Raw genomic sequence first — 144,179 nt, forward strand, 5'->3', positions numbered from 1 at the left:
CTACTGCTATTCACAACCGAGTTGGGAAGTTTACATTATAATTGTAGGCCCCATTGCCTACTACGCGGACAGAATCGATTTGGGGAGTTTTCGTTAAAATGGCAGCCCCCCTTTCCTACTTCCAGGCAGATTACAGTTGAGGAGTTTCTATTATAATGGTAGGCAATTACCCTACTATCACTCGAAGTTGAGTTGTGCAGTTATCATTATAATGCCAGTCCCATTTTCCTACTGCCAGCCAGCTTACTGCCAGTCACACCAAGTTGGTGTGTTTCCATCAAAATAGCAGGCCACTATGCCTAATGCCAGTCACAGTTTAGATGAGGACATTTCTTTATAATGGCGGGCACCCTTGCCTACTGCCAAACACAATCGGGTAGGGGAGTTTTAAACAAAACTGCATGCTCACTTGCCTTCTGCAAGTCAAATGGAGAAGGGAACTATTCATTACAATTGTCGGCCTTCCTTACTAATGACAGTTACACAGGAGTTGGAGAAGGAACTCTTTCCTACTGCCAGTCAAAGTCGTTGTGGGGAGTACTGATTACAATAGCAGACACACCCTTTCTCGATCGCTAAAAATCGACATCAGTGAATATATATAGATCGACATACGAAAGTATATGCGTGTTTACAATATTGAAGACCTTCATTTACAGATTAACTGCTACTAAACGTACGTCATATCGACAAAGGATTATACCATAAGACACGCCGGATTTAGTGGCCTAAATGGCTGGTCCTATGATATGTCATCTATTCTTGGGTCAGATTGAGTTAGAAACGTGGAACAGGGTAAAGGTTTTGTAAGATTATCTCACATTACATTACTTTTCGGATAATTATGTGACAGCTACATACATAGCATTTGGCTCACATATGGCTACTGGGTGGGCCAATTTTCGTGAAGAGTATGACGATTCTGTATTTCATATAAGTAATTGAAAGTATGAATTATGCAAGTGAAAATTCTAAATTGACTTAACATCCATTAATAGAGAAAAATCAAACGTAAAAGGGATACAAATACGACAAAAAGTCATAAGACCAAGGTTGTATATCATTCCAAATTGAACGGAGATTGTGCAATCCGTTATGTGATAGGAATTTCCGAAGGTCTGCACCATCATTAAAATTGCCTGCATATTTCGATATTCTTCGGGGATAAAAAGTGAAAAATTTAATGATCTAGGATATTTTCTGTTCGTTACAGGCTAAAACGTATAATTTTGTCAAATTTCAATCATCTTCTTTTTCTACTGGCAGATTATGCCGCAATCTGGATTTTGGGCGTGGCGGGTAAAAATTAGGATATTCAGGAAACTAAACCAAAAATTATGGAGATGGTCATTATTACCCCTTAAAGGGAAAGCTATACGAAAATTTCGCCAAAATAGTCAGTGTAGTGGCACACAGTCGTTACGATTTGATTTATATAGATGAGGAATCTGCTCCATGTAAAACACCTTTTGGGCTATGTCCGACCATTCATGATATCTCCCTTATTAATCCTCCTGACGAAAAAATGCACCTGAAAAAAAATGTTTAGAGGTGGAATTCCATCTCGTTTGGTCGATTTCCAGTCAGGTTGGTCTTGATCTGTATATATTGTGGAAGAGTAAAATCACCATTTGCTTTTCCTATAAACCGCCAGTCCATTCCGGAACATGAAATGTTATTGACCTTTAAAACCTACGTTTGGACAGGTGGATGCTAAATATAAATTTTGGTTCGAATGTCTTCAGTAGTTTTCAAGTTGTAAGGAATACGCTTTACACGCACCCGCTCGTGAGTCAAGTCCGTTTGGACTTGTACAGGAAAACGGTCCGTTAATGATATCTCCCTTATTAATCCTCGTATCGAAATGGTGCACATGAGAAGAAAGGTTTAGAAATTAATTTCTACCAAGGTAGGTAGATTTCCATTAAGTTAGGTTGTGTATATTTTGTGTAAGTGCAAAATCACTGTTTCGGTTTCGTATAAACCCTCAGTCAGTTCAGGGATTTAGAAACAATATTTGCCCTGAAACCTATCAAGGACAGGTGTATTCTAAATATGAGTCTCCCATTTTCACACCAGGCAAATGCTGGGGCTGTGCATTAATTAAGGCCACGGCCGCTTCCTTCCAACTCCTAGGCCTTCCCTATCCCATCGTCGCCATAAAACCTGCCTGTGTCGGTGCGACGTAAAGCCCATAGCAAAAAAAAATATGAGTCTTGGTGGAAATACATCCAGTAGTTTGTAGCACTCGCGTACATACGGCGTAATTAAGGAAGAAAGTAATACAGTTAAGAAAGTTGAAAGTAATAGAAAATGGATTATAACTGAGGACAGCCGGATAACGACAAATATGTAAATGCCAAGTGAATGTATTGGAAAATCAAATGCCCCTCAGTAAATTATGCTAGTGTGAGTTATGGATATAATAAAGCGGTAACAGAGGAGAAATTTAGGTCCAGTGATTCTTAGGTAAACAAATAATAAGAAGATGACTAATGGTGTTATTACTTAATGTATTCGAGGGCAGTTATAACATCCAACGATATTCCGCCAATATCCCGCAGACGCCCCTTTTGCCTTCTACCCAAGGAACAACCACGAATTTAAAACCATGATGAGGAAAATGGCAATACGTTACTTCCCTGCTGACATGCAGTCAGAGACGTTGCCATGGTAACCTGTAGGTTCGTTGCCGGTCTATAGGTCACTCAATGCAGAGCATGATACCAGCGGAAAATTGTAAATTTCTCCGTCATGTGAAGAGTAAGGTAAATTATGAACATAACGAAAGTTGTTTATAATGAAAAGACGTTTCACGTACGGTAAACGACGTTTACAGAAAATCAATAGTATAAGAGAAAATGGAGGAAAACCATTCTGGTTTTCCTATAAACCCCCCGTCTGTTCAAAGATTTTAAAATAATATGCATATCGAAACCTTCCCCGGGATCATTATACTCTAAATATGAAGTTTGGTTGTGATCTATCCAGCCGTTTCGACGTGATGGTGGAAAAACCATTCTGGTTTTCCTATAAACCCCCCGAGTATTCAAAGATTTTAAAATGATATGCTTATCGAAACCTTCCCCAGGATGAGTATACTCTAAATATGAAGTTTGGTTGAGATCTATCCAGCCGTTTCGACGTGATAGTGGAACAGACAAACAGACAAACAGACAGACAAACAGACAAACAGACACGAAACGTAAAAACCACCGATTCGGTCTTGTGTTGACCTAAAACGGATAAATATTTGAAAAATTGGTAAAACAAAAGAAATTACAGACAGCGGACCCCCTACAATTTTATTTACTAGCGAATGTACCCGTGCTTCGCTACGGTATTCTACATTGTATTCGAATATCGAAGTAAATAGTGTACATGCAGTAAATAAGATTGTTTTAAAATTGCATGTCTCTTAGCGTTATCCGAGAAAGAGCATGGGGAGGACCCCGTGCAAAGTGTTTGTTACGGATTTGTGATATAACGGCAGGCTCACTTACCTACTGCCATTCACAATCGAGTTGGGAAGTTTACATTATAATTGCAGGCCCCATTGCCTACTACGCGGACAGAATCGATTTGGGGAGTTTCCGTTAAAATGGCAGCCCCCCTTTCCTACTTCCAGACAGATTACAGTTGAGGAGTTTCTATTATAATGGTAGGCAATTACCCTACTATCACTCGAAGTTGAGTTGTGCAGTTATCATTATAATGCCAGTCCCATTTTCCTACTGCCAGCCAGCTTACTGCCAGTCACACCAAGTTGGTGTGTTTCCATCAAAATAGCAGGCCACTATGCCTAATGCCAGTCACAGTTTAGATGAGGACATTTCTTTATAATGGCGGGCACCCTTGCCTACTGCCAAACACAATCGGGTAGGGGAGTTTTAAACAAAACTGCATGCTCACTTGCCTTCTGCAAGTCAAATGGAGAAGGGAACTATTCATTACAATTGTCGGCCTTCCTTACTAATGACAGTTACACAGGAGTTGGAGAAGGAACTCTTTCCTACTGCCAGTCAAAGTCGTTGTGGGGAGTACTGATTACAATAGCAGACACACCCTTTCTCGATCGCTAAAAATCGACATCAGTGAATATATATAGATCGACATACGAAAGTATATGCGTGTTTACAATATTGAAGACCTTCATTTACAGATTAACTGCTACTAAACGTACGTCATATCGACAAAGGATTATACCATAAGACACGCCGGATTTAGTGGCCTAAATGGCTGGTCCTATGATATGTCATCTATTCTTGGGTCAGATTGAGTTAGAAACGTGGAACAGGGTAAAGGTTTTGTAAGATTATCTCACATTACATTACTTTTCGGATAATTATGTGACAGCTACATACATAGCATTTGGCTCACATATGGCTACTGGGTGGGCCAATTTTCGTGAAGAGTATGACGATTCTGTATTTCATATAGGTAACTGAAAGTATGAATTATGCAAGTGAAAATTCTAAATTGACTTAACATCCATTAATAGAGAAAAATCAAACGTAAAAGGGATACAAATACGACAAAAAGTCATAAGACCAAGGTTGTATATCATTCCAAATTGAACGGAGATTGTGCAATCCGTTATGTGATAGGAATTTCCGAAGGTCTGCACCATCATTAAAATTGCCTGCATATTTCGATATTCTTCGGGGATAAAAAGTGAAAAATTTAATGATCTAGGATATTTTCTGTTCGTTACAGGCTAAAACGTATAATTTTGTCAAATTTCAATCATCTTCTTTTTCTACTGGCAGATTATGCCGCAATCTGGATTTTGGGCGTGGCGGGTAAAAATTAGGATATTCAGGAAACTAAACCAAAAATTATGGAGATGGTCATTATTACCCCTTAAAGGGAAAGCTATACGAAAATTTCGCCAAAATAGTCAGTGTAGTGGCACACAGTCGTTACGATTTGATTTATATAGATGAGGAATCTGCTCCATGTAAAACACCTTTTGGGCTGTGTCCGACCATTCATGATATCTCCCTTATTAATCCTCCTGACGAAAAAATGCACCTGAAAAAAATGTTTAGAGGTGGAATTCCATCTCGTTTGGTCGATTTCCAGTCAGGTTGGTCTTGATCTGTATATATTGTGGAAGAGTAAAATCACCATTTGTTTTTCCTATAAACCGCCAGTCCATTCCGGAACATGAAATGTTATTGACCTTTAAAACCTACGTTTGGACAGGTGGATGCTAAATATAAATTTTGGTTCGAATGTCTTCAGTAGTTTTCAAGTTGTAAGGAATACGCTTTACACGCACCCGCTCGTGAGTCAAGTCCGTTTGGACTTGTACAGGAAAACGGTCCGTTAATGATATCTCCCTTATTAATCCTCGTATCGAAATGGTGCACATGAGAAGAAAGGTTTAGAAATTAATTTCTACCAAGGTAGGTAGATTTCCATTAAGTTAGGTTGTGTATATTTTGTGTAAGTGCAAAATCACTGTTTCGGTTTCGTATAAACCCTCAGTCAGTTCAGGGATTTAGAAACAATATTTGCCCTGAAACCTATCAAGGACAGGTGTATTCTAAATATGAGTCTCCCATTTTCACACCAGGCAAATGCTGGGGCTGTGCATTAATTAAGGCCACGGCCGCTTCCTTCCAACTCCTAGGCCTTCCCTATCCCATCGTCGCCATAAAACCTGCCTGTGTCGGTGCGACGTAAAGCCCATAGCAAAAAAAAATATGAGTCTTGGTGGAAATACATCCAGTAGTTTGTAGCACTCGCGTACATACGGCGTAATTAAGGAAGAAAATAATACAGTTAAGAAAGTTGAAAGTAATAGAAAATGGATTATAACTGAGGACAGCCGGATAACGACAAATATGTAAATGCCAAGTGAATGTATTGGAAAATCAAATGCCCCTCAGTAAATTATGCTAGTGTGAGTTATGGATATAATAAAGCGGTAACAGAGGAGAAATTTAGGTCCAGTGATTCTTAGGTAAACAAATAATAAGAAGATGACTAATGGTGTTATTACTTAATGTATTCGAGGGCAGTTATAACATCCAACGATATTCCGCCAATATCCCGCAGACGCCCCTTTTGCCTTCTACCCAAGGAACAACCACGAATTTAAAACCATGATGAGGAAAATGGCAATACGTTACTTCCCTGCTGACATGCAGTCAGAGACGTTGCCATGGTAACCTGTAGGTTCGTTGCCGGTCTATAGGTCACTCAATGCAGAGCATGATACCAGCGGAAAATTGTAAATTTCTCCGTCATGTGAAGAGTAAGGTAAATTATGAACATAACGAAAGTTGTTTATAATGAAAAGACGTTTCACGTACGGTAAACGACGTTTACAGAAAATCAATAGTATAAGAGAAAATGGAGGAAAACCATTCTGTTCAAAGATTTTAAAATAATATGCATATCGAAACCTTCCCCGGGATCATTATACTCTAAATATGAAGTTTGGTTGTGATCTATCCAGCCGTTTCGACGTGATGGTGGAAAAACCATTCTGGTTTTCCTATAAACCCCCCGAGTATTCAAAGATTTTAAAATGATATGCTTATCGAAACCTTCCCCAGGATGAGTATACTCTAAATATGAAGTTTGGTTGAGATCTATCCAGCCGTTTCGACGTGATAGTGGAACAGACAAACAGACAAACAGACAGACAAACAGACAAACAGACAAACAAACAGACACGAAACGTAAAAACCACCGATTCGGTCTTGTGTTGACCTAAAACGGATAAATATTTGAAAAATTGGTAAAACAAAAGAAATTACAGACAGCGGACCCCCTACAATTTTATTTACTAGCGAATGTACCCGTGCTTCGCTACGGTATTCTACATTGTATTCGAATATCGAAGTAAATAGTGTACATGCAGTAAATAAGATTGTTTTAAAATTGCATGTCTCTTAGCGTTATCCGAGAAAGAGCATGGGGAGGACCCCGTGCAAAGTGTTTGTTACGGATTTGTGATATAACGGCAGGCTCACTTACCTACTGCCATTCACAATCGAGTTGGGAAGTTTACATTATAATTGCAGGCCCCATTGCCTACTACGCGGACAGAATCGATTTGGGGAGTTTCCGTTAAAATGGCAGCCCCCCTTTCCTACTTCCAGACAGATTACAGTTGAGGAGTTTCTATTATAATGGCAGGCAATTACCCTACTATCACTCGAAATTGAGTTGTGCAGTTATCATTATAATGCCAGGCCCATTTTCCTACTGCCAGCCAGCTTACTGCCAGTCACACCAAGTTGGTGTGTTTCCATCAAAATAGCAGGCCACTATGCCTAATGCCAGTCACATTTTAGATGAGGACATTTCTTTATAATGGCGGGCACCCTTGCCTACTGCCAAACACAATCGGGTAAAGGAGTTTTAAACAAAACTGCATGCTCACTTGCCTTCTGCAAGTCACATCGAGAAGGGAAATATTCATTACAATTGTAGGCCTTCCTTACACAGGAGTTGGAGAAGGAACCCTTTCCTACTGCCAGTCAAAGTCGGTGTGGGGAGTACTGATTACAATAGCAGACCCACCCTTTCCCTATCGCTAAAAATCGACATCAGTGAATATATATAGATCGACATACGAAAGTATATGCGTGTTTACAATATTGAAGACTTTCATTTACAGATTAACTGCTACTAAACGTACGTCATATCGACAAAGGATTATACCATTAGACACGCCGGATGTAGTGGCCTAAATGGCTGGTCCTATGATATGTCATCTATTCTTGGGTCAGATTGAGTTAGAAACGTGGAACAGGTTAAAGGTTTTGTAAGATTATCTCACATTACATTACTTTTCGGATAATTATGTGACAGCTACATACATAGCATTTGGCTCACATATGGCTACTGAGTGGGCCAAGAGTTTGATGATTCTGTATTATATATAAGTAATTGAAAGAATGAATTATGCATGTGAAAATTCCAAATTGACTTAACATCGATTAATAGAGAAAAATCAAACGTAAAAGGGATACAGATACGGCAAAAAGTCATAAGACCAAGGTTGTAGATCATTCCAAATTGAACGGAGATTGTGCAATCCGTTATGTGATAGGAATTTCCGAAGGTCTGCGCCATCATTAAAACTGCCTGCATATTTCGATATTCTTCGGGGATAAAAAGTGAAAAATTTAATGATCTAGGATGTTTTCCGTTCGTTACAGGCTAAAACGTATAATTTTGTCAAATTTCAATTATCTTCTTTTTCTTCTGGCAGATTATGCCACAATCTGGATTTTGGGCGAGGCGGGTAAAAATTAGGACTTCCAGGTAACTAAACCAAAAATTATGGAGATGATCATTATTACCCCTTAAACGGAAAGCTGTACGAAAATTTCGCCAAAGTAGTCAGTGTAGAGGCACACAGTCGTTACGATTTGATTTATATAGATAAGGAATCTGCTCCATGTAAAACACCCTTCGGGCTATGTGCACTGGACTTAACATGCAAAAGTGACCATTCATGATATCACCCTTATTAATCCCACTGACGAAAAAATGCACATGAAAAAAAGGGTTTAGAGGTGGAATTCTATCACGTTTGGTCGATTTCGTCAGGTTGGTCTTGTTCTGTATATATTGTGGAAGAGTAAAATAACCATTTCGGTTCCCTATAAACCGCCAGTCCATTCCGGAACATGAAATGTTATTTAAGTTTAAAACCTACCTTTGGACAGGTGGATGCTAAATACAAAGTTTGGTTCGAATGTCTTCAGTAGTTTTCAAGTTGTAAGGAATACTACGCTTTACACGCACCCGCTCGTGAGTTAAGTCCGATGGGACTTGTACAGAAAAACGGTCCGTTAATGATATCTCCCTTATTAATCCTCGTATCAAAATGATGCATATGAGGAAAAAGGTTTAGAAATTAATTTCTACCAAGGTAGGTAGATTTCCATTAAGTTTGGCTGTGTATATTTTGTGGAAGTGCAAAATCACTGTTTCGGTTTCGTATAAACCCCCAGTCAGTTCAGAGATTTAGAAACAATATTTGCCCAAAACCTATCAAGGACAGGTGTATTCTAAATGTGAGTCTTGGTGGAAATACATCCAGTAGTTTGTAGCACACGCGTACATACGGCGTATTTAAGGAAGAAAATAATACAGTTAAGAAAGTTGAAAGTAATAGAAAATGGATTATAACTGAGGACAGCCGGATAACGACAAATATGTAAATGCCAAGTGAATGTATTGGAAAATAAAATGCCCTTCAATAAATTATGCTAGTGTGAGTTATGGATGTCAGGTAACTTAGGGAGATCCCGACATGAGGGAGAACTCGACACTTTTAAGCTTAGCGCCCCTGGTAACCACAGTACTCTACAGGTCGAACTAGTATCTACATGTATTGGAGCCGTAGGGTGTTGTGCTCATGGTGATCCTGGTAGCAGACGATTATCACTATAAATACAAGACATCTGAATAGTTGAAGGTGAGTATGTAAGTGATATACGATGTAAAAGTAACGTACTATAAGATAATGAGTAGGTTGTAGAACGAAATACGTAGATATGCGATATTTTTAAGGCAATGTTTGAGGTTAGGCGCACAAAGCACGTTTTGGAGAAGCGGCCATGTGATTTCCAAATCGCCAATCATTCAGCGTGGTAAGTGCTGCCACCTCTTGCCTGCCAATGTAACTCGGGGAGATGTCGACATGACAAGCGTGGGAGATCTCGACACTGTCATTTATCCGTACAATCCCGATATCCTCCAAGAAGACATTTTTGAATACGACCTTGTGCAAGACGAAAATGGTTCAAATCACGTACATGTTGGAGAAGATATTGCTGTCGAAACTAAGGCCAGTAGTCCTACATTATCACAGGAACATGAAGCCTCACCTGCATTTACACCTCCGAGTTGCTCAGTCCAGGAGTTATCTCCTGTTCCGATATTAAGACTCCTATCTGGAAAAGGAAGAGGAAGAAGAGTGCAAGAATCCGCCATGGTGACTTCTCAGGATTACCGAAAAAAGTTAAGGAAGAGGAAACGCGGAAATGAACAGAATCCCTCAAATCTAAACAAAACAACGAGAACTCGGCGTGTTGGTAGTGGGGAAGCTAGTTCCTCAAGCAGTCTTAATTGCTCTGAGAATTACTGCGCAGTATGTGATGGCTATTTCTATGACGACAAACGAAATGAGGCATGGGTCCAGTGTAGTGGGGAATGCAGGAAATGGTTCCACGAGATGTGTGTAGAAAATGGAAACGACGAACAGTTTATATGTGCCCACTGTGTACAAAGCTGTGTAACTCTACCGAGGTCCTACCTAGTGTCAGGTTCTCCCTAAGTGCGGGAGAAGTGGACATTTTTGCATCGTTTATTTATTTTCTAATTTACAATGATATAAAGTTTTATTTTTGGCCATAAATAATAGAAAACATACACTAACTGTCTACAAATTCACCAGGTAAAAATTGAACTATTTTGCAAATAAAGCATTATCAAAATTACAGGTTTTTGCTTAGCGTGTCGAGATATCCCTAAATTACTATAATAAAGCGGTAACAGAGGAGAAATTTAGGTCCAGTGATTCTTAGGTAAACAAATAATAAGAAGATGACTAATGGTGTTATTACTTAATCTATTCGAGGGCGGTTATAACATCCAACGATATTCCGCCAATATCCCGCAGATAGGCCGATTGACGCCTCTCTTGCCTTCTACCCAAGGAACAACCACGAATTTAAAAGCATGATGAAGAAAATGGCAATACGTTACTTCCCTGCTGGCATGCAGACAGAGACGTTGCCATGGTAACCTGTAGGTTCGTTGTCGGTCTGTCGGTCACTCAATGCAGAGCATGATACCAGCGGAAAAATGTAAATTTCTCCGTCATGTGAAGAGTAAGGTAAATTATGAACATAACGAAAATTGTTTATAATGAAGAGACGTTTCACGTATGGTAAACGAAGTTTACAGAAAATCAATAGTATAAGAGAAAATGGAGGAAAACCATTCTGGTTTTCGTATAAACCACCCGTCTATTCAAAGATTTTAAAATAATATGCGTATAGAAACCTTCCCCGAGATGAGTATACTCTAAATGTGAAGTTTGGTTGAGATCTATCCAGCCGTTTCGAAGTGATGGTGGAAAAACCATTCAGGTTTTCCTATAAACCCCCCGTCTGTTCAAAGATTTTAAAATAATATGCATATCGAAACCTTCCCCGGGATGATTATACTCTAAATATGAAGTTTGGTTGTGATCTATCCAGCCGTTTCGACGTGATGGTGGAAAAACCATTCTGGTTTTCCTATAAACCCCCCGAGTATTCAAAGATTTTAAAATGATATGCTTATCGAAACCTTCCCCAGGATGAGTATACTCTAAATATGAAGTTTGGTTGAGATCTATCCAGCCGTTTCGACGTGATAGTGGAACAGACAAACAGACAAACAGACAGACAAACAGACAAACAGACAAACAAACAGACACGAAACGTAAAAACCACCGATTCGGTCTTGTGTTGACCTAAAACGGATAAATATTTGAAAAATTGGTAAAACAAAAGAAATTACAGACAGCGGACCCCCTACAATTTTATTTACTAGCGAATGTACCCGTGCTTCGCTACGGTATTCTACATTGTATTCGAATATCGAAGTAAATAGTGTACATGCAGTAAATAAGATTGTTTTAAAATTGCATGTCTCTTAGCGTTATCCGAGAAAGAGCATGGGGAGGACCCCGTGCAAAGTGTTTGTTACGGATTTGTGATATAACGGCAGGCTCACTTACCTACTGCCATTCACAATCGAGTTGGGAAGTTTACATTATAATTGCAGGCCCCATTGCCTACTACGCGGACAGAATCGATTTGGGGAGTTTCCGTTAAAATGGCAGCCCCCCTTTCCTACTTCCAGACAGATTACAGTTGAGGAGTTTCTATTATAATGGCAGGCAATTACCCTACTATCACTCGAAATTGAGTTGTGCAGTTATCATTATAATGCCAGGCCCATTTTCCTACTGCCAGCCAGCTTACTGCCAGTCACACCAAGTTGGTGTGTTTCCATCAAAATAGCAGGCCACTATGCCTAATGCCAGTCACATTTTAGATGAGGACATTTCTTTATAATGGCGGGCACCCTTGCCTACTGCCAAACACAATCGGGTAAAGGAGTTTTAAACAAAACTGCATGCTCACTTGCCTTCTGCAAGTCACATCGAGAAGGGAAATATTCATTACAATTGTAGGCCTTCCTTACACAGGAGTTGGAGAAGGAACCCTTTCCTACTGCCAGTCAAAGTCGGTGTGGGGAGTACTGATTACAATAGCAGACCCACCCTTTCCCTATCGCTAAAAATCGACATCAGTGAATATATATAGATCGACATACGAAAGTATATGCGTGTTTACAATATTGAAGACTTTCATTTACAGATTAACTGCTACTAAACGTACGTCATATCGACAAAGGATTATACCATTAGACACGCCGGATGTAGTGGCCTAAATGGCTGGTCCTATGATATGTCATCTATTCTTGGGTCAGATTGAGTTAGAAACGTGGAACAGGGTAAAGGTTTTGTAAGATTATCTCACATTACATTACTTTTCGGATAATTATGTGACAGCTACATACATAGCATTTGGCTCACATATGGCTACTGAGTGGGCCAAGAGTTTGATGATTCTGTATTATATATAAGTAATTGAAAGAATGAATTATGCATGTGAAAATTCCAAATTGACTTAACATCGATTAATAGAGAAAAATCAAACGTAAAAGGGATACAGATACGGCAAAAAGTCATAAGACCAAGGTTGTAGATCATTCCAAATTGAACGGAGATTGTGCAATCCGTTATGTGATAGGAATTTCCGAAGGTCTGCGCCATCATTAAAACTGCCTGCATATTTCGATATTCTTCGGGGATAAAAAGTGAAAAATTTAATGATCTAGGATGTTTTCCGTTCGTTACAGGCTAAAACGTATAATTTTGTCAAATTTCAATTATCTTCTTTTTCTTCTGGCAGATTATGCCACAATCTGGATTTTGGGCGAGGCGGGTAAAAATTAGGACTTCCAGGTAACTAAACCAAAAATTATGGAGATGATCATTATTACCCCTTAAACGGAAAGCTGTACGAAAATTTCGCCAAAGTAGTCAGTGTAGAGGCACACAGTCGTTACGATTTGATTTATATAGATAAGGAATCTGCTCCATGTAAAACACCCTTCGGGCTATGTGCACTGGACTTAACATGCAAAAGTGACCATTCATGATATCACCCTTATTAATCCCACTGACGAAAAAATGCACATGAAAAAAAGGGTTTAGAGGTGGAATTCTATCACGTTTGGTCGATTTCGTCAGGTTGGTCTTGTTCTGTATATATTGTGGAAGAGTAAAATAACCATTTCGGTTCCCTATAAACCGCCAGTCCATTCCGGAACATGAAATGTTATTTAAGTTTAAAACCTACCTTTGGACAGGTGGATGCTAAATACAAAGTTTGGTTCGAATGTCTTCAGTAGTTTTCAAGTTGTAAGGAATACTACGCTTTACACGCACCCGCTCGTGAGTTAAGTCCGATGGGACTTGTACAGAAAAACGGTCCGTTAATGATATCTCCCTTATTAATCCTCGTATCAAAATGATGCATATGAGGAAAAAGGTTTAGAAATTAATTTCTACCAAGGTAGGTAGATTTCCATTAAGTTTGGCTGTGTATATTTTGTGGAAGTGCAAAATCACTGTTTCGGTTTCGTATAAACCCCCAGTCAGTTCAGAGATTTAGAAACAATATTTGCCCAAAACCTATCAAGGACAGGTGTATTCTAAATGTGAGTCTTGGTGGAAATACATCCAGTAGTTTGTAGCACACGCGTACATACGGCGTATTTAAGGAAGAAAATAATACAGTTAAGAAAGTTGAAAGTAATAGAAAATGGATTATAACTGAGGACAGCCGGATAACGACAAATATGTAAATGCCAAGTGAATGTATTGGAAAATAAAATGCCCTTCAATAAATTACGCTAGTGTGAGTTATGGATGTCAGGTAACTTAGGGAGATCCCGACATGAGGGAGAACTCGACACTTTTAAGCTTAGCGCCCCTGGTAACCACAGTACTCTACAGGTCGAACTAGTATCTACATGTATTGGAGCCGTAGGGTGTTGTGCTCATGGTGATCCTGGTAGCAGACGATTATCACTATAAATACAAGACATCTGAATAGTTGAAGGTGAGTATGTAAGTGATATACGATGTAAAAGTAACGTACTATAAGATAATGAGTAGGTTGTAGAACGAAATACGTAGATATGCGATATTTTTAAGGCAATGTTTGAGGTTAGGCGCACAAAGCACGTTTTGGAGAAGCGGCCATGTGATTTCCAAATCGCCAATCATTCAGCGTGGTAAGTGCTGCCACCTCTTGCCTGCCAATGTAACTCGGGGAGATGTCGACATGACAAGCGTGGGAGATCTCGACACTGTCATTTATCCGTACAATCCCGATATCCTCCAAGAAGACATTTTTGAATACGACCTTGTGCAAGACGAAAATGGTTCAAATCACGTACATGTTGGAGAAGATATTGCTGTCGAAACTAAGGCCAGTAGTCCTACATTATCACAGGAACATGAAGCCTCACCTGCATTTACACCTCCGAGTTGCTCAGTCCAGGAGTTATCTCCTGTTCCGATATTAAGACTCCTATCTGGAAAAGGAAGAGGAAGAAGAGTGCAAGAATCCGCCATGGTGACTTCTCAGGATTACCGAAAAAAGTTAAGGAAGAGGAAACGCGGAAATGAACAGAATCCCTCAAATCTAAACAAAACAACGAGAACTCGGCGTGTTGGTAGTGGGGAAGCTAGTTCCTCAAGCAGTCTTAATTGCTCTGAGAATTACTGCGCAGTATGTGATGGCTATTTCTATGACGACACACGAAATGAGGCATGGGTCCAGTGTAGTGGGGAATGCAGGAAATGGTTCCACGAGATGTGTGTAGAAAATGGAAACGACGAACAGTTTATATGTGCCCACTGTGTACAAAGCTGTGTAACTCTACCGAGGTCCTACCTAGTGTCAGGTTCTCCCTAAGTGCGGGAGAAGTGGACATTTTTGCATCGTTTATTTATTTTCTAATTTACAATGATATAAAGTTTTATTTTTGGCCATAAATAATAGAAAACATACACTAACTGTCTACAAATTCACCAGGTAAAAATTGAACTATTTTGCAAATAAAGCATTATCAAAATTACAGGTTTTTGCTTAGCGTGTCGAGATATCCCTAAATTACTATAATAAAGCGGTAACAGAGGAGAAATTTAGGTCCAGTGATTCTTAGGTAAACAAATAATAAGAAGATGACTAATGGTGTTATTACTTAATCTATTCGAGGGCGGTTATAACATCCAACGATATTCCGCCAATATCCCGCAGATAGGCCGATTGACGCCTCTCTTGCCTTCTACCCAAGGAACAACCACGAATTTAAAAGCATGATGAAGAAAATGGCAATACGTTACTTCCCTGCTGGCATGCAGACAGAGACGTTGCCATGGTAACCTGTAGGTTCGTTGTCGGTCTGTCGGTCACTCAATGCAGAGCATGATACCAGCGGAAAATTGTAAATTTCTCCGTCATGTGAAGAGTAAGGTAAATTATGAACATAACGAAAATTGTTTATAATGAAGAGACAAACGAAGTTTACAGAAAATCAATAGTATAAGAGAAAATGGAGGAAAACCATTCTGGTTTTCGTATAAACCACCCGTCTATTCAAAGATTTTAAAATAATATGCGTATAGAAACCTTCCCCGAGATGAGTATACTCTAAATGTGAAGTTTGGTTGAGATCTATCCAGCCGTTTCGAAGTGATGGTGGAAAAACCATTCAGGTTTTCCTATAAACCCCCCGTCTGTTCAAAGATTTTAAAATGATATGCATATGGAAGCCTTCCCCGGGATGAGTATACTCTAAATATGAAGTTTGGTTGAGATCTATCCAGCCGTTTCGAAGTGATGGTGGAAAAACCATTCTGGTTTTCCTATAAACCCCCGGTCTATTCAAAGATTTTAAAATAATATGCATATTGAAACCTTCCCCGAGATGAGTATACTCTAGATATGAAGTTTAGTTGAGATCTATCCAGCCGTTTCAACGTGATGGTGGAAAAACCATTCTGGTTTTCCTATAAACCCCCCGAGTATTCAAAGATTTTAAAATGATATGCATATCGAAACCATCCCTGGGATGAGTTTACTCTAAATATGAAGTTTGGTTGAGATCTATCCAGCCGTTTCGACGTAATGGTGGAACAACAAACAGACAAACAGACAGACAAACAGACAAACAGACAAACACGAAACGTAAAAACCACCGACTCGGTCTTGAGTTGACCTAAAACGGATAAATATCTGAAAAATTGGCAAAACAAAAGAAATTACAGACAGCGGACCCCCTACAATTTTATTTATATAGATATAGATACTAGCGAATGTACCCGTGCTTCGCTACGAAATCTACATTGCATTCGAATATCGAAGTAAATAGTGTGCATGCAGTAAATAAGATTGTTTTAAAATTGCATGTCTCTTAGCGTTATCCGAGAAAGAGCATGGGGAGGTCCCCGTACGTTGTTTCCAATGTAAAGTGTTTGTTATGGATTTTTGATACAACGGCAGGCTCAATTGCCTACTGCCATTCACAATCGAGTTGGGAAGTTTACATTATAATTGCAGGCCCCATTGCCTACTATGCGGACAGAATCGATTTGGGGAGTTTTCGCTAAAATGGCAGCCCCTTTCCTACTTCCAGACAGATTACAGTTTTTATTATAATGGCAGGCAATTACCCTTCTATTACTCGAAATTGAGTTGTGCAGTTATCATTATAATGCCAGGCCCATTTTCCTACTTCCAGCCAGCTTACCGCCAGTCACACCAAGTTGGTGAGTTTCCATCAAAATAGCAGGCCACTATGCCTAATGCCAGTCACATTTTAGATGAGGACATTTCTTTATAATGGCGGGCACCCTTGCCTACTGCCAAACACAATCGGGTAGGGGAGTTTTAAACAAAACTGCATGCTCGCTTGCCTTCTGCAAGTCAAATCGAGAAGTGAACTATTCATTACAATTGTAGACATTCCTTACTAATGACAGTTACACAGGAGTTGGAGAAGGAACCCTTTCATACTGCCAGTCAAAGTCGGTGTGGGGAGTACTGATTACAATAGCAGACCCACCCTTTCTCGATCGCTACAAATCAACATCCGTGAATATATATAGGGCTTCATTTACAGATTAACTGCTACTAAACGTACGTCATATCGACAAAGGATTATACCATAAGACACGCCGGATTTTGTGGCCTAAATGGCTGGTCCTATGATATGTCATCTATTCTTGGGTCAGATTGAGTTAGAAACGTGGAACAGGGTAACGTTCTTGTAAGATTATCTCACATTACATTACTTTTCGGATAATTATGTGACAGCTACATACATAGCATTTGGCTCATATATGGCTACTGGGTGGGCCAATTAACGTGAAGAGTTTGATGATTCTGTATTTCATATAAGTAATCGAATGTATGAATTATGCATGTGAAAATTCCAAATTGACTTAACATCCCTTAATAGAGAAAAATCAAACGTAAAAGGGATACAGATACGGCAAAAAGGCATAAGACCAAGGTTGTAGACCATTCCAAATTGAGCGGAGATTGTGCAATCTGTTATGTGATAGGAATTTCCGAAGGTCTGCACCATCATTAAAATTGCCTGCATATATCGATATTCTTCGGGGATAAAAAGTGAAAAATTTAATGATCTTGGATGTTTTCCGTTCGTTACAGGCTAAAACGTATAATTTTGTCAAATTTCAATTATCTTCTTTTTCTTCTGGCAGATTATGCCGCAATCTGGATTTTGGGCGAGGCGGGTAAAAATTAGGACTTTCAGGAAACTAAACCAAAAATTAAGCAGATGGTCATTATTACCCCTTAAACGGAAAACTGTACGAAAATTTCGCCAAAATAGTCAGTGTAGAGGCACACAGTCGTTACGATTTGATTTATATAGATAAGGAATCTGCTCCATGTAAAACACCTTTTTGGCTATGTCCGCTGGACTTAACCTGCAAAACTGACCATTCATGACATCTCCCTTATTAATCCTCCTGACGAAAAAATGCACATGAAAAAAAGGTTTAGAGGTGGAATTCCATCACGTTTGGTCGATTTCCAGGCAGGTTGGTCTTGCTATGTATATATTGTGGAAGAGTAAAATCACCATTTGTGTTCTCTATAAACCGCCAGTCCATTCCGGAACATGAAATGTTATTTACGTTTAAAACCTACCTTTGGACAGGTTGATGCTAAATATGAATTTTGGTTCGAATGTCTTCAGTAGTTTTCAAGTTGTAAGGAATACGCTTTACACGCACCCGCTCGTGAGTTAAGTCCGATGGGAATTGTACGAAAAAACGCTCCGTTAATGATATCTCCTTTATTAATCCTCGTATCGAAATAATGCACATGAGAAAAAAGGTTTAGAAATTAATTTCTACCAAGGCAGGTAGATTTAAATTAACGTTGGTTGTGTATATTTTGTGGAAGTGCAAAATCACTGTTTCGGTTTCGTATAAACCCCCAGTCAGTTCAGGGATTTAGAAACAATATTTGCCCTAAAACCTATCAAGGACAGGTGTATTCTAAATATGAGTATTGGTGGAAATATATCTAGTAGTTTGTAGCACTCGCGTACATACGGCGTAATTAAGGAAGAAAATAATACAGTTGAGAAAGTTGAAAGTAATAGAAAATGGATTATAATTGAGGACAGCCGGATAACGACAAATATGTAAATGCCAAGTGAATGTATTGGAAAATCAAATGCCCCTCAATAAATTATGCTAGTGTGAGTTATGGATATAATAAAGCGGTAACAGAGGAGAAATTTAGGTCCATTGATTCCTAGGTAAACAAATAATAAGAAGATGACTAATGGTGTTATTACTTAATCTATTCGAAGGCGGTTATAACATCCAACGATATTCCGCCAATATCCCGCAGATAGGCCGATTGACGCCTCTCTGGCCTTCTACCCAAGGAACAACCACGAATTTAAAAGCATGATGAGGAAAATGGCAATACGTTACTTCCCTGCTGACATGCAGTCAGAGACGTTGCCATGGTAACCTGTAGGTTCGTTGTCGGTCTGTCGGTCACTCAATGCAGAGCATGGTACCAGCAGAAAATTGTAAATTTCTCCGTCATGTAAAGAGTAAAGTAAATTATGAACATAACGAAAGTTGTTTATAATGAAGAGACGTTTCACGTACGGTAAACGACGTTTACAGAAAATCAATAGTATAAGAGAAAATGGAGGAAAACCATTCTGGTTTTCCTATAAAACCCCGTCTATTCAAAGATTTTAAAATGATATGCATATCGAAACCTTCCCCGGAATGAGTATACTCTAAATATAAAATTTGGTTGAGGTCTATCCAGCCGTTTCGACGTGATGTTGGAAAAACCATTCTGGTTTTCCTATAAACCCCCGTGTATTCAAAGATTTTAAAACGATATGCATATCGAAACCTTCCCCGGGATGATTATACTCTAAATATGAATTTTGGTTGAGATCTATCCAGCCGTTTCGACGTGATGGTGGAAAAACCATTCTGGTTTTCCTATAAACCCCCCGTGTATTCAAAGATTTTAAAATGATATGCATATCTAAACCTTCCCCGGGATGAGTATACTCTAAATATGAAGTTTGGTTGAGATCTATCCAGCCGTTTCGACGTGATGGTGGAAAAACCATTCTGGTTTTCCTATAAACCCCCGTGTATTCAATGATTTTAAAATGATGTGCACATCGAAACCTCCCCCGGGAGGATTATACTCTAAATATGAAGTTTGGTTGAGATCTATCCAGCCGTTTCGACGTGATGGTGGAAAAACCATTCTGATTTTCCTATAAACCCCCGTCTATTCAAATATTTTAAAATGATATGCATATGAAAAACTTCCCCGGGATGAGTATACTCTAAAGATGAAGTATGGTTGAGATCTATCCAGCCGTTTCGACGTGATGGTGGAAAAACCATTCTGGTTTTCCTATAAACCCCCCGTCTATTCAAGGATTTTAAAATGATATGCATATGAAAACCTTCCCCAGGATGAGTATACTCTAAAGATGAAGTATGGTTGAGATCTATCCAGCCGTTTCGACGTGATGGTGGAACAGACAAACAGAAACAATTTTATTTATATAGTTAGGCAGTCTGTGAAATAACAGGTATCACCCATAATGGGAATTTTGTAAAATGTAAGCACGCACAAGTGTACACCCTCGTTTCCCTTCCTAAAATGTTTTTTGTTGAGTGGCTAAGTTGTTGTTTTTCTAAATTCATATACCGCATACCACCTTTTCGGACATTAACATGCATCCCTTAGTCACCTTGTAGAATGGCTTAGCCGCTGCGTCATCGTTCCTTATGCCCTACCAGGTGCTTTTTTAGATATTAAAGTTCAAGTGCTTGTGTGTGTTTCAGCCTCTATTTTTCGCATTTTTTCTCGACCTTTACCATTGAGCAACTTTTCCCACCGATTTTTACAGCCGTGTAGTGTGGGCCTCGGCCTCTGCTAATATTCTGGATGTTTCGATCCTTTCTATGAATCTGCCTTCCTCATTATATTAAGGTGGTGAGTGTTATAGTTGCGTAAATCTTAAGAGCACGAGGTATTCCCTTCACTAAGTGAGTTAGTGCTTTAACACTAAATATTAATGTGCTCTTCTGGCCCCTTAAGGAGCGTTAGCCTAAATTTACGCATCTGGGTTTGGGACCCGTCATATATAATTCTGTTTGAGGACCCACGGCTTCTTTATCTGAACTATATGGACTCTATTATCTCTCAGTTATGTAAAGACTAGTCTGTTTTGTAATTGGTAAAATCATGAGACCTCCGGGGCTGAAAACTCTAGTTTGAGATGGAAGTTGTTCAGCCCATTATGTAAACTTTCTGAGCTCATAAGCTCACTTGTTGTAAATTTCCAACTTTCTAAGCTCCTTTGTGAGATCTTCCGCTTGTTAAACGTTTTTGTTGTTATTGAGTACTAAAATAATACGAAAAGGAAGACAACACATTTTTAGCATTAACAAACTGTCAACTTTGCTTCATGCTTTGTCCGGCTAGTCAAAACCTCATGCTCCTTTCCCTCTCTGGACCACGGAAACACGGTAATAATTCCGCCTCCTTGGTTGAATGGTCAGCGTGCTTCACATCGGTTTGGAGGACCCCAGGGTCACTCGGACCGGGGATTTTATTTATTTGCGTAGTCTATAGCTAATTGCCCTGGTTCGGGGACTGAGTGTTTGTGTTTATTTCAATAACCATCTTCATTTACACACAATACACCATACTACAAACCAGTACAGAAACAATCAATAGCGAATACATTGTTCCGCATGGGGTTGGTGTCAGGAAAGTTATCCGGCCGTAAAACAGGCTGATTCCATACAAACCCAGATAACTCGCGAAATATTAGGAATTATTATTATTATTATTATTATTATTATTATTATTATTATTATTATTATCATTATTATTATAACCATGTTCGCCTTTTGCTTGGATTAGAGTACACGCCGGGCTCGGGGACTAGGAACTTGAGCCAACGACTTCAACGGAAATCATCCTACTTAGGGTCCTATCCTGACAGACACCAGGTACACTAAAGACGTCGAAAGACCTACATCAGACCTCTCCGGAGGTCATACTCCATTATTATTACTATTATTATTATTATTATTATTATTATTATTATTATTATTATTATTATTATTATTATTATTCAAGGCATGCTAACAATTTCCGCTATGGTACTGTACTGCTTTATTATTACTATGATTGCACTCGTAATTGTACCGGAGGCACAACTTCTCCGTTCATCTGAACTGAGCGCCTGTTAGAAGGCCATGTGTTTCATCAATCGGAAACTATGTAATGGAAGAAGTTTGGGCCTTTAATCTTCAGATGTCTCTACTGTACGCTTACATGACCTATCTGGTAGGAGAACGGATATTTGATTGTCAAAGGAATTTTGTATTTTCTAGGTTTGTAAAACTTAAGTATTTCTAGATTGTTTTTTATACACGTTTATAGATTGTTTTTTATTATAGTATTAACTAATAAGAAATGTTTGTATATACAGCATATTTTGTAGCCAGTCAAAATTGTTGGTGTACAGGCGATCAGCCTAGAGATTTCTGGAACTTTCCCCTCTGCTATAGAAGCTGGGGGCTTTTGGGCCATGTTCTCTTCTTCTTCGCTCAAGTCTAGAGTGCGTTCGGTTAGTGGAGGCAGCGGAAGTCCTTGCCCGTCATCGTAAGGCCACTGGGTCTAGGTAATGGCAGACATCTTTTAAATATGCGATAGCTCCAGGAAGCTAACTTGAGTGGAATGTTTCTCAATTCCTTTGTAATGTAAATTTGCAAAGTTTAACATTACTTTTTAAATGTAGATTTTCAGTCAAGTCTAAGGAATCTATTCAAATTCCTGCTGGGAAATATGAAACTTAGCGAATAAAGAGTGTTCACGCTGTGTTAATTCTTATTCAGTCTGGTATTGGGGTGACTATGATTTTCTAAATCTTTAAATTTTAACTCTGTTTTTGGAACTTAATATTTTTCGACATCTAGTCACAGTCTGTGGTATACTCTTAGCCTCTGTAACTTCGGACCATATGCCATATAGGATCTTAGGTGTTTTTCATAGTGTGTGTCAAAAGGAGTGCAAGTGCTTCGCCTCCTAGCATTTTGTTCATGGACAATTTTCTTGAATTATTTTCCTTCTGTACACGTAGGCCATTCAATATGGGCACTTATTGCCCCTGTTTACTTTCTAATTACTCATTGACAATTGTGAATCAGACTGTCGAGCAGAAAAGACAGTAAAACTGTTTTCAAACTGACCTAATGTAAAATTTGGATCAGAAACTTGTACTTTTGAGAGACTGGAATGTTGTAAATGTTGGAGCTTAGTCTACTAGAGTGTCATTGAGTGGAGCAAACGTGCTCTTTGGAATAGTGTAAATTTGGAGCTACAAGCTTATTTTGTAATTTATTGTGTACCTGAAGTTTGACTTACGCCTTTCTTGTCATCAGAGCTGTCGAGCTCATCGTAATTCTATTTAATTCTTATTTGTTGTTTTTCATCAAAGTTTAAAGCCAGAAAAAAGACAGGAATGAAATAAAATTTCAAAATGTTAGTGTTTTGTTAGCTGTCATCGTTTTTCTCTCCACACATTCAAGTCCGCACCTTCTTATACTTCTGCAAACTACCAAAACACGGTAACAGTAATAATTATTGATTATTGATTATCGGCTATTTCAATACATTGCTTTATTAAGCCAGTTCCAAGTGATATGATTAATTTCTCCATTTTATCGTTTTATTTTGTTCAACGTTTTCTGTTCTGCTATTTTCATTCTCTGTAATTATTGCATTGCTTAATGTTTTAATGGCAGTGTTTTGTCATTTTAATTGATAAATAGGGTTCCAGAGAGCAAGAGTTCTGTCAAGAGGAACAATACATTTTATAATTACAACAATGGCGCATTAACGTGTAAGATCTAAAAGTGAAACACTAATAATAGTGGTTTTACATATGCTTTGAGTATCACTATATACCTAATGGAGAAGATTATATTAAGTAAGTGTATTATTATCAAAGTAACAATTTTGTAATTGCTAGAAATGAGTTGATTTTTCTTGTTTGTGCAATATGCAGTTATGTTAGTTATATCTTGTAGTTTAATGCAGGCTATCCACTTTATAGAAACTTGATCTAGTCCATAATTCGTATGGATATTTGAAATGGATCTATAATATTGTTAGCCTGTCCTTCATGATGAATATACTTACCGATTTTTGCTCTTACCACCTGTTTCTTACCGGTGGTGAGAATGTTTATATGAATCAATTACACTGATGAATTTTGCTGTTTCCGAAGAACTAAGAGGACAGAAAATCTCATTTCATATTTCTTCACTAATCACCTTAGGATTTTAATATACCTACGATTTTAGCTTAAATGACATACCACTCCTTGAATGTCGTCGGTACTATGTTAAAGCTAACGAATTTGAAATTCCCAACTGTTCAGAGGTGCAAACAATATACCATTTTGAAATTATGAATCTTCTCAGCAGTGTCTTTCATTAAATGTACTGTGACTACCCACGACTTTCATTTTGAGTGGACCAAATTACATTGTCATAGTTGTTTTAGTTCAACTATATTAGAAAAAATTGGCCGTGACTTTACACTTCATATACATTTTAAATTAGCTATCAAAGATGAAGTGGGAAAGTCACGAGCATGTTATTTCCGTCTCCTAAATTTAAAATGATGTCTCATTCAATAAGCCATTCTCCCTTTAACTCTACAGGTACAGTAAATAGTTTAAAATCATGGTTACAATGACTAGAGTTCAAAACTGTCATAATGCACTTAATTCCTGACGTATTCACTGCTTTACGATCTGAAAATCACATATTTGTCAAAGCTCATCGTAACACTTCTTATATAAGAGTGCAGAAAAAATGAGAAATTTATACCTATGCATTTATTCCCACAGACATAACTGATTGATTGACTAGTTTACTTACTTATTTAATTAATAAATTAATAATTTAATCATTTAACTAATCAATTTATTTACTTATTTATTTACTAGCTGATGTACCCGTGCTTCGCTACGGAATTCTACACTGTATACAGAATTGTAGGTTAGGTAATGTACACGTTGTGAGCAAGACTGTATTAAATTGCATAGCTCTTAACGCTACCCTAGAAACGCGACGGAGAAATCACCAAACGTCTTTTCTCATATGAAGACTGCGTTAGGTACTTTTCATTGTAATGGAAGGCCCGCTTACCTACCATCAGTCACAATCAGATTGGGGAATTGCATTATAACGGCAGACACTCACTCTCCACCTGCCTTTTTACATACTCAGAAAGACTGTCATAGTGGTTTTTTCCCAAGTGAAATGAACATAGGACATTACAATAACGTCGGTAGGAGTGGGGCGAGTAATAGCAATGTTTTCACATGAAATACTTGATCAAATGAAAAACCACACACTTTCTCACTTTTAACGAACAGTAGCCTACTACGCTGCCGATCTAACAGTCCAAAGTTCCAAAGCTGGAATGACCAGGCCGCAGACAGCCATGATCCGTGAACACTCTTAGCCTTTTTTCGGGACGGGGGTGGGGGGTAGTGGAGAGTCCCAGGGCAAAAACTATGCCCTTTTACTAATCTGTTTCCTAGGAGTAACCGATGAGTCGGAAAATCTCAATTCACTACACTGGCGGCGGAAATATCTATGTGACTTGGAGACAATTTTTTCCTCCAACCAGAGGATAAACCCACTCTCCACTGCTAATTTTGAATAAAATGAATGTAGAATTTAATGAAAGTGAAGAGGAAGAAGCTTTTTATAAGGGACGGCTCTTTTCAGGGTTGTATTTTGAATTATTCGGTGAACTGCGGTGCTATAATTTGGAATATGCCTAAATTGCAATTCTAGACCAGGTCATACTACTACTGCTGCTGCTACTACTACTACTACTACTACTACTACGTGAGCATCTGCCTTAAGAGTGCACACTGCTCATTCAAAACAGGCTCGTCAGAGTAGGGATCGAATAGCTGGAATACTATGATGAACCACTGAGTTACGTACCAGCAGTACGGTTCAGAAAATGTACGAACCAGAGGAATGACAGGCTGAAGGAGAAAGTTTTTCAACTCCTCAGCTATTTCCCGCCAATATTCAGTCAGGCTGTTATACTGGGTACGCATCAGTAATCCGATTTATCGGAGTTGAGTGGAAGCATAAGAGACAAAGAAGATCACCGCAAACAATGGTCAATGTTATGTTATTGTTGATCAATGTTATGCGCTTTCAATAATGTAGGCCTTCACATACAGTTGGTTTTCTTCCGACTCTGAAGTACCACTCTGATCGTAGTCGGTACGGTAAAATTGAATAAAACATAAATGGTCGGAAATTGTATTCTCTGTAACCTTTGCTATATAGTATATTTCGATAGGGCCAATAACACAGGTATTTAAAAATAAAACTTTTGGCTCCTTCCCCTAAACTACAATTTCATACAGGGCGAATAAAATTGTTTATAATTTAGACTATAGTTTCTTATTCATAGACTCTATACACCGACTTTCATTAAATTCGGTCATCCCATTTTCTCGTGGTTCGGCGTTGAAGTGGACTTGGCAACAAAAATACAAATTCATGAAAATCTGTGTTATCAAAGTCGGTGCTGTAACAAAGTAATACTTAAATGATCGGAAATAAAATTCTGTATAACTTTAGTTATGTAGTTTTTATCGGTAGGACCATTAATAATATAAATATTTGAGAAATAAATTTAAAGCCTTCTCCTAAACTACCATTTCACACAGCGTGAGTAAAATGATTCATAGCCTAGATTATAGTGGCCCATCCCTCGACTTCACATACCGATTTTCAATAAATTATCTTCAGCCGTTTTCTCGTGATGCGTGTACAGACAGACAGACAGACAGACAGACAGACAGACAGACAGACAGACAGACAGACAGACAGACAGACAGACAGACAGACAGACAGACAGACAGACAGACAGACAGACAGACAGACAGACATTACGGAAAAGTAAAAATTGCATTTCCTTCTTACTATGGACATGACCGATACAGAAAGACTATCCTTTTCTAATTCTAAGCAATGTACAGACAAAACACTTATTTTATACAAGCAAGATACCCGTGCTTCCCTACGGTATTATACTGAAATTTATGAGCAAATGCTTAACGTTTTATATATAATCCGACGATATTCACGATCTGACTCGTTTTCTGAGAGATTCCGCCAAAATTCGCGATCTGACTCGTTTTCTGAGAGATTACAGCAAAGTTCCTCCCATTTTCCAATCTTTTTTCCAACAATCGATTTCGTACTTCCCGTGCTAGGTCCAGGTATTCCACCCGGTTAGCTGGGTCCCTAAATCTTTCCCATCTTTTCCTATAAGCATTTTTAATTTGGATCAAATCCTTGAGGAGATCCGGGGTGGTGTCGTCTTGGGCGCATTGGCGGTACTGAACCCGCGGCCGGACTGCATTCGTAGTCATTACCCGTCCAGGACCCGTTTCCAGCGCGGTCCGCACATTTTGACGACGGTCCAGAACACTATTATTATTATTATCATTATTATTATTATTATTATTATTATTATTATTATTATTATTATTATTATTATTATTATTATTATTATTATTGTTCGAGACCCCAAAGCAAATGCAAGACCGCTACTTGGCGGTAAATTACATCTGCTGCCATTGTCATTGATGACAATATGACCAGCACCATTGTAGCCCGTAGGCAAGTGCACAGGACTTCTGGCGATACGAATGACATACTTCCGTACATTATTGACCTTTTTATAGAGGAGAACAATTGCAGGGTCAATCTCGTTCCTATCGTTTATTTCAAATGTGTTTAAATTTTTATTTATATGACAGGAGAATCTACTTTAATCTAAGAAGGTTCTCCAAAGGGAAAGATGGCTCTTTAAAACGAAGTCAGGAAATTTTAAAAATGATCGGTTTATGATCAGAATAACTACAATGAAAATCCACAGCCTGTTACCAGTCATTCAACCGGGTCAGGAGTAGAATGAATAAAGCCCCCAGCTAGCGGTGAGGATAGGAATTGTGCCGGCTGCCGAAGCCTGTCGCACACCTCTGGGGCAATGATTAATGAATGACATATGAAATGAAATGATATTGGATATGGAGAGTGCTGCTAGAATGAATGATGACGGGGAAAACCGGAGTACCTGGAGGAAAACCTGTCCCGCCTCAGCTTTGTCCAGCACATGGAGTGACCAGGATTTGAACCACGGAACCCAGCGGTGAGAGGCTTCGGATTTTCCAAAAACAAAGGTATGTTTTTCTTTATTTTTGAAGGAGGTTCCAAATTTAAATTTTCATGTCTGTAATATCTTCAGTTTTTGAGATATATGTCTCCTCATAAAAAGTGTTCAACCGCTTTTCCCTACCTTTTCAGCCCGCTACGTGGGATTTTCCGAAAACAAAAAAATACGGGTTTCTTTATTTTTAAAGGGATTCCAAATACCATTTTTTATGACACTAAACCTTTAAGTTTTTGAAATATAGATATCCTCATTTCAAAAATTCACCTCCCTTTTCACCGCCTTAGCGACACGGTATTCAAAAAGCCTCCCTTAGCGCGCATCTACATGTTAATATGAATGTATCCACAACATTTCATTTCTCTATGTCTAGTAGTTTCGGCTCGGCGATGATGAATCCGTCAGTCAGTCATTCAGTCAGGACAAGTTATTTTATATTTATTTATTTATTTATTTATTTATTTATTTATTTATTTATTTATTTATTTATTTATTTATTTATTTATTTATTTATTTATTTGCACTGACTGACAGAGCAAATGCAATACCAAGAAGGAGTGGTCAGAACTTTATGGCAATTACAGGGTAGACTGACGTCACTGAGGTATGCTCATGATGTGAAATGCGCCGCTGTGCTGCGCACGTAGCGAACGATAAATGGGACACGGCGTCGGCGAATGGCCCACTTCGTACCGTGATTTCTCAGCTGACAGTCATTGTAGTCGTGTGCCACAGGACACGTGTATAGCTAAGAATGCCAGGCCGCCGTCAACAGAGGCATTTCCAGCAGACAGACGACTTTAGGAGTGGTATGGTGATTGGGCTGAGAAGGGCAGGTTGGTCGCTTCGTCAAATCGCAGCCGATACCCATAGGGATGTGTCCACGGTGCAGTACCTGTGGCGACGATGGTTGGCGCAGGGACATGTGGCACGTGCGAGGGGTCCAGGCGCAGCCCGAGTGACGTCAGCACGCGAGGATCGGCGCATCCGCCGCCAAGCGGTGGCAGCCCCGCACGCCACGTCAACCGCCATTCTTCAGCATGTGCAAGACACCCTGGCTGTTCCAATATCGACCAGAACAATTTCCCGTCGATTGGTTGAAGGAGGCCTGCACTCCCGGCGTCCGCTCAGAAGACTACCATTGACTCCACAGCATAGACGTGCACGCCTGGCATGGTGCCGGGCTAGAGCGACTTGGATGAGGGAATGGCGGAACGTCGTGTTCTCCGATGAGTCACGCTTCTGTTCTGTCAGTGATAGTCACCGCAGATGAGTGTGGCGTCGGCGTGGAGAAAGGTCAAATCCGGCAGTAACTGTGGAGCGCCCTACCGCTAGACAACGCGGCATCATGGTTTGGGGCGCTATTGCGTATGATTCCACGTCACCTCTAGTGCGTATTCAAGGCACGTTAAATGCCCACCGCTACGTGCAGCATGTGCTGCGGCCGGTGGCATTCCCGTACCTTCAGGGGCTGCCCAATGCTCTGTTTCAGCAGGATAATGCCCGCCCACACACTGCTCGCATCTCCCAACAGGCTCTACGAGGTGTACAGATGCTTCCGTGGCCAGCGTACTCTCCGGATCTCTCACCAATCGAACACGTGTGGGATCTCATTGGACGCCGTTTGCAAACTCTGCTCCATCCTCGTACGGACGACCAACTGTGGCAAATGGTTGACAGAGAATGGAGAACCATCCCTCAGGACACCATCCGCACTCTTATTGACTCTGTACCTCGACGTGTTTCTGCGTGCATCGCCGCTCGCGGTGGTCCTACATCCTACTGAGTCGATGCCGTGCGCATTGTGTAACCTGCATATCGGTTTGAAATAAACATCAATTATTCGTCCGTGCCGTCTCTGTTTTTTTCCCCAACTTTCATCCCTTTCGAACCACTCCTTCTTGGTGTTGCATTTGTTCTGTCAGTCAGTGTATTTATTTATTTATTTATTTATTTATTTATTTATTTATTTATTTATTTATTTATTTATTTATTTATTTATTGTGATCATGAATTATTTCCTTCACATCCTCTCTTAACCTTGTTGAAAATATTTCTTTGTTGGTGGAAAGTTATACAGATTGCATAAAATAATTATTTTTCTTATAGTGTTGTAAAAGTTTCAGAATTTCTTTAGAGTCTCTGAACCTTTAGTTTTATCCCATGAAACAACACCAGCCCAATTACTACCAATTACCTGTATATGGGAAAAATTAAAAATAATGTTTCCAACACAGCGTATCCTATTCCAATTATTATACTTTCACCTTCTTTTTACCTTTCAAAAGTGTATCCTGCACGGTGGTGTGGAAAATTTGCTCTTTTGGCTAAATATAGTAACTTTCACTTTTGGATGCTTTAATTTCGTAATGGAATTTTGTAAAATTCCTCAGAAGTACATCCACTCTCTAAACGTCGCTACATTTTAATTATATCACCGTAATATTAGGACAACTGATAATATACTACTATACTTCTCTGAGGACAAACATGTTGGACTGGATACATCAAGATATATTTAGTACGTAGTCACACTTTCCTCTCTTCAGAGAGATGTCCTTCATAATCTGCCTGATACGTATACGTATATTCAAATGTACAAATCTCCAATTTCAACATTTGTCTGTTTTTCGTTAGCAGTTGTTCATCAACATTCCTAGAGCATTTTCAGTAAAACGTCCACTGAACATTAAACGTAGAGATTTCGATGATGAAACTCATAGACACGTATAATTTACCGGAAATTCAATAACACGTCCGTTAGATTAAATTGAGGGTCGCCAGCTGGTTAATTATGAGCACAATCACAAGGTGCTGAATGTGTTATGTTGGTTAGTATTCAGCAATGCCTTTGAAATAAGAAGCAACTACGAAAAATACTCGAATGCGGCGAATTCGTTACTTTGTCGGACGTAAAAAGTGAATAGTAGAACTGAAAATGAAATGAAATGGCATATGGCTTTTAGTGCGGGGAGGTGTCCGAGAACATAAGCTCGCCAAGTGCAGGTCTTTTGATTTGACCCCCCGTAGGCGACCTGCACGTCGTGATGAGGAAGAAAGGATGATGAAGACGACACATACACCCAGTCGCCGTGCCAGGAAAATTAACCAATTATGGTTAAAATCCAGAACCTGCCGGGAATCGAACCCGGGACCCATGAGACCAAAGGCCAACACGCTAATCATTTAGTCATGGAGCCGGACAAATAGTAGAACTAGAATAGGAACGTAAAATTACAAGTATGACATATTCGCTATTTTACCACGGCGACTTTAAAATAAACCTCTTATTCATCACCAGCAGTTACAGATTCGACAATTTGCTAAGAGAAGTACGACCCAGAATAGCACTGGAAAATGTCAAACATGAATGGAGTTTTGCATATTCGTAAAAATGGTGCGAACAATGTTATTGGGCTCATTCTGTTTCCATTTTAGAGTAAGATTGTCATAATTCTCGGATAACTAAGATTACTGAGAGAATACTCGGGTGAGCACACAAGCAGGGACAATAATTTACAACATTTACTTAACGAGGGAGACTCAGGAAGCGTCACTGCACTATGAGTATGACTATTGGGAACTGATCATCTTGTGAACTTAGTGACATTCGTGAAATATCAAACTCAAATCCTCTGCCCACCTCACTGCTAACTTTATTCTCTTCTCAACGCTAGGCTACATTCCAGATACGGAATAAGTATGGCTGTGAGTCACCTCATTCCTATCTACGACTTCATTTTTAAACTCTTGCTGCACCCCACGGATACAAATGCCTAGAATCAGAATACTGCGCGACTGGCGCCTATTACTCAGGACACATCAGTGATGAAAACAGTTCTTGTTACCTCATGCAAACCAAGTTCATGTCAGTAAAAAACTTAAAGGGTATTACGTTCACGGTCTTGAAGGAATGAAACTCCTTAGTAGTTCTCCATCTTTCTCGCAGCTATTCATATAATAATTTTTCTGGAAAAGCTAGAAATAGCATTAATATATTATTCAAGGACAGCTTAATCACAGCGATTTCGAAGAGTTCCTGGAGCAGTGAACGGGAGTTTTGACATGAAAAATGTCTTCCATTGAAAATATAGGAAGATTCTGTTAAACTTTTTAGATTTTCTGCACCTGAGGAATATGAATCTTCCATTCTGTGGCCATGAAATATGGATTACATTTCATGGAGCCTGGTGGAGGGGCGCCAGACGACACTAGCCCGACAATTATCCTTGAAGGAGATAAATGGCTTATGAATTGTAACCTGGCCCTGTGACATCGTTCACCACGTTGAGCAGGAGCATGTCACCAGTAACGAGCGTTGCGATTATAGCTAATTTATGGTCTGTTAGTTTGAAGAACGTCACCTCAGCTAAACAGATATTGCATAAATTAATTACGAAAAGCCAAAACGATTAATAACTGTGAATGTATCCGTCCTTCAGCAATGGGATAGTTTTATTCTGAAGTAAAAATATTATTTGTACAATAATGTGAATTATCAACAATAGTAAATGATTTATACTAAGCACTCCCGTAGTTTGATGGGGAATCGGAGTAAATAAGGAACCTGCTCTTAGAGTTGCTTCCCTTTTCGACGTATGATGAAAATAACAAAGTTAAAATTTTTAAAATATATCATTTTGATCTTATGTAAGGTCATGCAGGGTTGTACTAAACTTCATTCAAACTGAGGGGAATTCGAATGTCCTATCTCACATACAGTATGTTAATATTGCCTATTCAAAATCTGTATATCTCTGAAAATCTCTTAGCTAAAATTATGAAATCTTTGTTGATAATGATGATGATGATGATGATGATGATGATGATTATTACTGTTATTATTGTCCGGCTCCATGGCTATATGGTTAGCGTTCTGGCCTTTGGTCAGAGGGGTCCCGGGTTCGATTCCCGGTATGGTCGGGAATTTTAACGATCATTGGTTAATTTCGCCGCCTCGAGGGCTGGGTATACGTATCGTCTTCATCATCATTTCATCCTCATTACGACGCGCAGGTCGCCTACGGGTGTCAAATCAAAAGACCTCCACCTGGCGAGCCGAACATGTCCTCGGACACTCCCGGCACTAAAAGCCATACGCCATTTCATTTTTCACTATTATTATTATTATTATTATTATTATTATTATTATTATTATTGCTTAAAGGGGCCTAACATCTAGGTCATAGGCCCCATGAAAACTTTAGATCTGGTTTATTGTGAATTTACTGAACCAGGATAAATTGATCTTTTATCCTTCCTGGTGTTTTTTTTTTTTTTTTTTACCAAATATCTGGGGTCAGCAATAATGTGGATCAAGCTCAATTTTACTGCCTGATGCCCTTACTGAGGTTAACTTTAGATGGAGGGATGTTTTCACTATTCCATGTTTGTGTGATAGTTGATACTGTGGTGTGCTGAACGTAAAGGAAAGCGCGTGCTAAGACGAGCACGAACACCCACTACCGAGCTAGAGAAATACACCGAACACTGCTAAAATCATTAATCGAATACAGGGCCCTATCAACTGAAGGCCACTATGCTGAACACTCCTGTAAGGAGCTGGTCTCAATTCATCGTTCCCATCTGAACATACAGTATATCACTTTAATGAAAAGAGTTTTTGAAATGAACAAATATTACGCCATTCTCTAATCCAGACAGTGAGAAAATGTCCCACTGTTTGGCTGAGTAATCAGCGTAGTGGCGTTCGGTTTACAGGCGCCGGGTTCGACTCTCGAACGAGCGGGGAATTTCAACCCCGTTCAGTTACATCCTCTAGCTCGAGGGGTGTGTATTTGTGATCGTCTTATTGTACATCTTCACCTATACACAACATACTACAGGATTACACACAATATTGATCACACTACGAACTACCAGACATATACACAGTGGTGAATACATCCCTCCACATAGTGTAGGTTTGCGCCATGAAGAAATACGGCCGTAAACGAGGGATTCATCCACATAACTACCGACCGCAGATTATTGATAAAAAAGCGAGGAAAGGGAGAGAGAGTGAGAAAATGCTTGCTGTGGTTTTGGTTCAGTAGTCCTTTTAGTTCTTCCTCCGTTCTCTATTTTGAGAGATAGGACTATGTGCAGTTCATTTATTTATTTATTTATTTATTTGTTTATTTATTTATTTATTTATTTATTTATTTATTTATTTATTTTTCGTGAACATAACAGGTCGTGAGTCCAGTTACAATGTTTACGACAGTTGTTTCTTAGACGTAAAAGCATTATTTAGAACATTCTTAAAATGATTTGCCAGTGACACACAAGTCACATTAAAAACAACATGAAGAAAAATATAACTAATATTACATTAAAGTTCCAATTATCACTAATTGTAATATAATAATTAAAACAATTATTAGTCAGGATATTTTAGTTGGGATCTAGTAAATTGAATAATATGATTTACAGCGTTAACACTAATTTTTCTTTTAAATTGTTCTCGTATCTTCTAAATTATGTTGAGAAGTACAGTGTTATATGGCGAAGTGTATGTAACGTCTTTCATAATAACAATATCAACGTAGGGATGAATATTATTATAATGTCTCATTGCTCAGTTAATAGGGAAGTTCTTACGAATTTCAGTATTAGCCCTTTGTGATGTTTGGGACATCACTGTATATTTTTAATTATTGAACTATATATTTAATTGATAAGATGTATATATTTAATCACTGATAGGTCATTTTTAATTTAATATGTATATATATATAGGGTTTTTATCATCCATTTCAATCATCATTTCATTTCTTTGTATCGCGGCTATAACGTATTCTGAACGAACAAATTATTGGGTAAAGTATTTCAACATCATGCATATTAATAACTTGCAGTAAATTTTCCAATAGCCGTTGTGAGGTGACCAGATTCAGCAGGCTAATTTCAGCCCAATTCCAGGAAAAGTACGTCATCTAGGTTACGAGAGACCTTACCCTCTCTACCTCATGAAGAGACAGTTGATACATTATTAACACCCACTTTTCAAACTCCGCTTCGGGACGCTTTATTTCAGCGGGAAAGTTCAGCCTATGTGAATGAACGTAATGAAGCAACGTGATGGGTTCACAGCAATACATCGGAGAAGGGATGAGACCTCGAATCTTACTGGACCATGTGATATGGCTGATGGAAGGAGACTTTTGAACCGATAAATACCACCGACAAGGGCTGGAGAGGAGATTCGGACTTTCTCATTTGTATTCTTATTCATACTCTTACTACGATTCTACGTCTACACATCGGAGAAGATTTTAACTTAGTTCACTTTTACCGGCTTTGACTAGTATAGGGCAGGAGAGCTCTTATTATGAATTTAGCTACGCTACTGTTCTGTAATACGGAAGAATACGAATGTATTCTCTCCATGAACATAACCCATGGTGGTTTTGCACTTAAAATTAGGACTCATTACGACTTTATGTAAGGAGTACAGTAGGAAGTGTTAAGGACAGGAAATGTAGAAGTAGGACTGGAATCCAACAACAGAGAAGGCAGCCGGTACGAGATCCACATATCATCAGCTTCAAGACAACAGAGTCTACATATGGTGAGCTTATGGCATAAGTTACTGCAAGTCTTCGCGCAACAGTTCATTTTTAAAATTAATTTCATTCAATTTTTCTTTTGCTTCCGTAAGTTCAGATGTCGTTAAAACGCCGTTACGTCACGTTTTTCATCTTAATAAATAGCTGTTTTAATTTGTATTTTAATGAAATGATTATTAATGATCCTTAAATTCCAAGTTAGTGTACTTAATGATTTGTGTTCCGTTCACCTCACCCCTGGGAGTTTTTTGAGTCTCATTACGCATTATTATTATTATTATTATTATTATTATTATTATTATTATTATTATTATTATTAATTATCTACTTTTGTTTTCAAGCCATAAGCTTGAAGACTGGCGCCCTTGGGATACTGTTTATGGAGAAACAATGGCATATCATTTATTTATTTTAATATTAAAGTGACCCGCCACGTTATAATTTTGTCATTCATCTGTGGGCCAAGTGGGTACGTCACATATGACAGATAGAAGATATTTCTAGGACGACTTAGTTTCCGTAGAATAGAGAAAGAGATTGACTGCAACGTATTTGGATCACCAATTTTAAAATTAATTATTTTATACAGGAAATTAAAATCTTTCAAACGTCTTCTGTGGTGCAAGGTATTCACACCATGTTCCCTGAGTATACTTGAATAAGTTATGAATGTCCTGTAATTGCCTGTGATTTTATAAGACAGTCATGAATTTTAGAAACTTTTTTTGAGCACTATCGATAAGATTGATGTTCCTTGTGGTTATTGGGTTCTAAACAATTGAGATATACTCAATGATGGACCTTAAACATGATTTGAAATTTAAGAGTGTCTTTGGGTGTCATGATATTGAATTCCGTACAACAAAAACAACACTTTCAGAGCATTACTCGTCACTTTTTAAATGATGTCGTTAAATGTTAGATCTTCATTGAATGGTATTCTTGAACCCGCCTTCGTTTTGGTACGGGTTAATACGTTAATATCCATTGTATAGTTATAACTTATCTCCCGTTTCTTCCGAATAAATGTCATATCTACACATTTATCTACGTTAAAATGTAACTTATTTTATTTGCTTCTGCCTACAAGAGAATCTAAATCGTTTTGAAGCTGATTAAAGTCGGATCTGGCTTTCATAAATTCGTATATTTTAAAATCATCAGCAAAAATATGATGTCAGATGATGTTATAGATATCGGAAAGTCATTAACAAGATGCATAAATAGCAATGACGACAAATTAGAGTTTTGAAGAACTCCGTAATTAACATCAAACTTGGAAGTTATATGACGTTTGTAACCTACAGTCTGAGTTCTAACATTCGAATACTATATCAGTATTCTTTCAATGTATTTGAAAATCCAAATGAAGAAAATGTATTTATTAGGCAATTATGATGAAAAGTTTCTTGAAAAACCGTGTAAATTACCTCAGCAAGTGCATATTCATCTAACCTGGTGGATACAGATTCAGGTAAGGTGCAAAAAGTTGGCATTATTCCAAAATTCCAAATTATATTTAGCCATTTACTGACAGTATATCATTTTTAAATAGTTGGCAAACCCATTAGCTACGTCATCTGGTGCTTATAACAAACAACGTTGAAATTTAAATAATGGGTTACCCTTTAAGCATCTGCTCAAACTTCCGTAACACATTACAATAACTAATCAAGTTACTTTCAATCTTCTGGACATATTGCCTGTATGCAATAGTTATATATTTATATTGTTGTTCGAATTTGTTTAAATACCTGCATGCAATACTCGGAATTTTTCTTTCTAAATGTTTCTTTTAATTTAATATTAATTATAATATCCTTAGTAAACCAGATGGAGTATTTTATATTATAGCTCTTCATTTACTTATTATATTAAAATATCAGATACTAAAAATTGCTATACAAGCAAAAAATGATATATGTGTTCATACAACGAAGCACTGAATTACAAATTACGTATCTCACTTTAGTCAGCTATTATTCATGATAATGTTATGAAAATAAATAATGAAACTGTTTCTACAACTCAGTTGAAATCAATGACCTCTCGCCAAATTGACCGTGGTTCGAATACCAAATAGAAATCAAAACTCATGTGTATGTTGTTTGAAATTAAAGTAAACCTCTTGGTCCTATGGTTTGTAGACACAATATAATCGTTAAAGAATTCTGGGTGTTAGTTTTTTGATTCCTGTAAAATATTACTGCACACTTTTCGCGTTCAGAGGTACTGTGGAATATCCCAAGGATCGCATGTCACGGGGACAACCTGTTCCACCTGCGGGGATGTAGGGAGGACAGTAACTCAAGAGGACCATTGTGTCCAAAGGAAAACTGGGACGATCGGATGCTCAGATATGCTCTGCTCAGTCTCATCACGTTCCACCATCAGACATACGTGACAACGAACCAAATTCTGAATAAATATTAATACGGACCCACTGTTCATTTGTTGACAATAATAACTAGCCATTTTGGCGACATGTCACACAGATGATGGCCAAGTATCGAGCTACATTAACGACTCTTCTCTATGGACTAAAGTTCATGATTATCAGCCAGAAGAGGATCATTGGAAAACAAGCCCACTAAATCTTACTTCTTGGAGAAATTCCATCTTTAGACTCTCATCAATTGAAAACAATGGGCTGGTGGTAGGAACCAGCAGAAAAAGTATTCTCTTCTTACACGGAATATTTGGTATTCTGCCCCTTTAAAAAACATTCTAGATCAACCACTTATCAGTCACAGACCTCTGAATTTGAATTAATTACGACTGACATAATATCCTCACCACTATAACGGGTGAATTTTGTTCTTAGAAATCGTTTCAGAAAATCAGTGACTTCCATATTTTACACAATTAGTATTCAAACACCCGCCCCGCGGTTTAGGGGTAGCATGCCTGCCTCTTACCCCGAGGCCCGGGGTTCGATTCCCGGCCAGGACAGGGATTTTTACCTGAATCTGAGAGCTGATTCAAGGTCCACTCAGCTTACGGGATTACAATTGAGAAGCTATCTGACGGTGAGATGGCGGCCCTGGTCTAGAAAGCTAAGATAACGGCCGAGAGGGTCCGTCGTGTTGACCAGACGACACCTCATAATAGGCAGGCATTCGGGCTGAGCAGCGGTCGCTTGGTAGGCCATGGCCCTTCGGGGCTGTTACACCATGGGGTTTAGTTTTCAAACAGGCGTAGTTGATAGAACGCTTAATTTACGGGATTGAATTCCACCGTTATTTGTCGACTTTTAAGAGTGTTTAAATGTGAAAGACCCATACATTTATTGACTTGTTGAAGAATTATTCAGTATCCATACCATTCTAAAACAGTCATAGAAGTAATACATTATTCATACAAGGAAGTACTGGATTACAAACCACGCATCTCAATCTAAGCAGGAATATTTTCGTGGAAATGTAACCAACGTAAACAATGAACGTGTTTTCGCATATCGGAGGAAACTAAGGCCTCCTGAGACCCTTGGTTTTCGCAATGAATATTGAAGAGAGACATTAAACATATTACATTATTATTATTACTACTATTATTATTATTATTATTAATTATCATTATTACTATTAATTATTTAATTAATTAGTTAATAATTAATAATTATTATTTAATTAATTAAAAAATAATAATAATAACAATAATAATAATAATAATAATAATAATAATAATAATAATAATAATAACAGTTAATCCACACATAACGTTTTGTCTACAGGATTAAAACAACATTAATTCCATTACGTTCACTTTTGTTGTAACATTTCACTCTAAAAAGCGAACTTCCAAATTAAAAACAATAACAGAGAAGATTGCTTCTTTTTACAATTGGCTTTACGTCGCACCGACACAGGAAGGTCTAATGGCGACGATAGATAATATTGTAGATTACACTATAAGTTCAGATAGCTCCATTACAGCGATACACAGTAATTCTACTTTTCAGTTCTTTCTGTTCAGAAATATATCATTTCCGTACGGGGCGTAATTTTATTTCTGTTGTAGCATAGAGGCCTATAATGCTACATTAGTATTACAAAACAATTTGCTATTTCAATATTTAATTTATGTACATTATGTTTATAGCTTGTATAATTGAATTATTAGGAGATAAAATGTTGTAATTAGATGAATAGTTTATATTCTCTTTATTCATATGTATTTAAATTTTGTTAATTTACAATTCAGTTATTGGGACACACTTGTGTTATCTGGATAATTTCGTATTCAGTCGTTAAACCAGAAAATCAGATACAGGAAGTGCTTGAGGAAATTAAATGCAATAATACTGGAAACGTTTGAAGTTTTCAGAGAAAGATTGTAACTGGACGTTTTAAATATCGTCAGATTCTGTGACCGTTCTGGTCGTTAGTGCAAAGCTATTCCGGTTTGTCGATGGTCGGAAGTGGAACGCCATGTTATGAGAGCTATTTTTTTACTATTGGCGTTAGTGTGTGCCAATTATTAGAGCACTAGTTCATTCTTTTTATATTAATCAGAAGAGTACCTAATTCAGTTTGAACTGTTTTTGTTATCTTGAGTGTCATCAGTTCGGTCACATTTCTGAATATACCGTTGTAATCAATGTGCGTTATGTGAGCATTAGTTTTAATATCATCCGAGGGCTCCCTACACGTTGCAAAAACTGTTTGAAATCCTTCATAGGTTTAGATATGATTCAGATCTATGTCTGGACTCCTTCGCAATTACAAAGTCAACACCAAACAGATATCGCTTCTAAAGTGTGAGCGTGTTATTTCTATGACGGTGGGAATTCTGAGTAAAAAGAAAACCGTATGAAAGAACATTGGCTCAATTTTTTTTTGAAGCACAAATTTTAATTGCTTCGTTTTTATATAAATTATGTTAATGAATCTAACAAGTAAACTATTCCATAATAGCTTGAGTGCATGTTCCTAACAAGTTTTGTCGTTTTCAAGGAGTTGTAGGCAAGGCCCATTTAACATAATATCAGATATGCAGCATTTGTCCGCAACCTGGATAAAATAATCTAACGTTTCTACCTTTCTTTTCTGCCTGGCTCCATCGCTAAATGGTTAAGCATGCTGGTCTTTTGTCACTGGGGTCACGGGTTCGATTCACGGCCAGGTAGGGAATTTTAACTACAATTGGTTAATTCCGCTGACACGGAGGCTGGACGTATGCATCGTCTCCATCATCATTGCATCCACATATGGACGCGCGGGTCGCCTACGAGCATCAAATCAAATGACCTGAATTTGACGAGCCGTACTTGTCTTCGGACACTCCGGGAACTAAAAGCCGTACGCTATTTCATTTCATGCCGTTTGTAATTTTTTTAATATCTAAATTTCGGGAGATTCTTTGGTGACCTCTGGCACCCATTTACCAGCAGTTTCGGAAATATATTATTATTATTATTATTATCATTATTATTATTATTATTATTATTATTATTATTATTATTATTATTATTATTATTATTATTATTATTATTATTATTATTATTATTAGAGGTAAGTATTTGAATTATTACTAATATGGTCCAACAGTGGGCGAGTCTCATGAAAAATTACGACGAAATTATTTTTTCATTTCTCATTGCAGTGGTTTAACGTTGGAATAACACATGAAAAGATTTCGGCGATGGGAGGTTGGAAAGGAGCTAGGATTTGGAAGGTAGTGACCGTGGCCTTAATTAAGGTACAACCACAGTATTTGGCTGATGTGAAAATGGGGAAACCACTTAATACCATCTTCAGTGCTTCGCAGCCACCATCTCCCGAATGCAAGCTAATACCTACGTAACTTTATCCACACGGCCAACTCGCTCGGTAAGACGTAATCCTCTACTTAAATTGCACTCTCGGCATTTTCGCTTATCATGTTCTAGTTCTGCTTTTCTTGAGTACATATTACTACTCCGCATTCACAGTTTTCCAAGTTTGGTGATAAAGACGTGTAGTAGTACCGGGCGAGTTGGCCGTGCTCGTAGAGGCGCGCGGCTGTGAGCTTGCATCCGGGAGATAGTAGGTTCGAATCCCACTATCGGCAGCCCTGAAGATGGTTTTCCGTGGTTTCCCATTTTCACACCAGGCAAATGCTGGGGCTGTACCTTAATTAAGGCGACGGCCGCTTCCTTCCAACTCCTAGGCCTTTCCTATCCCATCGTCGCCATAAGACCTATCTGTGTCGGTGCGACGTAAAGCCCGTAGCAAAAAAAAAGACGTGTAGTAAAAAAATGTGCATATAGTGATCAATATTTGTATTTGTTCCTTTACTTCAAGAAGCAATATACACTTCATTTTCGTTTACATTCATCCAGGACAGCGTCTCACGTAAATGTATGCTACAACGAATTTTATTTTATTAAATAAAGGTACCGTCGTAATCTACAAGCATATATATTAAACATTCACCTCAGCGCATCATTGTTGCAGTGCTAGTGGTTGTGGTCATAGTTTATCATCAACCCCATATACAGCCAAGTTCACGGAATCTTCCCGATGTATCTATTTTCCGATCGTGTTCACTTTTATCTAAAACAGTATTGTCTTGCCAGAACATCCATAACATTTTGTTGACAACACCATTATCTTGATGAGCCTGTCGTTTATTGATTTGAAGTAAATTCCAGCACACAGACACTAACCTATGAACAAAGTTCAGTTGTACGTGAGAACTGAAACGAGAGGATTGAAGGAAAAGTTAACGGGAGTGGTTGAATTGCACAGCCTTGTAAAGTTGGTCTACATCAGATCTGTGGAACAGTAGAAGGCTTGAAAATGAGCATCCTCTACATTTATGTTATGTGTGAATTTGAATGTGTCAGTGTTTCATTTACAGTGTTTAGCTGGTTGTAACTCATTGTACCACTTAATCTCCTGTAGTCCGACTTGTTGGCTGAATGGTCAGCGTACTGACCTTCGGTTCAGGGGGTCCCGGGTTCGATTTCCGGTTGGGTCGGAGATTCTAACCTTCGTTGGTTAATTCCAATGGCCCGGGGGCTGGATGTTTGTGCTGTCTCCAACATCCCTGCAACTCACACACCACACACAACACTATCCTCCACCACAATAACACGCATTTATCTACACATGGCAGGGTCTGCTTTACAAGGGCTGCAGTCGGCTAGAAATAGCCACACGAAATTAATTATCTACTGTAAGTCGTAGTGTTAAGGCATTAGAAATATTTTTGTATATGATTTTATATGTGATAGAGTTGTAACTATTATTGTAGTTCAGCACATATAAGAGAATATTTTGTGAAATTTTGGGTGAATTTCTAATTGTATATGTTTTAATTATGTTATGCATTATGTAATGAAATATTTTGAACTTTTTTCCACAAATTTCGTACTAATTCCTTTGAGATCGCTTTTCATTACTATGTTACTCTAGTCGCATGCGATTTATAATTTTGAAGTCCTTTTTTGTTTCTTACTTCAAAGTACTCTCCTCTTGTTCTCCTTTCGCTGTCGTAAAATTCGTTGATGCGAGGTAATTTCGTTTAATGTTTGTTTTCTATGTAATTTGTTTGCACTTTTGTTGTTATTGTTAGGTAATTTACCGTCGGCTTACTTCTAAAATCTTGTATTTTACAATGTTCTTCCTCACCATTATATTCCTTAACACTGGTCACGCCTCCCAGCCACATATTTATATGCAATCCATCAGAACCTTTTTCGTAGTGTTCATTTTCCTGTGCAAACGTGTAAAGGAAAATGGACCTTACCATACAGTATTGTAGGAATGTTGTTTTCGTGGTGAATTTAAGCACTCCTACAGTTTAACGTATTTAAGGTTCATTTTCCTTTACATACAACCGTAGGAAAATGAACACAACGAAAATTGTTCTGATGGACTGTACATCCACATGTGGCTGGGAGGCGTGACCGGTCTTAGGGAAGAAAATGGATAGGAATTGCATTGGGAGATACAAGGCTTTAGAAGTAAGCCATCGTTATGCTTTAATTTTAGTTCGTTGTCATATTACCGTAAGTAAGCCTTGCCACCAGAATACCTCCCAATTGCAATGTATTCGTTAATAATAACGGTAGCTCAGTGACACACACGCACATATACAGGCGTGTGGTGGTTCGAGGTTGTCCGTATCATTGGCAGGTGTTATAGTCATATTAGGTATATACATTTCCTTTATATTTCTTTATATTATTATATATATATTTATATATATTTATATATTTATATATATATATATTTATATTTATATATATTTATTTATATTTATATATATTTATATTATATATATATATATATTTATATATATATATATATATATATTTATATATATATATTTCTTTATATTTCTTTATATTTCTGATTCATTACATAATTTCTGTTACAATTTCTTAGACAACAGACTGTTTCTAGCAAACATTTATTATAGCAATGGAACTAAATTCAATGATAATATATTTACAGTCTTACCAAATTTAAATGGCGTATGGTTTTTAGTGCCGGGAGGGTCCGAGGACAAGTTAGGCTCGCAAGACACATGTCTTTTGATTTGAAGCCCGTAGGAGGCCTGCGCGTCGTGATGAGGATGAAAGGGCCCCCGTGCCAGCGAAATTAACCAATTATGGTTAAAATTCCCCACCCTGCCGGGAATCGAACCCGGGACCCTTGTGGCCAAACGATAACACTCTAAAGATTTAGCCATGGAGCCGGACATTTTACAGTCTTGTAAAGGAATAAAATGATTTAATTTTGCAGCCTAATATTTACGCGGTTTCATCCCAACGAAAATCAGACACAGTATTTTGCAAGGGAGTGGAATATTCCTTTTCAACCCAGCTTCTAGAAACCTCTGGGCATGTGATTAAATGCAGGTGTATTATTAATTCTGAATATTCTGAATTCTGAATATTAAGGTTTCCAGTCTGTCATGGATTTATAACTTGATTGTTTAGCTATATTGACTTTGTTAGACTCTGCGAAGAATGGAAACATACAGATTGCTAATGAACAGAAGGGAATTGCTTGAAACAGATAATCGGATGGACCTGGCCTGGGCAATGGCATTGTAACACTCCATCACCAGCATTAATCTCTGATTCTATATCGGTAAGATCCCGTGCACTCGATGGAGATTTTAGTTGTAATACATGCCGCAATATCTGAATCATTGCCATGTGCGTGTTAGTAAAGCAAGGTTGTAGTTATATGTGACTGTTTATATCTCGATCATAGCTACAGGACCTTCAGTTTTACGGGGAATCGAAACCACAAGTATGCGATATTTATTTCAAGTATTCACATGCAATCGGCTGGGATTCGTATCGCAGCAACCTTAGTGAGAAAACAATGATTATGCCAGTCGGCTATCATTACCTCTCTTACTAATTTGGGACTTGACCTGTTACATGAAAGTAATGTAATCCATATATATAAAATAACATGTCCTGACTGACTGACTGACTGACTGATCGACTGACTGACTGACCGACTGACTGACTGACTGACTGACTGACTGACTGACTGACTGACTGACTGACTGACTGACTGACATATTCATTATCGCCGAGCCAAAACTACTGGACATAATGAAATTAAATTTAGAGGATACATTTATAGTACAATGTAGGTGCTCGCTACGGGAGGATTTTTGGATTTTCCGTCACTATGGGGGTGAAAAGGGGGGGGGTTTAAAATGAGTATGTCTATATCTCAACACTTTTAAAGTTTACAAATGTAAACATTGGTATTTAGGTTCCCCTTTAAAAATAAAGAAACACATATTTCTTTAGTTTTCGGAAAATCCCAATAGGAGGAGTGAAAAAGAGTGAAAAAGAGGTTGAATGCCTTAAATGTGGATACTTATATCTCAGAAACAGAAGATATTACATACCTGAAAATTGGTATTTGGGACCTCCTTTGAAAATGAAGAAACACTTTCTTTTGTTTTTGGAAAATCCAATCAAACAGGAGTGACAAATTGGTGTGAATGATTAGAAAGACTGCGGTATATCTACAGTATATCATAGACACGTAAAATTTTACAGACTTAAAAATTATTTTTAGAATTTCCTGTAAAACTAAGGAAACATATGTGACTTGTTTTTGGAAACTCCACTTAAGGGGAACTAAAAAGAGAGTGAAATTTAAAAATGAGCATTTTTGCAGTATAAGTCTAAAACTTAACATGTTAACGAAGTGAAAATTGTATACCTTTATCTCTATTAAAAACTAGCAAGATAACCGTGCTTCGCTGCTGTATTATACTGAAATTTAGAATTGAATGCTTATTGTTTTATATATAATCCGCCGAAATTCGCGATCTGACTCGTTTTCTGAGAGAATCCGCCAAAATCCGCGATATGACGGCAAGTTTCCTCCCATTTATCAATTTTTCTTTCCAGCAATCGATTTCGTACTTCCCGGGCTAGGTCCAGGTATTCCACCCGGTCAGTTGGGACCCTAAATCTTTGCCATCTTTTCCTATAAGCATTTTTAATATGGATCATATCTTTCAGGAGATCCAGCGAAGTGTAGTCTTGGGTGCCTTGGCGATACTGAACCCGCGGCCGGGCTGAATTCTTAGTCCATTACCCGTCCCGGACCCGTTACCAGCGCGGTCCGCACATTTGACGACGGTCCAGATTATTGTTATTATTATTATTATTATTATTATTATTATTATTATTATTATTATTATTATTATTATTATAGATATTCTGGCCCCCACAGCAAGATGCAAGACCGCTACTTGGCGGTAAATTACATCTGCTGCAATTGTCATTGTTGAGAATGTGACCAGCACCATTGTCGCGCGTAGGTAAGTGTGCGGGATTTCTGCCGATACGAATGACATACTTCCGTGAATTATTGACCTTATTATAGAGGTGAAGAAATGGACGGTCAATCTCATTCCTATCGTTTATTTCAAAAGTGTTTATATTTTTATTTATATGCCAGGAGAATCTGCTGTAATCTAAGAAAGTTCTCCAAAGGAAAAGATGGCTCTTGAAAACGAACCCAGGAAAGATTTAAAATGATCGGTTCATGATCAGAATAAGTACATCGAAATTCCACAGCCTGTTTCCAGTCATTCGACAGGGTCATGAATTGAATGAATAAAGCCCCCATCTAGCGGCGACAATAGGAATTGTGCCCGCTGCCGAAACCTGTCGCACTCCTCTGGGGCAATGATTAATGTACGACAAATGAAATGAAAGGATATTGGATAGTGTTGCTGGAATAGATGATGACAGGGAAAACCGGAGTATCCTGAGAAAAACCTGTCCAGCCTCCGTTTTGTTCAGCACGAATGACACATGGAGTGACCGGGATTTGAATCACGGAACCCTGCTGTGAGCAGCCGGGGCGCTGCCGCCTGAGCAACGGAGGCTCGTTATAAATACATTATGAACAGTAAAATCAATTGGTCTCACCTCCTTTTACACCCCACCGCCGTTAAGTTTATTTACCCCCCACCCCCCAAAAAACTAAAAGAAGGCGTGTTTCTTTATGTTTAAAGGAGATTACAAACACCAATGTTAACGTCTATTACCTTCATTTTTGATATAAATATAATTCACTTTCTTCACTTTCACACTCATCTCCCTCCCCCCCCCCCAATAAGTGAATTTTCCGGCAAAAAATACTTGTTTCTTTAATAGTAAGGGAACTTCTAAATACCAATCTTCAGTTTTGTATTTATGTGTCCTCATGAAAGGAATTCAACTACTTTTCACTCCCGCCCCCCAAGATGATTCCCCCGCCATCCGAAACGGGTTTTTCTTTGTTTTTAGAGGAGATACAAATACCAATTTTCACGTCTGGATGCCCTAACAAGTTTATATTTATTAGATGTAAGTATTCTCATACAATTAAGTCAATTATTTTTCAATTATTTCTCCCTCCCCCCATTTATTTGATTTTCCGAGAATACGTGTTTCTTTACTTTTAAAGCAGATTCCAAATAACAAATTTCACGTCTGTAACATCTTCATGTTTGAGATAACAGTAGCCTAATTAAAAGAATTCAACACCATTTTCAGTCACGTTTACCCTCCCCCCTGCACCCAAGTGGTATTTCCGAAAACTAAAAATACACGTTCCTTTAATAGAGATAAAAAATACCATTTATCACTTCTAAAACATGTTAAGTTTTTTGAGATATACTGTATAAATTCTCATTTTAATAATTTCAACCCCTTTTTAGTTCCCCTTAAGAGGAGTTTCAAAAAACAAATCACCTATGTTTCTTTACATTTACAGGATATTCAAAATACCAATTTTTACGTCTGTAACATTCTACGTTTCTCAGATATTCTGCAGATATAGTCTTTCAAAAAATTCACACCAATTTGTAAATCCTTTTCAACCGCCAAAATTGGATTTTCTTTATTTTTAAAGGAGATCCCATATAAAACTTTTCACTTCTGTAATATCTTCATTTTCTGAGATATATGTATACTCATTAAAGGCATTCAACCCATTATTCACACTTTTACACCCCTCATATTGGGATTTACAGAAAACAAAAAATACATGTTCCTTTATTTTTAAAGAAGATTCTAAATATCAATTTTTACTTGTGCAAACTTTTAAAGTTTTGAGATATACATACACTCATTTTAAAAATCCTCCCTCTTTTCACCCCCCTCATTCTTTGGATTTTCCAAAAGCAAAACAATATTTGTTTATTTTTAAAAGAGATCCCAAATACCATTTTTCAGGTCTGTAATATCTTCAGTTTCTGAGATTTAAGTATCTTCATTAAAGGCATTCAACCCCTTTTTCACCCCTCCTTTTGGGATTTTCCGAAAACAAAAATTATTTGTTTCTTTATTTTTAAAGGAGATTCTATATAACAATTTTTACATCTGTATAGTTTTAAAGTTTTTAGATGCAGATACACTCATTTTAAAAATTCACCCCCATTTCACCCCCCATCATTTGGATTTTCTAAAAACGAAAAAAATACCTGTTTCTTTGTTTTTAAAGTAGATCCCTAATACCAATTTTCAGGTCTATAATGTCTTCAGATTCTGAAATATAAGTAGCCTCATTGAAATGTCGTATGGCTTTTAGTGCCGGGATATCCCAGGACTGGTTCGGCTCGCCAGGTGCAGGTCTTTCTATTTGATGCCTGTAGGCGACCTGCGCGTCGTGATGAGGATGAAATGATTATGAAGACAACACATACACCCAGCCCCCGTGACGTTGGAATTAAACAAATTAAGGTTAAAATCCACGACCCGGCCGGGAATCGAAACCGGGACCCTCTGAACCAAAGGCCAGTAGGCTTATCGTTCAGCCAACGAGGCGGACAATAGCCTCATTAAAGGCATTCAACACATTTTCACCCTTTTCCACCCTTCCTATTGTGATTTTCCGAAAACAAAAAATACGTGTTTCTTTATTTTTAAAGGAGATTCTAAATACCAGTTTTTTACATCTGTAAACATTAAACGTTTTGAGATATAGATACACTCATTTTAAAAATTCACCCCCTGCCCCCCCCCCATTAATTGGATTTTTCAAAAACAAAAAAATACTTGTTTCTTTATTTTTAAGGAGATCCCAAACACCAATTTTCAGGCCTGTAATACCTTCAGTTTATGAGATATAAGTATCCGCATTAAAGGCATTCAACCCTTTTTTACCCCTTTTCACCCCTCCTATTGGGATTTTACGAAAACAAAAAAATACGTGTTTCTTTATTTTTAATGAAAATCCTAAATACCAATTTTAACATGTGTAATCTTTCAAAGCTTAGATATATACATACACTCATTTTAAAAATTCACCCCCCTTTTCACCCTCCCATTAATTGGATTTTCCAAAAACAAAGAAACGTGTTTCTTTATTTTTAAAAGAGATCATAAGTACCAATTTTCAGGTCTGTAATATTTTCATTTTCTGAGATATAAGTACCGGTATCCTGATTAAAGGCATTCAACCCTTTTTCACCCCTCCTATTGAGATTTTCTGAAAACAAAAAATACGTATTTCGTTATTTTTAAAGAAAATTCTAAAAACAAATTTTTACATCTGTAAACTCTTAAAGTTTTGAGTTTGAAAATTTCCCCCCTTTTCACCCCTTAGCGATATGATATCTAAAAATCCTCTCTTAGCGAGCACCTACATCTTAATATGAATTTATTCCCAAAATTTCATTTCTTTGTGTCCAGTAGTTTTGGCTTGGCGATGAAGAATCAGTCAGTCAGTCAGTCAGTCAGTCAGTCAGTCAGTCAGGACACGTTATTGTATATATAAAGATAAAGGAACGTATATTTTTTGTTTTCTGAGAAACCACTTGGGTGGAGGAAAAAAATGTCTGAAAATGGCGTTGAATTCTTTTAGTTAGGATAATGATATCTTAAAATCTGAAGATGTTACAGACGTGAAAATTGGTATTTGGAATCTTCTTTAAAATTAAGGAAATAAGTATTCTCGGAAAATCCAATAATGGAAGGGCGGAGTTGAAAGAAATGAAAAATTAATTGAATTAATTCTATGAGGATACTTTCATCTAATAAAAACTAAGGTTGTTACAGACGTGCAAATTGGTATTTGGATCTCCTTTAAATACAAAGAAAAGAGCGTTTTCGTCGGGGGGAGGGCAAATCATTTTGGGGGTCGGGGGTGAAAAGGAGTTGAATTCCTTTTATGAGGACACATATCTCGAAAACTGAAGTTGTTAGAGTCGTGATAATTGGTATTTATAAGATCCTTTACTAATAATGGTACAAGTATGTTTGCGGGAAAATTCACTTATGGGGTGTGGGGGAGTGTGAAAGGAAGTGAAAAAAGTTAATAATTTTAAGGGGATACTTATATCTCTGAACTGAAGCTAACAGACATGAATATTAATATTTGGAATCTCCTTTAAACATGAAAAACACGCCCTTTTTTGGGGGGGGGGTAAATCAACTTAATGGCGGTGGGGTGAAAAAAGGAGTTAAGACTAATTGATTTTCTGTACATAATGTACTTATTCTGATCATAAACTGATCATTTTTAATCTTTCCTGGGTTCGTTTTCAAGAGCTATCCTTTGTTTTGGAAAACTTGAAGTTAGACTACAGTAGATTCTCCTGGCATATAAATAGAAATATAAACACATTTGAAATAAACGATAGGAATGAGATTGACCGTGCGATTGTTCACCTCTGTAATAATTCCAATAATGCACGGAAGTATATCATTCTTGTCGCCAGAAACCTCGCGCACTTGCCTATGTGCGACGGTGGTGCTGGACACATTGTCAGCAATGACAATGGCAGCATATGTAATTTACCGCCATGTAGCGGTCTTGCATCTTGCTGTGGTATCGAGAACAATAATAATAATAATAATAATAATAATAATAATAATAATAATAATAATAATAATAATAATAATAATAATAATAATAATAATAATAATAATAATGTTCTGGACCGTCGTCAAAATGTGCGTACCGCGCTGGAAACTGATCCTGGCAGGGTGATGACTACGATTACAGTCCGGCCGCGGATTCAGGACCGCCAAGGCACCCAAGACGACTCCAGGCCGGATTTCATCAAGGATTTTATGCATATTAAAAATGCTTATACGAAAAAATAGCAAATATTTAGGGACCCAACTGACTGGGTGGAGTACCTGGACCTAGTCCGGGAGGTACGAAATCGATTGTTGGAATGAAAGATTGAAGAGCGGGAGGAATATTGCCGTAATCTCTCAGAAAACGAGTCAGGCCGCGAATTTTTGCGGATTCTCTCAGAAACCGAGTCAGATCGCGAATTCCGGCGATTATATATAAAACGTTAATCATTCAATTATAAATTTCATTATAATACCGTATGCGAAGGACGGGTATCTTGCTAGTACTACATAAAATTGTTCCCAGTGCCGTACTGACTCTTCAAGTAGAGAAATATAGCAGACTACGCGTTACTATTCCTAGACTTTGTACACAAGAAGCGAAAGTTCTCTAGATAATTAGTTTACCACTCGTCTAGCTTTAGTTGAATCCCCCCTCCCCACGCCCTCTACCCTACAGGATTTATATTCTCGTTTGAACTTGAAATCGGGATGCATTAAGCTTCGTGACGGCGACGGCAATAGCATAGCGAGCTGAGTGATGGAATTTTGTAAACTTGTGCAGTAAAATGCATTAAATGTCCATCCATTTCAGGGAGTTTTAAAAAGAGATCCTCAAATACCCTCTTATACCCTTAGAAATGTTCATTCTTTGACTCTATGTGGACTGCCCGGCGATATAAGATGCGATCTTTGGACCCGTTTATATACTGCAGTGAAGCACTTATTTCGAAATGTGCTCAGGATGTGAAATTTGTTACTCGTCTGGTGTATACGGTGGCCTATATGAGCATAGCCGACAAATACTGGTTTAGTGCAGCCACTGATTGTAGTCATAATCCAACATATCGTCGTTGCCGGGACAAAACCTCCTATGTTATAATATTTTTGGATACATACTCACCCCCAGCACACACATTATGAAGAGCGAGAATGCCTTGACAATATTCACACAATATTGCACCTTAGAGAACAGAACGTTACCGGCCAAAGTTCAAAGCTAAAAATTTTCTCATAGGAGGTTTTGTCTCGGCAGCGACGATATACCAACTTACCTTCGGCTTCCTAGTTTGCTTGTTATGTGTTCCGAGTCACGTTAACTCATTTACACTGTTGGGAGGAGATGGGACAGGAAAGCGATAGGGTTCTCTTTTTTGCTAGGGGCTTTACGTCGCACCGACACAGATAGGTCTTATGGCGACGATGGGATAGGAAAGTCCTAGGAGTTGGAAGGAAGCGGCCGTGGCCTCAATTAAGGTACAGCACCAGCATTTGCCTCGTGTGAAAATGGAAAACCACGGAAAACCATCTTCAGGGCTGCCGATAGTGGGATTCGAACCTACTATCTCCCGGATGCAAGCACACAGCCGCGCGCCTCTACGCGCACGGCCAACTCGCCCGGTCGCTATAGGGTTCTAAAGGTACTGACAGTGGCCTGAATTATTTTACGGCCTCAGCACTTGTGTTGTTGAAATTGGGAGTTCATGTAAACCATATTGAGAATTATCGACGGTGGGGTTCGATCCCTTACAAGCCTACATCTAAACGAAACATACTGCGTAGCCAACAAACTTGGTGAATTTATGCCACATAGATTAAGTGCTAGGTTACTGGCCATGTTGCTGAACAATTCAGAACGTAGTGTGCAAAAGGAGAACTGCTGGCACCGTACAAGTTCAAGGTATAGGCCTACAGTTCATCTCTCGACCGGCTGCCGACAAAACTGAAGAATAAGCCAAGCTTAAAGTAATAAAGTGCGACGTGTCTCGCTGATACTGTCATTAACACAACACTGGCTCTAAATAACCTCCCACCCCACCCGCGTCCAGGCCGATAATCACGAGATATTCTATAGAATTTATTTCACTCGGTTTAACCCCCTGCCCTCCACGGGAGACTTCACCAAATCGAATGCTGCTAGGGGGTCTGAGTAATTAGCTCTCGAAAATACGGGGAAAATGCATGGGCCCTCTCCAGCTGGCTGGAGATGTACCATTGGTCACTCTCCAGGACACCGCCTACTTCAAGATGACGCGTGTATCCTGGCTTCACTTCCTCTGCTACTCATTACGCACAACTTAAGCGCGACGTATTTGTGGAGATTCTGCTAACACAACAGCTTCACAATTCAAGAGTTAATCAACACTCAGGAGTTGGTAACAACTCTGGCGACTAGAGGCTTGTTTCCTCCAGCATTTTTTATACTGCTCATATCTAATACATTTCATTTTCAAGGTAGTAGTCTCATACCTGTTATTCTTATACCTGTTCGGTCTGAAAGTTTCATCCGACTTTCTGTAATATGATGTTATATTAAGACTTCAAAGATAAGTTTTAAACTGAATACTCCAAATGACATACTGCAAGGTGAATCAGAAGGTGAAATCAGCACACCAATCTCTCAGGGAGAATGAGCATAACTGAATAAAACTTTAGAATAAATTCTCTTATCCCATAGAGTTCCCAATCGTTCACTTGTTTCAATCCAGTAAGAAGGTGTTTAACCAATTCACAGAAGTAACGAATAAAGCGTAGGATTTTGGACTATAATTTGCCATACATACGGAAAAAGAGTCCTCTCCTTTCCTGGTCTTTACGTAACTATCCAGGGTAGTCATTAAAGGTCGTTCATCCCAGTTTTACGGACAAACCCCCTTCCTGACAACGGTCCTATCTGGAGGGATGTAATAAATATTGCACGTTTCTGTTATTGTTAGTAGTGTGATGTCGTACGTACATGAAGATTTGAATTAAGATGATCACAAGCACTAGCAACCGCCGAGTTAGAGGAGTTAAATAGACGTGGCTAAAATGTTTGGTCAGGCCTGGAATCGAACTCAGCTTCCAATGGACAGAAGGACAATACGCTGACCATTCAGCCGAGGGAGCCAGACATCTTCAGATCAACATTTTAAATTACCACGAATAAATTTTGAATAAATGGCTCCAGCGTCACCAGTTTCAAGACATATTCCTTGATCGAGTAAAATATGTAACTGTAATGTTTTAAGCTTTAGAACAGAATGCAATTCATCATTATAAGTGAAGAAGTTGGATAGTCCCGTAGCATAAGTGTGAGTGCGTGGCGGTGTTTAGTGCAGTTGTTCAGCTGGTAACTTTCCACATAGGAAGTGGAAATGTAAAGATTAATAATAATTTCGTGTGGCTATTTCTAGCCGAGTGCAGCCCTTGTAAGGCAGACCCTCCGTTGAGGGTGGGCGGCATCTGCCATGTGTAGGTAAGTGTGTGTTATTATGATGGAGGATAGTGTTAAGTGTGGTGTGTGAGTTGCAGGGTTGTTGGGGACATCACAAACACCCAGACCCCCAGCCATTGGAATTAACCAATGAAGGTTAAAATCACCGACCCGGCCGGGAATCGAATCCGGCACCCTCTGAACCGAAGGCCAGTACGCTGACCATTCAGCCAACGAGTCGGGCAATTTAAAGGTATCTGACAGAGAGAAAGGGAAGGCACATGAAAGGCATTAAAAGGAAATAAAAAACGATACGTTTCACACACCTGACACCATCCAGGTTGTAAATGAAAGAGTTTTACAGACTAATCTGGTCGGGGAAGAGGAAACAATTGTGTTGTGTTTAAGTAATCAGTCCGTAGACTGGTTTGATGTAAATCTCCATGCCACCCTACACTTTTCATTTCTACATAACTGCTGTATATTTCATTTGCTATAATCTGCTTGTTATATTCATACTTTGACCTATCCCTAATTTTCTTACCCCCTACACTTCCCTCAAAAACCAACTGAACAAGTCCTGGATATCCCAACACTTCCTCTCGTCAAATTTAGCCACAACGATCTCCTCTCACCAATTTCGATTCAGTATCTCTTCATACGTGATTCGATCTATCTATCTCATTCTCGGCATTCTTCTGTAACACCACATTTCAAAAGCTTCTATTCTCTTTCTTTCTGAGCTACTTATCGTCAATGTTTCACTTCCATTACAATGCCACGATCCAGGCGAAAGTTTTCAAAAACTTCTTCCTAAATCGTATACCACCGGGCGAGATTGCCGTGAGGTTAGAGTCGCACAGCTGCATCCGGGAGATAGTGGGCTGTAACCCCACTGTCAGCAGCCCTGAAGATGGTTTTACGTGGTTTCCCATTTTTACACCAGGTAAATGCTGGGGGTGTGGCCACGGCCGCCTTTCCTGTCCCATCTTCACCATAAGACCTATCTGTGTCGGTGCGACGTAAAGCAAATAGCAACAACAACATATTCCTACATTAATGTTTAAAGTGAGCAAATTTCTTTTCTTAAGAAAGGTCTTTCTTTCTTGTGCTAGTCCGCATTGTTTGTCCTCCTTACTTCTGCCATCGTTCGTTATTTTATACTACCCAAGTAACAATATGCATCTAGTTATTTTAAGACAATTTCCTAATTTAATATTACCTGCATCACATGACTTTGTACGACTGCACTTCGTTACTTTGTATTGGACTTACTTATTTCCGTACAGACTAGTCTGGTCCAGGAGGAGGAAACAAATTCCATGGCATTGTCAGGCGTAGCTTGCGTCCGATGGTCAGTCATCAACACCATTCAGGATAGGAGATAAAATGAGTTTTCCAAGTTAGACGGCATATGGAAGAAAGAATAAGAACTCAGGCTGAAGAAAGTTTAAGGAATGCCGGGCTGAGTGGCTCAGACGGTTAAGGCGCTGGCCTTCTAACCCCAACTTGGCAGGTTCGATCCTGGCTCAGTCCGGTGGTATTTGAAGGTGCTCAAATACGACAGCCCCGTGTCGGTAGATTTACTGGCACGTTAAAGAACTCCTGCGGGACTAAATTCCGGCACCTCGGCGTCTCCGAAGACCTTAAAAAGTAGTTAGTGGGACGTAAAGCAAATAACATTATTATTATTATAAGTTTAAGGAATGAAACGTTGAGCTGCGATACCGAGGTCGGAGAAGGAAATAAGTTTTCTAAGTGAAGTGGACAAAGACAGGAGGAATAAAATAACGTGGCATGAGGAATTTAAGAGATTCGAAGAAAAAGGAGTCTCCAAAGAGAGAATGAAAACCGGAAGAAAAAGAGTAATAACAAGTTGAAGTATCGCCAGGCTCGGGTGAAGACCCGTGTTTTGTGCACCAACAACTCCGCACCAACATATCATATGTTTTCAGCCCCTGAGTGACAATGGTTAATACATTTATGTGATTAACTACTCATGTCGATGTGAAATGTAAGAACTAAGTACGTATCTAGTATAAATCAGATAAATCGCCCCTGTTCGCAGACTAAGTTGACTGAGATCTGAAGACAGAGCAGCTAAGCTCCTGAAAGGGATGCTGGCTGTGCTACACCATATCTTGTTAAACTGAAGGCCAGGAGCTGCCCTACCCACTCATTGTGCTGGAAACAATGGTCTACTTGTTCACACACAATTCAGAGTTTGATTGAGGCTGGGCCGTCTCACGCACGGCTCCCACCTGCCGCGATGACGTCACTTCTTGCGCACACACTGCCGGGTAATTCGACAAAATTAATCATGGGCAGCCTCCTATGTAGTCCCTAATGAGCTTCTGTTAAAATAGGATGTGATGGTTCACAAGGAGGGCAAAATAAGGAGAAAAAATTAATACCAACGTTAACATGGCTGTGTGGAGCTTTCAAACTGACTCAACAGACCGTCATAAGAAATGAAGCTAAATAGTATTTCGTGCCCTGCTAGCATATGAAAAGACTTAATAAATGAGACTTCAAGGGAGTATTATTATAGGGCCATTACTTAATCATTATTGAATATAAATCATATCATGGTTAGAACAGCTGACCTTAAAGCAATGATGTTTAAATAAAAGAGCAACGGAAAAATCCTTAAGAGAATATTCTTTTTTGCCTACCGTATGGAGTGATCTACCACTCCCTGTTTCTACATAGCGCATTAGATCCATCATCTGTTTTTTAAAACTCCTTATTGGGCTGTACAAATCAGTAACTAAACGTGAAGTATCATTCCAGTCGTTCAGATATAAATCCATATTTCAAACAATATACATGGTGTTGGAGAAACCCCGTCCATTAATATCCGCCGGTAATAAAGAGCAAGACAATAAAAAAGAGAATAGGAATCCATCAACTAACTCACAATTTTCATCCCGAGTCAACTGAGGGAAAGTAAGGAAATAGGCTACAGTTATCCAAACATAATTCAGTCGTACTGCTTGACCTCACTATTGAATATTGGTGTGGGTGAAGGAAGCATTGAATTCGTGCAAAACTTCGAACTGTACCTTGAAATTTCACGACCAATAGACATGGAAAACAGGTTTTCGCAACATGATCAGGATTTAAGATGTTGTGGGTGTTCCTTTAGAGGCAGTTTGGCTGCAGATCTTGTCTGAAGCGACCAGATAGAAACTGCAAGTTAGAGGGTTGGTTCCTGTACTCGTTGTAGTATTCCTGATCCCCATACCGCCGGCAACGTTTATTGGACGACATATCTCGTGCACTCTGTATAAACACACAAGATTTGAAATAAATGGGCTTCTTAAACTTCAGAATGGACTGTTTCACCCAATCAAGTAGACATCCTCAAATGATAGACTATATTCCCACATTTAAGGGAGGAGCAAAGAGCTACCTGGCGGGACACAACTGTCCTGTAAGACTCGGTCGTTAGTGGAGCTCTGTACTTGTGCTGATGAGACGTTGACTTATTAGAACCGCACAGTGATTAAGATTACAAAGTGCAACGTATTAATTATCCATCATTGTAAGTACAGCTTTGAGCAGAGTGTATTTTCTTCAAACAAATAAACACATCGAAAGTTTTCGGTGACAGAATGGTGGAAAATAGTTAGCATTGGGCAGGTAGCGATATCGGCCTTAATTAAGGTACAACCTTGCTTGAAAATTGGAAACCATGAAAAGTCATTTTCAGGGCTGACGATGGTGGGATTTGAACCCACCATCCGCCGAATGCAAGATCACAGCCACCTTTATTGTTGAAACATTTCCATGATACCGTAGATGCGTTCGTAAGTATCGAGAACGCTTTCCGGGAAGTTTTATGCTATTAAACCTACATATCCGTGCTCTGTTCGAAAAGTGGCGCGCAAGTGGATCCTCTTAAATAGAAAAAAGAGAATTATGAAAAGAAAATCTTAAATGACGGAAAAATTGAACATATACCAGCCAATCTCTTGTAAGACGTCTAGCCGTTTAACACAGGAGTGTTTTATCTCGCCTACCTCAGCGCTGAAAGGGCTTATAATACTGGTTTTTATTTTATTCCATATCAGGTTTCCGTAGAGCACAAGCTAAAAATTTCAGATCCTGTTGTTTATTTTAACTTGTGCTAGTGGATGCTACAACCCTTGCATGACGGGAGATTTAGATTCTTCGCGTTTGGCCACGTTTCATGAAGCTTAGATTCACCTCACTAGGTACACTAATTCTCAGAATACTTGATACTGGGAGGCTGAAATCCTCAAACGGTATACGAGGTACCACTTCATGACACGAAAATGGATTTTTGGTGTGCAGTTAACGGATGAAAATATTTGGCCCATATTGCGTTTAGGAAACCCTGATTTCCGAACGATACTTGAACACTATTTTGCACCCCTTCTTTAACATATTGATTGGGGAATGGAGAGACAACGCCTGCATTCACTGAGTCGTTGTTACGGCCAACACTACACGTAATTTTATGGCTGCAATTAGAAATGTTGCCTGATTTTTAATTTCTTCATTGTTTTGTTATGATAATAAGGCTGTTTCATTATTTCTTCTTGTTGACGAGAACAGCAAGAGTCTCATGCGGGAAGAACCGGTAGAGTTCTGGAGGATTACATCCTGTCCCTCCCTTCAACTAGTCACACTATATGCACAGTGTGGCCAACGAGTGCTTCATTCTGACTGACTTCAATATCTTTAGCCAAATGTTCCGTCAGCTGATTTAAATGAAAGTATTCCGCACTGGGTATGATCAGTCTTTATGCAATTTCAGTGAAATGTGCGCTACCTGTTTAAAAATTTAATAGTACGCATTTCTATTAATTATGAAGCACCTCGAATTATTGGGTATAATTAGTTTTGAAATGTGTGTGAATTTACGTACTTCTTAGGTCTGCGTTTTGAGGAAAAAAGAACTTCAAGCTGTTTTGCTTAAGGATGCAGAAGCAGATTCGAAAATGTTTTTAAAATAAAATTGTACAATTGCCTGTTTTCAGCTCTGAAAGCAGCATGTTATAAGACTCACGTAGCAACGAGAAGAATTTTCACATACAGTATAATAGTATCATTAATAATAAAACGAGTTAGTAACTTCAAGGTTGCAAAGTAAGTAAACTTCACATTTCTCCGTTAATGAGCTATCATGATGCATACTTTCTCGAACTGAAACTTTTATGAATATTCATGAACATGAACATTCTGACAAAAAAGATGAATATGCCACTGAGCATCATGTTAGGTATTTCCATACATTATAATAATAATGATGATAATAATAATGGCAAAGCAAATCCATACTAACAAACAATATGTTTAAATTATAACACATATCTACCAGAGTTATGTATCCCGACACATGATGTCAAGTCCAGGACCTCCACAGTCCAGAGCTGGTGGTTTTAAATATATATTATGAGTTATTTTAAAGCCACTCGTTAAAAAGCTACTTGGACGTGTCACAAGGAAGAAAAAGTATATTGCTTCAAATTATTTCATTCAGGATGCGCTCTCCAAGAAACATGGGTTTCTTGAGATTAACAAATCTTGACAATAACAAGCTCATCCTCCTCTTCTGAGAAAATATATGTTGTTCAGATTTGAAGCCTCATGACTTACTGCAATATTTCACAAGTGCGTTGCAATATTGCTTACTATACGTCGCCAACTGATCATCTTGTCAAAACATGCCACATTTATACATGTTATTATAGATCTACTCAACAACGCAGAATCTAACCACTTAAATAATTGTGACTTGCTTGATATCACGTAAGAATATAAATTTTGAAGTCTTGTGTCAAGGTAGTCAGACTCTGGCCGATATATGCACACAGTACAAGAGAAATTTAAAAAACATAAAACATTGAACTATTCTTTATGGTAATAATAATAATTTCACTCGCCTTCATTTATGAGCTGACTGAGTACTTGGCTAAAATATGGTGAATGGACTGGGCTTGGCCAGACTGTACATACAGAGTCACTGTACCTTCGCTTGTTATGCGCGACCCGCGTGTGTTTGTCGTAAACTGCGTTTGTTGTTTGATGATAAACGAGGTTAAAATTCAGGTTATGAGTTTCACAAATAGGAAAAGTCCTCTCAGCTTTAATTACTGCGTTGATGGGGTGAAAGTTCCTCATGGCGATCATTGTAAGTACCTAAGTGTTAATATAAGGAAAGATCATCATTAGGGTAATCACATAAATGGAATTGTACAGGGTACAGATCTCTGCATATAGTTATGGGGGTACTTAGGGGTTGAAGTAATGATGTAAAGGAGAGGAAATATGAATCTCTGGTAAGACCCCAACTTAGGTATTGTAACAATGTATGGGACCCTCACTAGGATTACTTGATTCAAGAACTGAAAACATCCAAAGAAAAGCAGCTTGGTTTGTTCTGGACGATTTCTGACAAAAGAGTAGCGTTACAACAATATTGCAAAGTTTGGGTTGGGAAGACTTGGGAGAAAGGAGACGAACTTCTCGGCTAAGTGGTATGTTCCGAGCTGTCAGTGGAGAGATAGCGTGGAATGACATTAGTAAACGAATAGGTATGAGTGCTGTCTTTAAAATTAGCAAGGATCACAATATGAAGATAAAATTGGAATACAAGAGGGCAAATTCGGGAAAATATTATTTTAAAGAATGGGGAGTTAGGTATTGGAATAACTTACCAAGGAAGATGATCGATAAATTTCCAATTTCTTTGCAATAATTTAAGAAAAGTCTAGCAAGACAAGAGATAGGGAATCTGCCACTTGGGCGACTGTCCTAAAAGCAGATCAGTAGTGATTGATTGATTGATTGATTGATTGATTGATTGATTGATTGATTGATTGATGGATGGATGGATGGATGGATGGATGGATGGATGGATGGATGGATGGATGGATGGATGGATGGATGGATGGATGGATGGATGGATGGATGGATGGATGGATTGATTGATTGATTGATTGATTGTAAACTCTTGTTTGGTGCTCACTGTATTTACAAGTGCTAAATACAGACGAACTGCAAACACGTGCTGCAATGAAAAATGAAATGTCGTATGGCTTTTAGTGCCGGGATATCCCAGGACGGGTTCGGCTCGCCAGGTGCAGGTCTTTCTATTTGACTCCCGTAGGCGACCTGCGCGTCATGATGAGGATGAAATGATGGTGAAGACAACACATACACCCAGCCCCCGTGCCGTAGGAATTAGCCAATTAAGGTTAAAATCCCCGACCCTGCCGGGAATCGAACCCGGGACCCTCTGAACCGAAGGCCAGTACGCTGACCGTTCAGCCAACGAGTCGGACACGTGCTGCAATAATATACGCTTTTTGAGCTTCTTGAGGAAACTCAATCTCCCCAGAGTTATTCTTTATTAATTTCATTCGTTTATCATTCCCGATCCGTAGATTTGACAACCCAGACGTATCCAACATTAATGTATTCAAATACTATTTCCATTTCGAAGTAAAAATAAAATTGTAAATTGAATGATTACCTCTATGACATTGTGTACAAGAAAAAATGTTACTTACACACACAGACGTATATATTACTAGCAGTTCCCCGCAGGTTCGCTCGCTTTTATTTCGTAATTTGATAAAAATAATCATTCCTCCGTACTGTAGTACGACATTATCTAAAAAAAACCTAAAGCACAAAAAATCAAAAAATCACCGAAAAAGTGAGTTTCATTTACCCAAGAAACACTTTTTAAACCACGTTTGCGGTATTGCCTTTTGGGGCTAACAAGACCATACGACATAGAACTGTAGGCCTACATGTGAGAAACGGTTTCTCTCGAGTTGGAAAAAAAGGTATATTTTTTACTGAGATTCTAAATACCTATTTACACGTCTGTAACATTATCAATTTTTGGAATATAAGTATCCTTATAAAAATTAATTAAACTCTTTTTTCACTTCTTTTTACCCCGTTAAGTGCCTTTTCCGAAAACAAAACAAAAAAACATGTTCCTGTATTTTAAAGGACTTGCCAAATACCAAGTTTCTTGTCTGTAACATATAGGCCTACTATAGATATATCGGTACTAATTTTAAAAATTCGCCCGCATTTTCAATTATTTTCAGCCCCTAAAGTGGATTTTCCGAAAACAAAATTCGGCATGTTCCTTTATTTTTAAAGGAGATTCCAAATACCAATTTTCACGTCTTTAACCTTCAATTTTAGAGATATAAGCATTCCGATAAAAGGAATTCAATTTTATCAATTCTATCCACCACCCCCCTTAAGTGAATTGTCCGAAAAAGTATTATCCGCACACGTTATCTTGGTGCATTTACACCCTAGTGCTGAATCGGTCGACCTCGGCGATCTTCGACATTCGTACTGGCAACCTTTGAAACACAAACTATGAATCGCTTAAGCATCGTTGTGCGACATCTGGCGTACACTTTACGTACTAGTACTGTTGTTGTTTACACAACAAAGCCAAAGTATAGAATTCATGCTAGGAACAAGATTCGCATCGAGAAATGTTTTATAATATGTATGTGACATAGTTGTTGGCTTAAGATGATAACACTTTAGAAATTTCATATCGATCGATCATATTCTCGATTCAATTCAGATTTCATTTTCATTCAGTTGGCAGCACCAGGTAGCACTATCGATACCGGGATAGCTCCCTCCTTACTCCCCACCCCCGTACACAAATGCACCAAGATAAAGTGTGCGGATAATACGTGTTTCTTTATTTATAGAGGAGCTTCCAAATACCATTTATTACGACTGTAACAACTTCAGTTTCTGAGATATATGTATCCTAATACAAATAATTCAACTCCTGTTTCACCGCCGTCCAACCAAGTTGATTTCCCCCCAAACTGCGTGCTTTCTTTATTTATTAAAAGATATTGCAAATACCAATGTTTACGTAGATAAACTTTTAATTTTTTTATTATAGATATACTCATTAAATAATTCACCCCCCCCCCCCCCCACTTTTCACACCCTTAGCGACAATATATCCAAAAATCCTCCCTTAGTGAGCACCTACACTGTAATATAAATGTATTTCCAAAATTTCATATCTTTATGTCCAGTAGGTTTGGCTCGGCGACGATGAATTAGTCAGTCAGTCAGTCAGTCAGTCACTCAGTCAGTCAGTTAGGAAATGTTATTTTATATATATAGATATGTGTGAAAATAAAATCCTCATTCAGTTTTCTATTCCCGAGGATAACGAAAGTATGGGCCACAGAAGTTTTTCTGCATCTATTTTAATATTTTCTTAATTTTCAAAAGCCCAAGATCGTTTCATGCAGTTTCCTGTCCAATATCACGTGGAATATCTGGCGTATTAGTCCCATGAGAATAACTGGGGAGAGAAAACGATTAAAATCCCACTTAGCTAATAGATAATTACTTCATCTATGGTCCCTTCCTTCAACGCTTGAGTAATGTCCGAATGTTACCTAACATAGATGGATCCCTTCACAATTCTATCTGATTAATAACAGATGAACACATTACTATTACCATCATTCCGGTACAGGTCGTTGAACAAATTTAACATATATTGAGTACATGGAGGTGTTGAAAATATGTAAGTCTCTACAACAAAACAACAGCAATATGTAGAAACCAAAATTCCTGTGATGGCAAACGGAATTTTTGTTTCAAATAATAGAAGATAAATAATGAAGGACTCAATGGAATCCAGGAGCAATGGCGTCGGTTGCAACTGAACGATGATTTTCAAGTTATTCTGTTCTGCTCCTCCCTTTATAACTTATCTTCAACCAGACTGCAACGGAAATGTAACGGGGTAAACATTTCATTATTATCATACATATGTTAATTTTGCAAATGATGATGTAGTGTATCTTATTAAGTGAGATCTATAACAATTGAAGCTCCGAAATAATTGAGACAAGACAGGATTGAGAGATCGACCATTCTTATTACGTAGGGATTCATATTTTCAAGTGAGGCTGACTCTGGAGCTGTTCCTTAACCAAGGACAAGGCTACTGCTTTCCCAGTTTTAACCCCCTTCCCCAACACAGCGTTTCTGGGGATCTATCTAAATTAGGGCGGCATTAAACAGAGAAGAAAATGTGGTAGAAACCGGGGAGTTCGGCCACACCTCCCCACGTAACGAGAAGGAGGCATCCGCTTCAGAAATGTGCCGACTATCAGCGCATGCTGACGTCATAACCTAACGCTGGCTACCTGTGCAAACATAAACGCACAGGCTGGGAGTCGACTCCAGGCTTAACCCCATATGGTCATTGACCTTATAGACCCAAGTTCGATGCCCAGGATATCTGCATAAGTGTGCAATCTTAACCTAACAGCCGACGTCACCACGTAACCCACCTTAACCTTACAGACTCGAAGTTATACACCGGGCTAACTGCAGAAGTGTGCAAGCTTAACCCCACAGATCTGTATTCGATATTAGGCTTAACCTCACTGGAGAACTAACTTCAAAGACCTAAGTTTGAATTCGATCTCAGGCTTAAAGTAACAGCCTTACAACGCAAGATTGCTGCTACACATTGCTCTAGGTACACACATATGTGTATAATTTAGCACTTTTTGGGCTAAATTTGCCATTTTGAATTGTTAGCGCCATACTGTATGCAAGACTGAACTCTGTACTTTCAGAAAATATATGGTTCATACGGCTATGGTGACTAGAAATGCATTTAAATTGGGTTTAACTGGAGCGTTGCGTGCCCCTTTATGACAAGGCAAGGGCGTGGTCTTAGTTCGTACTCGTTTACTGGTTCCCGTACGACAGGAAACTGTTTATATTATAAATTGTCATTCAAAGATGGCTCTGTTATTTCAGTAATATTATGTTTGATAATAGTGATGTGTTCTCAGTATTTTTATTATTATCTTTGGTAAACATTAATAGCCGTTTCCTTCGTAACTCGATTGGGCGAAATACTTGCATACCTCGCTTTATTTCGTGTTTGTTGAAGTGATTCATTTGATAATAGGCAGAAGTATCAGTCTCATGATACCACTAAAGTGATTGACATAGAAATTATGTCAAGGTACTGTATAGCAGCAAGAAACACTCGCGTGATGATAAAGAATATGTATCTTATTTAGCAAACCACGAAGCTAAAAAATGATGCTCGTTCAAAGCAAACCAGAGAATTAGAATACGTTTATTTCTACGGAGATGGGGACTCCAAAAGGTACCAGTGTGTAGTTGAATCTGATCACTATAAGGGTAAAACAATAAATAGGCTGGAATGTGTTAGGCACTTCAAAAGCGTTTATGCACAGCCCTCCGTAAACTTTCTCAGTAAAAGAAATTGGGTCGAAAGGGAAACTGACTCGAGCCCTAAATTGATAACTGTCAAAACTGCATTGGCATAGCCCTGCGTTCTGCTACAAACAACATACAAGATGTGAGGAATGCAATATGGGCAACATTTTCTCATTTGATAGCCACCAAGGAGAGGCCAACACATCACATGTGTCCCCAAGGGAAGGACACCTGGTGTTCATACCAGCGAGCCAAAGGCAATAATCAGCTCGACAACTACAAATATAAATCTGGTATACCATTAGAAGTTCTCCATGCTGTGAAACCCATATATATGAGAGACTCTGTGGCCCAAACATACTGTCCAAATGCCTTCTTGGTTTGACATAAAACAACAAGGAATCATTCTATGGATCGATTTGGCGACGATGTATAAAGGAGACATAAATCTGGATTGATTAGGAGTTATGGATGCTGATTTTCACTTAAACTGTGGCAACAAAGTCGATTTAGAAGTTCTGAAAGGAATGAAGGTTGCACATGGAAAGTATAGTTTACTGGAGTATTCGAAGCAGGTGAGCTCCGTCTACGTAGAAGTAAAACCAGACTACACCCGAAAAAAACAGTTCAGAACGTACCTAAGGGGAAGGAGAAAGCTGCAAGACGATATAAAACTTCAAAAGTAGGGCCCAACCTATGGAGCAGCGGTATTCTAAGTTTCAAAGTTGAACAGGGACTTAACAATCTAATTGCCAACTTTCAACCCTTGTTTTCTCAGATTTGAGAAATTGCTGCAATTGTCTTTATTTACAAACAAATAACGGCAGTATAAATTGAGCTAGGGAAATCGTTTATATGTCAAATGAATGATCATAACTTGGAGCAAGTTATGAAACCCCGTTGTAGAAATGCATGTTAAAAACAGAGAAGTTTGAGGTGCTTGTAAAGTAATATATTGTAAAAAATTTACATTTTATTGGAAACGTTACTTGAGTTACTTCAACAAATCTATCTATATATAAAATAACATGCCCTGACAGAGAGACTTACTGACTGACTGACTGACCGTCCGATTCATCATCGCCGAGCCAAAACTACTGTACATAAAGAAATGAATTTTTGGGGATAAAATTTTATTAGGGTCTAGATGTTCACTAAGGGAGGATTTTTGGATATTCCGTCGCTAAAGGGGTGAAAAGGGGGTGAATTTTTAAAGTTAGGATATCTATATCACAAATAATTTTAAGTTTACAGACGTAAAAATTGTATTTGGAATATCCTTCAAAATCAAAGAAACATGCATTTTTCTGTTGTCGAAGAATGCATTTAAGGGGGTGAAGAAAGGGGGAAAAGGAGTTGAACACCTTTTATGAGAAGACTTATATCTAAAAAATTAAGATGTTACAGACATGAAAATTCTTATTTTTAATCTCCTTTGAAAAGAACGAAACACGTATTTTTGTGGTCTTGGATAATCCGATTAATAGGGGGTGAACAGGAGAGACAAGAGAGTGAATTAAAAAAATATATCTGCAAATTATCTCAGACACGTAACATATTACACATTTGAAAACTGGTATTTGGCATTTCCTGTAAAAATAAAGAAAAATAAATATTTTACTTCGGGAAATCCACTTAAGGGAAACTGAAAAAGGGGTTGAAATTTTAAAAATAGCATATCTACAGTATATCTCAAAAACTTTACATGTTGCAGACGTGAAAATTGGTATTTGGAATCTCCTTTCAAAATAAGGAAACCATATCATTTTGTTTCCGAAAAAATCCCTTAACGGGGGAGGAGGGGTAAAAGAAATGAAAAATTGATTGAATTATTAGTATGAGAATATACATACATATATACCAACAAATCTAAGGAAGTTACAAACGTGAAAACTGGTACGGTATTTGGAATATCCTTTAAAAATAAAAAACACGCATTTGGGGGGGGGGATCAACTTGGTAACGTGGGGAATGAAAATGGAGAATACTGCCTTTTACGGGGATACATATATCTTAAAAACTGAAGATACTACAGTCTTGATAAGTCGTATTTGGAGGCTATTTTAAAGAAACGGATACCGTTTATTTTTGGAAAATTCACATAGGTGTGGGGTGTTAAAGGAAGTGAAAAAATAATTATTTTTCTGAAGAAACTTATATCTTAAGATTGAAGGTTACAGATGTGGACATTGGTATTTGGAATCTCCTTTAAAAATAAAGAAACCAGCATTTTTTGGGTTTGGTAAAACCAACTTCACGGGTGGGGGTGGAGTGAAAAAGAGTTGATTTCCTTTCATGAGGATACTTACATCTCAAAAACTGAAGATGTTACAGACATGAAATTATGTATTTGGAATTTTCTTTGAAATTAAACAAATACGTAATCTTTTGTCTTTGGAAAATTCACTTAAGGGGGTGAATTAATTGAAACATTAGTTGAATTCTTTGTATGACGATATTGTATCTCAGAAACAAAAGATGTTAAAGACATTCAAATTTGTATTTGGAATTTCCTTTAAAATAAAGAAACACGCATTTTTGAGGGGCGGCGGGAATCAACTTAACGGGCTGGGGTGAAGAATGTGATGAATTACTTTAATGAGGGTACTTATATCTCAAAAATTGAAGATGTTACAGACGTGCAAATTAGTATTTGGAATCTCCTTTAAAAATAAAGGAACAAGCACTTTTTTCGGAAAGTCGACGTAACGGTTATGGGGTTGAAAATAAGTAAGTAAGGATGTGAAATATGTTGATGAGGATACTTTATCTTTAAAACTGAATCTGTTACAGACGTGAAAGTTGGTATTTTGAATTTCCTTTCAAAATAAAGGAACACGTATTTTTCGTTTCTGAAAAGTCCACTTAAGGCGGGAGAGGGGTTGAAAGAAGCGAAGAAGAAATAGTTGAATTATTTTTATCAGTATATATTTATCTCAAAAACTGAAGGTATTACAGACCTACACACATGAAAATTGGTATTTGGAATCAGCTTTAAAGATAATAAAACACGTATTTTTTGTTTTCGGAAAAACCAATTAAGGATATGAAAATAATTAGAAAATCGGGTGAATATTATAAATGAGTACCAGTATATCTACATTATATATCAAAAACTTAACATGTTAGATAAAAGAAACTTGGTATTTGGAAAGTCCTTTAAAAATACAGGAACATGTATCTTTTTGCTTTCGGAGAAGTCCCTTAACGGGGGGCTGAAACGAAGTGAAAACAAGTAGAAAAATTCATTTCTACGAGGATACTTATATATTAAACAGTGAAAATGTTACAGACGTGAACATTGTTATTTTGATTCTCCTTTGAAAAAAAAGAAACATGTATTTTTGTTTTCGGCAAATACACTTAGGTGGGGTGAAGGTGGAGAAGGTCTGATCAGGGGGTTGAATTACTTTTAAGGGTACTTACGAATATCTGAAAATCAGAAGATGTTACAAATTTGGGAATAGGTATCTAGAATCTCCTTTAAAAATAAAGAAATATGTACTTTTTTTAATTTGATAGACGAGTAGGCCAATGTTAGCGGTGAGAGAAGGTTGTCTGCTCTGCATTCTCCTGCTAGCCGCTCGTGTCACAACAGTCTAGTTGTTACGAAAACTACGAGTTTGTTTCGAATTCTACTTGTGTGAAGTTGTTTAATTGTTTCTTCAGTGAAACAATGAAAAGATAAGTAATATCATCGCAACAAAATTTTAAAGAGCAATACTCTGAAATGCATATTTGAATGTGAGAATAAGCCTTCGGCGTGGGACGTACACAATTGGATCCAGTCACTGCTGAAACTCTCATCAGATCAAATCGACATGATCCAGCTGGACAATCTGGAAACCGCAGTATATATTAAGGTGATTTCAACAGTGATATACGAACGTTTGTTATGTCACTATTCAGGGATTCAGAAAATAATGTTAAGTGATGGTCGTATATGAAAAGTTACTGTGATGCCAGCTGACAGGGTACTAAAGAATGTTCGAATACTTAAAGTTCCCCCGGAAGTGCCTATAGAGTCCATTTCATTAGCGTTAAGTAAATACGGGAAAGTGGTAGAACACAGGGAAGAGGAGTGGTCACAGCAATACCCCTTCAAAGTACGCAACGGTATACGTGCTATTAGAATGGAGTTTAAAGGCCCAATACCTTCCTTTTTATATATTGAAGGCTTTCGGGCACAGGTTATTTATGACGGCCAAACTAGAACATGTCTTGTAATTCGCCCAGTCACTTGAAACCAGACTGTCCGCTTCGCCAGAATCGCTTGGCAGAGAGAAGGAATATAAACAATGCCACACTCACACCTGTTAACTCCTCGTCAGTGAACTAGACCCCACTATACAAGCTTCACCCTCGCTAAGCGAGCCACACAACAACGCCAGTAAACAAGCCCCGTGGGCAGATATACCCAATGAGGAAAACACAGCACACAACCCGGCTATTGATAGGAATGAATTTCCTTCGGTCACGGAGAGCCAGAATAAACGTATGAAGACTGAGTTGGAACATAGCATTTCCAACTCCCTACCTCCTGAATTCCATGAACAAATTAATGCAACTAAAGACGTGCCTTCCATATCTTTGGTCACAGTTAACTCCACGCCTGCCCAGGAGTTCATGAATTTCCTGATAGATACTCCAAGGACCTCTTTAATCCTGGATCTTAGCCAGACCCCGTACAACGCATGTCTCCCCTCTAGGATGGAAACCGAAATTATGGGCAGTGCAGATACGCCCGATCGGGACTTGATAGATACCGAAATGGCAGAGGAAGTTGTGTAAACTGAAGAGTGTATTGAAGAAGAGAAACGAAGTAAGATGTCTTCTCCTCGAATGAGAAAAATAAAACATACAGTACGTCATCCACGGCGGACAAAAGCTTGAAGGACAATCAACCATCACATACTTCCTTAAGCTATAGGGACCCACGTCTACATACATGAATGAAGAGTACCGAGCGGAAAAGGTCTAATTCTGTATCGTCTGTACCTAACTGACTCTGCACCAACCACTACCTGTCGTATCTATAAATAACCGTCTACCCAAACATGAATACATCTTCTTGGCAGTTTGATTTTCCTCTCTGTCTTGTTACGGTGAGTGGTCTTACAACTTACACCACCCTTAATATTAATGGAGCAAGGAGTGTTACAACTCAAGCGCTTCTTAGTCGGTTCGTGAAGAAATATGATATTGATATCTTATTCCTCCAGGAAGTTAATGAGACAAACTTCCATTTCTTATATAACTATGACTATACAACGAACGTAGGTGATAACTTCCGAGGAACTGCAATAGTATATAAGAAAGGAATTCAGCTCACTGATGTCATCATGGACCCTACGGGAAGTTTTCTGTCTGCCACCTATAATAACACAAGATTGATAAACGTATATAGCCCATCCGGGTCACAGTACAAACAGGACCGAAACCTTTTATTTAAAAATGAAATAGTGCCCCATTTAGTGACACCTGGTCCAATAATTCTAAAAGATGATTTCAACTGCACTCTTCACCTACGAGACCAAACAGGTACTTTTAACTTTTGTCCAGGCCTTCAGACATTAATATAGTCTATGCAGCTCAAGGACGTGTGGCAGCAGCTACACGGCTCACATATCGAATTTACATATTGCCGTGGGGAGTCGAAATCCAGGATAGATTGGATGTACGTATCCACGGCACAAGTACAGCTCCTCGATAGCTGTAAGGTGATTCCAGTCGCCTTTAGCGATCACACTAGCGTTCTAGTTATGATGAAGATAACAAGGAGTGACAGATGCACCACGGGGAAAGGAATATGGAAGATGAATGGGCCGTTTTTCAATAATACTGAGGATGTCCAACGTCTCACGGAGTGTTATCACCAATGCAAATTAGCGCAAAATCGCTATAGTAGTGTGATGGACCGGTGGACATATAAACTTAAACCTGCCATTAGAGCTCTCGGACGGACAATAGCGTATGAGCACAACCAGGATACAAGTAGGAAAATTGAATTGTATGACAGAGTTATTCGATCTGTACCACAAGGAACAGCAAGGCCAAAATGTCTCTTCTGCATTAAATTCTATTAGGAGACTTATTTTAGGTATTAAGGAAAGCGGCCTAGAACAACTACATCAGCACGTAAAAGGCACTTCCCTCATAGAAAGCGAGAAAACCTCTCTCTCTACCACATTGCCAAGATTAGACGATCAGCCAATAAGCAATTTATTAATCGATGGGATAATGGTAAAGGGACAATGTTCACTACAAAGGAACAGCTCCTTGCAGAATGTGAGAGATATTTCCGTGAAATGTTTGCAGAAGACAGCATCTCAGTGTTCGATATTGACAGACTTCTTCATCATCTCCAGAGTCATCTAGAAGGAGATGTTATCGCACATCTTACTAATAATATTTCCGAAGAAGGAGTGAAGCGCGCGTTATACCACACTGCACTAAATAAGACGCCAGTCTATGATGGGATGATGGGATCCTGTATGAATGGTATAAGAAATTTTGGAACATTATGGATGAAGACCTGACACAAGTTATTAATTATGCCTTCAGTCACAACATAAGTGATACATTTGCAGAGGGAATTATCATCCTAATTCCCGAACTCTCCAGTTGCACGTATATCAGTGACTAGAGGCATATTACAATATTAAACGCTGACTATATATTACTGGCCAAGAGTTTAGCGAACAGAATCAGAACTAACCTCCCTTCATTGATTACTAATGGACAGGTTTGCACTATACCTGGAAAAAACATATTACATAATCTACTGGCAATTCGTGATGTCATCATATATCATTCAGTGTGTTACAATGCTTGAGGAGCTCCGGCTAGCATTGACCTCAGCAAAGCATTCGAAAGGATAGCACACTCTTATCTTTGGAAAGTTTTAAAAAGGTTCGATTACCAAACAGTATCATAGAAACAATACAGCGCATATACCACAAGGAATCCTCACGAGTTATGATAAATGGACTTCTCTCAGCTAAATTTTCGATAAACAAATCAATTAGACAACAATGCCCATTACCAATGGCATTTTTTTGTTTTAGCAATAGAACCCCTGATTCAAAGTTTGAAAAATTCTTTGACCGGACTAACTATTGACAACGAATGCTTCACAGTACGCGCATACGCGGATGACATTACCCTACTGTTGACCAGTGACGAAGATGCTAATAACGGGCAAGAGACACTTGAGGCCTCCTGTAAGGGTCTGGGACACAAGTGAATTATAGCAAATCCTTATTATTGCTATTAGATTCAAATGAAAATCGACAAATATTTGCCAGCTCCCGGATTCCAATTGTTAACCACTGCAGGATATTGGGCATCACCTTCAGTAACGATATTTCACAGACGATAGAGACTAATTGGACTTCTGCTCTAAACACCCTACGGTTTCAGCTAAAGGAGGAACTTTCAAGGTGACTGAACATTTTCCAAATAGTTTGGCATATAAATATATTTGCGCTGTCGAAGCTCTGGTACCTTGCCAAATTCTTCCCGCCTCACATGTCATTTGCCAACGTGTTGAAATGGCAATTGGATTTTATGAATGGAAAGGATACAGATACAGAATAAGAAGAGATCACCTTCATCTTACTGAACAGGATGGTTGCTTGCGCCTAATTTCAGTCGAAAAGAAATGCACAGCACTCTTTTTGTCACATATCATTAAAGCATTGTACTCAAGAGGAGATTTATTTGATAGTTCAGTGCTAAAATTGTGTGTAACAACAAACCTCCAAACCTTTAGAAGCTGCTTCCGGAACGCTCTCTCCAGAAACAGAAATTACAGCTGGAAAGTTGGATAAAGCTAAGAATATATCAGATTGAAGCAATATAAATGTATTCCACTTGTACAACAGAAATACCCACATCGTGACTGGAACAATATTTGGAACAAATGGATCCCGGTTGAATGGAGGGTATCGCTCTACATATACACAAGTGAAATCATCCCGACGGGTGAGAAATTGATCGGCATGGACAAGTATCTGATGACAAGTGACTGGTACGTCATCAGACGGACAGTCTCGTGCATCGAGTTACCACATGCGGCAATGAGGCACTAGTTTGGAGATGGACACTAAACGCTATCTACAGGATATCAGGGACAACAACAACCAGTGATAGAGTGAGAGACATACTGAATCTGGAACTAAATCACGCACAGAACGAGAGTGGAAACACTTGCATATGGATAACAGCCGGAGCAATTCACTACAATATCAAGGCGTACTCTCAGCATACAAGTGTGACTTTACCTAAATTTCTGGATCATCTCAGGAAAGAACGATGGAAGATGGTCAGACAGAAGTGTCTTCAAGAAGCTTTTGGAACACATCTTTGTAAAGTCTGAGAGCCTTCCTGCTATGTCCCTTGTGTAATATCTGCCAGTTTTATGTTAGATGCAAATTGTTTTGTGTTGGTATAACCTCCGTACTGTTCAAGGATTTGGATAATGAATGACAGGAATAATTAAGTTTGCTCGTAGTGTGCAAAGAAAAAAGTGTTTGGTTGCTTTTATTTAATTATTCTGCTGTGAACGACTTGATGTTCTCCTGTGTTAAATTTTAATTTGTTTAGATGCAATATATCAAGGTTCTGTTTGCGGAATTATCCTAAATTTGTTCTAATATTTTTGATTAAAAACTATAAGAAGTTTGTGTAACTCGTTTAGTACGTACGTAGAGTTTGCTTGTTTTGAAATAGTTGTATGACATTGTCAATAAATTTAAAAAATTATGGAAAGAAATAGAAGACGGTTTATCACATGTACAGTTCTATATCGCATGGACGTTTTAGCTCCAAAAGGCAATACCACAAATATGGTTTACAAGGAATTTCTTGGGTAAATGAAACTCAATTTTGGGTGAATTTTTATATTTTAGAAATGTTCAGTTAATGTCTTAGTACAATGCCGAGGAACGATTAATTTGATAAAATTAAGATATCCACGCGAGCGAAGCCGCGGGTAATCGCTAGTTAAGTAAGAAGAATGATTCTGCTCCATAACATTGTGTACAGAAGTATAAACGAGCTACTTTCGGAATAATCAATATCTACTAATATTTGAGACTTCTAGAGGGTTAGAAAATTGTACGCATTTTTATTTTTAAAATTATTGTACATGCGTGTAAATATAAATTGAGCAATTGAGAACAATTAATCCTTTAGTACCATAGTATCAGAACTGTGGAAGAAACTTCAGCTACTCAGGTTTTAAACTCTGGGTTTTTAACTAAACGTATATGTATAGAAGGGTATAACTCTGGAGAGCTACTTCAGAGGCACGCAACTTGTAACTTAGGATCTGTTGGTCTCATCGGACTAACTTTGGGGAGCTGACACAAGGGATAGTGGGCAGGACGGCTGCAATAAATTGCTCTTATGGTGCTAAATCTGAAGAGCTACTTCAGGGGCCTACAACTTGTAACTTAGGACCTACTGGTCTTATCAGAATAAATTTGGTGAGCTGATGCAGGGTCTACTTTCCAAGATGTCTCCTATGCACGTGTGTGTGTGTGTGTGTGTGTGTGTGTGTGTGTGTGTGTTTGTTTCAAAGTGAGTGACAGATTTGGACTTGTTTGTGCATGTGTATCATAACGCCCAGAGAAAAATCTCGCGATAATCAACTTGCCTGCTGCGCTAGCCTGCTAGTTTACCTTTGACGCGTGATTCTGTGTTTCCGGTGACTGGAACACCCAGTTGTGATTTTAATTTTAGAGCATATTTATTCGAACCCTGGAGATATCTAGTAGCCTATAGTAGTTTCTACATCTGTCAGAAATCAAACTGTTGTGTTCAGAACTGAAGACTGTTCGCAGTTCTTGTATTCTGAAAGAGGTTAAGACTTACCGGATATACATACGGCATTCCCAACAGTCGAGGTCGAGGCTACATGACTGATAGCCAGGAAGATGAAGCTCAAAAAGAAGAAGATAAGTCAATTTGTTGATGAGCCCATGTCCAGCATGATTCCTCACCTTTCTTCCAACACGTCTCCTCATCCTTTTCTGCGTCTTCTTGTCCGCTCTCTTTACAGCCATGATAAGTGTTCATAAAAGAAGTCATTTCGGTAGTTTTGAGTTCCGTGGTACAGTCTAATGAGTTGTCATGCGCGACATTGTTTCACTGAGGGTATCTTAGCTGGACTCACTGGTTGATGATTTAGACTACATGTTCGAAGTTCCGACAATACACGATCTACCCTGCAGTCACGAGGCAGCTTCTCGCAGATTTTCTTTAGAGCATTCACCGCTAAATACACCAGAAATGCTTTTGGAAATGCAATAAACTCTTCTTCAGGAAAAGTGTTCAGTTTCTTTTTTCAAACATAAATTTTTGCGATGTTCGAATCAGATAGAAAGGACATGATGTCTACGGTGCAAGAATTTTCTTTCTCACTGACAGAAACGACATTTGAACACTGCAATTCACGCATGTAGATCACTTCCCGGCTTACAACCAAAGAGCATACAAACATGGCGTAAATATGTTTAATAGTTTCAACACTATGCTCTTTGAGAAGAGTTTCTTTTTGCAAACATAAATTTTTGCGATGTTCGAATCAGATAGAAAGGACATGATGTCTACGGTGCAAGAATTTTCCTTCTCACTGACAGAAACGACATTTGAACACTGCAATTTACGCATGTAGATCACTTCCCGGCTTACAGCCTATCAAAGAGCAGACACACATGGCGTAAATATGTTTAATAGTTTCAACACTATGCTCTTTGAGAAGAGTTTGTAATGATGGGCATCCTAATTCATATAGATCGGTAAGTTTACATGTTGAGGGTAGACTTTTACGCAGCCATTCCTTATTTTCACAACCCGTCAAAACTACTAGATCTGCTCCTGATTTATGCGCGTTCATGAGCATGTGTAAAAGCGATAAGGCATACCTATTGCATCCCACAGCAGTCCCAGATCCCGCTTAATACATTGGGTCTGCTTTTTATCTTCATGTCTTTCAATACAGTATGAGAACATTGGGCTAAATACAAAAGTGATGACCTTAAGTGCCCACAACATAGAGCAATCCAGCACAGTTAGATCGTGAACACAAATTTGTTACCAATCAATTTAAAGCCTGGAACAACAAGTACCAAAGTTCTCATTATGTGGAAATGGAAAGCACAGAACTCTCTCGCATACTATCTTATATACTAAGCAAAATTTACTACTCGTACTATATTTTAAGACCTGAGTTTACGAGAGAGAGTGGTTGACATCGAACAAGGCTAAACCTGCATGACCGCCTCTGCTTGACCATTGTTTATCAAAACACAGTAACCTTAGGAGTGTGTTCTGAGCACAAGAGTTTGGGGCGTGTGTCATGTAGAAACTACCGCAGGCTACTAATACAGGACTCTGGAGTTCAAATCTGTATGTTCTGAACTTGAAATCAGAAATTGAGTGCTCCAGTCACCAAAAAACATATAGTCACGCGTCAATGGTGATGTGATCACCACAAGAGTGTTTCTGAGCATACTTGTGCAGACAAGCCAAAACCTGTCACTCACCTTGACATGTAGCTATTGCGTCACTTCTCCAAAGTCAGGCTGACGAGACCAATACGTCATAAGTTACATGTTGTTCATCCCGGAATTAGCTCACCTGAGTTATCCACATAAGAGCAATGAATTGCAGCCATCTTGCCAGTAGCCTTTGAGTCAGTTCCCTAAAGTTAGTCCGATAAGGCTAATAGGTCCTAAGTTACAAGTTGTGAGCTTCTGAGGTAGTTCTCCAGCATTAGCCCCGTATGAGAAATGCGTAGCAGAAATATTGCCTAGTAAGCCAGTTGGGTTAAGTCTAGAATCTAATACAAGCCTGTAATGTTAAGCTTGCGCTCCTTTTGCGGTTAATTCGGGCGTCCAGTTTTGGTCTGTAAGATTACTGTCCCTTGAGATTAAGACTGGTGTCGAATTCAAGCCTGTAAGATAAAGCTTGAACACTTATGCGGTTACCCCGGGTGTCGAACATTCAGTCTCTAAGGTTATGGTTGATTAATGATGACGTCAGCTTTTGGTTAAGTTAGCACTTATATGCATATAGCCTCAGCGTCGACCTTGGGTCTGTAAGGCTAGTGACTGTGAGGTTAAGCCTGGAGTCGAATTCAAGCCTGTGAGTGAAAGCTTGCACACGTACCCAGTATTAGGTTATGACGCCATGTGAGGTTAAGCATGCACTGTTAGCCGTCACATTTCTGTGTAGGAGGCCTCCTCCCAGGCACGTAAGGAGGAGTAGGCGGCCGAACTCCCAAGTTATACTACTAGAAACAATAGATCAAATTATGTTTAAGGCTAAGGGATGGTGTATTTCTGGACTGGCTGCAACAAGGAACTAGCAAGAAAGCTTCTAATTTTACCTGACTGTTGACATCGTGATTATAGCCACAGGACGTCTAGTTGTACGTGGAACCCAAATCACACGGATGCGACGTTCCATTTAAAAAATTCCACTTGTTTTGGACACAATTCGAATCACGACAATTCAGTGGCTATGCTACTCAGCTATTACATTCCTTTGTAACATGGGAAGCTTCCTGAAAAATGAAGTCTTTTCCTCATTACTGCCTTAAGAAAAGTTGTAAGTGCTGTGAATTCATTGTACATGTACAGTACGTTCTATCTTAGCGAATTGAGGTTCTGGGCTATTTTAATAGAACCCTCACTTGCAAACTGAATTTGTTTTTCACCTGCAATTTGGATCAATTTTATAAACACTGTTATTCCTTACAAAATAGAATGGAATTTTTGAAATACTTAAATAAGTTGATTTGTGGACACTTTAGGGAAAATATGCAATCAAATTGACTTCAATAGGAATATTTGATATAGATGTTGATTCCCACAGGGATGGCCAAGTAGGCATCAATTTTTGGTAATGAGACAAAGTCTCTTAGTGCATTGGCACTGCCGGTGGCTCCAGTTAGCCTACGCAGTGGCCTCCACGGTATGCATTAGCCAGCGTATTGGTAGGTGTGCTAGGTACCAACTGATGAGCCCACCCTATATTGGTATTATAGGAATATTTGCCAATTTATTCCTCACAAATGTTCTATATTTGAATAATCATACATGGTAAGAAAACAGATCTTTTTAAACAGTTTTAGTTTATGTGCCTTTAATAAGAAAGTTGTTTTTAACAGTCAAATAAGTTGTTTAACAGAGATTAAGCTCATTAAATTATAAAATAAGGATACGAATAGGTATAAGTTAATTATAAATTGATACTCAGAGTACCCTAACAATGTTGGAGAATTCCTTCACATAGAACATGGCAGAATCCAAGATCAGTTGCCAACGACGCTCTATTGACGATTACAAATTAGACAAAGATTCGCAACATATTCACATTCTTGATGATGTTTCCGGAAGCACAACGGTAGTTATTCATGAAATACATTCTCAAAATTTTAAGAGCCGGATGGGAGAGGCAAAGTGAAAGACGGATAGAACTGCTCGTTATTTGGGCCGTTCAGACTTCACTCAGAGATCGTGTTGAACTATAGACGCATGGAGGTATCCGTACAGATAGGACTGGTTCTAGACGATCTTGACCAGCCAAGGGGCAGAAATACTCTGTCATTGTTGGACAGACACAAACAGACTCACCCAGAGACATGCAGCCAATTTACTACGACACCTTATTTATATTAGAAGGATTTTCAGGTACCTACATTTCTACAACGGGATCTCAAGTGTGACGTCGTTATTTGCAGTAGTGTCGGCACAGAGCAACGTGGAAGATTACATAGTGAACCCTTCAGTCAACTGTTAGTTAAAACATTACCCGTTCTAGATCTCGAGCATGTTTAGTAGAGACCGGGCGAGTTGGCCGTGAGGTTATGGGTGCGCAGCTGTGAGCTTGCATCAGGGAAATAAAGGGTTCGCACCCCACTGTCGCAGCCCTGAAGATTGTTTTCTGTGGTGTCCGATTTTCACACCAGGCACATGCTGGTGTTGTACCTTCATTAAGGCACGGCCGCTTCCTTCTCATTCCTGGGCCTTTCCTATAGCCATAGTCGGTGCGACGGAAAGCAAATTGTCAAATAAAGTAGCTTCTTCTATCTCGAGAGGTGTTACTGGCTCTTCGTCACTTGCTGACATGAATAAAGGGCATAAATAGGAAAACCAACTATGAAATTGAAGGCGTGGTAAACTAACTATATTTATTTAAGAAAAGAAGGAAGAATAATTCAATAGAAAATTGTCAAACAACTGTTACCGAATATGTGTGGTCAATGACTTTACTGTTTTGATGGGGCTGGACGATTTCAGGATGCGATGCCATACGGTTGCTATAAAGTGCCCGAAGGGCTATCGTCGAAAAATCACCTTAAATTTAAAGTAAACGAACAACCACAACAACAACCTGGAGGTATGGTTATTCGAAACCATAAATAAATGTCCGTTAAGGTTCCAATTGCTGAAATGCCTGAACATCACGAAATGATTTCAAAACATTTCTACGTTAAGGCCGTCCACTAACTGATTATCACACAGGACGAGCTACATGGACCCTTAATTGAATCTGAGTAACCTCCAGTTAGCAATACGGACCGATCATCATCACCCCTTATTATGAAAATAATGTTAACCACACATGGTTGATGACCATTATGTCCCCTCACTGAAGTTGAGTTAACTGAACGTGGTTGATGGTCCAAGTGATGCTTCAGTGAGGTCCATCAGATAAAATCAAATCAAATGAACGTGGTTGATGACCACGTGTCTCTTCAAAGCAAGAGCAAAATATGATAAGGTTACTGACTTTAAGTACACTCGGTTGATGATCACAGTGTTATGACATAACTCTTATTCCATTAAATCCAATAAATGCAATTAATTATAAACCAACCACAACAAATACGCCTTCCAGGTTAAATTCAAGTTAATACTTGACTTTAAGTTAACACACGCAAATCAATCTGATCTGTATTTAAACCGTTGAATGAATATTCAACTAATACCTGATGGGTGGGAAACAATTATTTATTTGCCCGGATTACCTAGTGGTTTTCAAAAATAATTAAATTCCTTCGACCATCCATCAACAATACTTATCGCTAACACATTTTGTTCCTTTGGAACAAGTTTCCGGAATACAGTCCGAAAAGGACTTGGTTTTTTTTGCTACTTGCTTTACGTCGCACCGATACAGATAGGTCTTATGGCGACGTTGGGACAGGAAAGGGCCAGGAGTGGGAAGGAAGCGGCCGTGGCCTTAATTAATGTTCAGCCCCAGCATTTGCCTGGTGTGAAAATGGGAAACCACGTAAAACCATCTTCAGGGCTGCCGCCAGTGGGGTTCGAACCTACTATCTCCCGAATACTGGATAATGGCCGCACTTAAGCGACTGAATCTATCGAGCTCGGTAAAGAGACCTGTTGAGAGAAATCCTGTGCTATTACAGTGTTGAAATAAATAAATAAATAAATAAATAAATAAATAAATAAATAAATAAATAAATAAATAAATAAATAAATAAATAAATAAATAAATAAATAAATAAACCATGTCACCATTATTCTGCAGAATTTAAAAGTAACTCTAAAATAAAATATTCAAATTAGTCCGACTCATGGACACCCCTTTACTACAACAGGAATGGAAAGTACAATTGCACTAACATAAACCTGATTAAACATTAGTAATAGGTAATACACAACTAGATTTATGCACTGTACATCATATTTACCACTCGATGACATACTCTGTACTAAACGGCTGGTTTCTACACCATTCGATGGAATTCCATATGGTACTAATCTCATGTGCTAACTAGCACACTCGTTTTCAGTTAGGAGTAGCTGGTTTGCTGTATCACATCGCTAGACCTCTATATGGTATATCTAACCCAAGGCCACTATCCATTCTTTCAACCATTAACCATCGTCACAAACCATCGATAACCCTGTATGGCCTATCTACAACAAAATACATTACAGAAATGAAAGAACTTCTTCTCAGATATTACAAACTCACCTCAACTTTCACTGAAAGACAACAAATGCACACTGGGGATGCGATCGCTGAGAGTTAAACTAGCAAACTCGGAAGATATTACGTACTGACGACTGGACTTATTATTGACTCAACTCAAAATCTTGCCTGGGGGGGGGGGGGGTGCAAATGAGATTCAAAATAACATCCCATAATATACTTTCAACATTTATCCTGAATCTGTTTTTGCTAGCGAAAGGGTTCGTCTACATGCAAACTGGCTGCCTCGTCAGCCCGTGACTAAATCTATTCCTAACCAGATTCAATAACTCATTATAATGCCCAAACGTCTACATAATTTTAACAATAGCTGGGTCTAAGCCATACTAATACACTTACGCCTAATGGGACTGGTGGAATACATCATGTGTTTGCCCCAATGGTAAGCTATTGGAGTTTACGAGTGAATCCTATCCTAGAGTTTCATGTGGAATCCAAACCCTGGGATGTCCCACTTTTCAAACCCAGTGTCCTACTATTATATCCTCGGGTTCTTTACACCACAAACCTGGTATCAGTTACATTACATATGGCATTCCAGCCAGGAATACGTTACATCTCAACTATCTGCCAGGAATACCTCTCATTCACTGCGCCTCATGGTATCACAACCCCATGAACGGAACACCGCTTCTTCAAATACAATACGGACAGTAAACAACAAATTTTAAACCCCCGAAAAGATCTCTCGAAACCCACATGACACCTCCAATCAGCACTCTAGCGAAACTTCGCCATAACTTGACGAGAATTTCACAAATGATCTCTCCCGAAAACAATAAAATTCTTCACACGGACGTTGGCCTCCGCGCATCTCATTACTCGTTACTTTTACCATTATTATTATTATTGTTCCGAGGTATCTTGTGGAACAGCAGAGGTGAAAGAAGGTGCTGGGAGGAATAGGTCTCAACTTACGGAATTAAAGTTAATTTAAAATTTTAACAGGGTTATATTTTCTTTTCAAGATCAAGAAATAACAAGTACAACAGGCTCCCAGTACCATATCAAAAAATTAAGAAAGTACAATTACAGTTTGTTACTAGATTTGGGCTTCGAGCCCCAGACTCACAATCCTTGAGCAAAGAGCCCAACTTTACCTATATACAAGGTTCAACAAAGGGGCAGAAAACCCCAACCATGCCAAGGAGCACTTGCTCCCAATTACCCAGTAAAGCCTCCTCGAGGCACACAGAAAATCTACTTTTAAGAAAGAGCAAACCCGCTCTCAAAATTCAAGCCAATTCAAGGCCACACCAAACTCCACCTTCAAACTGCCCTCCAAGCACACAAGAACAGGGGTAAAAATACCCAACCTACTGAGGCCTATTCAATAAAGAAACAGATCAATTACATGGCCCCAAATTCAGAGTTGAATGGAGGCGTAACTTGCACTCCTAATACATTTTTAAAACCTATTTGGCACTAGGCCGCTTATGCAAGGGCTAATCCCATACTACGGAGGTGACACGATAGGAAAACTTTATTACATTACGAAGAGAAGGGAAACTGTTATGAAAACGTAGTCACCTCAAAACAATATGAGTGGGAGCTCGAGAGGGTTAGGCACTCTCTATCCCAATTTGTAGTTAAAGAGACAGAATTAATACCAAGTGTCTTTTACATTTTAAAGGAAAGTTACATGATAAAAGTTTCGAACCTGCCCCGAGGGTTAAACTGCTGAGCTAGCGAGCAAAGAAGTTATTAAAAAGCCATTACCTGATGGACGAACTGCTGCCGGAAGAAAGAGGCGCTTCCCGCCCCCTGCTACATAATCACACTAGGATAGATGTTACTGAAATGGCCCGGAGACCAGAAAATCAGCAGTTTAAATACCCTGGTGGAACATTCGATACCTTTCATAAATGAGAACCCACACACCCTCAATTTTATTGGCTAGCGTAAAGCAACATCTCCATATCGGAGAAGACATACGTTATTGGTCAAAAATTAATTAGAGAACTTCGGGATTGGCTAAATTCAAAACAAGCGGAAAGAGAAGGGTTATACTGCCAACCTAAAAAATGACTGAAAGAAATTTAACAAAGAACAAACTTATGAACATCAAATTTCTTCAAAGAAACAGTTACTTCACTTCGCACTAGGGTGCACAATTGTAGTTCTTAAGTAGTGCCATCTAGAAGAGAATGTTCACACTTCTTAGTACACAGAAAACAAAAACGAATCGAAACAGACATAGTTCAGAACACTTCAAAATTTACAGTAAAGACATCTTCTGAGAAATCTTAGAATTAATGTGGTTGTTAAAGTTCAGGCTTCCTCCAGTAGAGGAGTTTCAACTGGCGCAATGTTTGAATTAGCGGCGTGGATGTGTACCGTCCGGTACAATTATTATTATTATTATTATTATTATTATTATTATTATTATTATTATTATTATTATTATTATTATTATTATTTTTATTATTATTAACCTTCGCATTAAAGGTGACCAAATTTTAACACACTCGCTTGAACAATTGTCTATACCTTTATGGAAATGAAATAACTCAAAATGACATGTTTACAATCCCCTTTCGCCAGAATACATTCGAAAACACTAAAATTCACAATTCTACCGTAAGCGTACTCTGTACGTTATTTGAACGAATTTCTCGGGCATTAACTTAATTTAACGTTCGCCTTCGTAATAAAAATATAATGCGAAATTCTACATAACCCAGAGGCGTTGTTTTTACACACGCACACATTGCAAAATTCCCCATGAGTCGTTTTCAATTCAAAATAAATTATCAAACATGTAACACTTCCACAAATGAAAATAAATCAGGCAAAATACGCCCGAATGCAACAAAATCATGACATTATTTATCTACACAGGACTAAATTAGGAAAAGTTACATAATGCACATACCTGATTGTATGCTGGTCCAAGCACCCATTTTTAGCTCACCGGCTTCTCATTTCATTTAGTAAATCATCTTGAAATTACAGACATCCTTTTCGGAAACTTCCATCAATATATTTGGCATTCTGGTCATTCCCGTTTCTTTTTATTCAATATTTTGCTTACAATTAGGAATCTGACATAGAACGTATAAAAATTAAAATAAGTTATCTTAAATTATATCCTTCACTCGATAACTGCACACAAAACCGAGTGTCTAATCAACGCACACACACGCTAAGCAATTCCTAGCCGTGACACCTTCTCTATCTTGGCTCAGCATACTACAGTTTATTAAAAGACACACGAATAACGCCACCGTCGTTACAGTACAACAGTTCAGATAATGCTTAGTGCTGCTGAATTGTAGACCTGATCATTTCTGTCTGATCTGTTTAAATATCGATGGCCACTGCCAAAGCAGTATATAATGTTTACCCCTTAATTATTCCTTTGCCTAATATTATTAAGGACAACTTTTAATTTTGACTAACTTTATGCCTTGACTGGGAACAACTCGTCCCACAGTCTAGCTCCACGCAATGTTCACCTTAGGTGACTCAGGCTCTTCGATGTGCTTACTCTTCAAATTCCGAACAGCGAATAAATCTCGGCTAGTATACGGCTCTTGTGACATGGAAATTTACTTTCCCGCCGATTTTGATGACGTGACATTTTACAAAAATTGTGTTTCGTCTCCTCTTGACACCTAATTGTTGAGGTGACACTTATAATACCATAAAAATCTGCAGATCGTGATTTCTACCTCCAGTTCGTTCGTTGGATATGATTAAGACCAGAAAATGAGCTAATTACGTTCATATCACTCCACTACGTGTTTCAAAAAAGTCCCTGCCCAGAGAAAATGTAAGAATCGTCTTGACGTGCCAAGGCTAAGAATACGCAGAAACCCAGCGTTTCCCTAATTTCAAAATGGCGCTCTCACTAGATTAATGTATGGCAATTATTAAAATAAGATTTCCTCGTCTTCCGGACCTCTAAATAATGAGTTAAATACGATACATTAGCGCTGTATTTTCTTCGAAACAGTTTTATAAAAGCAGGTGAGCACCATTCCTGAATTCGCGGGGGCGCAGGTATAAAACGAAATGGCATACGTATGGCTGTTAATGCCGGGAGCGGCCGAGGACATGTTCGGCTTGCCAGGTGCAGGTCTTTTGATTTGACTCCCGTAGGCGACCTGTGCGTCGTAATGAGGATGAAATGATGATGAAGACGACACATGCACCCAGCCCCCGTGCCAGCGAAATTAACCAATGATGGTTAAAATTTCCGACCGTGCCGGTAATCGAACCCGGGACCGCTCTGTCCAAAGACCAGCACGCTAGCCATTTGGCCATGGAGCCGGATGGACCGTAGGTGAGGGTTATAAATATAATCTCACTTTTCATTAGCATAACCCTTTTCTAGCGTGGTGGGGTAGGTGGCTAATCATGTGGTTCGATATAACCGAGTACTAAGCAGTATGTTGACGAAATCCTGCAGCCTCATGAGCGACATCTCCTAACCAAGGGCAGATAACGTAGATGTTAGGCGTCTTAAGACGACAATTATCATTAGTAGGGAACGGATGTTGTTTGTCATCTTTTTTCCCAAGGACGTCGCTCAGTAGTATAGAAATTGGTTTTGCAATATAACAAACGATAATAACACGTTTTAATTTGACATTAATTTTTATTTTTTGCCAGTTTAGTTTAATGAGTCATTATATAAGTTTTCAAGAAGTATTTCGGTCAATATATAGCATTTTGAAGAATGTTCCCTTTAATGTATGCATTCTTTATTATCAGACTGATACAAGTCCACAAGGCCAACATAGACATTTTTATTCATTTTTATTAAATGTGTTTAAATTTGATAAAAAACGTTTATGACCAAGAAATCTGTCCAGCAGTTGGTGACTATGTAAGGATAAGGAAAGGATCTAAAACTGTGAATCTTGTGTTTCCAAGGTATGTAAAGCAACACAGTGCAAAACTTTAAACTTTGATAATTACGCGTAACTATTTTTCAACGTGTCTCAAGCTCAAGGAATGCATCAGGCCTTGCACCACACCTACAGCTAGGCATTCACCCCCGTGTACCTCAAGGCCAAGAACAAATGTGAAATCTTTTGGCATCTAATTTCATTGGCTATTGTTTCGAGCCCATTTTCCTGACTTTTTCTCAAGGTACTTAAATTGTGACATTTGTTTAATTTTACAATATTGTGGCTCTATTACTATAATAATAATAATAATAATAATAATAATAATAATAATAATAATAATAATAATAATAATAATAATAATCAATGTTACATGAATATGTGTGCACTAATTGAGCTGGGATATTTAAATCGAAAAATTATTTTAAACAAAGTTCACAAAAGTAATGATTTGCACAAAGCATGCTTAGTCTATATTACAACATATTCTAGATATATTTGTCAGTACTCTACCTTTTCCTACATCCCTCATATCCCCTACACATTTCATATATGCATAATTGATGAAATTTTATATGACTAAGACATGAGATCGATGATGAAAATTTAAAAAAATATTATTTTGTAACATAGTAACAGCAATCCATACTCACTTTCCGAATTGAAGATATACAGTAATTATTATTATTATTATTATTATTATTATTATTATTATTATTATTATTATTATCAACATCATCATAATCATCTTAACCAGTAACACCAACAACTTCCAATGTACTTTAGTAACAATTCCTGAATATCCTAAACACTACGGATTAATTATTCCCTTATCTTTATTAGCTTTTAACTTGATGTGTAAAATATGAACTGTGGAGCGCTAAACGGAGTACAGAAAGTGCGGAGATACCGAATCAATACAGCAGAACGTTTGCGGCAGTGTGCTGTCGAATTAAACATTGTTCGTGTATCCCTTTGCTCTTTTACCGTTTTCCTCTTTTCCTCTTATTTGACTAAAATAAACGAGTGTGTGTGTTTTATGTCAATCAACTAACTGGCGGTCGCTAGCCTTTGTTTCAATGTTACACAAGTACCGTCTCACCAGGTACAGAAAACCTCTCCTGCTCTTCTCATTGCGTTTCCTTTACCAAGGATTTTGAAAGACAGCGATTGACTAGGTGCTTGGCTCGCTCTTTCCATTATTCACGGTTAAAGAGTGCTTTTTCCTGAGTACTGACCCCTCGGGGAAGAAGCGTTAAACTTTGATGAACGCGAAACCATCTCCTCTCATCCAACACTCCCCTGCCTCTTTGCCCTCAATCCGACTGAGTGAAAACCAGCAACTTATTGAGAGAAGTAGAGAAAGGGCGTAGTGTGGAGCAGAGTATTTTGGTTCCCCATTATTAGATATTTATCACATATGTTCGAAGAGAAACATTTTTCATTATTTCATGAAGCTATTTTTTCTCACTGTACTGCACAAGTAATTATCCTGCGGGAAGCCGGATAGGGTATATTAGAAGAGAAGTGACGTAGAATTTCATTACCTAACTTGCATATAGAAGCAAGAATAGGAATACAACACATAAACTGTACATTTTTGTGAGCCATAATGTCGTGGGTTTGCAATCGAAACGTATAAATACAGTATTCGAGGTTATTCAAAATTCACACTAAACTACAGCGTTATTCCAGAAAGACTGGCAATTCCATTGTATGATTTTAAAGATAAATATTGTTATCAATATGCTAGGAGCATATATTAGCAGTGAAACATTGATAACTTTCAAATCTCTTCTATCTCAGAAGTAAAACTTTTGGTTTAATGTGTTTTGCTAAAAAATTCACAATATTGTTGTTGACAATAAAACTTCAAGAAACAAAATTGACATGATGGTCGGGTATTTCAGGGATATATTGATAGTAGTTGCGTGAATGATAAATCAGTGTGTGAATGAACAAAGTATATACAAGGAATTAGCTTAAATATACCCTCTATCGTACGGGATGGCGTATGGCTTTTAGTGCCGGGAGTGTCCGAGGACAAGTTCGGCTCGCCAGGTGCAGGTCTTTTGATTTGACACCCGTAGGTGACCTGCGCGTCGGGATGTGGATGAAATGATGATGAAGCGACACATACTCCCAGCCCTCATGTCAGCGAAATTAACAAATTAAGGTTAAAATTCCCGATCCCGCTGGGAATCGAACCCGGGACTCCCGTGACCAAAAGCAAGCACGCTAAACATTTAGCCATGGAGCTGGACATCGTACGGGATATTCTATGTTAAATCGCACATCAAAAAGTAATATATTTGATTTTGAAGTAATATATTAAAAAATAAAGTGTTATGAGATATTCATTATGGCACAATATTAGCTTCCTCTATACAACAGTGTTCATTATATTGAATGTTGAATATAGTATATTTTTCTGACAGCAAACGTTTTATTCATATAGGGGATGTATCCAAATTCAACGGCACAACATCAGGAATAGATTCCTTCTCTGAAATACCCGACCATCATATCAATTTTGTTCCTCGAAATTTAATTATCGCCAACATATTGTGAATTTATGAGAAAAACACATTAAATCAAAGGTCTTACTTCTGAGATAAAAGGGAAGTAGGGAAGCTCATGATATCATCGGTCCGAAAATACGTTATTACACAGTATTGATATACCCTATATTAAGAAAAAGCTAAAGATTTTAACTTCATTTCTTTGCAGTTATAATAATAATGAATATAAAACAAAAAATTAGTATTAATAACTTAGTTACTTATTAAAATGTTCTGCAAACCTATTTCTTCCATTTGATCGATTTCCCTAACTTGAAAGGATATTTGTAAGTCACTAAGGTTTCCTCTGCAAAGCAGATGGCGGACTACGTTTACAATACTTTGGCTATTTTCCTGTGATTATTGTACCCGCTCAAAGCCTGAGTCCCAACCAGCATTTATCTCAGAGAGTGTTACGGTCCGAATCTATCGCAACTAATAAACAATAAAAAATTATATTTTCAGATATAAGATCTCAAACTAAATGTAAGGGCGCCATCCAATCAGTACTACAGGGTTGAACGGGACACTCTGATCTTTAACTTTAGGGCTCATCATCAAACATAGAAATTATATATATATTCAGATCAAAGGGAAATTATGAAGGCTCCGTCCTAGGAATGGGGACGGATATTTAAACGGTCACCCAGGGTTTACTATTCTACAAGAACAAGAACCTGGAACTGTTTCCTTGGAAATGCTAAAGGAGCATTTTATTTAAGTAAACAAATAATTTTTACACACAATCAAAATCTGTTGACCCTTGATTTGCCGGTAATTTGGCAAATTATTCCTGAAAAATGATTACATAATATCTATCACTTTTGACCACCCTTCCATTTGGGTGGTGGAACCGTTGATATCTGAAGGTATCATATTTACCTTCGTTAACACCATGACCATATTTGGTCGTGGGCCAATTACCTGTTGGCTAAGTGGGCGCGATCACATGAACTATGTTATCGCCTCCACTTTGATTGAGATGAGACCAACCCGGGAAACTACAAACTCTCCCCGGGTTCCTAACCAAGATATGCTAATCGTTAGTTAAAGGAAACGACAAAGTGACTCTAACCTAATGGTCCAGATGTAGGGATTTGCCTTCATTTTACAACTACTAACTTAACTTATTATTCACAACTTGACATTATTACGTTAATTCGCCAGCTGACTTCCCTAGTATCATTCATCATCAGCATCCGAAATAATAAAATAAAATAAAAATAATAAAAAATATTATTATTATTATATTTATTATTATTATCGACATTATTATTAATAGTGGAAATCGTGATTATCGTACCCCGTAATCATCCTCGCTTTAATACTTCAACTTCTCGCTCTTATTATTCTCATCAAAAAAATAAAAATAAAAAAGTAGATTCCTTTTTATTCTTCTTCTCCTTCTTTAAAATATTCTCATTATTATTATTATTATTATTATTTTTATTATTAGTTAAAAATCTCAAATTATTCATTTCAACTCCCAACGTCATCATTATGTCCAAAATATAAAAAGTAAATTCTTCTTCAAAAAAAAGTAGCTTCTTTTTTTATACTTCAAATATTATCATTATTAAAGTGCTTTGAAATTTTCAATATTTTCAATTCAGTTCCATCCATCATTATTGCGTTTATAAATAAAAATAAAAAATTCTTCTTCTTCTCCTTCAAATATTATTATTATTATTAATTTAAAAAATTAATTTCGCTTGTTAGACGGTAGTCCACTCTTTAAATGTTTAACGAATAACCCCTTTTTACAATTTCGATTTATTTTGGCACTAATCAATCCAGACATGATTTACTTGGAATATTATTATTATTATTATTATTATTATTATTATTATTATTATTATTATTATTATTATTATTATTATTATTATTATTATTATTATTCTTTCGAGAATCTTTATTTTTATCCCCCATCTTTATAATTTAGTCACATACGTTCTCTCCCAAACAGAAATCACCAAGATCCGAATTCACATCGGTCGAGACATAATAGTGTTCGAACCCACAACCTTATTTTCGTACTGTCGTCAATTCATGGAGAGCATGGGCTCCTAAGACAATTCTCAAACCCCATAACACCTCGCAGTTGGGCAATAACCTCCAATCTCTGCAAGTGTTAAATTATTCCTTCCTTTTCCATTTTGAAGTCCATTTATCCATCGGAACTCTTCAAAACATTTTCATTAATTAACCCTCGGTATGTGGACTCTCTTCTGCCACTCATATCACCGGTATAGAAATACAACCTCTATGTAGGCCTTAAGATCCATCTATTTCTTCATCAACATCAGTACAATTCACTTTTATTTCGGGACGGATTTCTGTTCCACAAAACTCCAAATCTGCACCTTTGGCTCAAAACACTCTGGGCCTCAAACATAGCGTGACCATATTATAAAAGTGCCTATCTCGTTTCTACCAAAATTATTAATGATTATTATGGAGACCAAAAACGTTAAATCAACAATTAGTGTTAAAATCGGATTCAATGCCCAAATAAAATATTCATACCACATAATATCTCCACATTTAAATTACTTTAATTTGCAATCATTCTATCCAACTAGGCCCGAGCCTTTATTCTCAAAGATTATTATTAAACACACCTTTACACATTACCCAACATTAATTTATTACTCCGACACTTCTACAGATTATTATTATTTTTTCCATTATTTACAAACAAATCAATGGACTTCATTCCGTCCCACAACAATTTATATCACTTGGCAACCCTACCTCTGGATTATCTTAACAACATGCCTTAGTATCTATAAAAGTTCCGATACTGGAAAAACACTTTGGAAGCACTTCTAAATGAATATTAACATTATTTTTATGTGAAACGTGCTCCATATCATATCAAACAACTCAAGCAGTTGAATGAACAACTCAACCCTACTATACTCTATTTAATAATCAAAATTTTGATGAGTGCTCGATCTAATCATGTACATATTAATTTGTCCCTTGTCTATCTATCTTTGAATTTATACGAGCCGGAAACGGCTCGTTTCACAATCAAGTTACCATGATAAAATAATATGATTTCCTCCCCCTAACGATAGCAATCTACAAATATTTGAAAAGTTACTCATCTCTCTTTTGTAGTCTGCTAAGCCGAACGAGAAGCACAGGCCCCGTCCAGTCTTAGCCCTGCATTCCACTGGTATTCATGCCAGCTTGAGGAATTAATCCTTGACCCTTTTCAACTTTACACATTTTGAATAAAAACAAATAAAATAACTGTTGCACTCTGGAATAATTTCCACCCTAAATTCTACTCACAAATTTTACAATCTCGGCCTTGTATCTAGCCCACTTAATGTAGATATACATTCTTCATTCCTTTCCCGGACACTAGGAACATGGGATACCTCGGGATCCCCTTTATAATGGCCCGTGCGCGCTCTTGAATTCCCCGTCTCACGTTCGTGTAGCTGACCAGGTATCAGTTTAGAATCGACTGTTTACTAGGTGACATAAACACTCGTGACCGTTCTCACGTAAAGTACTTCCTAATCTGTTGGTAGAATCTCACACTCCGTAAGTTATGCTTTACTGAGTCCTGTCTATTTGAAACACTTCGTACTAGTATACTGCTCAAACTGTAATATGAGCTACATCACGTTATGAATCACTGTACTATGTAACAATATAATACTTCGAACCCTACTCCACGAGTAAGTACACACACGCACCCCTGGCGTAATCACGGCTCGAACAAAATATCAGAAGTTGTCATGCACCCCAGGCGTGGTATCAGCCCGAGCACTTTGTCAGAAGTAGTTGTCAGTCCTTGTCCACGACCTCATATTTATACCTGTATCCCTTCTCTTCCGAGTTCACCGGAGTTCATCTTGGGACGCGCAGTCCCGATATCTTCATACGACAATTTGCGGTTCGGCCCGTGGCTTAAATATGATATCCAATGTGTGCCATTTCACCGTTCTATAGTTGCAGTATTAGGAACAAAAATGGCGTTCCAGTTATTAATGTATCAATATAAAAGCAATTAGCAGCGGTACGAGCCGAGAAGATAATAATTTCAACCGGCAATCACGGAAGGAGCCACTCTTAAAAGGCGGTGCGAAAGAATGACGAGAGCGGATTATTTAAAACCGATTATTGAAAAAAGACTTCCATTAGAACAAAATCTCAATCCAGCACTGCATCGAAGAAAGGACGGAGTCGTGTAAAGAAACCAGTTACTTATCGGATTCTATAATCAATTATTGAAGAAGAGATTAAGTCCGCGATAGCCCGCTTAACGTCAGCTGTAGGTTGACACATATACGTGAGATTATAGACCAGCTGTAAGAAAACGTCAAGTTGGTTCTGTACTACGTCACGATTGGGCTCGGAAACATTATATTTGCCCGATACTGCACAACGTGAAGAAAGCAGAATTCAACGGGATATAAAGTGCAATTCTAAAAGCACGTAAAATTTACATCTGTTCGGCGAGCAAGGCGGTTGAAAATAAGAGGACATTTAGAGCTGTTATAAGCAAATTAGACGGACCAGAATACATATATTCTTTTCTCATTAGCACTACGAAACAGATTACAGCATGTATAAATCAACTAATGCCTTGTGTTATTCTGTCCCTGACGTAATGAAGACCACTATGATGTTCTAAGAAGCTGAGGCAGAGACTACTCCGGCTATGGTGGCGCTTCACGAGATTGATGACCCAGGAGGGTGGTAATCAGCTGAGAGGACGAGATGGACCCGATTACCTAAGCCGAACCATGGAGCGAGGCCTACCATTCCCGACGAACAACAGCGAGATGGAAGTCACTACCCAATAAGCAAAGTTAAGTCCCCTATGAGTCGTGTCGTAAGTAGAAACCTTTATTTTTTGGCTAATATGTGATGTGCATTATGACATCGTGTGTGCGTAGTTAATATACAAGTGTAGTTACAAGGAAATAGGTATTCATCTGAAGTTACCGTTAATCCCATACATAGGCGTAAATTACCAGTGAATGCCGTTCGCAAGTTTATCAATATGGTGTTAGAGAAGTGATTGATATTTTTTTAAATTGTTGTCAGTGAAGTGTTAGAGTATTAAGTGGAAGTTAATATACATGTGTGATGGCTTTAACCAAAATAATAAGCGTAGAGATCGTATTTAGGGAATGTTTACGACAAAATATAGTAGCACAGTTTAATGTTGTGATGTGCTGTTCTTTGATACTATGACAGTAATGATAATGGTTTTATATGTGTAGGTTATGGCACATATGCTGCGTATTTGATGAAACGAGTGCTTTGAGACGCACTAATATGAATGCTACGCGATAATTGAAGTGATAAATGGTGAATGAAATAATCATATGAGTTGATAGTAGATTATGATGGTGATAGTTATTGTTATTTAGAAAGTTGGTCATAGTATTCTTCGAGAGATGATAGTATGTGTTAATTGCACATGCTAAGGTATATATATTGAGACGTACTGTTTTCACTTGCTATTTTTATTCCCTAATATATAATATAGATTAGGATACGATCTCAATGCCATCAGTATAGAATTAATTGAGTATGTAGGATCATCAGAAGAGCCGAGAGGCCAACTACGTCAATATTTAGGCCTTCACTGACATATCTACGATCGTTTTCATGTATTCTCACATACGGCAACTTAACTTATGGTTTTATGGGAGCAGTTTGACACATCACTGGTAACTTAGTCTTTCATATGTGGATTTTAGATGAAGATAGAGTCTTCTAATGTGTCAATTTTTCCACCTATGGTATTATTTGTTGGAGAGTTAGTTAAATACACTTGGCAATCCTATATTCAGCCATATACGCACTTTAATTGAATTTCAACCATGAATTAAAATAATAATTGAATGATTTTAGCCACATAAGCCTTGTGATAGAATTAATTTGAGATTACTTACGACTTAAAGTGGACTTAGATTTGCTTATATGGAGGTCAGTTAATATGAAATATGAAACATTATGAAAACTTGAAACTCAAACTAGTGGAAATCCTTAAGAACAAACATTATTTTCTCACACGATTTTCCTACTGTGCATGAACATTGATGTGAAGTTTTCAGCCAAGTGATATGCATTTCTCTAGTCACATGTGAATTTAGGCTCAAATGATTGAATTTTTTGGTAATTTTGAGGAGCAATCCAGCTCAATAAGGAAAGATTCCAGATCTTAATTAATTAATTAATTGATTAATTATTGGCCACCTTCATTGCGTTTTCACATTTCAATTGAAACCCCAATTTGATGTATATGGTAGGGAGTATAGTTTTGTTTTACTTAAACCAATTGGATGCATCTGATTATTACAACTATGTTGAATAATTTTACTTGATTATATATAATTTAATTTTTCCTTTTCATTTAATTTTCACGGATGTTATTTAATTACAATATAATTTTTCGACAGGCCAGGATTAGCATATCGATGAATGAGGCCTGATTTCCATTTATTTGTTAAAGGTTTTCCAAACCTGTTTCTTTTCAATGCAACATAATTACGACACTTAGAGATGCTGTTTGCGTATGAAGCCAGCCACATTGTATTAGATAATTTCTCATGATGCTATACGTTATTTTCAAATCATACTTAAACTAATTCGTCAATAAAAGCTGAGTAGTGAAAATATTAAAATTCTTTTAATGCCTACTTAGAATAAGAGCTAGATATAAGCCTATGATGACTATCTCTGATTGCGATTTTGATGATGACATGTACGAATTTCTTGACAAGCCGTAATAACCTGGATTTTGAGATAAAATTTCGGCAACATGCAAGTATGGTATCCGACTGATAGCGTGTTGGAGACGTCCTTCTACGTAGGTTGGGATTTACCATAGGCTATCGGTGTACTTTCCCAGGCGGAACTCACAACCCAGCAATATTAGGTAGATGGAATCGTTATTAAGAGCTAGTCTGGAACTCGTGTATCCCCACCTGGACGCGGGAGCGGTGCATGTAGTTTTTGGCGCCCAACGTGGGGCAATTTATGTCAAGAACCATTGGTCTCGTGCCCAACTATGTGGCAAATAGAGAAAAACACCGTGGGAGCAAAGAGTTGCCAGAAGCATGTAATTTTTTGTGCCCAATTGTGTGGCAATTTTGAGAAAGATACTGAAATGGTTTCCAAAGGCATGTAATTTTGTCGCTCATACCCGTGGAAATTTGAGAGGAAAACACCGTGGGAGAGAGACGTTGGTCATCAAACCATGTACATTTGATGCTACGTCATGTTCATAATGAAGAGAAAGGCATTCAGGTCAGGAAGTAGAGTTGTCGAATCTTGTAGAATTACGCAAACATGTGGCAGTCTGAGAGAAAATTTTACTGAGGAAACCTTGATAAGAAGGAAAGGTATTTTAGGAGTTGATTGACAGAGGATTTTGAACGTACGGATGAGATGATTGAATGAAAATGGGAGTATCGTGTAAAACTTAGTTTTATCTGGGAAAAGAAGTTGTCGTTTAACCAGATAAATTTTTATATTGGGATCGGAGGAAACACAGGAGGACAATGGACTGTGAAGTCGAGTAGATGCCCAATAATAATAATAATCAGAGGTAAGAGAGAGGAGAAACGGATGGATGAGATGAAGAAAATATCCGAGGACGACTGGAAATAATCGAATATCTGTCTAGAGGAAGTTGAGGTAGAATATGAAGACTTTATAATTGTAAATATAAATAGTTGGAAGTGAATTTAAGGAATGATGCTAATATTTTAGTCACAATTTATTATGGAATAACTTAGATATAAGAAGTAGATGGTAAGAAATTAAGTTATTTGAACCTTTTTAATTATTCATGCCAGAATTAAGGTTTGGAATCTTAGTCATTAGGGTAAATGTTTCATATTTTATGGTGTGATTGGGTCAACCTCGTAAGCAAAGCCTAGTCAGAGTAGTTAAGCCTATATTTAAGCATAGTACAAGTACAGTTGAGTGAGTTAAGGATAAGAATATTGGAGAATATTGAATTATAGAGAAGTTAGGGCAGAATTAGAGTATTATTAAGAATAATAGAGAATTCGGAAATAGTACGTGAAAGTAAAGATGTCGACGTTAAGCCAATTAAAAGCACAATTTGAAGAGTACCAGAAGGTACAGGAGGAGAAGCAAGAAGAGAAGGAGAAAAGACAAGAAGAGAAGGAGAAGAGACAAAAAGAAGAACAACAGGGAATGTTGCAAGCCATAAAACAAATTATGGAGGAAATGAATAGGAAACAGGAAGAAACTAAGAGAGAAAGGCAAGAAGAAATGAGAAAGCAAGAGGAAAGATTAAGGGAAATGATGGAAGAAGTGAATAAAAAACAGAAGGAAGAACAGGAAGAGAAAGAGAGGAAACAGAAGGAAGAACAGGAAGAAAAGGAGAAGAGGCAAGAAGAGAAACAGAAGCAAATGATGGAAGAAATCACTAGTAAACAGGAAGAGAAACAGAAGCAAATAATGGAGGAGATGAAGCAGATGAAGGAGGAGATGAAGAAAAGTCATCAGGAGCAGAAGGAAGAATTGAGCAAATATCAGGAAAAGATGGAAGAGGTAACGAGGGAACAAGAAGAAAGACATGAAATAATAATGAAGGAAATGAAGGAAGAGATCTTGAAAATAGGATCAGATATGGACAAGATCAAGAACCACATGGAGGAATGAAAAGCAGAAATTAGCGGAAATATGGAAGAGAAGAACCAGAAAATACAAGAAGAAATAAATGATATCAAGAAAGAGATGATAGGGAACAATAATTATCTCCAATCTTTAAAGGAGAATGAGATAAAGAACCTGACAGACAATATGGAAAGATTGCATATAGATTCCCAAGAGAAATGGAAACAATGTGAGGAGAAGATTGGGAAGTTAAGCGGCGAAATACAGACAACGAATACCGATTTGGAAAAGAAATATGAACAAGCTGCAGATCAGATCGGGAATAAAATAACGGAAATAAGAGACGAGATTGAGCACAACAAAGAAGAACTAAATCAGAGGATGAGTAAATCTGAGGAAGGACTTCGGCAGATACAGGCTCAAATACGAGAGATCCGAGATGAAGAACAGGGAAGAACCGTTACGATACCCAATGGCGAGCGTCGTAAGAACGTGGAATTCCAGATGAATGAGAGAGAAGCTACATCTATACCGGTTACGCGTTCGAATCACAGTATTGTGGAAATGAATACAGAGAATGGAAGCAGTGGGAGTCCCACTATAATAAATGTAATAAAGACATTCTACGATAGGCCTAAACATTTAAATAACACCACGAGTATTTCGCCAAAACGTTTCCATTGAGAAATGGATGACTATTTTAAAGAGCATGGTATTCCCGAGGAGAAAAGACTGAAAGTAGTAGAAAAACACTTGGACGCAAATCCTAGTTTGTGGTTCCAAGCATTCAAGTACACCTTTCATGAGTACAACGACTTTAAAACAGCATTCTTGCAGCGCTTTTGGAATCCAGATGTTCAGCAGAACCTACGGTTAGAACTCTATTCCCGTAAATATGCTTCAAATGGTCAAACAGGGTACAGTGACTATTTTGCGTACCAATTTCACCGTTTTCAGGACCTAGACTCACCACCCAGTGAACTTGAAGCAATTAAGACCATACAACGTCAATTTCCACTAGACGTTCAACGATTATTAGCTACTGCTAACCCGTTAACCGCAGTACAAATGGAGACAACGCTAAGGCAGATTGACATGACTACTGTACCACATTCCCACAGGATAGTTAGGAACAGTTACGCTGAAGAAACTGTTAACATACTTACGCAAGATGACACAAGCAGAAATACCCTGGAAGAGCGTAGGAACTCAAACAGAAAAAGACAATGGGGTAACCCAGAAAATGGAAGAGAGAAGGAAGAAAAATGCCATTGCAGAAAGGGATCCTATGGTCAAAGAACATATATGGGAAACAGTAGATACAGGCCAAATTTGCGACTTAGAAACCAGTATCGAGAAGGTAGAGGAAGAAACAACTTCAGAGAGAGACCCCGATACGAAAGAAGGAATGTTAGGGATAACCAAGAAAAGGAAGGTTACAACAGGAGGTACATTCAGGAACTGAATGAGGCTCGAAATGATAAAATTAAATGGGAAAAGGCTATAAGAGATCAAGACGTAAGTACTGACGTGGAAGGAGCCGAAAGTCTTGAACTACAAAGATTTGAGAAAAGGAGACAGGAAGAACAGGCGCTCAATCCCAACACAAAGGAATTCGAGTGTAGGAGAGAGAGCGAAAGGCCAACAAGCAAAAAAAAACGACGATTTCAGATTAGAGGGCGAAATTGAGAATGTTGAAAACGCAGGAAATTTCAAAATTAACAGTTATTTTATAACGCAAGTAGATTCGTAGGAGATTGATTCTGAAGAATTGGTAAAGGACCTGACACAGCATCATATGAAGAAAAGATATAATTTACCTATTATTGTAGCAAGGGTGCCTCGTGGATTCTGGAGCCAGTATTAGTGTGCTATCCAAAGAGCTTTTCCAAGACATGAATAAAAGAATGAAACTACTAACAATACCAGTGTCAAAAATTAAGATACGGGGTATAGTACCTGACAAGACAGTGGAGTGTAACGTCCAAACATATCTGGAGATCAATATAGGAAACAGAAATTTTGAACACCCATTCGTAGTCATGAACCGAATCAAATATAACATCATACTAGGAATAGATTTTATGACAGTCACAGGAATGACCATTGATATGGAGAAACAAGAGATAAGATTTCCTATTTGCGATGAGAATACTGAAGAAAAACAGGAAAGAATTAAGATCAATGAGGACGTTGGTGTAGTTAATAGTGTGAAAGTCGAGGAAGAAGGAGAGGACTCACAGTCAGAAAGGAATCCGAAATGCAGACAGAAGGAAATGAGATGTCAATGTCATGTGAGAGTATACTAGAAAGTATTGAGAAGGTCATGATTACAGTGGAAGAAGAAAATATACCAAACATCTCAGAGGCATTTGCAAATGCCAAGATTTCACCTGTTGAAAAATCCAAACTTCACGGAGTCTTGCAGGAATATTCAGATTTATTCAGGAACAAGCCAGGACAAATTCCCAATTTCAGGTACAAGTTGTTGGTAAATGATTGGACACCTTTTAAAGGGAAATTGTATGGGGTACCGGAGAAATATTTTTCAGAAGTAAAAGAAATTATAAAAGGCATGGAGGATGATGGAATCATCATGAAAACATCCAGTCCATATCTGAACCCATTAGTAATAGTAGTGAAAAGTAACGGGAAACTGAGAATTTGCCTAGACGCGCGATGCTTAAATACCCGATTAATTCCTGAATACAATACAGTACCGAAGATTAAGGATATTGTACAAAAATTCCGAGACATGAGGTATTTTTCGACGATGGACTTCACGTTTTCCTATCATCATATTGTCCTTGAAGAAAAGTCTCGACTGCTAACTGGATTCATGTTTGACAGTCAGACTTATGTCTACTGTCGGTTGCCTTTCGGTTTGAAGAACAGTTGTGCCGTTTTGGTGAGAGCCCTGGATAGGAATTTAACACCAGAAGTGAAGGAATTTCTAACTTGTTATGTAGACGACCTCATTTTGGCAACCAAGACATTCGATGATCATTGTGACAAGCTGGAGATGTTATTTCAGAATCCAAGGACAGCTGGATTCAAGATCAACATAGCCAAGTCCAAGTTTTGTCAGGAAGAAGTATTATTCGTCGGTCACATGATAGATGGCACAGGGGTACGACCAAACCCGGTAAAAATCCAGGCGATATGCGACTTTCCTCGACCAAAACGCATTAAACATGTACGACAATTCCTCGGAATGGCCCAATTCTTTTCTAACCACTGTAAAGGTTACACTCAAACTGCAGCACCTCTACAGGATCTGTTGAAGACATATAACAGATGGAAGTGGGATGAGAAAGCAGAAAGGGCATTCCAAGAATTGAAAACTTTGCTGACCAGAAGTATAAAGTTAGGCTATCCTAATTACGAAAAGGAATTTATTATCCAGTCAGATGCCTCGAATGTCGGTATAGGTGCGTGTTTGTATCAAGAGGAAGAGGGAACACCTCCTAAAAGAATATATTTAGCCTTCACCAGTCGAAAGTTGAGGAGTCATGAAATTCATTACACTACTACAGAACAAGAGCTACTAGCGATAGTCTATGCTTTGCAGCAGTGGAAAAAGACCATCTATGGATATCCGATAACGGTCAGATCGGACCACAAGGCATTGACGTTCGGACTTAAAGCAGCGATGACTAAGGAAAAGATAACAAGATGGATGTTGTTCACCCAAAAATTCCAGATAAAGATCGAATACTGTAGTGGAAAGGAAAATATCCTAGCCGATGCTCTAAGTCGAAACCCCGTGGACAACATGGAGGAAGTCCATAAGATAGAGCTAGTTCCAGAAGATGAGGATGTTCTAGAAAAACTACGGAATATTGTACAGTTGCAACGTCAGGATGAGAAGTTGAAGAATATCATAGACAAGCTAGAAAATGGAGATTGTGGTTCTGAAGCAAGGTCGAAAATAACAAGGGTATACAGCAGCGAACGGGGTATGCTCATGGCTAAGACAGGCAAAGATCAAGAGAAAGTACGCATCGTATTACCTTCAATATTGTATAGAGAAGTGATCTGGCACGTACATAGAATCACAGGACATGGCGGTATGGAGAAAGTGACTCAAGTCATCCTAGAGAAGTTCACTTGGAAAGGAATTAGAAGGACTATAAGGAGTATAATAAGGACATGTGATATTTGCCAGAAGGTTAAACAAGGTAATTGTCTAATAAGGCATGAACCAAGGGCCATATTACCACACAAAGCCAGAGAGCTATATGCTATTGATATAGTTGGTAAGCTTCCGACGGCTAAAAAGGGAAATTAATTCATCGTGGTAGTTATGGACGTTTTCTCGAAATACGTATCACTTCAACCAATACAGCGTGCTAATTCAAAGCAAGTAATACGACGTCTAGTTAAGCACATATTGCCTAGCATGGGAAAACCCAAAAGATTGTTGTCCGACAGAGGAACCCAGTTTACATCACTTCAATTTAAAGAGGCTATGGAAGAGATGGGAATTAAACACGTTCTATGTTCAATAAGACATCCAGCATCCAACCCAGTCGAAAGATATATGAAAGAAATAGCTAAATTTTGCCGGATATACTGTTCCAAGCAACACTGGAAGTGGATAGATGTACTTGAGAAAATTGAAGAAAGCATCAATAACACTATCCACGAATCCAGCGGCCAAATTCCAAAAGTTATTCACTACAATATTAGACCTGAGAGACCATGGGACAAAATAATTCAGCTACCTACCGAACCAAGCTTAGACCAAGATAAGCTGAACCAAGTCCGAGAGAGGATGTATAAACAATCCCAAAGGAGACTGAGGAGGATACAACACAAGAAATTCCATCCCGAATTGAAGAAAGGCGACCTAATATTAGTAAAGAAACCAGCAATCTCGAATGTATCCACTAAAGTATTTGCAAAATTCGTACATTTATTCGATGGACCATTCGTTATACATCGATCATTTGGGAACAACGCATACGAAGTTCACGACTTGAACGGTAAAAGTAAAGGAATACACAACGCGGCAAATATTAAGTTATACTTCAAGGAACAAAGGGATTAGAGTCTATCCAACATCGCAGTTAAACAAGGAATGAGAACTGAACCGGACTACGACAAGAACGAACCAATTGATCTGCAAGAATTTACAATAATGCGCTCAAAATTCTGATTAAGAACAGTGAAAAGTCCCATTATGATATTAGAAATAGATGAGATGAATATATAGCAAGCCATATATTTAAATCAACGTGGGAGGAGTAAATGTGCCATTTCACCGTTCTATAGTTGCAGTATTAGGAACAAAAATGGCGTTCCAGTTATTAATGTATCAATATAAAAGCAATTAGCAGCGGTACGAGCCGAGAAGATAATAATTTCAACCGGCAATCACGGAAAGAGCCACTCTTAAAAGGCGGTGCGAAAGAATGACGAGAGCGGATTATTTAAAACCGATTATTGAAAAAAGACTTCCATTAGAACAAAATCTCAATCCAGCACTGCATCGAAGAAAGGACGGAGTCGTGTAAAGAAACCAGTTACTTATCGGATTCTATAATCAATTATTGAAGAAGAAATTAAGTCCGCGATAGCCCGCTTAACGTCAGCTGTAGGTTGACACATGTACGTGAGATTATAGACCAGCTGTAAGAAAACGTCAAGTTGGTTCTGTACTACGTCACGATTGGGCTCGGAAACATTATATTTTCCCGATACTGCACAACGTGAAGAAAGCAGAATTCAACGGGATATAAAGTGCAATTCTAAAAGCACGTAAAATTTACATCTGTTCGGCGAGCAAGGCGGTTGAAAATAAGAGGACATTTAGAGCTGTTATAAGCAAATTAGACGGACCAGAATACATATATTCTTTTCTCATTAGCACTACGAAACAGATTACAGAATGTATAAATCAACTAATGCCTTGTGTTATTCTGTCCCTGACGTAATGAAGACCACTATGATGTTCTAAGAAGCTGAGGCAGAGACTACTCCGGCTATGGTGGCGCTTCACGAGATTGATGACCCAGGAGGGTGGTAATCAGCTGAGAGGACGAGATGGACCCGATTACCTAAGCCGAACCATGGAGCGAGGCCTACCATTCCCGACGAACAACAGCGAGATGGAAGTCACTACCCAATAAGCAAAGTTAAGTCCCCTATGAGTCGTGTCGTAAGTAGAAACCTTTATTTTTTGGCTAATATGTGATGTGCATTATGACATCGTGTGTGCGTAGTTAATATACAAGTGTAGTTACAAGGAAATAGGTATTCATCTGAAGTTACCGTTAATCCCATACATAGGCGTAAATTACCAGTGAATGCCGTTCGCAAGTTTATCAATATGGTGTTAGAGAAGTGATTGATATTTTTTTAAATTGTTGTCAGTGAAGTGTTAGAGTATTAAGTGGAAGTTAATATACATGTGTGATGGCTTTAACCAAAATAATAAGCGTAGAGATCGTATTTAGGGAATGTTTACGACAAAATATAGTAGCACAGTTTAATGTTGTGATGTGCTGTTCTTTGATACTATGACAGTAATGATAATGGTTTTATATGTGTAGGTTATGGCACATATGCTGCGTATTTGATGAAACGAGTGCTTTGAGACGCACTAATATGAATGCTACGCGATAATTGAAGTGATAAATGGTGAATGAAATAATCATATGAGTTGATAGTAGATTATGATGGTGATAGTTATTGTTATTTAGAAAGTTGGTCATAGTATTCTTCGAGAGATGATAGTATGTGTTAATTGCACATGCTAAGGTATATATATTGAGACGTACTGTTTTCACTTGCTATTTTTATTCCCTAATATATAATATAGATTAGGATACGATCTCAATGCCATCAGTATAGAATTAATTGAGTATGTAGGATCATCAGAAGAGCCGAGAGGCCAACTACGTCAATATTTAGGCCTTCACTGACATATCTACGATCGTTTTCATGTATTCTCACATACGGCAACTTAACTTATGGTTTTATGGGAGCAGTTTGACACATCACTGGTAACTTAGTCTTTCATATGTGGATTTTAGACGAAGATAGAGTCTTCTAATGTGTCAATTTTTCCACCTATGGTATTATTTGTTGGAGAGTTAGTTAAATACACTTGGCAATCCTATATTCAGCCATATACGCACTTTAATTGAATTTCAACCATGAATTAAAATAATAATTGAATGATTTTAGCCACATAAGCCTTGTGATAGAATTAATTTGAGATTACTTACGACTTAAAGTGGACTTAGATTTGCTTATATGGAGGTCAGTTAATATGAAATATGAAACATTATGAAAACTTGAAACTCAAACGAGTGGAAATCCTTAAGAACAAACATTATTTTCTCACACGATTTTCCTACTGTGCATGAACATTGATGTGAAGTTTTCAGCCAAGTGATATGCATTTCTCTAGTCACATGTGAATTTAGGCTCAAATGATTGAATTTTTTGGTAATTTTGAGGAGCAATCCAGCTCAATAAGGAAAGATTCCAGATCTTAATTAATTAATTAATTGATTAATTATTGGCCACCTTCATTGCGTTTTCACATTTCAATTGAAACCCCAATTTGATGTATATGGTAGGGAGTATAGTTTTGTTTTACTTAAACCAATTGGGAACATGCATCATTTTCAAAAATATTTTTTTTGAAACGTACACCAATGAAATAGTACGTAAACGTATTACATTGTGGTATGTTGCTTTGTTTTCTACCACTAAAAAAATATTTAATAGTGCCTTTCCGCAAGGCGAGTGAAACGGCCTCTGACGTAAGCGGCGCGCTGTGACGTCACGATCCAGTACCGCATGGAGCTCTACCAGCCGTTGTGCATCAGCCGTTGCTAAAAGCCGATTGTTTATTATTGATGATCGCGAATAACTTAGAAATGACGGAAGAAAGGTTCAAAACAGCACAGTCAGACAATCTATCATGTGTAAATGTCATCATTCTTGAAAAATAGTGACTTTTATGGCCGCAGAAATTCGCGGATAACAAGCAAGTCTGTAAGTGGTGTCTTTTATATACGTGCAATGTACTGTAACCCATAGTATTAGGATAACAACGAACCTGGATAGATATCACATCACTTTCAACATTTCCTTCTAGACTGACTCCCCTATTAAAGAATAACATTACATTTTCGGGCTTTCAGCATTAGTAAAGCAAGAAATCGGATTTCAGCACTAACATAAACATATAGGTAGGTCAACTGAGTAGAAGGGTTTCGAATCCCACCTCAGCCATCCTCGAAGTGGTTTTTCGTATTTTCCTACTTCTCCTCCAGGCACCTAAGGCCACGGCCGTTTCCTTCCCTCTTCCTTGTCTATCCCTTCCGATCCTCCCATCCTCCAACAAGGCCCCTGTTGAGCATAACAGGTGAGGCCGCCTGGGTGAGGTAATGGCCCTCCTCACCAGTTTCATCACCATACTCAAAGTCTCACGTTCCAGGACACTGCCCTTGAAGTGGTAGAGGTGAAATCCCTCGCTGAGTCCGAGAGAAAACCAACCCTGAAGGATAAACTGATTAAGAAAGAAAGAAAGAAGGAAAGAAAGAAAGATCATAGTACTATAGGGCTATAATCTATCATTCCCAAAAAATATATATATTTATGGTTGGGACAACTGGCCTACCCACTTCCGGGGCCCATGAAAGAGAATTAAATATCTTTGTGGAGGGAAAAAGTTAAACATGATAAAGATAAATATGACTTCATCTAGTTTTCACAAGTCGGGCCGAGTGATTCAGACTGTTGAGGTGGTGCCCTTCTGACCCCAACTTGGCAGGTTCGATCCTGGTTCAGTCCGGTGGTAGTTGAAGGTGCTCAAATACGTCAGCCTCGTGTCGGTAGATTTACTGGCACGTAAAATAACTCCTGCAGGACTAAATTACTGCACTTCGGCGTCTCCGAAAATCGTAGAAGTAGTTAGCGGGGCGTGAAGCCAATAACATTAATTACATTTGGCTTTTAACAAGCTGAGCATATCAGGAAAGAAAAGTGTCCTGGTGACATTTTAGTCGCTCAATACAGGAATGTCTTTGGGTGCTGTGACTTTTATTTTTTTGCTTTACGTCACACCGTCACATATAGGTCTTATGGCGACGATGGGACAGGAAAGGACTAGGAATGGGAACAAAGCGGCCGTGGCCTTAGGTACAGCCTCAGCATCGAGCTCACAGCTGCGCGCTCCTAACCGCACGGGCAACTCGCGCGGTATTTTTACCCTTCGGTTTATTGACTTGGCTTGTATAACCTAAAACTTAGGATAAGTTGGATAATATTTTAAACACCTACATCACTATTTTCACCTGTGTGCAATTATGTTATTTATTTCATTAATATTATGATAATTATTATAATTGAGCATTATTAACTTATAAGACACCAACAGACAAGCATTGGTTTTGTGTAGAGTTATACATTTGTTAAATTCACGGTGTTTCCTTTCATGATGTACACGCTATTCTTTGTTACATTATAGAGTATTTAGATATAGCCTAAATTTCTTTACCAATTAAGCTCTTCAATAAAGACATACATAAATGTCCCATGCCAAGATATATTGGTAGAATTAGAGCTGTCAAAATGGTTCATAACCCCTTTGATTTATTATCTTGACATGGATCACCCAAAACATAGGTTAGGTTTGGAGAATACTTTAATAATCAGCATTATTTAATGCACTGTTTATTACTTTCATATTCCAAGATGTAATTGAAGCATTTAAATAAAGCATCTCATACATTAAAATTTAAAGTATTACCACTAGAACAGCTGACATGGAAAAGTGATTTGAAAATTCAAACAAATTCATCTTACGTTAAAATCTTAAAAAAAAAATAAACTGTAGACTTTTCCGATATATCACCAGCATTTCTCCAGCTCGCCAAAATCCATTTCTCCCTAGTTTTAGCGTCTTTGGAACGTTTATAAACAATTTGTTTGGTATGCTATTGCACATCGGAACTCTACACCATTTATAAGTTTTCTGCCTCACTGTCTGAGCAGGATTCATTTTAAGTCTAAAATATACCACTCAGATTATTATCCAATGTATAGACCTCGAATTTAACCATACTAGACACTAACGTAAAGTAGAAATACGCGAAGTGTATCCTGCTTCTCACAGCACACTGTGTGTTACTTCGTCTGCTAATTCAGTCAACCTGTACGATGAAGTCAAGCCAATGAGATCGCGTACTTGCGTGACGTGACATTTTCGTAGATTTTTATCATGTTTCGAGTTATTATTTGTACATTCTGATCACATTTTTGAATTCTGCATGCAATTTTGAATCAGATTAGCATATTTTTAATTAAAACCCCGGATCATGCATGTTCCCTATTGGATGCATCTGATTATTACAACTATATTGAATAATTTTACTTGATTATATATAATTTAATTTTTCTTTTTCATTTAATTTTCACGGATGTTATTTAATTACAATATAAATTTTCGACAGGCCAGGATTAGCGTATCGATGAATGAGGCCTGATTTCCATTTATTTGTTAAAGGTTTTCCAAACCTGTTTCTTTTCAATGCAACATAATTACGACACTTAGAGATGCTGTTTGCGTATGAAGCCAGCCACATTGTATTAGATAATTTCTCATGATGCTATACGTTATTTTCAAATCATACTTAAACTAATTCGTCAATGAAAGCTGAGTAGTGAAAATATTAAAATTCTTTTAATGCCTACTTAGAATAAGAGCTAGATATAAGCCTATAATGACTATTTCTGATTGCGAATTTGATGATGACATTACGAATTTCTTGACAAGCCGTAATAACCTGGATTTTGAGATAAAATTTCGGCAACATGCAAGTATGGTATCCGACTGATAGCGTGTTGGAGACGTCCTTCTACGTAGGTTGGGATTTACCATAGGCTATCGGTGTACTTTCCCAGGCGGAACTCACAACCCAGCAATATTAGGTAGATGGAATCGTTATTAAGAGCTAGTCTGGAACTCGTGTATCCCTACCTGGACGCGGGAGCGGTGCAAATGATGTAATTATGTTCTCAAAGGCTCTATACCAATTCTCAACTATTATCGTTCGCTGGTAATGGATATATTTGCGAATTTAGCTGCCGTATCCCGGCCTGGGATTTCGCGCTCTATTGTGGCGTCATTTGCCTCCAGCCAATCATCGGATAGCATTCATGAATTCTCAGAATTACACCATGCAATCTCCCGCAATTATTAACTTTTTATAAGTTTTATAATACACGGTAGTAAGGCTCCTAAATTCCCCCTTATTCTGAACTGATAACTCACTCCCTTCTATCAGTTTAATCCGCGGAGTTAGCCTCGCTAGTGCTTCTTACAATACGAAGGTGTCGCCTTGCTTTGGTCAAGTGAATTTTTCCATTGGTCCATCTAGTCCACGGGACCGGGAAGGCTCATATTTTTTTCTTCCAGTGCCAACCCCGCGTTCAACTCCCGCTAGTACATGGAGATACCCTGCCATCATTTCTCAGAAATTTGCACCAGGCACTCTGCGCTGTTGCCACTACCTATTCTGCCCGTGGCTATGAAAACTTTTCGCAACTTCTCAACAACTCGTGCATTTCTCTTTCCCCCTTCGTCACAATTTCTGAGATTTCTAATTCTGCCGTTCATTGTGTTTGTTAATCTCAGTGGAGACAATAGTCTGTGCATGTTTCACCATACCATCTCGGCCTGGCCTGCTCTTACTGTATGCACAGTAAGATATTCTTTATTCTGAAAACGAAATATATATATTCCTCAATAATTCATCATAATTGCACCCTCTATCGTACGGGATGGCGTATGGCTTTTAGTGCCGGGAGTGTCCGAGGACAAGTTCGGCTCGCCAGGTGCAGGTCTTTTGATTTGACACCCGTAGGTGACCTGCGCGTCGGGATGTGGATGAAATGATGATGAAGCGACACATACTCCCAGCCCTCATGTCAGCGAAATTAACAAATTAAGGTTAAAATTCCCGATCCCGCTGGGAATCGAACCCGGTTCTCCTGTGACCAAAAGCAAGCACGCTAAACATTTAGCCATGTAGCTGGACATCGTACGGGATATTCTATGTTAAATCGCACATCAAAAATTATATATTTGATTTTGAAGTAATATGTTAAAAAATGAAGTGTTATGAGATATTCATTATGGCACAATATTAGCTTCCTCTATAGAACAGTGTTCATTATATTGAATGTTGGATATAGTATATTTTTCTGACAGCAAACTTTTTATTCATATAGAGGATGTATCCAAATTCAACGGCACAACATCAGGAATAGATTCCTTCTCTGAAATACCCGACCATCATGTCAATTTTGTTCCTCGAAATTTATTTGTCACCAACATATTGTGGATTTATGAGAAAAACACATTAAATCAAAGGTCTTAGTTCTGAGATGAAAGGGAAGTAGGGAAGCTCATGACATCATCGGTCCGAAAATACGTTATTACACAGTATTGATACACCCTATATTAAGAAAAAGCTAAAGATTTTTACTTCATTCCTTTGCAGTTATAATAATAATGAATATAAAACAATAAATTAGTATTAATAACTTAGTTACTTATTAAAATGTTCTGCAAACCTATTTCTTCCATTTGATCGATTTCCCTAAATTGAAAGGATATTTGTAAGTCACTAAGTTTTCCTCTGCAAAGCAGGTGGCGGACTGCGTTTACAATACTTTGGCTATTTTCCTGTGATTATATACAAGTGTATTTATTTCATGAGTTTTCAGAACTTCAATCTGCGCATTTCATTTGGAGCTGAACTAAATTAGACAAGTAATATAACATTTTGTTACTACCAAGGGCCATATTTCACTTATCCTTGAGTTGGAACGAATTGCGTTGCTACCCGCTTGTTGAGTGTCTAGCGGGAGCTCAATCGTGCCCTATAGCAATGTCGTATTATTTTGTTTACTGTTATTTGTCTGCAGTCTACTGCCCCATAAATATGAAAACGTGCGTTTATTCAACTACTCTAACTAAAAGGATATACTTTCCATTATGGAATATATTGAAGTTAATAATGTAATTGTTATTTCAATAATATTGCTATGAACATGCATGATTTAAGTACTATTAAAGTCCTACATAATATGAGTGAAGACAAAACTTTATTCAATTTCCTATCTACCGAGCTCGATAGCTGCAGTCGCTTAAGTGCGGCCAGTATCCAGTATTCGGGAGATAGTAGGTTCGAACCCCACTGTCGGCAGCCCTGAAAATGGTTTTCCGTGGTTTCCCATTTTCACACCAGGCAAATGCTGGGGCTGTACCTTAATTAAGGCCACGGCCGCTTCCTTCCCACTCCTAGCCCTTTCCTGTTCCATCGTCGCCATAAGACCTATCTGTGTCGGTGCGACGTAAAGCAACTAGCAAAAAAAAAATTTCCTATCTCTAAGGACAAATTAAATGTGAACCTCGGTATTAACGAAAAATAATAGTAATCGAAAAATGTAACATTTTTTTTGTGCGAGCCAGGATTTTTTTTTTCTTTTTACATATTCACGATTTTGCCTCATACGAAAATGAGGAAACCACAGAAAGCCACTTTCAGGCGGCCGACAGTCGGGTTCTAACCAACTATATCCCTAACGCAAGCTGATAGCTACGAGACCTTAACCCCACAGCCATTTCTTCAGTATACATGCTAAGTATCAGGAATGCTGTTATATAGTCGTACAGTTATAGATAAATGAAAATGAATCTAAAAGTTTACATGCAAATAAGACATGCAGACGTACTGCATACGTCAGCCTAAGCATTAAATGGGCGCAGTACATACATCTCCATTATATTGTACTGTTATGCCTCTGAGCGTTCAGCCTGCAAGCTTATGTGAATTTATTAAACGCCACTTCAATCCTCTATTTGTAACTAGTTCTGTGACCTCGCTTAATTCTGTACCCCTTATCTTTAAATCATTATAAACTGAATCTCACTATAGACATCTTGGTCTCCCTCTACTTCTTTTACCTCTATTATTCTCCTAGGTGGTCTATCCTCCATTCATCTCACATGATCCAGCACCGAAGCTGGCTTCTGCGTGCAGCTTCATCAATCGAGTTCATTACTAACTTAGCATTTATATCACCATTCCGAGTACCCTCCTGTCATTGTTCCCACCTTTTGTACCAGTGATCATTCTCGCTACATTCATGTCTGTAACTTCGAATTTTTGAAATAGATTCCCTGAATCCACCTACCTTTCACTGTCGTAAAGAAAAGATAGTCTGAATACAGACCGGATACAAATAAGTAGTTTCATTTATTCCCTCTGTTGTATAGAAAAATGTGTACATTTAAGAATATTATTCTGCATTCCGGTAAATATTCGTATGGTGAACGGAAAATAGTGTAAATATCTCATGATTCATGATTACCATACTTTTACTTGCCATTCGTCACAAGCCCCCTTTCTGGCAACTTGTTATTCAATAGTCCATTATGCAACTAAAGAGGAAGTACTTGAGGTTATAGGTAAACTTAAGGGTAGGTCGGTGTGTGGAATAACGGTATCAAAAACCGGTTCTGTAAAGAAATAGGTAAATACGGACAGATGATAGAGACCATAGTAAAATAATTTAACAGGATCTTCAACGGCGGTAAATTTCCAAAAGAGCGGGGAAGCAGGGATTATATGCCAAATCTATAAGAGGAAAGGTAACCAAAATCTGCCGAGTAATTATAGAGGGATAACTTTCCTCCACTCCTTAAGCATGATTTACACAGTAATACTAGCAAATAGACTGAGGGTCAGGCAGGAAAAGCTCGGTATTGTCAATTTTTCAGGGTGGTTTCGGGAAGGGTAGAAGGACGTAAGATCATATAATGACAGTGAAGATGATCCTAGAAAGATACCTGAGCAGGGAAAGAGGTAAAATATACTTAGCTGCCATAGATCTTGAAAAAGCGTTCGATACAGTGGGTAGAAGAGCGTTGATAGAAAAATTAGGAAGGTTGAAGTTGTCAAGAAAGATTATCAGAGCGATTGAGGCGATATATCAGAATGTCTATCGATGAATTACACTGGTAGAAAATAAAATAAGTAGTCCGATGGCTTGCAAGATGGGATTAAAACAGGGATATACGTTATCGCCTATTCTATTCTTATAATTAATAAACGACATATAGCAAGGGCACGGAGGAAATAAATGGGCGGCGCCGGTAGTAAACGAGTTAGAGATCCCAGGATTGATTTTTGCTGATGACGTGATTCTACTGACCTTAACAGAGGGGATGCAGAGAAGTTTGAATGGGGTCTTGGAATATGCTAGGAAGTGGTCCCTGACAATTAACGGAAACAAATCAAAGGTGACTGTAATGAGCAAGAATAGGGAAAGAAAGAACGAAATGATATGGGTGGTTCAGGGGGAGACCATTGAAGAATTAGATAAGTTAGAATATCTAGGAGTGATTATAGACAGAAGAGGTGGATGGGAAGATCAAATAAAGAGAGCGAAAAGGAAGGATAGGCGAGCTCTCATTTGTTAAAAATCTAGAGACAAAGTTCCCGGGGATAAATTATAAAATTTTAAGGTTAGTGTTGAAGACAGTATTGTTAAGTAGAGTACTGTATGAGGCTGAATTAAGGAAACTTATTTTTAAAATTAGTAAGGCGGTAATGCGACTCCCACAGTGTACAGCGAGCGCCGCGGTGGTATTAATGTGTGGAGAGTATATAGAAGTGGAATGTGTAAAGAAAGTACTTAACTATTGGATGCGTTTAAAAAGAGGGAAGAGGGTGGACTGCTGCAAGCGGCTTACCAACAACAACTGAAAAGTATGTATGCTGAGAGCTGGCTATCAAAAAATAAAATATATGTGGAGAGGGTGCGAATTGGTTACATTTGGCAAGAGGCCTGGAATAGAAAGCGCAGCAGAAGCCAGACAGCGATTATAATGAGGATAAAAGATACACAGAGGGAAAGACAGGAGGAAGAATAGAGAGCATCCCTTAGTGTATTTAATAAGGTAATTCAAGTTTCAAATATAAATATTAGGAACGTGGATAGAATGATGAGAGGAGGCCTATTGTGGTGGCTTATGGGATTTTACAAAAATAAGGGGTGGATCAAGAATAAATATAATTTACTATGTATATTATGTGGGAAAATGATTGATGACCTACACTGATAGGTCAACGTAAAGAGACAGAAAAGGTGAGAGTGAATCTTTTGAGTGCCAGTAATCAAGAGTTGTTAAAGCAAGGGGATGAACAAGTATTATAGGGTGGGTGAATAAAGAATGGCATTTGGGAAGGAACTTGAATCGGTACTTATGTGCTGTTAAAAATATGTATAAGTAAATTAAAAGAACTGGGCACGTACATTTATAAAGGATATATTAATAAGAAAGGAAACGGTTGTGTGGACTCACAAGTCAATATGAATTTAAATGGAAATGTAGAACAATGTATGCAGCATCATAAACTGCGAATAAAGTAAGTTGAAATGAAAGAGGAATGGGGTCACGTACTCAGCGGCTGACAAATGACGAATTGAATCAGCAAGTCTTAGTATAGTGGGCTAGGTCTTCAGTGAGTATGATATGTATGTAATACTAGGCTTGCTGACTCAATCACGCCAAAGGAGGCTGGTTGTAAGCCCCTTTTGCGGGTGTTGTGCTGTCAATTCTATTCGTGAGCAACCTCACGATACCCTGGCTAACGCCAAGAATCCGCTTAGCACCAGGCTTCACATTCATCTCGCAGTTAACACTGCTTCGAGTAATTAATACTCCCATTATTCTTAATTTTATATTGTCCAATTATGTGTTGCCGAGTTCCCTTGGTTCCTCTTGTCCATGTAGTTGTAGTTTTTCTTACTTTTCCTACTCTTATATTGTTCTGTTCTAGGTTACAGAGTGGCCAACGTCCTCTTTTCCTTGTAGATGTAGTTTTGGTCAGTTTTTCTAGTTTTATTTGGTTTTATTTACTCATTTACATATAACATCAGGTCTTTTCTTTTGCTATTTGCTTTACGTCGCACCGACACAGATAGGTCTTATGGTGACAATAACATCAGGTCTATCGAGTGGAGGAAACTCTGTATAGACTTAGGGAAATCAATATAAATAACTGCAGCAGATCGTGCAGCACATTCTTCCTATTCTGAAACTAGTGTTCAAGCTGTGTCACGTGAATTGTCGCTACCCCGGTCAACAGTTAACAAGATTTTGCGGCGCATTTTACACCGGTATCCCTTCAAACTTCTTCGTGTTCACAAACTGAAATCCCCAAGATGTTGCACAACGCTGTGATATTGCCCTTCGATTTCTGGTGCGCGTGGAAGTGGACAGCATGTGGGCGGGGAATATTCTATGGACTGACGAGGCGAATTTTACTCTGGAGGGTGAAGATTTCGACTCCTTCAAACGTTGTGCAAGAACAACCATTGCATTCAGCTTATATGACTCTTTGGTGTGGTTTTACAAGTTCCTTTACTCTTCGTCCGTTCTTATTTCCGCACGTTATAGCGGCCACCTTTTGCAAAACGTGACACCGGGTTTAAAGAAACGCAACTGTGACAACACCGTGAATTTCATGCAATATGGGGCAACACCACATATCGCTCGCCAGGTGAAAGAATTGCTTCGAGAAACCTTCAGTAACGACCGCATTACCTCTAGGAATTTTGCGGATGCGTGACCTTTGAATTCCGCCGACTTCTGGTTGTGGGGACATTTGAAAGATCGTGTCTATCCGGGGACATGTCCGGTTTCTGCCTGATATATGTCGCTCTGATTTCACCCGATATTCTGCGGGCAACTGTCGACCATGCCGTCTTAGGGATGCAGCATATTGCTGATTTCGGAGGACTTGTTGAACAGTGTTAGTAGCCATAAATGCTAATAGATCTCCAAGAACAAACGTTATCATTTGTTTGATCCTTCCTGCCTTTTTCTTAGACCCCTACCATTGCTCAGCGACATATTTTCGCCTGGTGGCAAAACTTGGAACTAGTAATTGTTGTAGCATTATTCGCGAGCGCTTTGCTTAGTTACTATATCTACGAAATTTCAGACTCCTACGATTATTACATCCGGTGCTGTACCGCGCTGATTTCATAACTTTAAGTATGGACTAACTAACATAACTAACCCCATGGCACTACAGCCCTTGATGGGCCTTGGCCCACTAAGCAACCGCTGCTCAACCCGAAGGCCTGCAGATTGCGTGGTTTCGTGTAGTCAGTGCGACGAATCCTCTCGGCCGTTATTCGTGGCTGTGTAGACCGGGTCCGCTATCTCACCGTGAGATAGCTCCTCAATGCTAATCACATAGGCTGAGTGGACCTCCGTCCAGCCCTCAGGTCGAGGTAAAAATCCCTGACTTGCCTGGGAATCGAACCCGGGGCCTCCGGATAAGAAGCAGGCACACTACCCATACACCACGGGGCCGGCTTAAATATGGACACTGGGTGTTATTATAGTAATATTGCCGGGCCGAGTGCTAAGATGTTTGAGGCGCTGACCTTCTGACCCCAACTTCGCAGGTTCGATCATGGCTCACTCCGGTGGTATTTGAAGGTACTTAAATACGTCATCCTGGTGTTGGTAGATTTACTGGCATGTAAAAGAACTCCTGCGGGACTAGACTATATTCCGGCACCTCGACGTCTCCGAAAATCGTAATATGAATAGCTAGTGGGACGTAAAGCAAACAACATCATTTTTTAATAGTAATGTTAATTCTTAACGTCGCACTAACTTCTTTTACTGTTTTCGGTAACGGCAAGGTGCCGAGCTTTCTCCGCAGGAGTTCTTTATCGTACCAGCAAATCTGCTGAAAGGACGCTGACGTATTCAAGCACCTTCAAATACCAGCGGAGTGGAAACAGCCAACTTGAGCTACCCAGCCCGACACAACCCTCTATTAAAGAAAATATGAATATTTCAGTAAATGTTACATAAGGAAGCTTGGTGTGAGCTTGTATACATCACATTATTCCTCCATTACATTCAATGGATCATAAAATAAAATAAGTAGCCGGGCTGAGTGGCTCAGATATTTGAGGCGCAAGCCTTCCGACTCCAACTTGGCAGGTTCGATGCCGGCTCAGTCCGGTGGTAATGAAGGTGCTTAAAGACGTCAGCCTCGTGTCAGTAGATTTACTGGCACATAAAACAACTCTTTAGGGGCTAAATTCCGGCAACTGTGCGTCTCCAAGAACCGTAAAAGTAGTTAGTGGGACGTAAAGCCGGTAATATTAATATTATTCGTAAAATATTTTATGCTCGACGATGTGGAAATATAAATATTATAACCCAGAAAACTGAATCTTAATGAGGCTCACTATAGTTCAAGTTTCATAATGATATAGGTTCTCCACCAATCAGAGTTCGGATTTTCATTATGATATAGATTCTCCACAAATCAGAGTTCACATTTTCATTATGATACAGTTGTTTGACCTATTACGTAAGGATAGCAAAAATCGAACTTGTCGGGCACACATATTAACATCAATGCACCTTTTACTCCCGATATTCCACAACCACACGGCACATTCCCAAAAATTCACTTCATCAACTGTACAATTAAAAAAATTGTGTTTGAAATAAAGCTAGGTTATGATAAATGTTTTTGTTTCAAAGCTTTGGAATCTTATGACATTGTCAAGGTTTTTGATCCACTCAAGGAAAATCAATAACCCAGCGAATGCGCTCTTGGCTCTGTTCTGCTCTTAACTGTCAAGCCACATCTCGACAGAAATTCATGAATATTTAAAATATAGAGTTATAATGATCGTCGAGCATAAACAGTCGTATGCAACCAGCCTATAACGGCAAAAAATAAGACACGAGTATGTTTATAAAACGAGCGATGCGAGTTTTATAATTTCCATACGGGGGTTAAATTCCACGCACCAGTAGCGCAGTAATCTCAGCTTCCACCAGAACTACCTCTCCCTGACTTGCCTGGGAATCGAACCCATATCCTACTTACACTACATCCTTACTCGTTGGCTGAATGGTCAGTGTACTGGCCTTCGGTTCAGAGGGTCCCGGGTTCGATTCCCGGCCGGATCTGGAATTTTAAACTTTATTGGTTAATTCCAGTGGTTCGGGGGCTGTGATGTTCCCAACAACCCTGCAACTCACACACCACACATAACATTACCCTCCATCACAATAACACGCAGTTACCTACGCATGACAGATGCTGCCCACCCTCATCGGAGGGTCTGCCTTTTAAGGGCTGCACCCGGCTAGAAATAGCCACACGAAATTAAAAAACTACATTCCTTTCGTTGTATTATTTTCCATTTTCCGTTACCGTCTTCCAATCACCGCCCGATATTGCTCTACTCCTATCATACTTCTCGGCACTCGCCACTCAATACATCCGCACTCGCTGCTCGCTTAGGCTAGACTAGGGTCTGCTACAGCTACAGCAACTTCATCAACAACATTCATGGTGATGGGTCGCCCTCCTCTCCTTCGTGCCTCACCTAATTCACCCGTTTCGTCGAATTTCTTAATTATTTTGTTCAGCCCATAACATCTCATAGGACCTCTTCTGTGCTGTTTCTGTCGGCGACATTACTGCAATGCAGCGTTGCAATTGTTGTCATTCTGATCAAGTAACTTCACTAGTTTCCCAATAGGCATTACGTTTCACACGGAAGAGTTGAATATTCTTACGTTACAACGAATATTCACTTCACAAAAGGAATCAACAAGAATTACCAAGCAACAAGCAAGGAACTGACAGAACGCAATTCAACTGAAAAAATATTTTGACGTCAGAGTTACGGAATATTGCACCTTCTTACCGATTACAGCGCCACTTATTAGCCTCGTGGAAAAACTTGGAACTTATCATTTTTGTGGCATAATTCGTGAGCGCATTATTTAGTTAGCATATTTACAAAATTTAAGACTCATGCGATCATTACAGCCCGTGCTGTACCGCGGAGAATAACATAACTTTAATTGTGGAAACCCGGTAGGAATATATTGTGAATAATATGAATAAAATAAACTGAAACTGATAATGGCGTGATGTTCACGGAGTCATAATTAAAACTGTTAAACTCATGATGATGAGTATTACCCGTGAATTGTTTTCTTAACTAATAAGTGCAGGTTGAACATTTTTCACTACTTTAAGAAGTTAGGTACAATATGAAACACGGAATGCGGTAACTTACGGTATTTCACATGAAATATAAATATCTGTGGCTTCGAAAAAATTGTACTTTATAGGTACTTTATAAAAGTGTACAGATATTATATCGTCCCTGTTCTGCCAAAACGGCGAATGTTACAATGCTCTTCCTATCCATTATTTCCCTTAAGACTGGTCACGCCTTCCAGCCACATATTGATACTCGGTCCATCAGAACAATTTCCGTTGAGTTCATTTTCCTATGTGCGTGTGTAAAGGAAAATGAACCTTACTGTAGCATACTGAAGGAGTGTATGTTTGCATGGCATTTACCCACTCCTAGAGTGTGATGTATTTAAGGTTCATTTTCCTTTACACACACGCATAGGAAAATGAACTCAACGAAAATTGTTCTGATGGACCCAGCGTGACCAGACTTAAGGGAGAAAATGGATAGGAAGAGCATTGTAACGTTCGCCGTTTTGGCAGAACAGGGACGATATGTTGTAGTTAATTTACAATGTAATATAAATAATAGTAGGCTATAATGTGGAATATTATAACGATGTTAAAACTAGACACGATTTTGCATTCAGTATTGTAGGACTGTTTATTGCAAATCTTCTCCTTCTAAATGGACAGAAAATAGATCTAATCTGGTCTCATTTAAAGTTTCCCTCAATATTCCATGTGAACAACTAATAGTCCTAAAAATAACAACGATGTATTAAAGCGAAAACTGTTTTAGACTATGTCCGATAAATTAGTATTTATTCTGGTGGGCTTTGATTCTGGGCCTCCGTATTTTCGTTACGCAAAAGTCCATCATAACACTGTAAAATAACGAAAATAATTAATTAAATAATTCTAATTCACAATAATTGCAATAAGATTTTATTGATTAAATATGAAGATAATTCTTAATCGCTTCAGGCTTGGGCGTAGAATTTAATCTGCTTCAAAATATATGAATAAGTAACTGGGTACATTACCGGTACTAACATAATTAACATACACGTAAAATAAATTAAAAATAATTAATCGAAATATCCGTAGTATGGGTGCCAGAGTTCACCACAATGGATCCCTCGAATTTTGATAGAACATGATAATTCTTTTTCTCCCAGGGCGTGTACATAAAACTGCATACTGGTACATCTGCTTCAGGCCTTACCTAACCTTCTGAAAACGACTAAATAGGTAGGAACTGATCCTAGGTTCATCAATAACTCCACTGATTTGAAAATAACAAACTATATTCTAAATAATATCCGTGTATGAGTACCTCATCAACACACTAAAATATACATATATACACTCACTTAATTACGCTGTAAGACTCCATACTTACAATAACAACAACAACGAAGAAAGTGGGAAAACAAAAGCAGGACCAAGCTACCATTTGTAGCCAGACCGTTTAACAAAGCACATATATACAGATAAGTACCCTTCACTCTCTCTGTGTATCAACACGACTTGCAGATTTTCATAATTGGCACGCATTACATCACGCAGATACTGTACCTTTCTAATACTGTGTTCACTGACTCTGACACTTGGTTTAAAGATACATTCACTTGAGCAACAAACGATTGTCGTTCTATAACGTAAATTCTGGAAAGTCTGAGATATACCACCCCACAGCTTTCACAAACATATAATACCAAGCCGCTACAAGTGATACAATACCAAGTGCCTTAAGCACTACACAATCGTAGGTTAGTATCACACTTCACATTCCACAAACAGAATAAGACCACGTTTCACAAACGTTACATCTCCTCTTCTCCGATTTTTGAATTCAAGTTCCGTATCAGATGTTGTAAGTCCTCTTCCGCCGTTTGATCACATGCCTGTATAGTCCTCAGCTTCCCCTTTCCTCTCACATGATACGTCGAGATTGATCCTGGCCAGCCAATCACGAGTAGATCCTCTTGTCAAGACCACGCCCTGGACCTCTTCTGGATTTCATGACAACAACATCAACAAGGATTCTGGGATGCCCGCATGACTCACACAAAGTTCCCGAGTTGAAAATAACACCGTTTTCCCATCCGTTTGTACAAAATAAATTAGGGTAGAGCCTGGAAAATAGGCAAAATGCCTTTTTTATCTGAATTGATATATTGAAGAATCAGATAAAGATAAATACATTTTGTGCATTTAGGAAGTATAGAGACAATTTTTATTTTGCCTTTTTGGCCTATTTTCGCTTCCGTTGCCTATTTTAAAATTTAAAGCCTTTTTTGCCTTTTTGATTATTATGCAATTTTTTTCTGCGGTTTACACATTTTTAGAAGCACATAATGAATTTCCGTACATCGAAGACAAAAAAGGTTGCACAAATTAAATTACATATTGCCGTCACAAATATCTATTTAGAATATTGTTCCCTGTAAATCGTTTATTTTGTTTTCAGGCATTCAAAAGCTTATTTTCTCAACCCATTCATTTAACCTCTAAAAATACCTTAATTAGTGAAAGGAATGCACAACATAATGAATACCAGAAAGGAGAGAGGATGAGGGAAGTACGTCTCTTCTCCTTCCTCACACCCCTTTTGCTGTGACAATGCGTAATCACCTGGTATTCCCGATTTCGAAATGATAAGATTATGCAGAGGAAGGGAGGAAATCACTTCTGTCTAATATTTCAAACATACTAGAAGCTGTTAGTCTACTGTTGAACTTGTTAAAGGCAACTCGGGTGTTCGCGCTGACTTATCTATCATGCCGAAATTTTCGTCGTTGCGTGGTAAATTACATGGCTATGTTCGCGAATTCGGTTCGGATACACTTTCTACTGATGGAGCTATATTATTTTGCAAAATCTGTGAAAAATCTATTAATCACGAAAAAAAGTACTTTGTAACTCAACATTTCGCAACAACAAAACATAAGTCTAGGTTAAATATTGTTGGCCCTAAGATCAATTTAATATCAACAGCAGTTACAGCATCCAGCAGGCAATCTCAGTTTCCCTGGATTTATGAAAAGCTTTTTGGACTCCGGAATTTCATTCTGGAAACTGGAAAATCAATCCCTCCGAACGTTTCTGCATAAGTACATCAAAGAAGTTCCGTTCAGAATCCTCATTAAGAAAAACGTATTTAAATAGCTCCCTTGAAGAGAGCCTGCAGCGGATTCGCAGCAGAGTTGTAGAAAAGTTCTGGATCTCCATTGATGAAACTACGGATGCAATGGGACCTTTCATGGCCAACGTCATCATTGGAACTATGGAAGCAAAGCAAACTGACTTATCATCAGTATTTCTTTTGACGACAGAAGAGATGGAGAGAGTAAATGGTTCCACAGTGGCAGAGTTGTTCACAAATTCATTAATGTTACTCTGGCCGGATGGAATACGGCGTGATGATGCCCTACTTTTTGTCACAGATGCGGCACCTTACATGAAAAAAAGCAGCTACAGCCTTGAAAGTTCTCTTTCCTAAAATACTCCACCTCACATGTCTAGCCCATGGACTGCACAGAATTTCTGAAGAGATAAGAAGTTTGTATCCTCACGTGGATAAGTTAGTTTCGAATACCAAGAAAATCTTTTTTTTTTTTGCTAGGGGCTTTACGTCGCACCGACACAGATAGGTCTTATGGCGACGATGGGATAGGAAAGGCCTAGGAGTTGGAAGGAAGCGGCCGTGGCCGTAATTAAGGTACAGCCCCAGCATTTGCCTGGTGTGAAAATGGGAAACCACGGAAAACCATCTTCAGGGCTGCCGATAGTGGGATTCGAACCTACTATCTCCCGGATGCAAGCTCACAGCCGCGCGCCTCTACGCGCACGGCCAACTCGCCCGGTAAGAAAATCTTAAAATCACCCTCCCGAATCCGGGTTTTCAAGGATGTGGCACCAGAGTTCCCTTTACCTCCACAGCCAGTGGAGATGGGGAATCTGCATCTCAGCAGTCATATATTACAGCAACAATTTGGACAAGATACGTGAGGTACTTCATGCCATATCAGTAGATGAAGTTGATTCAGTTCGCAAGGTAAAAAAGTTGGACCATGAAGAGCTCAGCAGTGATCTAGCATTTATAACAGCACATTATAGTGTGATACCCGAAGCAATCTTGAAGTTGGAGAAAAGAGATTATTCGCTGGTATCATCTATGGCGATCTTCGAAGATGCAGTAAATCAACTGCTGCAAGCACCAGGAGAAAAAGGAAGCAGTGTTAGTGAAAAGTGTAAACGTGTTCTGAGTGCTAATGTAGACATTGAAAAAATGAAGAACATTCGTGATGTTCTGAAAGGTGAAAATTCTGTTCTAACTGGCATGTGTCCTTTAGAAATAGCTCGTTTCAAATTTGCGCCAATCACTTCAGTGCAAGAAGAACGTTCCTTTTCCCTGATAAAAAACATTCTTTCTGACAAGCGTCTGTCTATGACAGTTGATACATTGAAAAAGCACCTTGTTGTTGCTTGTAACCAAGGAAAGTAAGAGTAAGTACGCTAATTATGTGATAAATTGATAATAAAGAAAATAATTAGTATTTAAAATACATATTTTCGTTAATAATGAGCGAGATTCCTCTTTGCTTTCACACCTAATAAATGCCTATTTTAATTAAAGTACTGCCTATTTTCAGTATTTCAAGTGCCTTTTGCCTGCCTATTTTAACCAAAAATAAATGCCCAAGTTCCGGGCTCTACTCATAACACATATGGATACTTTCCAGCATAAAATACAGTATTAAGAACAAAATATACAACTGGAATAATAATAATAATAATAAAATTAAATATCGTATGGCTATTGGTGCCAGGATATCCCAGGACTGGTTCGGATCGCCAGGTGCAGGTCTTTCTATTTGACACCCGTAGGCGACCTGCGCGTCATGATGAGGATGAAATGATGATGAAGACAACAAATACACCCAGCCCCCGTGCCATTGGAATTAACCAATTAAGGTTAAAAATCCCCGACCCGGCCGGGAATCGAACTCGGGACCCTATGAACCGAAGGTCAGGACGCTGACCGTTCAGCCAACGAGTCGGAAATAATAATAATAATAATAATAATAATAATAATAATAATAATAATAATAATAATAATAAATCGAATACTGACAATAACATCTCCCACTTCCGAATAGAGTGCGGGGGTGTGATATACGTACTATCACAACACAGCATGGAAGAGACTTAATTAGTTTATATTTAAAATTAAAAATCCTTCGATTATCGAAATAAGGACCCAATTAATGAGAGACTCTTCATTCATGGGATGAAAAATAAGTAACTAATGCTGAAAAATGTTTTGTAATAGGACACTTTTACAAGGCAAAATGAATGAAATATTTCAGTTTCCATTAGGCAGAAGTGAGAAATCACCAACGCATAGAAATGTACCTTTGTAGATATATTAATGAACTTAACTCGCACGACTGCTTCATATAATTTAAATTAAATCATAGCCCTCCACATACCCTTTGGAATTAACGAATTAGCAACTCTCACCTAAAGTCTTGTCCTCCTTTGCCACGCCTTCACTTGGATTTCTGAAACAGGCCAAACAATCTTAATTTTGTCCGATACAGGTCAATCAATTTCTGGCCAAGGTTACACACAGGATGTTTTCAAACGGGATGTGACTATAGGAAGTAAACATGGTTCGATATTGAATGGAGACATCTCACGTTCTCCTTACTGTAGTATTTCCGGCCTACTTACGGCATATGGTGAAGGTATGTCTACTGACTTCCTGTAATTTTCTTCCATAATAATATTGAAAAACTGAAAAAAGAACACTCTTGTAAGCCAAATAAGAAACGTATAATATATGCAAGTAATCGGTACTGACGGATATCAGAATGGTGTCTTAAGAATATTCCAAAACGATCACCATTCTATCCCTGGGACGAATCTTTTTCGAAATGAGAAAATGCTGTTGCCATTAAGCAATGTTCATATCCAGTCTAAACATTAGGTCAGCTTACTTCTCCTGAAACACCATGCATACAACATCGAACTGTCTCCCTCTAATAGTGATTATCCACAGAATAGAATTAATTCAACCAAATGATAACGTTCTACTACAATCTAGAATCACGTCAACGTTCGAGTGTTCATTCTTGGCGGAGAGAGATTTACATTTTCTGTATGCCAGGCTGAAATGAAATGGCGTGTGGGTTTTAGTGCCGGGATGTGTACGAGGACTTCGGCTCGCCAGGTGCAGGTCTTTTGATCTGACACCCGTAGGTGAACTGCGCGTCGTGATGAGGATGAGATGATGATGAAGACGACACATACACCCAGCCCCTTTGCCAGCGGAATTAACCAATGATAGAATTCCCGACCCTGCCGGGAATCAACCCTGGACCTCTATGACCAAATGCTAGCACGCTAACTATTTAGCTATGGAGCAGGACTATGCTACGCTGAGTAGCTCAGACACTACAGCGCTGGCCTTCTGAGCTCAACTTGACAGGTTCGATCCTGGCTCCGTCCGGTGGTGTTCGAAAGTGCTCAAGTACATTAGCCTCGTGTCGGTAGATTTACTGGCATGTCAAAGAAATCCTGCGAACGATGTTCTGGCACTTATGTGTATCCGAAAATCGTAAAATTACTTAGTGTGACTTAAGACCAATAATATTATTAAATTCTCTTTCTTTCTTTCTTTCTTTCTTTCTTTCTTTCTTTCTTTCTTTCTTTCTTTCTTCGTCTTAATCTGTTTATCCTCCAGGGCTGTTTTTTTCCCTCGGACTCAGCGAGGGAACACACTCCTACCACCTCAGGGGCAGTGTCATGGAGCGTGAGACTTTGGGTCGGGGGATATAACCGGGAAGGATGACCAGTACCTCGCCCAGGCAGCCTCACCTGTTATGTTGAACAGGCGCCTTGTCGGGGGATTGGAAGACTGGGGGGAATAGACAAGGAAGAGGTAAGGAAGCGGCCGTGGACTTAAGTTAGGTACCATTCCGGCATTTGTTAGGAGGAGAAGTGCGAAACCACGGAAAACCACTTCGAGGATGGCTGAGGAGGGAATCCAAACCCCTCTACTCCGCTGAACTCTCGAGACTGAGTGCACTTGGTCCCAGCCCTCGAACCACTTTTCAAATTTCGTGGCAGAGCCGGGAATCGAACCCGGACCTCCGGGGGTGGCAGCTAATCACACTAACCGCTCCACCACAGGGGCGGATATTAATTTCTCAACGTAGTAAAACTTAACGTAGACTTTGCTGTGGCCTGTCAAGTTTCCGTTCCCTCTTCATTTCGTTTTCACCAGACCAGACATATTAATTCACTTGTTCATCGTACATTCCGATGGTGGTTTACAGTTTCTTACAATAAAATCACTAGACTAATAGTAGATATCCGCGTGCACTCCGTATGCATCGTACCGAAAATCGTCTTGTGCATTCGGCTAGTCGAATAATAGCACCTGTTTTCGAAATCCCTAGGGTCTGTGATATGTTCGTACCTTCTTCATTAAGTGCGTCATCTCAGTCCTTTATTACTCACCTTACCAGATAATATGTTCCTATCTATCACAGCCACCATTTATACGAAGTACGTAGCACCGTTAATGGCATAAGCATACTGATTAAGCAGCCGGCTTTCAACCAAAGTGCTTGTGGTTTGAATCCTCTTTAATGGTAAGTGGAGCTCCTACGAGAAATATCACCGTGGTTAGAAAGAGCATCTATATGGAAATCTTTTTCCCTGACCTATCAAAACTAGAAAGACGTCAGTGTTTGACAACGACATACTGAAAAAGTACTGTAAGAAAATGTAGTCGGGTGAGAAAGAGTTGGTTAGAGTAAAGAGCTTCATACTAGACGTGTACCTCTATCTGACTTCTTGTACATGAAACCAAATTACACTATTATCATATCCTGTAACCTAATTAGTGTAATTTTCATCCTTTACATCTAGATACTCAGCGTATGGTATCCCCCCCTGTCATGAGTCTAGTATGTGCCACACACAAGTAATTTCCTAAGAATATAGCCATTGTTTTCAGTGTCGACTAAGTTAAATATAACTTTTTAGTTTTTCAGTCTGCTGAAACACAAAATATAACACCTACAACATTATAACATGCCTATAGAACACCTACAGTATTATTAACAGAACGATTTGTTTCGCTCTTCAAGAACATTGCTTAAATTGCTTGCAACCGTGCATTTTTTATCGGATTGTCCACCATCCCCTTGCTATCAAGTTTTATGCATCCCTTCACAGTTACTACAATTCTGAAAGACGTCGGTCCCTCTCCCTAAACCGGAGTAATATAACGAGATGTATGTTTACGGGCTGGAAGACAGCAGGAATCGTGAGCGCCACTATTAAATCATTATGGGTGCCTGGAATGAAACCGTAAAAATAGTACAGATACACTGAACACGTACTTTAAAACACGAGGTGGACTCACAGCCCGGGAGCACGGTACTGTATAGGCTGGGAAGTGGAAGCCGTATGACAAGTGTCGCAGTAGCTCACATGGCAAGCGGGATGGGAGATACTGAACTCATGAACTTTCTGCCCTAAGAATTTTGAATCTTTAAGTTTGGCTTACAACTTAACGTTTTGTGACTCGAGGCTTTATGTGGACAACGCCAGTAACCGTCTCTGTACTGTATAATAAATATATGGCCTCACTCCATATGAAAAAATGAGTATTGAATTTGTATTTTCTGCTACTGGTTTAACGTTTCACTAACACATGAAGGGAGTTTTGGCGATAAAAGGATGGGAAATGTAAGAAATGGTCTTCATTATGGTACACCCCGCACATTTGCTTAGTGTAGGAATGGGAAACCACAGAAAACCCATCTTCAGGACTTCCGACAGTAGGATTCGAATCCTCTCTTTCGAATGCAAACTCACCGCTACGCGACCTGAACCGTGCATCCAATTAGCTCGGTAGTATGAAAATGACTATTTCTATTTACGATGCAACTTATTAAGGATAGTAATTTTACTTAATTCATAAACTGACCTGAAAATGGATTTTGAATGACGAAGTAGTTTCTCCTGCCTTTAGGTCCTCTCCAGAACATAGAATGGCTGTGATGTTATCATACCTTAAGAACTTCACTTGACATCAAGAGGTGAATTAAAATCCGTGTAATGTACTTGAAAGTAAATAAAGTACATTATGAAATTCTCTTTTCTCCGTCTGACGGATGGAGTATTCAACGCCTGGCACAAAAATATTATTGTGAAAAATGAGAACACATTGTAAGAAAAAATAATTTGCTTACTGTAACGATGTTGGCGAGCTAGTGAATATTCATGGAAGTACTGGGGTAAATGCTGTTGGTACGAAATGAGGGAATGACGTTTAACGGACAATTTTGCACGGAGGAAACTCAATAGTGCTTGAGATGAGGAATAAAAGCAGACTCTAGAATTGTATAAACCTCGTAAACACCCGGGCTACCAATCTAAAGTATTTTCCGAAGGTAGAAATTCATCGGTCTCGGTTTGCATGAACAGACACTCAGGTGTTCAGATTCGGTAACTTTACAATCGTATTCACAACAATGGGAAAAACCTGCTCTGAATCCTAAGATCAGTCATTAATTTACGACGGTAAATGGCTCGAAACCGAGGACTCTACGACAGTATCTTGTTCTTCTAACCACTAGAATACAGTAATGATAAAGGGGATTGAGATTGTCCCGTAAAATTTCCATTTTCGATGCCAAGACAGAATTATTTCCATCAGACTTGGGTGACGCCTGCTACTAACCTGGGGAAAGGTCGCATTAAGGCATTTTTGAAACAAGGGTAATTAACAGTCAACCTGTTTCCTGGTTGCTGCTTGTAACTTATTGTGGATGTTCCAGAATCATATGTTATAGGGCCTATGCATAAGACATCCAGGAAGGAATTTTAAAACTGTAGAAAATTGTTACTGCATTATAATCTTACATAGCAAGAACGACTTAGTTAATAACATAGCTACTGTAATTGAGTACGCCAAGTTTCAGTTCGACGATTGTTTTCACCAACACCGTCGATACAGAACAGAGTACCTACACTTACAGACGTGAAGTATTAAACCTATCCTCGCGAAAACGAAACTGAGCTGAAGGAAACTGTACGATCATTGAATTAAATATCAGTGCATGCCAAGTGGCTAAAATTATGCCATTCATAAACTATTTAACTGCCTCTACTTCGTTAGCCATTGGAGAATTGGGATGTCAGTGTTAGTTTTTATAACACATGACAAACATTGAGACGTTCTTAACCTGAAGTCTAATATAAAGCGAAATCATTTCCACACACGCCACGAAGGCTCTCGGAGGAGTCGAAGGGGAAGGCTTCCACAATCCGTAACTTTGACACTAAGAAAGATAGTGTCCTGTGCCCGGTCGCATCATTTTGACCGAAGAATTAACCCGGCACTCATTTTTATATAGGCTAAATGAACCCCAGGGTCATGTGCCTCTCCAGAAGTAGCACACTTGTTTCTAAATATTTCAACTTTTCGTGATGTATCCCTATTATTCTCTTACTCTGTTTCGATAAGGCTGACCAAGGACGACGACATTCAACTTTTTCACAGTGAATGGGCTTTGATGTTTATCCAGTATGTGATCATTCCCTGTGTTGCTCCTTTCTGTTCTTTGTCTTCTTACGGGGCGGATTGTCCTGGAACCTCCAGTTTCTAAGAATACCTCTAGTAGTGAACGGTCTCTGATGTCACTTTCAGCTATTCCTAGTTCCTGAAGATCTCTGGGCACTTCCGTTAACCACCCTTCTGCCAGTAGGATAGAATACGATTGGTCATCCTGGCAGAGTTCATCCTTAATGTGTGCCCACTGAAGGTCAGACATCTCTTTCATGTCACGTCCGTGATCTTTTCTGTGCAGTTTTAGAGCTCCAGATTATTATATTATTATTATTGTTACTATTATTATTATTATTATTATTATTATTATTATTATTATTATTATTATTATTTTTATTATTATTATTATTATTATTATTATTATTCTCCTCACGATTCTTATAGCTTTCACTTTCTGTACCCTTCACATAAGTAGAGATTCATCCGGAACAAATTTAAAAGAGATCACAAGTCAGTAAATCATTAAAAGGGATTTATTTCCTTTTCCTTGGTGAGCATTACTGGTTAGCAAACTTGAAAGGTGCTGACAGACGACAAGGAATTGGATGTAGCATGGGTTTAAGTGGTCATCAGAGAACATAAATTCCATGTGTATTTCTTGGCAAAGTGGAATTCTGAGAATTTCCTTGAGAGTAACGCGGCAATCAATGTTCGTAGCAGCGATCACTATCTCCAGAGAAGACTACCGTTAAAAGAGAGAGGAGTATACTGGAGGTATTTGTCACACGAAATATCTAATTTTCCTGCCAAATATATTGCATCCCTCTCCTCTTTAATTAGTGGATGAAGGTAAGAAGCAACTGTTGCGCCATTTTGAGGGTTGGAACTTATCTGTGAGGACTACTGCAGTGATATCAGTTGTACATGTATAAAACATCGGGCCTGGTTACTAAGAGAATCCTTAATGAATGTGAAGAAGCCAGGTAAAAAAACAGTCTCTCTCTCACACACATACCCGGGCAGCCAACATAATTGGGTAATTAGATCTCCGAGACACAAACAGTGGCATTCTCATTAGCAAATCTGTGTGCTGATTAGTAGTGCTGCTGTTTCTGCTTCCTTTCTTTAAACAAAGACTACACCACAGTTCATACAGTTTCGCCCTCTTAAAGTGTAACCAAACTGTTTCATTAGAACCTAACACGTTGAGCTCGGTACTGCTGGAGCCCGATTGACCAGTGGAACTCTGAGAGAAAGTCCAAGTTCACACAGCTTTGGAACAAAAGTGAACATCCTTTGTGACCCTCTCCTGTTTCAAGGGTGGACGCAGCCTTTGCCTCCACTCTGTGGAGAAGTAATTAGCAAAAGCTCGTGACACACCAATTGTTGAAAAAAGTTGTATGGCACATGAAAGCTGAAATATTTATATTAATAAATTAATATAATATGATAGGAATAAATCATTGTGAATAATCTATATAAATAAAATTGTTCGTGTCTGTTTGTCTGTTCCACCATCACGTCGAAACGGCTGGATAGACCTCAACCAAACTTCATATTTAGAGTATACTCATCCCGGGGAAGGTTTCGATATGCATATCATTTTAAAATCTTTGAATACACGGGGGGTTTATAGGAAAACCAGAATGGTTTTTCCACCATCACGTCGAAACGGCTGGACAGATCTCAACCAAACTTCATATTTAGAGTATAATCCTCCCGGGGAAGGTTTCGATATGCATATCATTTTAAAATCTTTGAATACACGGGGGGTTTATAGGAAAACCAGAAGGGTTTTTCCACCATCACGTCGAAACGGCTGGATAGATCTCAACCAAACTTCATATTTAGAGTATACTCCTCCCGGAGAAGGTTTCGATATGCATATCATTTTAAAATCTTTGAATACACGGGGGGTTTATAGGAAAACCAGAATGATTTTTCCACCATTTCCACCATCACGTCGAAACGGCTGGATAGATCTCAACCAAATTTCATATTTAGAGTATACTCATCCCGGGGAAGATTTCGATATGCATATCATTTTAAAATCTTTGAATACACCGGGGGTTTATAGGAAAACCAGAATGGTATATCCACCATCACGTCGAAACGGCTGGGTAGATCTCAACCAAACTTCATATTTAGAGTATACTCCTCCCGGGGAAGGTTTCGATATGCATATCATTTTAAAATCTTTGAATACACGGGGGGTTTATAGGAAAACCAGAATGGTTTTTCCACCAGCACGTCGAAACGGCTGGATAGATCTCAACCAAACTTCATATTTAGAGTATACTCATCCTGGGGAAGGTTTCGATATGCATATCGTTTTAAAATCTTTGAATACACGGGGGGTTTATAGGTAAACCAGAATGTTTTTTCCACCATCACGTCGAAACGGCTGGATAGATCTCAACCAAACTTCATATTTAGAGTATACTCATCCCGGGGAAGGTTTAGATATGCATATCATTTTAAAATCTTTGAATACACGGGGCGTTTATAGGAAAACCGGAATGGTTTCTCCACCATCACGTCGAAACGGCTTGATAGATCTCAACCAAACTTCATATTTAGAGTATACTCCTCCCGAGGGAGGTTTCGATATGCATATCATTTTAGAATCTTTGAATACACGGGGGGTTTATAGGAAAACCAGAATGGTTTTTCCACCATCACGTCGAAACGGCTGGATAGATCTCAACCAAATTTCATATTTAGAGTATACTCATCCCGGGGAAGGTTTCGATGCGCATGTCATTTTAAAATCTTTGAATAGACGGGGGTTTATAGGAAAACCAGAATGGTTTCTCCACCATCACGTCGAAACGGCTCGATAGATCTCAACTAAACTTCATATTTAGAGTATACTCCTCCCGGGGAAGGTTTCGATATGCATATCATTTTAAAACCTTTGAATACACGGCGGGTTCATAGGAAAACCAGAATGGTTTTCCCACCATCACGTCGAAACGGCTGGATAGATCTCAACCAAATTTCATATTTAGAGTATACTCATCCCGGGGAAGGTTTCGATATGCATATCATTTTAAAATCTTTGAATATACGGGGGGTTTATAGGAAAACCAGAATGGTTTTTCCACCATCACGTCGAAACGGCTGGATAGATTTCAACCAAATTTCATATTTAGAGTATACTCATCCCGGGGAAGGTTTCGGTATGCATATCATTTTAAAATCTTTGAATAGACGGGGGTTGATAGGAAAACCAGAATGTTTTTTCCACCATCACGTCGAAACGGCTCGATAGATCTCAACTAAACTTCATATTTAGTGAATACTCATCCCGGGGAAGGTTTTAATATGCATATCATTTTAAAATCCTTGAATAGACGGGGGGTTTATAGGAAAACCAGAATGGGTTTTCTCCATTTTCTCTTATACTATTGATTTTCTGTAAGCTTCGTTTACCGTACGTGAAACGTCTCTTCATTATAAACAACTTTCGTTATGTTCATAATTTACCTTACTCTTTACATGACGGAGAAATTTACAATTTTCTGCTGGTACCATGCTCTGCATTGAGTGACCGACAGACCGACAACGAACCTACAGGTTACCATGGCAACGTCTCTGACTGCATGCCAGCAGGGAAGTAACGTATTGCCATTTTCCTCATCATGCTTTTAAATTCGTGGTTGTTCCTTAGGTAGAAGGCAAGAGAGGCGTCAATCTGCCTATCTGCGGGATATTGGCGGAATATCGTTGGATGTTATAACCGCCTTCGAATAGATTAAGTAATAGCACCATTATTCATCTTCTTATTTGTTTTATTTACCTAGGAATCAATGGACCTAAATTTCTCCCCTGTTACCGCTTTATTATATCCATAACTCACACTAGCATAATTTATTGAGGGGCATTTGATTTTCCAATACGTTAACTTGGCATTTACATATTAGTCGTTATCCGGCTGTCCTCAGTTATAATCCATTTTCTATTACTTTCAACTTTCTTAACTGTATTATTTTCTTCCTTAATTACGCCGTATGTACGCGAGTGCTACAAACTACTGGATGTATTTCCACCAATACTCATATTTAGAATACACCTGTCCTTGATAGGTTTTAGGGCAAATATTGTTTCTAAATCCCTGAACTGACTGGGGGTTTATACGAAACCGAAACAGTGAATTTGCACTTCCACAAAATATACACAACCAACGTTAATTTAAATGTACCTGCCTTGGTAGAAGTTAATTTCTAAACCTTTTTTCTCATGTGCATCATTTCGATACGAGGATTAATAAGGGAGATATCATTAACGGACCGGTTTTTTTTTGTACAAGTCCCATCGGACTTAACTCACGAGCGGGTGCGTGTAAAGCGTATTCCTTACAACTTGAAAACTACTGAAGACATTCGAAACAAAATTCATATTTAGCATCCACCTGTCCAAAGGTAGGTTTTAAACGTAAATAAAATTTCATGTTCCGGAATGGACTGGCGGTTTATAGGGAACCGAAATGGTGATTTTACTCTTCCAGAGTTACAAATATACGAGTCCCTGTTCCATGAATAACATAACAGGTGTGGAAACAGAGCACGATAAAGGTTAGATTATATTGGCTCGTTTTAATTTAATTTTATGCAATCCGTAGTTTATACACAACCTAAAAATATCGATCTTTGTTCCTATACAGGACTAGTAAAACGATATGTTTGCACTGAAGTTCGACTATACAGACGGGATCGTTAGTGGCAATGGTAATTCAATGACATAAAATCGAATTTATGAGGCCATCACAGCTGTGAATAACGTTTACGTTAGGGCAGTAAGAGTACGTTAAGCCTATAGAAGGATACTGTATGGACTGCGAAATTACTTCTGAGTACCAGGTCACGTACTTGCTAAGGTGGCAAAAGCGTGCACTGGAAAGGTTACGAGCTGAGGCATGCATAGACAGGTTCAAATCCCGGGGTATACCTCTTTCTCCTACGTCTGATACTATTTACTAATAATTTAGCTTATGACTAGTACACATTATTATACATACAAGTATAAAACAAATAATAAAACATAAATTGGTAAAACTAATCAACCAATCTCATGGAGAGTTCATAAACTCAAATCTGATTTATCCAACCACTGAATAGTCTCATCTGTAGCCCACAAAGTAAGTCTTCTAATGGCCCGAGTATTGTCTCCTTCTACATTCTGTAGCAATATTCCGGATGGTCTGCTTTCCCTTACACCAGTCGCACTCAGGGGAGCATCTCATACCACACTTATGTAGCATTGAGCAATACCGACTGGTGAGAACCCGGGATTCTTTTTGGAGATAATACCCAGCTGATGGCTGATGAACACTAATAAGGCCTACCACTCAATTGTAGCCATGTTTTTCCACTCCAGTTGACACTCACAAAATCCATTATAGTACCTATGATAAGATCCTTGGCAGTTTGAACGGAAGGAGATCTTGATTTCAGACGTCCAAACCTAACAGCCAATTCTTCACTTGTAGGTAGATGTGAGTTTGTTGACATTTTTCTAAAAGCACGGACCAGATTATTTAGTCTCCTTGTTCTTGGAGGCGGTATGTAACTCAACACTGGAAACCAAACAAGTGGATTAGATTTGACTGCACTGCTGACATGCCCATTGTCTCTTTCAGAACTGCGTCAATGTTGACTATTCAGCCCAACAGAACATCAATACTAAGCTGAAAAATGTACCGACCCCATTGCTGGTGAGCTAAGAGTGCCTGCCAAGGCACGAAAATTCCGCAAGTTTTTGAATGAAATTGTTCCTTGTCCTGAGTTTAGCAGCGCTATTAATAAAACGTTTCATGAATGATAGTGACCGATCAAGAGTTACTCCATGATACTTTGTTTTTGAATTATGCAGTGGAGGAGAGTTATTGTGTGATACTTTTCATTTAATCTCTGCGTGTCTGTTATTTACATTTACGTCCTCTAAACAATTCACTGGTGTTTCGCACGAAGTTCTGAGACTCTTACTAGTGGAAATATTCTACGATGTGGTTTGTTCGTTATCTAGTTACGGAAATGATACCAACAAAATTGCATTCTTCTGGGTCTGTAACAATTGTCATGACAATTTCACTGACATATTGAAATATGTGGTTGAGGAAATGTAGTGTCTCATTCAAAGTTTTCTAATCAAATATTCAATTAAATTTTACTAATGGTCTCAGACAGAAAGTAGATCTCACTGTGGGAAAACTGCTCACCAGAAAATGTTCTTCCATCTTTTCTCAAATATACTATGATCAACATTGTGATTGCAGCTAGAAATCTTAAGCATCAGGAGTCAACACATCAGAGCATATTTAAAAACTGGTCATAACTGTTTCAGGGTTCCAGTTTTGAATATTACCTTCATTCATTTTCAAAAACCGGCAGAACGTTAATTGTTCAGACCAGTAGTAAAAGCATGCACCATTGGTAGAACGTTCTATCTTCAGCTAAAATTCTTTGATCGGTATGGATGACGCACACTACGCAGAGCTCTTCTTTGTAATATATGAATATTCCGTCAGTATATTTCTCCTTTTTCAGTACAGTTACTTTTCGACATTCAGACAATTTTTATCTCATTCATTGAAACTGAAGAATCATCTACACTGAAGTATTCTTACAAATATATTTCGACGAATTTCCATATTTTCCAAAACGATTTTAACTTGTATCATCATTCATCATACAGTGCCTTTGGAAGAGTGTGTAACTTCGACTACATTGGGCTTCAACAGTTGTTCGGAGTGAATGTAAAGGAATCTCGAGTATTAACATACAGTCGTCAAAAATACTCTGATACTGTATGAAATAAGCCACTTTATATTTTCAGAACGAACATGATTCAGCTTGCGAGTAAATCATTACCTAACGTGTCACCACATTCACTTGAGTACCATGCAGGTCACGCTGTTAATTGTGTTAGGTACAGCAATAATCATCTTCCGAGGGGGAGTCTTTAATTGGAAACAGCTCACTTGTACTAATAATAATGGTGTATGACCTCCTGAGATGTCCTGATGCAGGTCTTCCGAGTTGACTCCCACGGACGACCTGTGCTTCTACGAAGAGGGGGTCCTACCTAGAATGAAATCTAACGTCGAAGACGGAACCAACATATGGTCCCTAAAAGGTAAAAATCCTCAACCCGGCCAGTAATCGAACGTAGGACCCCTTGGAACAAAGGCCAAGCCCGCCATGGAACCAGAACCATGGAAGTTATAATATATTCTCTTTACAGCAAATAAAATTAAATTATTATTATTATTATTATTATTATTATTATTATTATTATTATTATTATTATTATTATTATTATTATTATTATTATTATTATTTATTTATTTCGTAAAGAGCACATGAACCGTGTCTCATATAGGTGCAATACGTACCTGATACACATGTAGCAGAATTAGGAGATAACACAGAATAAGAAGTACACTGATGTTTTAAATGAGAATAAACAGGAAGTGAGTCCGGCTCCATAGCTATATGGTTAGCGTGCTGGATTTTGGTCAGAGGGGTCCCGGGAGGGTCGGGAATTTTAAGCATCATTGGTTAATTTCGCCGGCCTGAGGGCTGGATGTATGTGTCGACTTCATCATCATTTCATCCTCATCACGACGCGCAGGTCGCCTACGGAAGTCAAATCAAAAGACCTGCACCTGGCGACCCGAACCTGTCTTCGGACACTCCCGGCACTAAAAGACATACGCCATTTCATTTCAACAGGAAGTGAGCTAAACTCATTACAGAAGTACGATACATTTAACGTATGCAAGTTACATAGTTAAAATAACTCAGATGTTCATAGCATCTTATGTAAATATTTTACAAGTCTTTGCTTAAATACAGGCAATGAAGCAACCTGTTGAACATGTTCAGGAAGTGAGTTATACGCATGTGCAGAGTAGTACCATACAGATTTGATACCATATTTAGTTGAGTTAATTAATTCAATGTGAATTTTATTGATAACTCTTGTACTGTATGAATGATTGTAAATATTGAAATATTGGAGTGAATCAAATTATTTATCAATTTATAGACCATTACAGCTGAAGCTTTCTGACCTAAAGCCTCAATGCAAAAACCTTACAATGTTTGTATATAAGAGTTCTTGGTGTCAATGTAAGTAGATTAAAAGTATTTTTAATGCTCTCTTGTATAGAAGTTCAACAGTTTGATACAGCTCTTTATTGCAACATGCCCAAACATGTACCATGTAATGTATATGACTCCCATTAAGAGCTTGATAAATATCCTTTAGAAGAGTGTTAATAAGTTTGTGTATAAATCTAATAAGAACACCCAATGCTAGTGTAATTATTGTATTACATAACGCCTGAACCCCATCACTCCAAGGGAGGAATTCGTCAAGAATTAATCTTAGGAAATTTGTCGCCCTAGCTCTAGGTATTCTACATGTCATAAATTTTGAATATAATGTCTATAGAAAGCCTGCATGCTGGTTTATGAAAGGTGATACAATTTGTCCTCGTCAAATTAATAATTAGACGAGTTTCAAGAAGCCAATTCTGAAGTAAAGTGATTTCGGACTCCATCATGATTTCAATGTTATCCGGAGAAGTGTCTGTGTAAAACACGTTAGTGTCCTCAGCAAATAAAGACAATGACCCTATATCATTCATAATTATGAGAAAAATATTGGGACCTAGTGCTGAGTGTAAAGGAACACCTATATTTAATGGCAATAGGATGCTCTTCACATTAGTAAAGGACACACATTTTTCCCTGTCTGTAAGGTAATTGATTAAGTAGTTTAATGATGTTCCTCTAACTCCAGCAGCTTCCAACTTTCTGATTAGAATATCATGATCCACTGTGTCGAAATCTTTCTTCAAGTCAATGAATAATCCCGCAGCTATATTTTCTGGGTCTAAAGTTTCCTGAAAGTTGACCTATTACATTGTACGTACTCGAATTCGGTAAAAATCCGAACTGATATCTTTAAAATTAATAATTTTTAAGTAAAAAGCTCAGCAATCTCTCTCTTGCGTGTGTGAGATATATATGCAGTTCAAGAAAATATGACCACGTGTCACCATCTTTCCTAAAATTAGAGTGGTCGCGACTCCACGTTCGTCGTAACCATCATACTTTGTCCCTCCTCCATCGAGTTCTTACTACATCTTCCCCATCCTACCTTTCTTCACGTTTCTATTACTTCTCAAATGATCATGACAGGCATACAAGGGCTCAAACATCCAACCTGCTCATCATCCCTCACCATCGAACTGCCACATGTAACAGCTCATTCTCGGTGTTTGCCGCACGAGAATGGAATCGTTTACCGGACGACGTCAGAGGAATACCAACTACAGTGTCATTTAAAAGAGCGTTAAGAGGTGCAACAGGATGCGAGTGACCTGTGAATTTCTGGCCTTTCAGTGATCGTGCTACTACAATATCATTACTAGCTATTATTATTATTATTATTATTATTATTATTATTATTATTATTGCTGTTGTATGTATGTCCTACTGTGGTGGAATTTTATTTCAGTTGTATTTTGATTGTGTTTTAATTGTGTCTTCTAGTATTAATTACGGTAGTATTACTTATGACTTTAATGTATACTAATTGGCTTAGTGTAAGAGAAGGCCCAATGGCCTTAACTGCGCCAATAAAGACATTTATCTATCTATCTATCTATTTTTAAACAGGTTTTCTAAAATTTTAGATAAGATAGGTAGTATAGAAATTGGACGAGAGTTATTTACGTCAAATTTATCTAAACCTTTGTATATTTTTCGCGACCTTCAACATTTTGGGGGACAGTAACCTCATTAAACGAGGTATTTATAAGTTGTGTAATATAGGGGACTACGTATGGAGCCAATTTCTTTATAAGGTTGTTACACTCTCCATAATAATCACAGCTACTGGTATTTTTCAGTTTTCTGGTTGTATTTAATACTTCGTGAGTTGGGTTCAGTTGTTTTACGTCGCACCGACACAGATAGGTCTTACGGCGACGATGGGACAGGGAAGGGCTAGGAGTGGGAAGGAAGCGGCCGTGGCCTTAATTAAGGTACAGCCCCAGCATTTGCCTGGTGTGAAAATGGGAAACCACGGAAAACCATTTTCAGGGCTGCCGACAGTGGGGTTCGAACCTACTATCTCCCGAATACTGGATACTGGCCGCACTTAAGCGACTGCAGCTATCGAGCTCGGTTAATACTTCGTTACCTTTGGTACGGTGTAAATATATAGAACTACATGGACCTGTTCCTAAATTGGGAGTGGATTTACTTGGAATATCAGCAGCTAGGTTTTGACCAATTTTAGTGAAATGTTCATTAATTGTCGTTTATATCTCTAGTGGATTTGTGATAACCGTATCCTGTACTCTAAAGTGTATTTCATTCCTGTCACTATCGCTGTCAGTGGTTAGGATTTCATTTACCAGTTTCCAATATTCTTTGTAGTATTTAATCTGTCTTTGAAATATGAATTCTCTAGTTTCCTTTTCACTTTAGTTATTTTTCTACAGAGTGATTTGTAGTCCCTTAACCAGTTTTTCTCAATAATATCCACACCCCATTCTGTTTCTAAGTTGTTGCCTTTTAATCCTGACTGACTGATTCATCATCTCCGGGTCAGAACTACTGGATATTAAAAAGTTAAATTTTGGGGATAAATTCATATTACAATGTAGGTGCACACTAAGGGGGATTTTCGGATATTCTATCGATAATGGGGTGAAAAGGGGAAGATGAATATTGAAAATGAGTGTACATATATTTTGAAAACTGAACAGTTTAAGGACATTAAAAAGTGGTATTTGAAATCTGCTTTAAATATAAAGGAACACGTATTATTTGTTTTTTGAAAATCTTGTTAATGGAAGTGAAAGAGTGTGAAAAATGGTTTGAATACCTTTTATGTGAATTCTTATATCTGAAAAACTGTAGACGTTACAATCATGAAAATTAGTATTTGGAATCTCCTTTAAAAATAAAGAAAAAACGTATGTATTTTTTTTTTTTGCTAGTTGCTTTACGTCGCACCGACACAGATAGGTCTTATGGCGACGATGGGATAGGGAAGGGCTACCAGTGGGAAGGAAGCGGCCGTGGCCTTAATTAAGGTACAGCCCCAGCATTTGCCTGGTGTGAAAATGGGAAACCACGGAAAACCATCTTCAGGGCTGCCGACAGTGGGGTTCGAACCTACTATCTCCCGAATACTGGATACTGGCCGCACTTAAGCGACTGCAGCTATCGAGCTCGGTGTATTTGTTTTTGGAAAATCTATTTAAGGGGTGGTGAACAGGAGTGACAAAGGGGGTGCATTCTTAAAATGAGTATATCTCAAAAAGTAACATGTTACAGACGTGAATATTGGTATTTGGAATCTCCTGTAAAAGTAAAGGAACACGCATAATTTTTTTTTTCTGAAAATCCACTTATGGGGAAGTGTTAACGGGGTAAATTTTTAAAATGGTCATACATATACGGTATATATCATTCCAGACGTGAAAATTGGTATTTCTTTCTCTTTTAAAAATAAAATCAACAAGTATTAGTATGTTTTAGCAAAAAAAAAAAAAAAAAAAACACTTCAGTGGGTTGGGGGTGTGAAAAGACCTGAAAAGGTTGTTGAATTATTTTTACGTTCATACTTATATCTCAAAAATTGGATATGTTAGAGACGTGAAAATTGGTATTTGGAATTTCCTTTAAAAATAAGGAAACACATTTTTTTTTGTTTTCGGAAAAATCCTCTTAAAGGGTGATAAAAGGTGAGGAAAATGTTGAATACCTTTCTGAGGATACTTATATCTCAAAGACTGAAGATGTTACAGTCATGAAAAGTTTTATTTGAAATCTCCTTTAAAGATAAAGGAACAGTTTTTGTTATTTAGAAAACGAACCTAAAGGGGTGTAAATAGGACTGTCAAAGGGGGTGAATGTTTAAAATGAGTATATCACACAAACGTAATGTATTACAGACGTGAAAATTGGTATTTTTGATCTATTTTAAATATAAAGTAACACATACGTTTTGTTTTCGGTAAAATCACTCGGGGGTGGGGGTGGTGTAAAAAGGACTGAAATTGGGGTTGAATTATTTTATGATGATACTTATATCTCAAAAACTGAAGATGTTGCAGACATGAAAATTTGTGTATGGAATCTTTATTTAAAATGAAGGAACACGTATTGTTTTTTCGGAAAATCCAATTAAAGGTCAGTAAATTAATTGAAAACTAAGTTTAATATTTTGTATGAGGATACTTATATCACCAAATGGAGGAAGTTATGGACGTGAAAATTGGTATTTGGGATCTCCTTTAAAAGTAAAGGAACACGCATTTAGTGGGGGTGGGGGGGGGGGTGTGGGAGGGCGGAATCAATTTGAGGGTGTGTAAAAGAAGTTGATTTCATTTTACGATGATACAAATAAGAAGTGGACTTAAAACTATACACCGCTAAGGGATTTTGACTGGGAGATGAAGAATTATTACAAAAATATACGTTTATATGATACTGTTAGAATTACGAATTAAAATGTCAAATGGTATCCTAGGTGTTAAATAACAGAAGGTTTGAAACAAGTTTATCCCCTCAGAGAGTTAATGGGGGGCAGGATACAAAAAATATATATATTAATTAATTTCCTCGGAACGGTTTAACACACGAAGACAAAATTCCAAAAAGCGGTATATACTTTAAATTCTGTGTGTGAAATAGGAAATATTTTTAAACGTTCCACCACTAAAGTGTCAAATGACGTTAGCTCAGTAAAAAAAGTTATTCATCCCTCCAAAATCGTTTGGTAAACGAAGTCGTAATTTTACGAAGAGGGTATACATTAAACCATTTCTCCCCTGAGACGTATAGATGGTAGTTGACCCTCAAAAACACAATATACATTCATCCGAAAGCGTTTTGTGCACGAAATTAAATTTTTTATGAAGGGTGGTTTTCTATATCCTTGGATGTTAATGAATATTTCAAGACATTCACAACTTAAAAAGTATTCATTCTTCCATTACTGTTCAACATAAAAAACAAATTTTCACGGATTGGTCGCTTTTACATCCTAGATGTTAAATAAGATAGGGTTTTAAACATTCAAATTCTTCCGTGTGGAGTTCAAATGAGTGTTAGATCAGAATATAAATAATCATTTCCCCAAAATCGTTTGTTGACGTACGAACTGAGGGCGTATTTTACAGGCTCAGCCGAGAGTGGACTCTCCAAAATGTGAAACATTCAATACTAACTTACATTTTAAAACCGTAGCGTAGCACGGTTATCTTGCTAGTTTTGGCGTAAAGCTTGTTCTATTGTTCAACGAGTTTCAAGAGATCAGCTGTCATCCATGGGCATGTTGGTCTCTCACTGTTCAAGTTACCATCGTTATTAATGAACAGCGTACACTTTTCATCCATATAGCTAATTAGTTTATTTACTACTAAGTAACACTTGTCATTCTTATCAAGTAATACGGGATTATTAAACATGTGTTCAGTTAAATGTTTAACATCTATTCTTTTGTTCACAAGAAGTTTTTGGTTTGTTTGACGGCGATCTGATTTTTTAAGTCAAATAATAATATATTATGATGACTAAAATCCTTGAAAATATTGTTCAACTGGAAACATCGGTGTTCGTTTATATCTATATATATATATATATATACTAGCAAGATACCCGTGCTTCGCTACGGTATTATACTGAAATTTATAATTAAATGCTTAACGTTTTATATATAATCCTCCGAAATTCACGATCTGACTCGTTTTCTGAGAGAATCCGCCAAAATTCGCGATCTGACTCCTTTTCTGGGAGATTACGGCAAAGTTCCTCACATTTTTCTTTCTTTCCAGCAATCACTTTCGTACTTCCCGAGGTAGGTCCAGGTATTCCACGCGGCCAGTTCGGTCCCTAAATCTTTGCCATCTTTTCCTATAAGCATTTTTAGTATGGATCAAATCCTGAAGGAGATCCGGCGTGGTGTCGTCTTGAGTGCCTTGGCGGTTCTGAACCCGCGGCTTGACTGTATTCGTAGTCATTACCAGGCCAGGATCCGTTTCCAGCGCGGTCCGCACAATTTGACGACGGTCCAGAACATTATTATTATTATTATTATTATTATTATTATTATTAGATGTTCTGGACCCCACAGCAAGATGCAAGACCGCTACTTGGCGGTAAATTACATCTGCTACCATTGTCATTGTTGACAATGTGACCAGCACCATTGTCGCGCGTAGGCAAGTGTGCGGGATTTCTGGTGATAAGAATGACTGACTTCCGTGCATTATTGACCTTATTATACAGGTGAATAATTTGACGGTCAATCTCATTCCTATCGTTTATTTCAAATGTGTTTAAATTTTTATTTATATGCCAGGAGAGTCTACTGTAATCTAAGAATGTTCTCCGAAGGAAAGGATGGCTGTTGAAATCGAACCCAGGAAAGATTAAAAATGATCGATTTATGATCAGAATAAGTACATCGAAAATCTACAGCCTGTTTCCAGTCATTCGACAGGGTCAGGAATGGAATGAATAAAGCCCCACTTAGCGGCGACAATAGGAATTGTGACGGCTGTCGAAGCCCTCCTCTGGGGCAATGAGCGATGAATGACAAATGAAATTAAATATTGGACAGTGTTGCTGGAATGAATGATGACAGGGAAAACCGGAGTATCCGGAGAAAAACCTGTCCCGCCTCCGGTTTGTCCAGCACGAATATCACATGGAGTGATCGGGATTTGAACCACGGAACCCAGCTGTGAGAGGCTGGCGCGCTGCCGAGTGAGCAACGGAGGTTCCTTATA

The sequence above is a fragment of the Anabrus simplex genome, chromosome 2 (assembly GCF_040414725.1).
Source record: "Anabrus simplex isolate iqAnaSimp1 chromosome 2, ASM4041472v1, whole genome shotgun sequence".
NCBI lineage: Eukaryota > Metazoa > Arthropoda > Insecta > Orthoptera > Tettigoniidae > Anabrus > Anabrus simplex.